Source organism: Thermobia domestica, chromosome 4 (assembly GCF_964235325.1).
Source record: "Thermobia domestica chromosome 4, izTheDome1.hap1.1, whole genome shotgun sequence".
NCBI classification, from domain to species: Eukaryota; Metazoa; Arthropoda; class Insecta; order Zygentoma; family Lepismatidae; genus Thermobia; species Thermobia domestica.
The window spans coordinates 258,656,313-258,769,570 of record NC_137457.1 but is presented as its reverse complement, the minus strand read 5'-3'; the positions used below and the strand labels follow the sequence as shown (position 1 = coordinate 258,769,570).

The following is a 113,258-nucleotide window of genomic DNA, read 5'->3' as shown; positions in this document are numbered from 1 at the left end:
AGCGTTATGCTCCCTGATGAGCGGTTTGGCCCGTGCAACACGACCCCGTAAGTTCATGTCATGTAATTCGCGGCGGACTGTGATTGTCGAAACAGGGTGGGGGAGGTGCTGATTGAGTTCCTCCGTCACTTGCTCCGCAGTGGCACGACGGTTCTGCGTGACAATGCGCTTTAATACTCGGCGTGACCTGTCACTCATGATTTTCTTCCGCCCACTGTTCCGCTTCCCCGATGTGGTTTTCCCGTGTGTTGTGTAGGCCGTCATCACCTTCGACACTGTCCCACGCGAAACACCTAACACAGTAGCCACTGCCGTCACACTCACTCCACATAACCGCGCACCAACAATTTGCCCTCTTTGAAAATCTGAGAGGTCTCCCATTTTCCACTACCTCCGTCTGCTGCAGCCACTGGACACTGCTGTTCCACTGCGCCTGACGTAATATGGGGACCGACCTAACACACCACCACCAGCGGTCCGGCGCTGCGGGCGCCACGACACCACTGCCAACCCATACATCTGACGTGTTGCCAACTACAGGTGTTTCCATTTTTCTGATCACCATATATATATATTTGACAATTCCAATTTTTAGGGTAGGAAAGTATGTACCTCTGTTAAATTTCAGAGATGATGTATCATGGTACTCATGTATTATAAAAGAAATGAACCTCAAACATTTATCAATTTTCATTTTGGAAATTTTCTAATTTTGGGTGTAGCAATGATGGTACCTCTGCCAAAATTTGAGGTAACTGTACCATGGTAACTATGTCCTATGAACGAGAATGAGCCTCAATATTAACCAATATTTATTTTTGACACTTTCCAAATTTAAGCACGTTCCTTTTCAAATTTCGAAGAAGTATATCATGGCACACATGTCCTATTCCCCCAACATTTGCCCATTTTAACTTTTAGACAATTTCCAAATGTAAGGTAAGCCTTGTATGTACTCTGTCAAATTGAAGAGAGGTGCAATAAAAGAGAATGAGCCCTCAACATTTACCAATTTTTGTTTTTGAAATTCCCAAATTATAGAGAATTATGTATGTGTCCTTGTCAAATTTAAAAGGAGAGCACCTTAGTATTCATGTCCTATGAAAGAGAATGTGCTCTCTACGTTTACCAATTTTTTGTCATTAGAGTGAGCAAATGAGGGCATATTAAATAGGTTATTTTGAGAATATTTGTCTAGTTTAAACTAAATTCCGAAAGATTTTATTATTATTAGAATTTTGCGAAATTATTAAAATGTTATAGTGGTTAGAGCGTTTTTACCGAAATGGTTCAAGTTCGGAACTTTGGTCAGAAAACGAATAAACGAATCCTTACTTCAGAATTTGTCAACAAATTGCGTGCCTTTAATAATTAAAGTTAACCTGTGTAGTGCCCACTACATTCTCGATTATTTTGGTCTGTAATATTTTTTTTTAACCTTAGTACTTTTTTCAATTATTGATCTGGGCACTCTGTAAAAATGTTCCATCTTCCCTTGGAATTTAAGGGAAGTGACGTGTTAGAGTGTTGAAAGATGGCAGTTCACAGACAGGAGTTGTAGCGTGTGATCTCTTAAGGAATCGCACAGTATCGTTTTATTGTTGGATGCACAGCAGATATCTTCAGTGATGGTTGATAACTTGAATACTTAAATGGTCAAAGGGCATAATTATTGGCTATTAAAAGTGTGAAATTCATAATATTTTTAGGACCAAAGTAACCTATTACAATGAACGAGTTTAGCACATGTTAACAATGTCCGTATATTAACTATCTTGAAGTGAGAAGTGTCTTTTTCTTCCAGAAATCCAATCAAAGTGACATTGATGGTATTATGGTTGCAGGTTTGAAAGATTAACAATTATTTCACCTCGGAAACTAATTTTTGACATTTTTCTTCAACACTTCATCTAGTGAAATCATGCTTGTGTAAACTTCTAGTGAAGCCCAATGCCCTTTCGACCTAATTCGTGCCTCCACATTTTTCTACATACCAGCTGTGCTTCATGTAAGTTACAACCGTATGTCAAATTTCACTTCAAATATTTCAAAAGTGACAATACTAGTTTTCAAGTGCTATAGGAAATAAGTGTTTGTTCATCTTCTACTTGTGATGATTAGACCATAAGAAGCTACTTTGTTTCTTTCTATCAACATGGCCTTGCACCTGATTGTGACATTGTTATTTACCAGGCGTGTCTGCATTACTTCCTTGGATTTGGAGTATACCGGCTTACCTTCGGACTAAGCCTATTATTGTATATGAGTTTTCGTCTTTTTGGTGCAGTTAATAGTTACTGGCCTCCGACTCAGGAACTATACTTGTGGTCGCTTAGCCTTTGTACTAAGCTGTTTATTTATGGAGCTATCCTACCGGTTAGCTTTGCCTTCGTACTAAGCCAGTTCCTGAGGTTTTTACCCCAACCGAAGCTGTTTATGTCTCCGTCTTCTTTTGTCATGAAAGAAAGTGGATTTCAGTTGGTAATTTTCTGATTTTTCTCGCCATACATCTCTTTTTGACAATAAACAGCCATTTGGAGCGCCCACGATTTATGTCAGGAGTGCTTGACTTTTATATCAATCCTTTTTATGTTTATAGGCTGCTGCCTTCGTCACAAGTAACTTATCTTCCTTTGTGTTACGTCATTGATCGCCACGCCAAATATTACTTGTCTCTGTTTTCTTTACTGGGGAAGATTACTATGAAGTGTCCGCGATATACGTCAGGAGTGCTGGACTCTTATATCAAGCTCTTATATGTCTAGAGGCTGATGCCTTCATCCCAAGCAGTTCGACTTCGTTTGTGTTATGCTGTGGATTGCCACGCTGAGTATTATGTGTTCCTGTCTTCTTTCGCTGTGGAAGAGTATTTTAAATTGTTCGCGATTTACTTCAAGCGTGCTTGACTTTCACATCAAGCATTTTTACGTCTATATGCCTGTGCCTACATCGTAAGTGATTCAACTTTATCTGTATCTTCTCGTTGATTGCAACACTGAGTGTTATGTACAGCTTAAGTTGAGTATTACTTCCACCGGAGCAGTAGTGAGAGTATGTTTTCTAATTATGTGGAGATGGAACATTTGGTCATTAAGCAAACTCCGGTTGTGAATGTCGTAATGGAAATGTTAAGAGAAAGTATGTACCGATTAATAATGTCTTAGTGAAACTCTGTGCACAGGTAAGAGCGCTCTTATCATTTTTCTTTGTGGCGTATACATTTTAAAGTGTTTTTGCTGAAATTTCTTATTTGCATTTATTCTGTTTTGCCTTTTTTTCTTTATTCTTTTCTGTTTTTATTTTCTCACATGTAAGTTTCCAATTTTAATGACAGTTATTTCACTTGTAAAGAAGTATATCCTGAAATTGAAATTTAGTTTTTCTGAAACACATGTTACTATTTAAAATATATATATATATATGTACTGAAATTGGAATGTAATTTCTTTTCTGAATTACAGTTTACTGGTAAAAAAAAAAAAAGAATTTCCATGTGCATTAAAACTTCAGAAACTGAAGTTTCTGAAATCTAAACTTCGTTGTTTTATGAAAGAAAAATATGTTCAGATTTGTAAATCAAAAACTCAAAACTGATTTCTTCGTTACTAAAATTTCAGTAACAGAATTTTCTTAAGTCTAAAATTTTGTTTTAAAAAGTTATTTTAAAAAATTAAAGAAAAGTTTTTAATTGAAAATTTTCAACAAAAGTATTGTCCAAGAAAAAAGTTTAAAGTAAAATTCTGATTTTTAAAAATTTCAAAACATTTTTTTCGTCACGTGAAACATCTAACTGCTCAGATGAAATAAATCAATTCACTTTGATTAAAAGAAAATATGGTGTTGACAACACTGAAAATCTGCAACCATTGTTGATTACTTGTTAAAGATTCATTATTGTAGATTCAAATTGTAGTGTCACTAAGGCGCTGACTTACAGCTTAACGTGAAATCCGAAAGATATTAGCACTGCTAGGTTCGATCCTTGGTCTCTGACAACAATCAAGCATTTTAAACAAACTAATAGTATTATTTAAGGTCTGATAAGCAGTTGACGTTTAAATATAGAAAACTAAATAATAATGCCATTTCATGTCTTCTTTATACGTTATAAATGCCATTGACTGTCAAAATACTTAGAATTGCGTTAAAAGAATAATGTGATATCAGCAAAATAAATGGTTTCCTTCAAAATCAAACATTAATAACCAGAAAGAAGTGAAGATGATTCATATGAAAGTCTCACAAGAGAAAAAGCTAAATAGTAGAAAAAGGTGGCTACATAGCCTACGTTAATCTTTAAACGACAAAGGACGCAACTGCTACTTAAAACATTGATCCTCGGACGGCAAAACGGGGGAACTTTTAGGTCCTCCACCAGCTGCTTTTTCGTTATTCATTCTAACAAATATGTTTTAAAATATTTATCTTTTAGGTATGTGTCGCTTTCTAAACTACTGTCTTTTGGAAGTCTTGTGCTTAGTTTTCGCTTCACCATTTAACGACAAAATAATATTTAATTGTATTGGGGGACCTTACATCTCCCGCTCTTCATGTACACCAAGATACCTCATTTTTCATTCATAATAAGTAAGGGTGGAGAACCTCAGGTCCCCCAAACTTTTCAACTTAATTTGTCAACATCTAGCATAAATTCTTTGCTTCTAAATATGCCTTAATTTTTACTTTTATAATAATAATGTAAGATTTTTTTGTTAAATTTATGCTCAAACAAACATTGTTTAGCTTCCTTTAGTGTTATAATAATAATGTAACATTTTAAAAAATATGCTCAAACAAACATAGTTTAACTTCCTTTAGCGTTAAAATCTGGTACTCGTAAAAAATATAACGTACTTGGGAACTATTAGGAAAAATATACTTGATATTCCCAAAAGATATCTACCAGTACATGTCGTCCTCCTCAGTCAAGTCTTTTTGGATTCAATATTAGTTTCTATGTTGCCGATGTAAACAAATATATTATTCTGCTTTGTAACGGACCGTTTCAGCTTGTTCATATTTCAGTGTTAATATTTCAATACTTGGTTTATGTTTATTCATTTTTATCTATACGCCGACATTATGTCAATCTGTGCCTGTTTGTGTTTATTTATTTGTTTATTATCTTGTGTTTATGTATAATGAAATTTATATTTAATTTAATTGTTAGTGTCGTCGCTAGTGATATGCTATGATTTTCTTGATCTGTGCCTAAAATTCTGTAAACTGAATTTCTAGCAGATATAAATAATCTTTTAAAGTTTTGTAACTAACACATTGACCACCACTATATATTTTGACCTTTCTCATCTGTGCGCCACGCGCAACAATCCGTCACTAATAATTTGTTTTCGCCTTTGTTTGAACCCTATAAATGTATAATTTTCTTCGTGTATGGTTTTGCATACACGCGGCGTGGATATTAAATTTTAACTTCTACGCCATATGTATGTAATAGCATACACACCTATACAGCGAACGTGAAAAAGTGCAATATACAGTGAAACCTCTCTAAAGCGGACAGGCGTGGGGAATCAAAACTTGTCCGCTATAGAGAGGTGTCCGCCTTAGAGAGGTTTCAATATTTTCTTACGTAAATTAGTAAACATTGTAATATGCAATTAGAAAAAAATATTTTTGCATGAATCATGTATTCACGATTATTACCAAAATGTTACTGTACCTGCATTATCCTCCGCCATCCAATACTTTATGTTCGAGGCACAACATGGAAATAAGATGTTATAGTTCTCTGCACTTTACATTTATCATTACTTACTACGTTTTCAGTATGTTCTTTAATTTGTGGATTAATTGCAGTCCAGTAGTGTCTTTTTATTTTATTTTATTTTATTGAGAAATATGCGTAACCGCGAGCAAAAATTACCGAACTTGTCTTCTGCTTGATTAGAGATTCCAGCGGGACAGCAGAATAATGTGCGATTCCAAATAGGGGCAACTGTCAATCACTTTTGTGTCTAAAACAGGTTGGGTCGGAATGGAATGCAAGTAAAGGACATGAGAGTGTTATTCAACAGAGACGCTTCGTTGAACAACACTCTCATGAATTACTAAAAATGTATTTTTATAGTACTTTTCAACTTGTTTCTAGAGAAAGTGTCCGTAATATGGAGGTAAATAGTACCTATCAAAGACAGAAAAGACTGTCCGTGTCCGTACTAGAGAGTGTCCGCTTTAGAGAGGCTTGCCAATATGTTTTTTTCCTATTATAGTGTTTGGGGTTTACAAAATATGTCCGTTACGGAAGGTGTCCGTTAGTAGAGGTTTCACTGTATATTTGTATGTATGGAAAACCATACACGAAGCGCTGCATGAAGGATCCGTGTGTATGGAAATCCGTACACATGGCAGCCAGATTGAAACAAAATATAGCGTGATATACATTGCATTGTCGTCGTTAAAAGGGTAACGACAAATTAATTTGAAGTTAATTTTGTTCGATTTCGCATACAAATTCTATATAAATGATGTGTCTGTAAAAAATACTCTTCCGCAATCCTAAAAGTAACATTACCTCTTCATAAACATATCAGATGTATTTTTTCTTTTAATGTCATTAAACCAAGTAAGATGTTCATAATATTTACTGCCCAAAATGAGTCCTGAAGATAGCGTGATCATCTTATATTCTTTCTTTAACATTGTATTTGAGAAAAAGTAATAACCATAATTAGTTGATATGAAATGATAAGTTACATTCAGTTTGTTGGTGATATAGGTCATATTTTGGTCATATTACAAATATAGATGCATGTGTATATTCTTCGCTATTTATTATAAATACTCTTAAGATATTGATGGTATATTTGGTTACTACTGCGACAAGCATATATGAAGTTTTGTCAAATGCCCAATGTGCAAGTAAATGCTAATAATTGCAGAGCTGACATAACATGGTTTGCAACTCTCGAAATAAAATATGTATTAGTAGCTTATCACTAATTGCATTAATTTCCAGGACTCGTTGAACGTCTTAAGACTGCAATGTATCTACAACTTATTTGAGATAATTGAATATGGCTATATTATTAACAGTTGGAGGAGATTTAAGTTATTGTTTTATTTGTATTTAGTAAAACTTATCTATTTGTATTTGAATTATAGATGTAGATGTAGATGTAAAACTTATCTATTATTCACCTTCTTCCGAGGGCTACATCGTCGTGATTCCGAGCTTGCAATCTAGATACTGTCCTAAATTTAAAGGAATTGCGTTTTGTCAAAAGTAGAACGGGACTAGTTTAACAAAATTAGTTACTTCCTTCGGCCTTTGTCTACGCGAGAAAAAGGAGGGTCTACCACAAAAATGGCGACCGTGACAGGCCTTATCAGGTTGCTTTAAGAACAACTTTCTGATTGAGAAACTATGGCGGGTGTTGTGTTGTCGTTAAAGAAGTGTTGAAATTCCAACTAATTCACTATTACACCAATGTTTACTTAGGATTCCGGGAGTATTTTATGAAAATAGAAATGGTGTTGAGAAGCAATGGACTTTCTAATGCTAATAGGCAGGGCAGTGAATACGCGTGTGGCGCGTCAGTTACTAGTTTATTGTCGAGTGACGAAATCATAAACTCTATCATGTGTAGTCGCTGTGGGTCTTGGTACCATTTCGACTTCATGAATATACCAAATGAAGAGTTTGAGGCATTGCGTGATAATGAGGTGGAATGGATATGTTCCCGGTGCGAAAATGAAAATAGTGCATCCGGCAATGTGTCAATCCTGCATTTTTCTCGGAGTAACAAACCGGACAATTTGAATGTCCCTATTAACGTCAATACATCTCGACCAAAAACAAACATGGTTGGTGCTACTGAAAACGTAGCCGAAAAACTAATAATAGTGATAGTACGTCATCAGGACAAACATCGAAAAGTACTTTTCAAATGATTTTGTCGAAATCATTTCGAATGGAAAATATGTTTTCTACAATACTATTAAATCGGAAATGAAAGAGGAGTTTAGAACAATCCTTGAAGAGTGGCACAAAGATTTAAAAACAGAAACTACACGAATGGAAGAAAAGATTGAGACTGTTAGTTCGGAAATTAAACGGCAAGAAGTAGAAATAAACCAGCTAAAGGGAAATACTGTTGAAGACAAAACAATACTCCGAAATACAGAAAGATTTACAAGTATTGCAAGACGAAAGTATCATAACTGAAGATAATTTGCGTAAATTTACGATAGATATGGAAAAGAAGTATACAGTTCTTAATGCGAAATATACCGAATTGAAAATTGAAATGGTTAAATTGCGTGAGGGGACTATAGATAGAAGTTGTGGAACAACGCTATCATTACCATTTAACAAAAGCGAAATTCATGTTCTTACGTTGACTACAAATATTACCACTACAGCTTCCACAGTGACTAGTGTTAGTAGCATATCACCTCGTATTTTGGCATTACCTGGTAATAATTATATTGAATATATTAACCCTAATATAAACCGAATTAGTTTTTTACCGACGGAACTACAGATTAAAGGAAACACATTAAAACCAAAAGACAAAGTTTTCCTCGTTTCGGAGGTCGACCACTGGAACTGCCGGAAAATTTTTGGATGAGATCGAAACGTATTCTAAAATTTTTTAATTTATCCGATGAAAAGATTAATCTTGTACCTCGGTTTTTAATGCGTGCCGCTAGTAGGTGGTTTCGTAGTATCAGCAAAGAATCGTAACATACGAGGACGTTATAAAACGCTTCAAGGCTCAATACATGTCATCGCTGATGGAGTGTGAGCAAAAGTGTCAATTACTTTTCACCAGGAATGGCAGGTCAAAGTACCCGTCAGTAATGGAATTTACGTGGCATTTGGTGGAGAGATATGACATAGTAGCATAAGAATACAATGAGAAAGAACTGGCTGATCTGTTGTTAACGTATCTTCCGCGAGGTGAATCCCGTTTGCTGAGAGTTTTTCCAGTTACTTCTGTAGAGGACTTACTATTGAGACTTGCAAATATTAGTTCGGGTGAAAACAGTCCTGCTAAAAATCTATCCAATAACTATGCGAAACCTTACATACGACTTGTGCGGGTGAATCAGCAGACTGACCAAATTAAAAAATGCAATTTAAACATATAATAGTTCTAGATGGAATATGCAAAATAATCCCCAGTCTTATGGTAGAAATAACGTTAGAGTCCCAGATGGGTCAGGGAATTGGTGTGGAAGGAGAAGACCTTTTATACGGAATCGAAGAAACCAAAGAACTGCTGATACAGATACTGGTAGCTTAGTGGTTAGTCGAAAAGTTAATTTGGCTGTTTCACCTAAGGAAAATATAGTGGGAAACGAATCTCGCAACTCACTCTACAAGGGGAGAGGGTTGCGATGATATAGTACTTAGCCCTTCTTTGGAAATAGAATCTAAATCATTAAACTTTGAATTCTAGGAAGAAAATAATATTATTTCAACAGACAAAATTCTTGAACGTCAGAAGCAAAACAGTTATTGTAAGAAATTAATTTATTTACTAGAAAATGATCGAAATCTTAACAATATTACTGTAGTTGTAGACTTGATTTTTGTAAAAGACCGCAAAACGTCTCGTTTGTTATTGGTGATACCGAAATCCTTGGCTAAAGAGGTTGTAACTAAAATACACGAACGAGGTGATTTTAGTGTTAAAAAGTTTTGTTCTTACTAGGCCAATTTTCTTCTGGTGAGGACAGAAAAGAGATATTACCTCTTGTATAAGTGACTGCTTAAAGTGTGCGCATACGAAATTTAGAGACCTAAGATTGTGAGCGAAAATCATACCAATGCACATAAACCCCATGAAAATCTCTGTATAGTTTTAGTGGCCAAATTACTGGAAGTCATGGTTATTATTACATACTTTCAATCATTGATGGCTATACTCGATTTATCAGTTTCTATCCGTTGAGAAAAGCTAATACTAGAGAAATAATTCAAGTATTAGAGAGAATCTATTTTCATAATTTTCTGTAGCCACGCCATATTATTACAGACAAAGGGAGTCATAACATGGTTTGATACTCTCGAAATAAAATAAGTATTAGTAACACATCATTAATTGCATTAATTTCCAGGGCTTGTTGAACATCTTAAGACTGCAATGTATCTACAAGTTATTTGAGATAATTGAATAATGACTATGTTATTAACATTTGGAGGAGATTTAAATTATTGTTTTATTTGTATTTAGTACAACTTATCTATTTGTATAATATACATCCGATTATTCACCTTCTTCCGAGGGCTACACCGTTGTGGTTCCGAGCTTGCAATCTAGATACAGTCCTAAATTGAAAGGAATTGCGTTTTGTCAAAAGTAGAACAGGGCTAGCTTGACAAAATTAGTTACTCCCTTGGACCTTTTTCCTACCAGAGAAAGAGGAGGGTGGACAGGAATGCAAAACAGGGAAGGTGTTTCCTCTTCAAAGGTAGAAGACAAGAAGTTCAAAGTGAAATGTAACTTGTGCCAAAACGATTTGTATGAATAGAACTGAAAGCGTGCGAAAATCATCAAATGCCTTGGGTGTGACAAAACAGAGTGAAAAGAAATTTTTCGACATAGAAATATTAGAAAACACTAACCTAACCTAAGATTTGTATTATGTGGTAATGAAAAGGTTTTTAGACTTAGAATGTTATAACAATTTAAAAAGATGTCTATATGTATATTTCCAATGGGATATTACAACAAGTGCATTTAAAATTTAATATATAGATTGGGGTCACTTAAGTCCCCCACTTTACCGTTTGCGTAACTTTCAGAGCTGGCCATTCGAGGGTTAATAGCTCATCCCCTAATCAAGCTAGGAAAATATTTTTTTCTATCAATGTGTTCCTAAAGGATGAAGCTTGCTGCCGATATTAATTTTATGTATTTGGGGGGTACCACGGCAGAGAGAAGGAGGGTAATATTTTTGTTTTTATAATCAGTTTTTTAGGGACAGACATAAAAATGGCATGTGAACAAGGGTGTCCATGTTGTGCTTGCCAGGGGGCAAGTATAAGCGACAATACAAATATAGTTTCAAACTTTTCTGTAACTATTCTAAAAATTCTATTGGGTTTTTGATCTTCGGAAGTACAATTTCCTCTAGAAGACGCGAATGGCCCCCTTGTCCCCTAATGGGCGCCATTGTATGTGAATCAGTGGAGTAGTCCACTACACGCTAATACTCTGCAAAAGTACTTGTTGTTTATAGAGTAGGGGCAAAGATTGCCAATTTTTTGAGGCCCAGTTTTTTTTGACATAAACTACATTTATTTTCTGGACGGCTCCATATTAGACAAGATATCTTTTCACTGAATTGGTCTATAAGCGTAATTCTTGTTTTTTTAATGTTCTACGTACAACAATGAATAAAATGGTGTCACATAAGGCGATACTATGGAAAGGGTGATGCAGATGCCAATTTCAATGAATTGTTCTACCTCTAAATTTATTTTTTGGAATATTTCCAACAACACTAATTCATTATACTTTTCTTTACAATAAAACACAATAATTATATTTTCTTTGACATACACTCACAATAATTACTTGCAGAAAGAAAAGTGTAACTTCATTTCCATCCATAATTTCTAGTCTAGAAGCTATGCTAAATATAGAATAGCAGCCAGTCTTTTGAAGTACAGTCTGATTGTTGACAAATCGAAAAGATAATAAGGGTTGCGTTGCCATCGACGAAATACGAATGACTAACCATAAGCAGTATAATCAACCCACCCCTTCCATTATCCCCGTCCCGAACTTGACGTTCTACAAGTTATCGAGAATGATATACAGGATGACTTTATATAAATTTTATTCTGAGTTTTTATCTCGCTTTGTATTGCAGCAATAGCACACATTTTTATTATTGTCACAAGTGTATTGCCTACACAGTTTTATTTTGCCAGTGTGGGGTCACTAGAAGGTTTCCCAGGGCTCCCAAATTCTATTTTTTATATATATTTTTAAGGATTTTCTTCTTCTCCTCCTACGAATGAGAAGTATAAGTATTAATTTGAGAATTTAATATAGAAGAATACCGGTTGTAGATTAAGATAGAAGAGTCCAGTAAATAAAAAAGTATATAACTGGCTTTTCTTGATTTAATAAGCCGTTTTGTACTGTTATTAATCTCTGATAATATCAATTAATTGCGTACAGATCAGGGGGCGATCGAGGCGATTGATAATATGCTCGCAAACTGAAGTATCCTGGAAATGATTACATGTTATCCTATTGTAATCTAATTATTTTATCACGAAATCCACACGTTGTATTTCAGAAGTTATTTCTTAAGATAGAGGTTGCTTTGACGCGCGCAGATTAATTTTACCAGTGCTTTCCCGTAAGGTATAAATGTGCATCCTAACATATGCTACATACAAGACAGTGCAAATAATAATAATAAAAATAAATAAAATCGAGAATGGCATTTAACAGTGTCAGGCCAGGAGCATTGAAGGGGGTCCACGGGAGAGTACGTCCATATGGAGCAGACGCGTCATCGACCGAGGTTATAGTGCAAGAAACATAAGAATAAGAATCATGGATAAATGAGAATAGTGCAAACAATCCTTGACATCGTATTCACTCATTTGAACTGAACTATAGCTCTTATAATGATTTGATACTGGTAATAAACTTCTAAACATAAAATACTGGTTTCCTACATTATACAGGCATGTTCGGACAGTGAGAATTATTATGGTATCTCAGACAATCCTCCTTCATACGCACTCACACAATTACTATTCTTTAGAGGGGTTATTCTTAACCAGTACCAAATATCGGATAGATTTCTAAATTAAAGCCTGATGCAGATATAGGCGGTAAGTCCAGTAGCTGAAACAATATTATCATTGCTTCGTTTGGTTTTATATGATTTTAGCCTTTTCTTTAAACAGTCTATGATGCAATAGCGTAAATAACATCAAAAGGCAGTCATTGCCTCGTGATACACACAATTTTAGATAACAGTTCGTTTTTTTCTTTATGAGTGTGGTTCTGTCATCAGCACGCCATTTGAAGAATCAGTTTTTTTTTTTTTTTTTTTGAAAAAGCTTAATATAGGGAACGATTTTATACCTAAGCAGCACTTTACTTTGTTAACGTCACCTAACCCAACCCGCATTTAATGTAAAAGGGACAAAATAGTTAGTGAAATTTCGATGGGATTACTGCAAAATCAATTGACCTGTTTTCTAAATTATTTAATATAATCTATTAAATTACAAATGCATGCAGAAAGTTCCGAAAAATATGCTTATATTGTAGCCATTCATGCGCAGGTCTGAACTAAATAGTACGCAGTTTCGCTTTCATTTGATTCCATAGTTACAGTTAGTTGTTTCGGACTGCCATCTATTAACGTGAATATAAAACAGATTCAATGGGCTTTATGCAGAGTCGTTTTGAAGTCTGATTAACGTCATACTACGAGGTTGACTAAAGGATGGTTATCAAAATTGTATTCAGAGTCTCTGATTAGGACGTAGTATTTGTCGAAGTTAATCACATGTGACTAATTAATCTAGAGCAGGAGGTAATCTTTTACCCACGGTTTAGCTTGCGACACTACATTTCGTATTTCATAAGTTTTCATTTTTACAGACTTCGCATGCGCTGATCTACTTTTCCGTTGTTGCCACATTTACTGGTATTTTCCTCACCCGATGCATTGGTTATATAAGTTAATCATACCCAAATCATCTTTTTATTTGTACTCAAAGTAGACTCTGAATACCATAACGAGCACCTTCCTTAGTAAAGAGTTAGTAAGCCTACTAACTAGTCTGTGACTAAGATTCGATTAACGAATTCTCTCTGAATACCGCCCAATACCTTTATGATCGTATAAGAGCTGTTAAAAGTCCATTCGAGACTCTTGTTTAAGTGTCTTGAACAATACTCCTTTGAACGTGTAAAGCTTTCTTGGATCGTCTACAAACAGCATTAGAAATACGGCTTGTTGCCCTATTTCGTATTATACTTACGTTTCTCAATATAAACTAGTATTGCTCATAGGGTTGTAGTTCTCTTGGAGCATATGTGGCAAACAAAAATAGCAGAAGATGAAGAAGAGGAAGTGAGTCATACAGTGTCACTTGGATTCGGTGCGCGCATAGAATATTCGTTGGTGCTAGTGTAAGTAAATTTATTATGTTTGCTGAATGGATTAGTTGACAGTTCGTGTCATTAACTTAGCGCATAGCTGAAGGTCAAAAGTTTTGAACACACTTGTTGTGAGGATAGTACATACGTATTATGCACGCTGTGTAATACGTATGCAATGTGAGGCACTACTACATTCATGGATTGTTAATAATTGTGATATGTTTATGTCACTAAAACGCACCTTTATACACCTTGGAGATCTTGAGCTAACTTACTTATATTGTGTATGAAAATAAAAGTTACATCGAAGTAGCTGCTGAAATTGGAATTATTTCTAGTTGCTGAGTGTTAATTTAAAACTAAATCCACTCGATGAGTAGCAATGATTATATATAGCTAAATTGTAGATTAGTTGTGCTCATTCAAAAGCCTTGTTTAAGCAAGTTTATTAGTAAAATAGTGGCGTAAAATGATTGTATGGGTCAGGGGCACAGTGGCTGAGTAGTAGAGCGCTCACCTCTAATACGTCGGCTCCCTGGTTCAATCCACAGCCAAATAAGTTCGTGGTGGAGAACATCGTGTCTGTGGGTTTGCTGAAGTTACTCCCGTTTCCTTCTACATTCTCATTTCATCATCATTCATTTGCCTTAATCACCCATCTCCCTTAGTCGAAAGGGCATGATTGCAGGACATTCAACCGAAAAATTGTACAAAACTATACATAATTTCATCAAATATATAGGGCTACATCTTTTTCACTGAATCAACTTCTATACCTCGACCACAATCATTTTGGGTGGGTGGGTATGCATCCGTGCACCAACATGTGCTAGGTTGCCAATAAAGGTATGAATTCAACCAGGTCGTTGCAGTTGAGCCACGATCGAGTGCTACATTATTGTTAGAAAAACAATACGATGTTAGAAAAACTATTGTGCAACGAAGAAACACTAACTAACTTCTGCTATGTTAACACTAAAGAGCATGAATTCAACCAGTTCACTGCAGTCGAGCCCCGAAGAAACAATATATTACGATAAACGATGTCTGTTATCTACGCCATTACTCATACTGCCAGCAGGAACACCATATATAATATTTCAAATAATAAAAACTTACCAAAGCAAGTCACAATTTTTATTAAAGTGATTGGCTTTGATCTGATGTAATTTCTTAAGGCAAAGAAGTTCCAGAATGAACGACATCGTATAGCCTTAATCTTTTAGTGTACACGTGGGCTTCGCCAACCTTCAATGGTTGTGCTTGTTAACATACTGTCCTGACATCTCATATCCTGAACGACGTCGCAGTATGTATACTGTGCTTCATGGTTACCTTACGGATAGATCCGTGCGGAGCAGGTTATAGCCTACTTTGATTTATTTGTTTTTACATGCGTAAAATAGTTGTCTCTAGGCCAATCACTGATGGTAAAATTTTGAGTTTAAGAATTCACTCTGCAATATGAATTGGTTTGAATTGCTTGTTACGATCATGCTTTCCACGAATCGTAACATTCCATTCATTAATTGTTATTAATTGTTGTTAATCTTTGCTTGTTTACTTTTAAACATTATTCGTTTAAATACGGAATTTATGTACAAGGGTACATGTTTACAATATGTTCGTTTTGTGTAGGCTTATATTGCCATCTCGATTGTGAATAGTAGTGCTTAATAAAAATTCATTTTAATAAGCAAATATTTTGACATAAACACCAGTAATTATTAACAACATGTAAACAAACATTACGTATTAGGCCTAAATCCGATATGTTTAATATGTAAAAATTTAGTCATGCACGGCAGTAAAGCAACAATTCTAAGAAATAACGGGCATAATAAATTTTTATTACATTTTAGATGAATTACGAGGGTAAATTGAATCAGTTTTGTAGTATTTTGAAACTTACCTTTTGGTTTATCGTACATAACTTTAATAGAAACGAGTCATGTTTATAATCAGATAACAGGATGGACTACGTGAGTGGAAAGAATAAATAATTTTTCAAAATGAAAATCGTGTAATTAGAAATGAATATAGAGAGTAGTTTTCTTTTAATGAGAAAAGAATTTAAGTATTAAAATTAATGGGATTAAAGTACTCTAAAATTTGTTTATAGATGTAAACATTAGTCTGATCCGAGAGGGCATGATGATTTACGGGGTGTTACGATGTGAAGATTTGAAGAAGCTAGGTGCTTGCAATTAAGTGTCAAAAAAAATTAATTAAAATTTTGTAACAGAAGAAGCTACAATAGAACTATAAAGTGATAAAAAGTAGTTGCAGAAAATATATACTGCATTTTAGACGTACCTAGTAAGGAGAACACAGGTAATGAGATTGACACTTCAAGTAAGTTATCGTCTAAATTCGAACATAATAAAGGAGACATTATAATAAATCCTGCTTCACTTGGTCGATTATTATTCCCCAATGAACTCAATTAGATTTTTATTTTTATAAGTGACTGTCAGTATATCCGTTCTGATTACATTGAAGTTATAATGCATTATTATGAGTAAGTAATTTGTCTTCGTCCTGTCACACAAACACAGACAAGCTATGAGGGGGGCGTGTCCTAACTTGTTTTGCTTCAAATGTTGGATCCATCTTTATTATTGAAATTTATAGTTAACCAGACGTGGAATATGACTTCTTTTGGATTATGTAAATATTTGGGTTAAAATGAACTATTTATCCACTCTATTTCGATATGAATTAGCTACTGAAGATAGCGTTTAAGAAATTAATAAAAACACTCTTAGGCAGTTGTAATTAGCCGGAAGCTAATAATCATAACGCAATCAGTTAAATGAATACGGGAATAAACAAATAAGAATATCTCATTTGCTACCCTGTACTCAATCTGGATAATGCCTATGCTTTGGTCCTTAATTATATGCATAGTTATCAACACTAATGAATATATCAATTATAGGATTAAGTTAGTTAGATTAGGGTAGGTAACGTTAGATTAGGTTAAGTATTATTATGTTGTTATTGGTCTGTACTATGCTGAATTTCGTGGCTGAGTCCAATACTATAATTATTGAAGAAACTTGCATAAGGAAATGAACTATGTAGTATTGATAATAGTGAGATGTAATCCTCATTAAGAAGGGAATATGATTAACCCCGTCGTCAGATAAATATATGTACTTGCAAATATGACTAGGTCATTGTATAATCCGTAAAAGAATAACAATAATGTTGAATTTACGTTTCAATCCTGTCACTAGGAACTTTGTTAATAATGCCATTACGCACATAGAACACATGTTGTAAGAAAAAACTTTTCATAAGGGACCAAGCATAGAGTATAATTCATATGCTAGGAATTCAAAGAACATCCACAGTAAGTAGTGTAGTTACGTATTCCCTATCAATTGTCAACAACTTAATAAGGAGATTAATAAGAGGATAATAAAACAATATTAGCTTTATTGTACATAATCTAAATGTCATGAACTACTTCGTTACAAAATATTGCAAGTTAATTCACAATGAGTTACCGTATGTATACAGGACATCAAATATATAATGAATCTCAATTTTCATGTTATATGTTGTCCCAGTTTCAACAATTGTGACTTCAGTAATCCAGTTAACTTCAATAAATTTATTTAAAAAAAAAAAATTGAATTTGTTTATATCATATTCTCTATAATCTTAGAGTCATCATTGGAAGTGTCACTGCTGCATGTTCCTGGATAATCTAGAATGATACCGTTGCGCTAAGGATATTTCTTTTGTCAATACATATACTGCTAACATATATACGGCTCTTTATTCAGTAACTAGCATATTCTTATCTTTTAATAATCGATAATGATTTTTTTCTAATCCAGTGACGAAATTTAGAAATGTACGAGATGCATACATTCAATTAATTATTAAGTAATGTTACATGCTGTCGAATCACAATGACTCTAATGCACTTTTTGAATGCTCCTTGAATTTATTTCTCTATAACTTTGAGATCTCTTTCGGCTGGTATACCCCTCAGCTTTACTCAGTAAGTGTGAAGTCATGTTACATTTAAACATATACAAAATGGAGGAAAATGAAGTGACTAAGTCAGTCTATTTGAAAGCTAGAAAAATATATAAGTAAGCTGTTAATCAAGCGAGAAAGCAGTATAGTTCGGCTAAAATCGACTCGTCTATTAATAAGTGTAAACAAACTTGGAATGTAATTAATACTTAAAGAGTAATCGGAACTGCGTTTACCCCCATCCGGAAGATTTTAGTAATTACTTCATGAACATTGTAAATGAGGCACACAATAATATTGACAAACCGGATGTAACGGTAGTCAGTCTAATGGAACAATCTATAAAACCTATACAGGATAATTTTGTATTTTGAAATTTATCTCCCCAAGAAGTTTTCAATATCGTAAATAACTTTTAAGTGTTCAAATAGTGTTAATGTTTATGGTTTATCGAGTATTGTAATTTAAAAAGTTTGCAGTTGATTGCATTGTTCTGCCGCTTTCCCATTGCATTAACCAATGTCTAACATAGAGAAGATTCCCCGAAATTTTAAAATTATCACGAGTTGTGCCTATCCATAAAAAGGGGCCCGAAAATTGTCCATTTAGTTATCGACCAATTTCCCTAGTACCAGTCTTCTCAAAAATTCTTGAAACTGTGATACATACGCAGTTATGTGATTATCTTGATAAGCATAACGTAATTAGTGATTCACAGTTTGGTTTTGTAAAGGGTAGATCTACTGTTGTAGCGATGGATTCGTTAGTAAAGAAGGTTATTAGAGGCTTTGAAAACACGATTTTGATTATTCAACATTTTGTAATTTAAGCAAAGCCTTTTATTGTGTTAAACATACTTTTTTTTTTTTTTTTTTTTTTTAAGCGTACTGGTTGAAGTTTTAGATTGTTCAAGTCTTATTTAGAAAGCCTAAGCAAATTGTTTTTATAAATAATAATAAACCTGGTATTGCACCATTTAAATATGGAGTACCTCAAGGTTCAGTACTTGGGCCACTTTTATTTTTACTGATGATCTACATTACTTTTATCTGCTTACTCTTTACTATATGCTGATGATACACCTTCCTCTAAATACTAGTCCTGATCCTAGTGCACTTAATGCTATAACTGAAAATACACGGGATTAGATTGTGATACGGTTTAAGGCTAATAGTTTTCTACTTAATGAGAATTAGACTGAACAGATAACTTTTAATCTTAAAAAAGTGTCTGTTGAAACTAACCACATGTGTAGATATTTATATTAACGTTTCTAGATATTTATATTAACAACAAGTTATCGTGAGAACAGCATATTAATTATATTTCTGGGAAACTCTCAAGGGTAATAACTGTTAAAGCAAGTAAAAAATCATATGTTCCTGGTAACTATGTCGGATCAGCTTATTTTGCTTTTCAGAGTATAATTTTGTATGGTATATTATTTCGGGGCAACTTGTCGTGTTAATATCATTTTTTTCTAATATAGAGAGAGGCCATCAGATTTTTTTCAAACGCAGACAAATTAGCTCATTGCATACCTTGTGTTTATCAATCGTAAAGTTATGACAATAATCAATCTGTACATTTACATAGTACTCCTCTATATAAGAAGTAATCATCAAAATTTACCACTCAGACAAGATATCCATTCGTACAATACTAGAAGCAGTAAACTCATAAATGTCCCATATCAACGGCTGTCCAAATCGTTAAATAGTTATAAGATACTCGGAATAAAACTATAACGAGTTGCCTGCAATACTAACAGATGAACATATAGATAGATTTAAAAATAAGTTGTACAACTGGTTAGTTGCAACACCCTTTTATTCTTTACAAAAATATTTTAATTGTTCAATAGAAATGTAACGTATTTCCTAAACTCGTGTTACGTTAGTATTAAATCTATGCATATCGTTATTGTCATTTATTTTGTAATGTCATTTCATCATTAATTTAGTTATAGAGCCATAAATACTGTTACAAACTTTTGACGCACGCTGTACATCCGGTGGGAGAAGGGAATAACCGCTAGTGTGCTCACGGGAATCTTGAGCAATTGTGTGTTTGTCTCTGAAAGACGAAGCATTGATCTGCAGGTGAAACTGCATGGAATGGGGCGACTACGAAAACCATGTAGCCGCGATAGCGTTATATAAAATTTGGCAATCTGCAAGTTACATTTTCAAGACGCTGCAAAAGCTCCAAATCTGTCGCATGTTTGTGTATCGTACCATTGAGCACTTTAATGAAACCGGGACTGTGAAGGATCCTCCAAGAACGGGTCGTCCAAGCAGTGTCAGGACTCCAGCAGCCACAAAAACAGTGGCAACTCGTGTGGAGAAATGCGTAAAGAAAGCAGGGTATTATGGCCCGTGAAACGAAAATTTCGAAACATTCAATAACCAGGCTTCTATCCAAGAAACTTGGACTACAAGCTTATCGCCAAGGTGCATTAAATTACCTTGACGCACGCCTAAAGAAGCTGAGAGTGGTAAAATGTAGACACTTCCTGCAGCGATACGCCGATAATGATCATCGGAGAATCCTCTTCACTAATGAGAAAATACTCACCATTGAACAGTCGTTCAATCGACAAAACAATAGGGTGTATGCATCATCCTCTCAAGAAGCCCGCAAAAGGTTCCAAAATTTCAGATGGACAAGCATCCCTCCTCAGTGATGGTGTGGTGAGGGTTGAGTTATTTCGGCTCCACCCAGCTGCATTTTTGCGAAAATGGAGTTTAAACCAGTTCCCGAGTGAAGTACCGTTTTGGAACCAACTGTGAAGTTAAGTGACACATTGTTTCACAATCAACTCTGGACCTTCCAGCAGGATTCTGCTCCCGCCCACAACGCCAGGTCAATTCAAGGATGGCTTCAGCGTCATGTCCCTGACTTCATTTTTTCGCCTGAAGATTGGCCCAATAGCCGCAGTCCAGACCTGAACCCTCTGGACTACCGCCTGTGGTCAGTGCTGGATGGCATCGTCTGCAAGAGGAGACGCCCCACCATTGACAGTTTAAAGCGTTCCTTGTTGGCAGCAGTGGCGGATTTTCCGCTGCTTATATGTCATGCTCTTGGAAATACAACATGCAAGCACGATCAAACTGGTGCTTCAAGTGGCCATCTAGTATAGGTTGGTGATCGTTTTTGAGCATGATATATACCGTCGCTTCGTACCAGTTTCCGACATAGACGAGTGACCATACAAACTGAGAGCCTGTGTCCGTGCAAAAGGTGAGCATTTCGAACAGTGATTAGTGCTGTGTGTAGTGAATGCGTCTAAGAACACGATACACGAAGCAAATTGAAATCTCGATCATGATGGTTGCGTTATTCAGTTTTTCAGTTGTAACAGTATTTATGGCTAGACTAGGTATAGATAATCGTCTATTAAAATGTTATTACAAATTTCTTCTGTAAGTTTTACAAATATGTGAATCCGTACAATCCGTTGGCTTTAAAATGGTTATTGTACAGGACTCAACTTCAAATTTATGTGGTGCAGGTTTACAATATGCTATTTCAAATAAATATATATATATATATATTAATAATTAAAATGAATGACTGAATATGAAAAAGGACTGTATTGGATATTAATTTGTACTGCCGCTCTATTTCTGTTTAATGTAAAGAAGCTGTATTTTATATTGAAAAGAATATTTTTATTATTGTGAAACTATTGCATGTCCTGCGTTGCGTAGTCGTTAACGTTCCTGTCTTTGGTGCGAGCGGTCCCGGTGGAGATGGGCGAAAAAATGTAAAGGCTTTTTCAGGTCAGTCATAAGGACTTCATCCGTCATATGTGACGGTAAAGATGCTTAGAGCCCAGAAATGTAAATTCTAATCCTAATCCTGTGAAACGATTACAAATCTTATGGGAATTTGTATACCGGTACCTATTGTTTCGGTCATAAGATTACTTTCTTATATATCATGCTCTTGGAAATACAACATACAAGCACGATCAAACTGGTGCTTCAGGTGACGACCTAGCATGGGTTGGTGCGCGTTTTTTTAGCATGGTCGTTTTTGAGCATATATACCATCGCTTCGTGCCGGCTTCCTCGCTGGCCCATCATCTTCATTCTGCCATGACTAGTTATCGCCAGTTCATATCTGACTTTTTTTTTTCTAGTTTCATTATGTTTAAAAATGTATACTAGAAGAAAGGGTATATACAAATCTTAGATGTCATTGTACTATTCTATCTATTTACGTTTACAGGTAATATTTAGTTAAAATGGAATCGACAGCAGAGTATTCCAACTTACAAGAAGACGTCGACGAGCAAGAATTATTCAATAACTCAGTGTAAGTGTTATTGTTTTCTTATGTTATGTGAATGTCTGTTTGTTCATTTGTCCGCTGTACAACTCCACACATATCTGCCATTGAAATGAGTTTTTGAATATAGTTAGTATCCACCTCGAACTGACTTTTTTTTATCATGTCACTTTGTTGAAAATACGTATCCTAAGAGGGAAAAGGAGTTCAACATTTATGCCAAAAGTAGATTAAGTCACGACCCCCTCAATTGTTGAAAATGGTTAGTACTTGAGTCGACAGATTTTTATCATCGCACTTTGATTGTAATGTCTGTCGTAAGGGGGACTTTTTTTTTTTTTAATACAAAAGATAACTACTGCATTGTTTCAAATAAATTTTTGGACATAGTTTGCACTTGGATGGACTTGGCTTTCTATTATTTCTTTTTTTATTTAAATGCGCAAGCTAAAATTGAAAAGAGGGGTTGAAATATACCTTCCACATATTTTCCATAAATCCATTCTTATGCTAAGAACGGGCATTTCAACTAGTCTTCCGGTGTAAAAATGTGATTCAACAGGAAATGTTATCAATTTAATTCTTGGTCGCAACATGTTTGTCGTAAGTTCATCATTCTTCCAGTTTTTCATAACTTTCCATTAATATTTATTAGGCGTTTTTTTGTACAATGATTAGTTTTATGTCGCGGTATTTCTAAAACCTTAAACACGTTTGGCGACGAAAGTGGTAGTAGTTTTCGAAATATCAACAAAATTATTTGAAACTGACAAAAAAAAAAAAAAAAAAAAGTTGAAACAGATATATCTTTCTTAAATTTACAACGATTACGTTGTGCAAATTGTGCTTTTCATTACAATCCATTATTAAAATGACTTAATGATGTAATAGGATGTATATTAACAATACAAATTATAATAATACGTAAGCATCTAAATGGTAAAACGATAATTCAATTATAAATCTTAATCTTCGATGTCATCTTCTTCATGCAGATTTTTTTTTTATTAGGAAATTTATGCTGATTATAGAACTAGAAATTTTTATCTGTTTCCCTCATTATAATTATTTTTAAAAAAGGTTTTAATAGCAGTGATTGAAGGAACATTAACATTTTCTCTGCAGTAGAGGAAACTGATAAAATACATGAAATTCTATAAGCAGCATATTTTGTTACAAAAGAATACGCATGAAAATGATAATTGACATCGAAGCATAGCATCGAATTGCCGTTCTTGCACTTGAATCCTTACCTAAGGAGAACTTTACCTCTTATTACAGCCCATTACGTTGTATTGGCTGTGACTACCGGGTGGCATGTGCGATTTAGTCGGATTAAGCAAATTATATGTTGGTATTCGTTGTCAATATATGGATGATTATAGTTACCTTTAAGGATGAGTTATTTATTGGATACTGAACTACAAGCGAATACGTATATAAAATTTAAAGTAAAACTCCTAATTGTAAAATCACGGGGACAAAGATGTTTAAGTTGACTATTACTAGTATTTTACTGTTATGCCGTTACAAATTTCATTTAGAAGGGGAAAAGAGTATATACCTAAAATGAAATACAATTCTAGGACAATTTCTAGTTGAGTGTAGATTTTTATCTTTTCTTGGATTCCGTTCCTGTCTCTTTTTCGTCATTGTCCATGTATACGCAGTGTAGATTATTACGGATATCAAGTATGTGATGTGTAGTAGCATTTTAGTGAAGAGAGAAATTTGTTTAACACATGTTATTGATTATAGTTTGGCTTTGGAACACATTGGGAAGGCGAACCAACCCGGCAATGGAGTTACAAAGAGAACTCGGACAACTTCTGCAACGTCCAATGACTTCTACAGCACAGAAGTTAATATACAGGTAATTAAATATACATGTAATTTTATAAAAGATATATATATATATATATATATATATATATATATATATATATATATATATATATATATATATATAATTTATTTTATATTTTATAAATTAAAAAAAAAACTCCCATTCATTATCGTAAGTATTCTTGTCTCCGAGTTCGGAATCTGAGGTCCTGATCATATTATTATGTTACGATTATACCGTCTAATTCTGCCAAGTTATACAATGGATGTATTGCATATTCGATGAATGAAACATTGAAAAACAGAGAACTATTGATGTTGCTTTAGTTCAATTTGTAGAGTGTCCACATTGCAAGTGGAATATCGGGGTTCGAGTGCTGTCAATCCAAATATTTTCCCTCCTGTATTATTTCATTATGTCTAAATGCTGTATAATATATAGTGCGGCAATTAAGAAATACTGACTTTTTTCTGCGAAATTAATTTTAAGTGTGACGTTGGAAACACGTGCAGAAATTTGCAATTTGACCGGTCGCTAGTGCCCGGCCAACACTCAACCTCGTATATCATTCAAAAGTACGGCAACGGCGAAAAAAAAAAAAAAAAAAAAAAAAGTGTCTTCGTAAACCTTTTTCAACATCGCAAATATTTTCATTGGAGTCTACCCTAAACACGCAGAGAACTTGATAGTCACTTTTTGTTCCGAGGTTGAAACGGGGATGATGTATCACAACACCAGTCTGTTCTTAGCCGTGTCATGCGTCACACTGGCAACTAGTCGAGCTGGAAATTCTGCATGCTTTCTTAAGATCACACGCAACATTCACCACTATGAAAAAGTTCCGTCCCGAAACTAACTTCATAGCAGAAAAATCAATCTCAGTTCCTAATTATCACACCGTGTGTGTGATGAGTGTTAATGACGCAACACAAGATCAGATCGCGCCGTGTGGACTTTGTGATGGACAAACACCGTGTTCGTGGGTTTTCTCGGGGTTCTCCCGTTTCCTCCCACTTTCTTCATTCCACCACTTCACTCATCTCTCATCATCGCCGTCTCCTTTAGCCTAACCGGCATAAGCGTAGGACGTAAAGCTTAAAGATTTTATTTCATTTCATTTTGCAACATAAGATCAGAAATTTTGTGGCAATCTTGTTATAGGTATGTTATGGAACGCTTATTCAGTTATTAAATAGAAAACTAATAATGGAAAAGTAAAAATTTGTTCAGTTTCGGTAGTGTAATTGATGTAGGTCAGAAGTTCAGAATTTCCATGATGTAAATGAAGTTCAGAATTACTTTGATTTTTTTTATTTATTTATATTATGTTTTAATTGTGCATCAGGTAAATACAAAATTATCAGTTAAAAAATGATGTTCAAATTTTTTAAATTCTATTTTACAGTCAGATACAGAAACTCCGACAGCCGTGGCGAAAAATCAGAATTTGAAGCAATCAAGACGACTACCGTACTGGCTGTGGTTTATTATTGCAAAATCATTGGGTATCAAGCTACATCCGAATGATAGGCCTGTTTTGGCCACGATCTTATATGCGTTAACCGTTTCTTCAGCAATAGGTAAGCATTTTGTTGATAATTCTGTAGTTATCCGCCTTGTTTATTACTTCAAATTATCACTCTTGTGTTTACAAAACCTATCTGATCATTGCTTAAAGAAATGATGGAATTGCATATTAACTAGATTAAAAGTTCAGTAACTTTATCTTGAATACCCAAGAAGGCGTATTCTAGAATAATGGTTATTTTTAGTAATGCACTGTTGGAACAGTTTGTGTGTGAGTTATTGTAAGTGTTAAGGTTAATAATATGATGATACAGTTTTACTTTTACTTCAAAATTAAAAGAGGTACAAACTATAGTTTTTTTTTTTTTTTTTTTTTTTTTTTTTTTTTTTTTTGGTAATAAAACTTCAGGTTTCACCCAAGGACCGTAAAATTCTTCGTAATCCGTAAAGCAGCGTAGTTTATTACTGATTGCACTGAGGATGATTTTAATCCAATATCGAAACTATATATGAAAGTAAGCTTTCTTGGATGCTTGGGATAAAAGTTATTTATCTCCGTGATCATGTTTCCCTAAGGAATATGTCACAAAATGCTGTTCTTCTTAAATAATTTAATAATAATATAAACAAAAGCAATCATCATTATTGGCAGGTCCTTACTGCAACTGAAATGTTTCCGTGCTCCACATTCGTAGGATTTTTCTGTTTTGATATCGTCCATACTATAGCCTCTTTTCCACCACCATACTCTTTAGTACGTCCCTCATAACACAGTTCCTTCTTAGCCAATAAAACACAGACGTAAAGTAAAACACATTTACTTAATCTCACCAATAACAAAAATAACGCATCAAATTCGATTACATATTATGCAAGGGTAATACTTACGAACTCCTGTGGTAGAATTTTTTATATCAAATTTTCAGTTGTTCTCTTCACTCTTCTCCTGCATAAGATATCAAAAAAGAGTGATGGAAAAAAGAAAAAAAACTACGTGGTAATATGAAAAGAAACGGATGCGTAACGGTTTTCAGTTTATGCAGTTCAGATTAAATCATAAACAAACATACGCTGGTACTAGTTCTGCGCTATTTCTTCAAATAGCTAGGACTATAAAAATCGAAAATAAGTGCAAAATGTATTTAGTTCACAAACGGTGCCAGTAGATTAACCGTTACGGTGTCCTATCAATTTCGTAACCAAGTTACGTCTTCACTCTTGAGTTTGTGTTTCTATCATTCTCAGAGCTTTAAAAATCTTGCTTGGAAGTACTAGCCAACCAAAAAATCTAGCCAGACCATTTTGCAGTCACACTGTTTATTATACAAGTAAACAAAAATCACTCTTTGTCGGGAAACAATAAGAAAACTGACAAAACTACGTAGGAACTGAGAGTCGAATGAAAAATATCATTCACGATGTTGGTGCATTGCAGTGTTATATTCTATTTGTTGTGTAGAATGAAACAAGTTTTTGATTGATCGGACTTTACTCGCTAAATGTAAAAAATACTCGCCTCTGGAGAGCAGGCGAGTGAATTTTTCAAGCCCTGGTCATCCTTATCGTATGAATTATGCTGCCAGGTCAAAAGCGTTCAAACTACTGGCTAATGAATAACTTTTTTTTTTTTTTTTGTTCCACATATTTATTGTCTCTTTTTACGTAATTCTCCTTTTTGTCATTGCTATGTGCTTATTTTGATGTTCACAAGTAATTTCATCAAGCCCTCTCTGATGTTTATTTGTGAAACAGTTTCTAAAAGAGGAGAGTAAATTTACTATATTTTTCAAAAGTAGTTACTATTATCATCATCAGATATCACTGTTGCTCAATCAATAGAATTTTTTTTTTTTTTCTTTTTTTGGTACCATTAACCCCATAGCTATGTTGTTGCTCAGTTGAAGATTTCTACTATTTTACTATTTATTGCCCTTTTGGTATTTATTACTTTTCCCCCCTCAGGTTTCTTTATAGGTAACACGTGGTATTCAGTATATAACATCGTGTCCGTTCATACGAAAGACGATATTCTAGATGGTACTGTGTCCATTCTTATTGTTGCGTTTTGGTGTGCTTTGGGAGTCTACGCGAATCAGCTAGCATTTCGTCTGTTTAGTCATCAGAAGTTCCTGAGCATGTTAAGGCTACATTCCAGAACAGTCATGAAGTTGAATGCTGCAATGGTGGTGTTCTTCCTGTGGACTTCATTTGCTGTCCTACACAATGTTAGCACTTTTACTTACTGGCTTGGAAAGCCGTGTGAAACCGGTAAGTCAGATAACATAGTTAGTAGTGTTCATTTTACGTAATTGAGTGTACAGGTTTAGTTCCTTAATTTATTAAAATATAAAATCTGTTTGTTTTTTTGTTTTTTTCTGAAAAGAAAGCAATATTAACAGACTTCAACAAAAACGCATTAAATGATAGTCACTTGGCGGAAAAAAAATCTATAAACGAAATGAGTGTTCTAGTCCGAACGAATTGTTCGCAAAGCTATTAGAGTAATGTTCAACAACAAAAATGTATTACGGAAAACTTAATAGTGCTGGCAAAAACTGTTCTGAAAATGTAATAGTTGGACTTAGTGGATCAAAATTATCGTTTAGAATTTATGCATAAACTAAAACTTCAGTTTAAACTTCAAACTAAACTAAAAAGCTAAAAATATCTTTTACGTAGGAGATTGCATGAAACATTTATTGAGCCCGTTAAAATTCGAGCGAGAGAAAAGTCAAAACGCTGTATCCCAGTTTCCCGTTTCAAATATATTGACACGATATAAATGAAGAAAAAATAAATTCAGTAAATAATAAGCTTTCTACTGTCATTAAGCCAACATTATACCCAAAATGGCCTTTTTATGCCTTTAATGTTGTAAACTGAACTTATTTTAGGTTCTAATAGAATATCTAAAGCTCACAGTAAAGTGATTCCCGAACGTAAAATGAGGTGTAACCAAAATTCTATACCAAAACAAATATGAGTTTGTATTTGTTTCTTTGTTTACGATACATTTCTCTTATTTTCAACTCTAAAATTAGGCAACCTGTGCAACACGTATGCCAAGTAGTATAACGTTCAGGAACTTAAAAAGGTGGTTAGGCACATACATGATATGTTGAGTTGCATAACCTACTTTTGATGGTCACTTACGAAATAGTAGTTCGAAAACCAATGAAGTTAATCAGCCCTGCACTGAACATAGGACTGAAGTAGTGAGTGTTATAAAGACACTTCTTTCATTGTAGAATCAGTTTCAGGAAAACAAAGATAATTGAATAAGAAAAATAAAGTCAAAAAATAAATTTTGAAACATCGTTAAAGCCGGCTTTCTGTGGGGAGAAAACCTCCATCCCAAATAGCCAGCTTTTTTGCATCTCTAATCGGCAGATGCTTCCTCCCCAACTGTCTCACGATTTTGGGTCAACACCAAAAATTCTTTTTCCAGCTAAAGTCGAACGCAAATCCATTTGTGCTAACAAGTCAGCTTGGTTGGAAGACTCAGTCAAAAAAGAGTAACAGCTTTCTCATACCAGCCATGCTGACTGAGGTTTTTCGTGGGTTTTCCGTATTCACATCAGATAAATGCCGGGATAGTACCTAGCATACAGATCCCTGGCGGCTTCCTTCCTTATTCTTCCCTCAAATAGCGTGCTCTCTGAGGGACGTCATCCTCTGCATGTGACGGGCTTAAGGCCGTAGGCGTTTTGTAATGCCCAGAAATCTGTATAACTAAATAAATAAGTGTTCATGTGTATGTGAGCTTTTTCTCCTCTATTAAATTTCCTTTAAAATTCTTAGAAAGATACTGCAATTAATTACATATGCTACGATGGACACGGAAACCTATCGAAAATAGATATTATCATAAAGAAATTAGACATACAAGTATCATTGCGAGCAATCCCGGGTTCGATTCCCGGTGGGGGGACACTGTCGAAAAAGTGTAAAAAGCTTTTTCAGTCCAGTCATCCTGAATGAGGTTTTCTTTGGTTTTCCTCATTTACACTGGGATGGTACCTAACATATAGGTCCCAGGCCGATTTTTTCCTTCCCTTTACCCAGATAGTGTGCTTGCCGAGGGACGTCATCCCTCAAACGTGACGGGCTAACATGGCCATAGATGCCGATAGCCTGGAAATCTAAATCCTGTCACAAGTAGCATCTGTTTGGTCACTGAAGCAAGTAATTAACTGTCCTTCAAATGTAATTTATCGAGACCAGTAGTACATGATGCCTGCGTCAGAACAATCCATTTATAGTAAAAAAACATCTCATCTGAGAGTAACGCTGGTTGACAATCACCGGTCTGCTGCGTATGTTGCCTGCCTGACTGTACTTGAAAATGGATAATGATTATCCAGAACATAAATGTGCTTTGTTATGTTTTATTAAGATCAAATTAAGACCAGGGCCGTATTAAATGTAAATAAGGTTGTAATTACTGACATAAAATCCACAAATATTTATTCAGTATCAAGCACAATAAATTGTAATAACTAATCAACATGATTACATTATGTAAAGTACGGACTGTTGATACCGTTTATCTTTAGGACAGCGCAGTTTTTAAAAATCGTGAGTCCAGCCCACAAGAAAGACACTACTATTAACAGGCTGTAACGATATTTAGAATTGAATAGTAATATTTGTGTAACCGAGAGTTAGTTTGGCAAACTTAAATAAATAAATAAAAATAATTATAACTTATTAAATCACAACTTTAGCCTATAGCGCATAGCGAGCGAAATCTTAGATAGATCAGCTATTCCTAAATTTGAAGTAACAGAAGCTTACATATTAAATAAGAATGCCACCTACCGTGTTGCAAGTTACAGCTTGCATATGCTGAAGGTGCTGTGATGACGGAGTTAAAAGTTTGGACCCTGAGTATTAAATTATTTAATATTTGTGAGCATGAAATAAGAAAACACTTTGCGTAAAATAGAATGCTACCCATAGTCAATGATATACGTTAATAATGTCAAATTGGTTTACTTGTAATTTCATTCCAGGACATCGTGTTTATTACATGTCATGTGCAATTGGGGAATAATTCTAAAATGCTCTTATCTCTTCTTTTCTCCCTTTTATATTTGGTTTGTAGGTAAAAGGAAGTTAGAATGACACAGGTATCTCTGAGCTTCCAAATCTTCTAATAAGTTAAATTTAATTTGTTTGGGTTAACTTTTATATATATATAACTACATAATTGTATAACTAATATATTTTCTTTTAATTGTATTTTTCAGTCCAGTTAAGTGTTAATGTGTGTGCTCTTCGATATCTGTTTCAAGTAGTCTTTTCGATCTTCAGTTTAGTCTGGAATATTCTTGTGGCTGTTGTACTGATTTCAGTGTGCCGTACTCACACTATAGGTAAGGTCATATGTATATATAATTATGCCTTGTCTTCTTAACTTTGTCCATTGAATGAATGTAAGTTGATCGAAAGAATTCATTTAGCCTATAGGACTTTATATGAAAAATTTCGTCATTTCACTGGGTCTATTCACTGGTATCATTTCTTTCGTTTTTTATCTTTCTAGTGAATTAAAGTACCACAATACAGTATAACCTAATATTAAAGGTAATTTCTTTCGCTCTGTGTTTAAGATGCAGAAAACTGTATTCAGATGGGTTGATCTACTCCTTGTCTTGGAAACAAGCCTTTGCGATTTCAAATTCAAAATGGTATACAGGAAGCACACCGTTATAATGAAATGACTTATTTCAAGATTCGTATTATAATTACTCTTACTAATGTTAAGAAACTCCTAGAGTGTCCTATTCAATCGACCAAACAGTTTCAACATACAGCCTCAGCCGTTTCCCTTTTCTTTGTTTTTGGTTACAAGTTTTGAAAGATTTGTGAAATCATTAAACATTGTAGTGAGTTTCTGTATATACCAACCAACAACAATCAACATTTTTATAATTTAGCTTTGTTTTAGTTTCTAAAGTTACATATTGGAAAATTTCAGTGGTTTCAATTGCCAGTGTTTCCTTTAAAAGTGCATATTTACTAATATATCAAAGTTTTAACCACAAAGTACTTCTGACTTCAATTCAAGTATTTCAAGAGTTTTACAATCTCATCTGTACACAATCAGTAGTAATGAACGGGAGACATCTCCATAATGTGATCTCCAGCTTAATTTTTACTCTGCTACCAATAAAGACACAAATTATCCGTTGAAACAGTTCGGTCAGGACGCTTAAGGTGAGCTCTTAACATATCAACTACGCGTCCAATAATCTCTTTGAGTTACTAGTAGTAATCTTTTAAATTCATGCGTTGGAGAATTAATTTTTACCTCGATTGCTTTCAAGTAGAAAGTAATTACGATCAATTGATATATTTAAAACACTTCGGTGCTCATCATTTGAAGAAAAGATAGTGTGTTTAAAATAGTGTTTACACCAAAAGTAGAAGTACGTTAGGGATTATTACAGGGAGATATAAAAATTAAAACTGGTGGCATTGTAATCAAACTTCGTTCAAATAGTCTACCCTGTTGTGAGTACCCACTGAAAATTACAGTAAACCTTTCGTTTTTAGAACAAAACAGCCAAGCTATAAAATTTCAAAACAAAATGGTCGAACATCGGTCTCCTGCTCCAACCAACCGCACTATAAAGTTGATGTTCATCCTTTTCGTTCTGAAAACAAATGATTCATTGTCATTTCCAGTGGATATTCACGATAAGGTAGACTAGTTACATTATAATATCAGTTTTGAGTCTTAACATAATTACTAACCTTATTTGTGTTATTGAAATTTACTCACAGTAGTGTGAGTTGCTTTTCCTGTAGTTTTCTTCGGGTGTTAAAGGGGATAACAAGTTAAGAAAATATACTTATTTCACAACACCAAGCATCAAATGGATATAGTTTATATAAAAGCAAATTACAATTTTTGTTGATTTGTTTTGAAGCATCTGTGTCATAGTATTTCGCACTAATTTCATCATATTACTGTTACGTATGGTTAGAAAAGAAAAGAAAATTTATATTGTTCCTTCTGCTTTCAGACTCTTCTGGATATTTGCTCAAGAATTGGGAAATAGAATGAATAATAACAAAACCCTTCATCTTGTTTTCCTATGTGTATATAATTTTACAATATTAGTCTACAATACAATTTAACAAAATATATATATTATCCAAAGTGTATGTATATATATATATATATATATATAATATGTAAAATGAAAATGATCAAATTTTCAACATAGATGAGGTTCGGGCCTAGGATGGTTTTCACTTCGACGGAGCAACTTAGAGGGGGATAGAGAGATATTTAAAAATGATTGAAAATGACCGATATTAGTGCTGAATCCATAGTTTTATGGGTCGCTGAGGTGAACAGTGACACTTTCGATGCCATTTAAATCCAATTTCAGTCCCGCATATCTATTGTTGCTTTTGATTTTATCTAACTTTGATACACATATAAACAGTATCACATATATTATTTGTAAACAACGTAATTCAATTAGTGTGAAATACTGCAGAGTTGATGTTTCAAACAAATCAACAAATATTGTTTATTTTATATTTGATCTTTTATTTTTCATTACTATATTTGATCAATTTCTAGAAACGTAAGAGACATAAATAGAGTCCATTGTAGTAGTTAGAAACTCATAAATATAGTACAGTTGAGCATAAGGTACTTATAAAATACTACTTTGAATAGCTTTAACTACATATTTTGATATGTAATTTTTTTTAGAGTAGTATAATTAACATTGTTTAAATAACTAACAATAATGTGAATAATGATTATAATAATGTTTTATGTGTCTATTCTTATATTTCAGGCATACGAAGATTTATTCGGGAGTTGGAACAGGATGCAATATCTTACAATCACCATTTATGTGAAAATAGTGCTACGGGGAAGGATGCTGCGAATGGTAAGTGCATAATAAAACTTTTTGAGACCACTTCAACTTGATAGGACTCCGAACATAAGGTGTGATAAAAAGAACTATCTTACAGTACTGTTCTCGAAAATATTTGTATATGTGCTGTACTTCCATATTGGCTCTCATCGTTCTTCAGGGTGTCTATCGGTCACGAAAGTCACGAATGTCATGAAAAAGTCACGAATCAGAAAACGGTCATGAAAGTCACGAAAAAGTCACGAAATTTAGCTTTTGGGTCACGATTTTTTTAAACTGTACAAATGTAAGTACAGATTGGAAAATTTTGTTCTATAAAACGTCAAAATTCACCACGAAAAATGTCTATGGTCGAGTTTAGACGCTACCAAATCGCAAGCAAAGTACGCATGGATGAAAATTCGGCCTAATTCGCTCTTCAAAATGTTAGAATTTTTTTTTTTAATTTGGTAAAGAAAAGGTCACGAAAAAGTCACAAAATTTCATTTTGGAATTTTAGTAGACACCCTGTTCTATACGAGGAACATGCTGGAAGTTGTTTAAGAGCACAATAATGTAGCATCGCATTGTGTGTGTTGAAATAGCGTAGCGTAAAATTTCGGAACAAGCAGGCACCTTAACATTTTTTTTCAACAAACTACAGATAGACGCAAATTCGAGTATATAAGTATTCGTTTCGTAAATTGTAAATCTACATTAGAAAAATATCCATTTTTAAACAATAAAATAGTAGTAGTAGTAGTAGTAATAATAATAATACAAAATATTACGTTGTACGAAAATCAAAATATTATCTGTTCAGTATAAAGAAGACAGATTCTTATATAGTACTTAATATCCAATGGAAAATCAAGGAATAATCCTTCCTTTTCATATGTTCGGATGTAATAAAGTAATTTAATTTTAGTATTCAACAGTTACAGAAACGTGCAACATATCTGATTTGATGAAATCCCAGCGACTGGCCTCTGGCACTTACGACATGTACAGTTTTATGTAACAACTTAGCTAAATCCAACAATATCGATACTTTTTATTGCATATGTCACTTGTTCATTTTCTGATTTATTCTTTTACTTGTATTTTTTAAAAGTTTTTTCTGTTCCTTTTGATGTGTAATGTTTAATATTGTATTCTTTTGACAAGGGTTAGGTGGTAGAGCAGCCATGGCTGAACTCGCCCGCTTCAATAAAGACATTTTCCTTTCATCTTGATAATTCCTGCATTTTCTTGTATGACAATTCGATGCGACGATCCTTCTTCTGAGCGAACATGGTCAAAACTTACTATTTGAAACTGGGGTCACCTGCAGCACTTTTTAGCCGAGGTTTTTCAATGCCCACCAAACCCAAAGCTTAGACTCTCGTTAAACATAGTTTCTTTAAAATGTTTTCACGTATTTAAGAGCTCTCATTCTTCTTTCACTCTATGCCGTAGTTGCAGCAGTACTTAAGTTAAATGTAACAACTTCGCCAGTTACACATAAATGCTTTGTAGCTCATTCTCTGAAACAGATTTTAATAGCTCATGTGGAAACAGGTGTTTTTCAGAGTTACTGTGAAGTATCGCTAGTTATTTGTCAATGAAAGGATAGATGTCCATTAACTGTTGTAGTGTGTTGAGATGACAGTTGACTTTATGTTCAAGAGACTGTTTCTCGTTCAACATTTCTACGAACCTGATTTCCTCAAAATCTTTCTTTTATTTGGGTTGCAAATGAATGTAACCTTTCATATGGCAGCTGCCGCAAATTTTATATAGTGCGTTTCCTCGTACTTGATTTTACTGTTTAACTGATGAGCTTCCTTACAACAGACTATAATAGTTTCCTCGCACCTCATTTCCATAAACTAGCCTAACACAAAACGAACCTCGTTGATACATAAGGTAATATCGGAACTTTTCAATTGTAGAATCCTAAATAAAATTTATTAACTAACATAAACACTTTAATGAACAAGCAAAGCTGAAACATAAACGTCAATTAAAAAAAAAAAAAAAAAAAAAAAAAAAAAAAAAAAAAAAAAAGCTAAACTATGAGCCTATTCAACAGATATTGTATCCTATTAATCATTTTCAATAACAAGGGTTATCGTTCTTTTCAGTTCTCTAAAATGAGTTTTGTTAGCGCTCCTCTAGGATGGTATTTTCATCTGGTGTCCTGGTGTCACTGTAATGAGAAATTTTGAAACCTTATTCTCACAAAAGTTTACTTCGTTTTTAAGACACTTAAAACTATGAAATATGTTTGTCACACATGAAGAACTTTATTTCTTTAATTTGCTTGGGCATAACAATGAATGATAAGTGCACATGGATGAGATAGTTTGACAAGTACTTGTACGAATGAAATAGCTTGATAAATACTTGTACGCTAGTATAGCAACCTTTCATTACAGATATGGGGCCGCGGTGGTTCAGTGGTGGAGCGTTCATCTCTGGTGCATGGTGTCTGGTTCGATCCCAGCTCGCGTCAAGGGAACTTTGTGATGGGTAAACACCGTGTGCGTGGGTTTTCTCGGGGTTCTCCCGTTTCTTCCAACTTTCTTCATTTCATCCATTTCTCATCATCATCGTCTCCATTAGCCTAGCCGGCATAACCGTGGGTCGTAAAAATTAAACATTTCATTTCATTACATATGCTCCGTCGTTCCGTCGTATGTTTTACATACAGGTTTATTTCCTATGTCTCAATCCTTCGAAACATAGAGAATAACATAAGATAATTCCACTGCTATTTTGCTTTTAGAAACACAAAAAAAAGAAGAAGAAGAAGGGAAAAAAAAGTAAATCTTTCTTCTACTTTGTCTTCTACAGTAGTGTCGTCAGGTTGAATTAAAACAAAATAGGCCTGGTCTGTTTCTTTATAGTCTGTTTTTTTTTGGATTGAATCAAATCATTTTGTATGTCTGGATGTCCTTTTGAAAGCAGAGTTAAATTAAAAGTATATCTATAGCTCCTGCTCTTTTTGAGCCTATAGGTCTGTGAGCTTTAGATAGTTATCTTTATTTACAGATAACTATCTTCACAATGCACACAAAACGCTAACTCTTGTTTTCCTAAGTAACAACTTGCGCCAATAATCCGGCCTAAAGTTTTTCTATTCGTTGAGACTTCTTCATTGTATTCTAAGGTAGCCAAATGCGAAGATACTGACAGAACATCCACTATGTAGTTTCATCCCAAAATATGAAAATGTTTCATATTTTTAAAATGTTTTTAAGAGAATTGGTGCGTAGTTACTTTCCTTTCAAAATTCTTCGTGATTTCAATACAATCTTTATTCTACTCAGAATCCCTATAAACAAAACAGTAAAGTTTATATCTTAGTACTACCTGTGAACCACGCGCATTTTGTATACCAAGACGAGTAGGATTTCCGCATTACTTTGCCTTGCTATCCTTTTGAACTGGAAGTAAATTTGGAGCAGGTCTTTGTTTTTTCAGTTAATTTTCACATGAAAATTTTGAAAAGCCATCTGTTAGCAGGTGATCCACTAAATCAGTATTAGTTCATTGCCTTAAAATATTGCATACATACATAAACACTTTAAGTATTGCATACATAAACACTTAGACATATTCACACGAGATAAATATGCACAAACACACGTAAATTAAACGCATAATTACAAAGTACTGCCTACAAAATCTCCCGCACAAATAAAGCGAGACCAATATTTCATACTCCAATATCGTGATTCGACCGAAGTTGGACCTTGCTTATGCCTAAATTATGGCAGAATTTCAAGCATTATTCTGGTGGTAAGTCGCTGTCTAGAGACTGCTGTCTTCTTTTGTCGCTATGAGCCATATTCCAAGAAGATTCTGTGGTTATTGAAGCCCAATTCTGCTTTACTAATTTTCAAAATGTTGTTACCTAAAAATTAATTACAATAATATTATTATCATTTAAATATTAAAACTACCACTTTTGTATAAATCAGTTTTAAAAAATCCTTACCTGATTTTTAAGAACAAAGTATATAAATATATTTTCTTATTCTGAAAAGGTAGACACTGACACATTGTCTCACAGTACATTACTCTACTGGTATGTTGCATCTGACAATCAGATGTTTGTTGTTCTTCAACAAACAATTTCAAGGATGAGTCAATGATAGTGGGGCCAGAAATAGACCGATAATGCTGCGTTCTTCGACCATTGTGTTAGTACTCACGGAGCTGTCAAGATGTTACTTTCATGCCATGATTTTGTACGATTAAAAAATGGCTTTCCTGCACAACAGCGCAGTGAAAGTTTAGTAAATATCTCTGGGGAATCTGTCCCTTCATGAGCCAGTGTTGAAAATTTGTTTCGATAATATCAGGCTTTCCAATGGTCCTGTTATTTTCTATTTTTCCTATATATTTGCGTTTCTTCCTATAAACTCCTATATTTTAACGAAACCTCTTATATTTTGTGGCATTGGTACTGCCACTTGTGAAAATAACATAGGGAAGTAAAGTGTAGATGGTTGGAGGGCCTTTTGTCTCCACAATAGGGTGGTTGAATGGAGACTTCTCTGTGTTTGGTCCTTTCCTCCTTATTGTTTAAAGATAATTATACTAAACAATATGCAGTTAGCTCAAAAAGTATTCATACACCTACAAAATGTAACAGGAAAAAAAAAAAAAGAAAATACAGAAAATTCAAGACGAGTGGAACAAAGAGAAACAGAAGATGGCAAATAAGCTTATTGAGGCACTGAAGAAAACAAAAGTAACTGATACTTTTAGTGTTGTATATATTTCCTTTGATGCACTAAGTTCTGTGTGCAATTGTGTATTTATGTACTTAACAAACCAACTCTTCGTATCATGTGTTTTGAGATTTTTGTAAAAATGAATTTTATATTGATTTTTATGACGTTTGACTTTTACAAACTCTTTTTTTACACTTTCTTTATGGTCATTGCTTAGTACTGGCGAGCTACGTACAAAAACACTAAGAAACTCGTATAAAATTTTGCAACGAGATAATTTCCCATTTAGTTATATTTAGAGTAGAATATATGTTCATATAACAGTTGGTATAATTTCCATGTGATTTTTTTTTTTAATTCTACCTATTGGATAATTGATATGTTCCTTTTTCACAGCTTTACGAAACCTCCTGTATTTTTTAGTCGTGATTTCCTATATATTTTTTTCATTAGCATTAGAAAGCCTGTAATCTGTAAAGGAATCTATATCAGTTAAAAATGAACATCGTTCCGGACTGTGTGACGCTAAAATGACACCGAATGAAAACATCGAAACTTTGAGATAGAAATGACACTCAGCATTGGATCAACAGCAGAAGTTGTGCATGAACACTGAGGTCTCAGAAGAAGTTTATCTCGATGGGTTGAACATTCGCTTACGAGAATGGAAGAGTGGAATACATTTATGTTGCAGAAATTCAACTAAGATGCAAGTCGTGAGTTTACAACAACATCATGGGTAACGAAACCTGGATTTGCCATTATGATCCATCGGAATTGTGATGCTTCGAAAATGAAGAACTCCGAACTAAAGTGAAAAAAGCTCAGAATGTTGGAAAGAAAATGGTTGCATATTTTTTCCCTCATGGAAGAGGGATGTAGTGAGAGCTGCACTTGGCAATTAATGTAAAGTGAATGTTGATTTGATACTCAACAATTTGCCTTCCCAGTTTGTTCAAGAAATGGAAGGCCCAGTCCCAAGATCAAAATATGTTCATTTGCTGTTGGATCATGACAGTGCAAATGCTCGACATCAACCATATTCGCCGCACCTGGCGTTGTGCGGTTTCCCTATTTTCCTGGAAGAAACAGTTGCGTGGACATTGCTTTTTATCTGATGATGATGCCATTGCTTCTTATTGTAAACAACACTGATGAAAGTGTGTGGAATGAACAATTTTCCAAGCGGCTTCGAAAGATGAAAAAGGTATTTGTATCCATAAACAGTACTTTGAAGAAAAGTAAATGCCTGGTTTCAATTGAATGTCTTTTGTGGCAGAGCTAAAAACTTTCCGCACGCTTCTCGTATTTTTTACCTCGCCTGTCGCATTTTTATTTTTTTATTTTAAACTTCTATCTTTGTCATCTTCAAGATTAGTTTACTAGTATTAGTCTAAATTTATTAGGGAAAAAATATAAAAATGTTAGTAGTTAATACAAAACTGGGTATGTTTTTTTGGGTTAGTAGTTAGTATATGAGGAACTCCCATGTGTGTCTTAATCATCTCCTATTATCTTTTCGTGGTCATATAATCCGTCTCTTCTGGAAGCAAGATAGTGTGACGAGGACCAGCGTATACTGTGAAGGTAGATCCTGCTTGATGGTTTCTGCATCCGCCAACTGCACCGGATTTAAGTCCCAGTCATGCTTCGTAACCCACTGTTAATAGTAGGTAGAACGTAATTATTCTTAAGCTCGGTGTTGCATAATGAAAACACTCTTATTACCCTTTACATTCGTTTTCATGCTTCATAACCTACATGTTTATTAAATATTTCATTCATTTATTACCAGAGTTATTTATCCATTAATTTCATTAGAGTTGAAATTTGATGCCCTCCCCCCTAGTCTAGTAGGTAGCGCGTGTGACTTTGGTTCACGTGGTCCCGGGTTCAGTTTGCAATGAGAGAACATACACAGAAAAATAATTTCACGATCATTCACTTTCATTAATCATCTGTCCCTTCCCCCTTTAACCTAAAGATCATAACCGTGGGACATTAAAAAAAAAAAAAAAAAAAAAAAAAAGCATTGCCAGAACGACCTTCAAAATAATGGAGAGAGGGAACGGGAAGGATAACTGTGATTGTTCCTACATCTAAAAGCAAATCTTTGTATCCTCATTTTCTTCTATTTCTCGCAAAAAATTCGCAAAATATCATCTATCGATGACTAACAGTTCCCCAGATATGGCTCCTTAAATCTCCTTTGTTTTACATCTGGGGAACGATGGCCAATTGGCCATTAGCCACTGGTTACTATTTGGTACCAAAATGTTCTCCATCCCCTTAGGTATTGGTCAACACCAATATGGTCTCTCTATGACTTACGGTTCCAGAGATATGGCTCCTTAAATCTCCTGAAATCGGACATTTTTTGGCCAGTATCTCGGGAACGGTAAGAGTGATTGCGAAATATTCCATCACTTTCTCAGATAGTTTTTGATGCTTTATCGAATGGAGGGCTCGAAATTTTAAAAAATCGCTAATAACAGACACAGAGAGAGAGAGAGAGAGAATTCGGCAACGAACTTTTTAAGTTCGTTAAAAAATCATTTTTAAGTTGCTTGTAGTTAAATTTATTGTCCATATTTATTTAAAGAAAGTAATTAAGTTGTGGAGAAAACTGAAGGGTGGAAGTTAGAGATTTGTTTAAAAAAAAAAAAGTGTACATTCACTGAATAATCTGATAAAATACGTATCAAATATTAATCATGTTCGTACTCATTTAAGCGCCCATTTATTTAATCTTCATCGTAGCCTTTTTAGCTTCCATCTTATCGCTTTTTTCAATAAGACTTCTGTGAGGAGTTTTACGTTGTTTAAAGTCTGACATTTCTGGTAATATTTCTGCGGTGTAGAATAAATTATCAAAGCTAGAGTTGTAAGAAAGAAGATGATTCAGAGTGAGTAAGAAGCAGCTTTGATAATAATTTATTGTACAATGCAGGAATATTAAATTGTGATTCTTCAAACAACCTGAACTTCTTTACAGAAGTTGTACTGAACAAAACGTCGTTGAAACATCTACTGTGAAGATTAACAAAACGGGTGCTTAAGTGAGTATGTTGCTTTTAATCATTATCAGTTTCCGAATCCAGCATCCAAACAGCTGTACAAATAACTCCTACCACCCAACATTTATATCCTACGAGTACGCATCACAAAAGCATTTGCATGAATGGCTTCTGATGTGTCACATTGTCTACGGCAAAAACTTCATTCCAGGTTCAGTATGTCAAATGACAAAAGAGACTCGTATTGAGTTCTGAAGTCAAGTATTTCTAATCGAGAGCATAATCTATTCTTTTTCCTTTCCTAAAATTATTTTGCTCCCTGCACATGATCTGTTCGATTTGCCTTTGATTTACTGCCCAAAAAGTATTAGCAGAAGTAAATAAATTGATTTGCATACCTTGCGTATGTTTTGTTTTATTTATTTATTTATTTTTAATTCCTGCCCAATCATTTCCTTGTCCCCATAATACCTGGCGTCTTCTTTATGGGAAAGTTGTTGTCTAAATCAAAGAGATGATTTTACGTAGTGCTTTTCAGCATTGGACAAAATAGCACTTCTCAAATACTCTGCAGAATTAAAAAAAAAAAGTCTGTAAAAACGATTATTATTGCAAGAGTCATCAAGGATATTTTATTTAGAGATTTTCTTAAATTTTGCGAGTCTTTGAGGAGTATTTTTTTTTTCCAATAGTGAAACGCACTATATGAAGCAATCTGTTCGTTTTGGGACACTCAAGGACAACATTCCCATGAAGAAGATGCCGGGTATTATGGGTGCATCAAGTATATATATATATATAATATTTACTTATTTACTTATACAAAGATTATGACGTACGAAATGAATACTTAAAGATATTGGCACATTAGTTCATGGGACAGTTTCTAGTTCTCATTCCTCTGCTATCCCCATATATCCAACTACATTTCATCACACTATAGGGCCTGTATATACTCATAGGACCTATGGTCCATATAATGTCTATTGCTATCGTATTGACGTTAGTATAAGTCGACTTGTTTTCTTTTTTGGGTTTAAAAAATGTTAGCCTTGAAAATGTATCATTAACAAGTACACGACACTTTTTATCGACGCAATAGGAAAAAGTTCCAAAAAATATCGCCAGAAGTCGCTACAAGTAACTTTTTTGCTATCTTGTAGTCACGGTGTTGCCAAGTCAGAGAATTTTCTTATAATTGTAGAAGATTTGTAGAAACTCGAAAAGAAATCATCGGTCGTTCGTTTAACAAGTGCACTCAAATGCGCTTGACAGCACAGAAAAGACAATGACAGAAGGATTTTTTATTTTTCTTTTTATTTTTAGTGAATAGCATGCGGAAGGAGACGCTTATTATCTGAATTTCTGATTTCTTTCTTTCTTTGTTTCTTACAGATTACGTATGGATAGATGATTTCGATGATCTAGCAGAGGCAGATGAAACAGTGCCGCCACCTACTGATAAACAGAAATTATTTGAATTGCAAAAGAATTCGAAACAAAAAAGAGTCAATAACGAAACGTTAACTCCCGAAGAGGATTCAGTCGAGGTAAGCTCCCAAAGAAATACAGTTGTTCAAAGTAGAGGAAAAAATGGCGTAACACAAAGTAGGGATTGCGAGAAAAATATTGAATTTTATCGTCCCTTGTTTATCACTGCAGGTCAAAGGAGGCGACTGGGGGTACGGTAGCGTAATGGTAGAGCTTTCGTCTCTAGTGCGAGGGGTGTCTGGTTGGTTTGATCCCAAGCAATGAGAATTATTGGTGGACAACACCGTGACCGTGAATTTCCTTATGGGTCTTCCGTTTGCTCCCTCATTCTCATTCCGTCAATTCCTTTCATAATTGCTTAGTTTCTTTAATCAATTGTCCCCTTAGCCCTTTAAGGCGTAATTGTGAGTCGTAAAGCTGAAAGATTTCATTTCATTTCATAGACAGAAGGTTACATAATACAATAACAAGGATTTCCAAAGAAATATTGAATTTATTGTCCCTTTGTTATCCCTGCAGGCCAAAGAAATCGATTGATAAATGCATATGAATGAGAACAGATATATAAGGACTCAATAAAAAACTTCTAATTAAAAAAATCTGTTTTATCGCCTTTCTATCTGAAAATATTTTGAGCTCTCTTTTTTTTTTTTTTTTTTAATACAATTTAATTGGAAAGACAATAGTTTATACCATTTCTCTTTTCTTACTATAATACGAAAACACATTCAATCACGTTATTCTGGAGGGATCAAATAATCGTTTCTCAAGAACCAAAACAAAATAAGGTATTCTATAAAGCGTGGTTTTTCAACCTGGTTTTCGGAAAAGAGATACATGGGAATCACCGAAGAGAAGTGATAAATATGATTAGACTCTAGTAGCGTAAAAATATTTTTAAGGATTAGTTTAGTTTCTTATTTTGATACACATGTTTTTATTTCCAATTAGTTTCATTTGGGACCTTTTATTATTCCTTGCAGGGTAGTCTGTATGTAGAGCTTACGCGCACACACAACTGTAAGCGATAAACAGTAGTAATCAAAAGCTTATTACAAATCGGCTTATTACTTATGGGACTCGCTACTAAGAGGATGTGATAAAATAAATTATGAAAGCCTGCTAAAGAGAATATATATATATATATATATATATATATATATATATATATATATATATATATATATATATATATATATATATATAGATAGATAGATAGATAGATAGATAGATAGATATAGATATAGATATAGATAGATAGATAAAGGTAACCAAGAAAATTCTGTCGCTTTTTGTGAAGGTCTGTATTCAATTGGCCCTCACACCGTGAGTTGAATGTGAATGGAGATATGGTGGTGTTGGTGTAGGTATATCCAATATCCAACCTGGTTGTGACAGTTCAGTTACACTGTGAACTTGCGTAAGGACAGAGTGAACATGGGACCTCCACAGAACGTCATAGGGGCGTATATGCTGTACGAGTTCAAACTGGGGTCAAACGCCGCTGCGGCAGGTGGAAGATATGCAAGACCTTTGATGAGGGTGTCGTGACTGCATGGACAGTGCAGCCGCGGTTTGACAAGTTTAAGAACGGTGACGAAACGCTCAAAGATGCACAACGTGCCGGAAGAAAAACAAAAGTATAAAATGAAGATCTTCAGGCAGCAATTGGGGCGAAGAGTGGCCAGACATGTGAGAAACTGGGACTATAATTCAGTGTGAGTAGAGAAACCATTCGGCAGCACTTCCATCAACTTGGGAAGCACTACAAGTTGGATTGATCGGTCCCACATGATATGACACCAGGCTAGAAAGCGACGCGAGCAGACACCTGTGTTCCTTTGCTCTGTCTGAGGAAGAAGCCATTTCTGGACAGGATGTTGACATGTAATGAGAAGTGGGTCCTGTACAAAGCTCCACTGCACCGTCATCAGTGGTTAGCATCCCATGAACCGGTTCCAAAACAGCCGAAACTAGCACTGTACCAGAAGAAGGTCTTCCTGTGTGTTTGGTGAACTGCTCGCGGCGTCGTGCATCGGGAACTGCTACCAGCTGGTCAAAGCATCAATGTAACTGTGTACTGTCAGCAGTTGAGCCTTGTTCAACAAAAACTCAAAACTCTGGAGCCAGCATTTCTGAATCGCAAAGGGGTCCTCTTGTTACAGGATAGCGCTAAGCCCCACGTGGTTAGGATGACTCGGGACACCATTCTACGCCTTAGATGGAGAACACTATAGCATCCGCCATACTCCCCATACATTGCACCGTCCGATTATCACCTATTCTATTCCTTGGACAATCACCTTAGAGGATGCCAGTTGAAATCCCTAGTAGAGCTGCAAAATGCACTTGATACCGTCTTCACTTCACGGGTACACCAAGTTCTACCGCGATGGAATCCATCACCTTCCATAACGTTGGCAGAAGGTTGTCGATGTTGATGGGGACTATTTTGATCTTCCAAGTACACTCATGTCCAAAATTGTTGCATGTCTATAAACATGTTGTTGTAGGAATATAATTTGATAAGGAATTCGCCCGTTATTTCTTATGTTAGTATGTGTTTGATCGGCAAAGACATGTATATGGCAAATTTCATGTCAAAAAAGCACTAAATAAGAACAATAAAACGAAAATAGAATTTTCTTGTCCACTTAGCAACATATTTTACTCATTCTAATTTTCGTATTTATAATTCTTTTCCTATAAAATTTACCACAAATATACCTTTCCTGATTATACACATAATATTAGTATTAAAAGTACCCTGTAAAATCATTATCAAATTATATTCGTACAAGAAGACAGTCATAGATATGCGACAATCATTTTGAACATGAGTGTACGTCTTAGGTAATATATCGATGTTCGAAGGTGGTTCGTGAAAAAGCTACAGAACTTTCTTGGTTATTTTAAGTTTTCAAATACCAGAAAAAGATTTGTAATTACGTGAAGGCGATAACGTAATATTTATAGGAAAAAAACTTACCTTTCATCCTGGAAACGACCGTCACCGTGTCTTAGAAGTGTAGCGGAAGAAGATAAATTGAGAAAGGGGTCAGTGAAATCTTCAAACCGTCCGTCCATTATTATTATTTATATTTATTTTTTTTTCAGGATGCAAGATAAGGAAATATTTTTCTCTTCCAATTATTCAGTATGCATCTTATAAATTCTGTAAGCAAATAGTAGTATAAGGGCCTCCCATAATTTTTTTTTTTAAAGAGAAATTTTCTTCATTCAGTTCTGATTTTTTTCTTTTTAAAAGGTTTGAAATTCCCGCCGAATTGCCTGTAGTTCGCGGTCACGTAGATCAACTTTGCCAACCGTACCTTTCCATGGATCTGTTTAAGTTTTTCAGTTTAAAGTAATGGAAAATCAAAGAAACAAAATTTTGATTCTACAACTATGAACATAATTTTACAACTTACACTAAAATACAATAGTGTCTGAAGAAGGATATGTTAGATATCCGAAACTGTCACAATTATTATTTTATTATATTATAATAAAACGTTGCTTTGCTCAGCATTTGTATTGAATATAGCAAAGCTGGTATGAATCAGTTAGTTAATTTTTTCAAGTATCGATCACCGATATGACTGACTACCAGTAACGCCAGCTTGAATGATAAGTTGGTGTATCTATCTAGCGTTTTTGCCTCGTTTATCTGTAAAATGAATGTCTGGAGGCACGTGAAACCTACGGACTACCCTGCTGGTGTAGTAGTGTTCAGCAACAAAAATCAACAAATTAGTACAAAGATTAATACTATCAGTGTTAACCGTATAGAAGGTGCACGATCATTACCCCCCGAAGGAATTATCATTGATGGATTCTGTAATTTAAGCATTAATTAAGCCTTCAGTTAAAGTCAAGAGCTGAACTAACAGTTTATGTGGAGAAGTTAAAGAACAATCATATTTAGAGGTTCTTAAAATTTGAAAAGGATAATTTTAAGTTCATGTTATCATCAGCAGGTTACTGCTTAATGTATTCCCACGAAAAAATAAATAAATAAATAAATAATAATAATAATAATAATAATAATAATAATAATAATAATAATAATAATAATAGAAAAGTCAAACAACATTCTTAAAATGTCCATATATTTCTTCAATTTTGCTGCCAACTATTTTTGATTTAAGATATTAAAAAAAAAAAAAAAATGGAATACTAATACCAAGAAGGTAAATCCACGGCCTCCCTGATTATCGATTGAGGAATGTAACATTCAACAACACGTGTCACGTAATGTAACGCTTATGTATATGTAATTTTTAACAATTTTCATTCGCTATTTTGTGTAGATCTTTTAAATTTTTTTCTTTGTTTTTAGCTTGTTAAAACTTTTTTTTTTCGTCCAATTTTATTACTTCGTGGAAGAGAGAAAAATAGGCCTGAAATATCAATGTTTAGTTTGATTGAACATAGGATTGGTAAATACATTGTATTTTTCAGACACAATGAAATTTAAGGAGTGAAAGTGTGTGACTAAACAAAACAAAACCAGGTTCACCGAGTTACCATACCAATGCGCTAAAACAGTACGCCACCCATTCCGTCTCTAGATGTATATAATTCAGTTGCCAACCGTGTTCAGTAATACAATATGTATTCACCGAGATGAGGCAGAAGTTCGTTCGTTTCTAAACTTATTCGAATTATGTATTGTTCCTGTTACTTGGAAGCACCGCGCGTAACCACAGGCTAGTTTGACGTGGATCTCATGTCAGACATCACGTAAATAGCGCCTGTTTCCTTACAGTCAAATTGATATAGTCACGCGTGGAGTCCGATCAAGTAGCTGTTCGTGTATTGTTAATACATTATTGGAAGAAAGGGTTAAAAATTAAGTATGCTACAAAGGAAATGTATCATGTGAAAGGAGAGGGAACTGCAAATATTCAGAAGCCCAAAAATTGTCTTTGCGATTTAGTTCAGGCAATACGAACGTTGAAGACAAATATCGGAACGGGAGACCAGTTGCCAAGAACAGAGACCTTCTAGAGCAGACTGTAACTACCGATCCCTGCTCAAGTGCGCGTCAATTGGCAACACAAATGGAGTAATTCCAAAGCATTGTGTTGCCATGATCTTCGTCAACTGCTGTTTGTTTGGAGATGACTTTGATTTGTGCCCAAAACTTACACAACAAGGTCAAGAGACAACTCAGTCTTTGTCAACAATTATTACAGTGTTATGACGTCAGGTTTTGGCATCGAGTTGTCCAGGTGGTAAAAATTGAATCTTTCTACAGTATTCTGCCAGTGTTCATCAGTAGTTACTAACATACTAAGAGACACTGCCAACCAGTGGCCTACTCAGGCTTCCCAGCCCATATCAAGGAGTACTTCCCAGTTAATATTGTTTCAGAATTACCATAGTAAATGGTAGGATTACTATAGTGCTTAATATAGTGAAAGTTCACTTTTGCATAACACTCCAAGGGGTGGGAGTGGGGTGTTAAAACTCGGAAACCTCTCCTTTACGTGTGCCACTGTTGCCAACTGTCCAGAAGTGGAAATTCGAAACGAAGGTCATGTTGCCCATATAGTGGAATATCGATAATCGGTTGTCCAGTGTTCTGGGAATTCGTTCCAGATGGTCGTTTTGTGGATAAGAATTTTTACGCTGAACAATAAAAACGGTCCATAATGTTTATTGACAAATTCCCAGCTATGATTAACAGGAAAGAAGGAAGATGAATGGATGCATTCACTTCAGCGTTTCTTTCCGTAGCGAGGCTATGAGACGTGGATTTACATCTTAATATGGGATCGAAACCAGATGAGCTCCCACCAGGAGTCAAACCTGTCTCTCTCGCTCCAGGAAAGGAGGAAGATTCTGTTTGAAGTCGATATCATTAGTGCCACTGGTCACGGTAGTTACCCAGAAACTCCAACAATTGCAGATTGAAATAAGTACAAAATGATTTATTTCGCCCCTGAACGACGTTTGACACAGTTTATGCTATGGAAAATGGAATTGTGAGTTTTTGAATTCCGGATCCGCTAAATTCAATGTGGGATTGTGACTGTCGAGGAACGTTAGAAGAAGACCATTCTACACAATGGCGTGTACTTGGCAAAAAATGTAAACCTTCACGCTTGTTACACAGTACCAGTCTTAAACAGCAGTAAACGAACGAACTTACGACTCACTGTGGTATAATGATTTTCCAAGCATAACAGATATAAGTTGTACAGACCACATAGTCTGAATTAAGTAAACACCACCCAAGAATTGGCAGTACGTGTTAGTTTGGTGGGATTATCAATTAGATGTCTAACCATGTCTCACATATTCATTTTGAATATTAATTATAAAAGCATTACTACATTGCATATATTTCTTGCCTAAGACAACCCAAAAATCTAGAACGATAAGGTTGTAACTCTCAAGTCAAAACTTTAAATAATAATAATAATAATAATAATAATAATAATAATAATAATCTATGTGAGAAACTAATTTGTGTATTTTGCCTTTAGGATTCTGGAGGCCAAGGAGATGGTGTAAAAGTATTAAACCCGATTGCAGATAATGTTGAAGGAAGAGATACCAAACCTACACTCATGTCAAATAGCGAAATTCTACACAAGTATTGGAAAATAATGGTTTGTAACTCTTTTTGTAATTTACTTTAGGAATATACTGAATTATAATGGCATGTAGTCTCACATACTATGTCCGATCATAACCAAAAACCCTGCCACGTAACGAAGAACTATTACTTGACAAGAAACGGTAATCAACTTTTTCGACTTAAACTGAAAGTAAAGATGAAGGGGGACGAATACATAGCGAACTACAAAGACGTCATGTGCTGGACAACATGTGTCCGTGGGTACTGCCGTTTCCTTCCGGATTCTGATTCCACCATTTCTTCCATCATTATTTGCTTCCTGTAACGTAATAGTCCCAATAAATGTTTTTGTATTTATTTGTATAAAGAAATTTTGTAAGAGCGCAAAGATTAAAATCCTGCACAGAGAGAGAGAGAATATAAAATATGCTGGCCTGTGTCTGAAGTGTGCTACCATCTGGTGGGCGATTATGGTAATAGAGCGGAGTTAAATCGTGCCGTACCGATTTGCTCTCACTTTGGACTTAGCAGGTAAGACGTAGGGTTAGGAATTACTTGCGTCTACGTAATAGGTCAAAATTTAATATGTTATAATTGAATTACTTTCATAATAATATGTAAATGGGAGAGGAAGTTTCATGGTACTATTGCGGCATGAAAGGCCTCATTTAAATATATATATTTCGAGTTATTAACCTCCCAAATTGTAAACCTGTCACGAGGCCATTTGCATATGGATCATTTGTGCTCACTTCTATTTTAATCAAAGTGTTGTTTCTAGTTTTGAGTATTAAAGAAATTTATGGTAAAGAATTATTCGAAGAATACATTTTCTACATTACTATTTTTCGGAACTTCACAAAAATGTATTACTTGTTGTTGATAGGCACAAACTCACTATTTGTTACTCAACGTGTGTAAAAAAAAAAAAAAAAAAAAAATCATTTTTTTTTTTCTACTTGTTAATAAACTTGTTGATTTTTAAATTCGTATTATACTTCACACGATATATACTATATGACCTGTGCTGGCTTCCGTCAAATTTACAGAATTTACTAGAAGCCAAGCATGTTACATTCCCTTAAATCATCCGCTTCTGTTAGCGAAAATGGTACAATCGTGGAACGTTACAGTTGAAAGATTTCATTTCAGTTACAAAGACGTTAATGCATATTTTATGTAGTTATATACATTACAAATAGGAACGTCCTAGTAATGCTGGAATACCACTTCACGTGAGATCAACGAAGTCAAGCAGTGACGGGTTAGGTCCAAGGAAAGATGATTGACCGTTCGTACTCACCAGATGATGTTGGCATTCCTGCGTCCACTCAGCGTCGTAAGAATATTTGTCGAGCTACTTGAAAGAAGGAAGTAGCTAATTTCGGTCTGGAAAACCAGCTTTAATGGCGAGGAGAATCATTGTGCTGACTACACGTTGCTCGAAAAACATGAGTGCCACAGCCCTGTTGCTAAGAGCTGTTGCACTTTTTTTTTTTTTTTTTTTTTCATTATACAACTTCTTGCGATGTCAAACATTCAATATTGACGGAGATGGTATTGAAGAGACAAATATTGTCCTTTGAAACAAAGGATTTCCTAACTGGGAATAGAAAATGAATTATTAAGTAAACGTCACTTACCTTTCGGGGTAGGCATTAGAAGGCCAATGGGCTAAGATGGAGTTAAGCCTAGGAGTAAACACTCCCCGACTTCGGCACATACCAGAGATAATGATGTAGTCATCACTGTGACCACCTTTACCCCCACCCCCATGTTGTCCCAGGAGGTGGGATGAATCTTAAAGCCGCAATAGAACGAGGCTAAAACAAAAGGAAAATAATTCTGCCTAACCCTAAATCGAATATGAGGCGTGCGGTTGGTAGTGTTAAGTAGACGTCTTATGAACTACGTCATCGTTCCTGTAAAAAAATAAATTACTTTAAAGAAAATAGCCAAAAGCTTAACAACAAACTCAAAAAAAAAAAAACATTCTGAGCACTTTTTTGCTGAATTGCTTAATTAGGGAGGGAGGCGGAAAAGTAGAGAATAAACTCTGCTGAAGACAGTCAGCAGGATTGCTCCTAGAAGTATCAATTTCGCCTGGAAGGTATCAATCGCTGGAAAATATTTGCTGCCATCTAACGGCACAGTATGCAACTTCTAGAATCCTACAATTATATACTTTCATTCCAATAATAGAAAATGAGACATGGATAGCCACCATTAAAGTCACCGTTACCCGTGATGTTAACGAATTGGCTCCGTTAACAAATTCGACCGAAACGATAACTCTTTCTTTCTATTTCATAAAACAATATTCAGATGTTCGCTTTCGTTCAAGAGTTATCGTGTGAGGCAACGGATGTACTAACATTGCAGTCTTAATGTGATTCTAATAAAAGCTGTTAAATGTCCAAGTAGATCCCACATTGGAATGGAGCATATGTATTCTTAAGAGCATTAATTTTAATGAGAAAGTACAAGGTAACCAAAAAAAGTTCTTGCCGTTCTAGAGTAGTGATAAACAAAGAGCAATACAATGAACAGTACTCGAAGGTTTCGGCTTTAGGTTTCGAAGTAATCTCAGTCAGCATCCAACAACTTTTACCAACGTTCCTGCAGCTGCGCAATACCCTAGTGATAAAACTCGGTGGTCATAGATGCAAAGAAGTCCATGAGTGCGTTTCGCAGGTGGGCAGGAAAGTGGTTATCTGTTCGCGGAGGATCTCCCACGGAGGTGGTTGTCGAGGGAAGTGGTAATCTGTTCGCACAAGGTCCGGCGAATATGGTACATGGCACATTGTCTCCCAGCGAAGTTGCTGAAGCGTCCTGGATCCTCTTTGCCACATGGGGCCGCGGTGGCTCTGTGGTAGAGCGTTCACCTCTGGTGCATGGGATCCCGAGCTCAAACCCTGCTCCCGCCAAGTGAAATTTGTGGTGGACAAACAACGTGTGCGTGGGTTTCCTCGGGATTCTCTCGTTTCCTCCCACTTTCTTCATTCCACCATTTCATTTATTTCTCATCAGCACCGTCTCTTTTAGCCTAGCCGGCATAATCGTGGGACGTAAAACTCAAAAGATTTTATCTTTCCTCTCTGCCACATGTGGTTTGACATTGTCGTGCAGGAAGAGCACACCCTTGCAATGTGTTAGACACATCTAAAGCTATCTCTTATTATCAAGGGAAGACTTTTGACGGTTAGTCTGTGATGACAGCTTATGCTATGCATGATATATTAGTCAGATAATGACATGTAATAATAAATCATTTAACTACTGTATCTTAAATTACTTTTTAGTTAAGTCACTAGCTCAGTGGTAAAACGCTTACCTCTGGTTCTTGGGTTTCCGTTTTCAATCCCAGCCAAGTACGTGGTGGACAACATCTTGTCCGTGAGTTTTCTCGGGGTACTCCCTTTCTTTCATTCTCATTCCACCATTTCTTCCATCATCATTTACTTGCCTTAATCATTTCTTTCGTAACCTAAAGGGCAAATAATCTTGGGACATTAAACTAAAGAATTTCAATTCAAGTTATTTTCCAATTCTCTTCTAGTATAACGAACGACTGATTGATACAAAATTTAAATACACGTAAGAAGTTTTATACTATTATAAAGTATGTATTTTATTGTTATTATTTTGCCATTATCTTGTAACAATTAAAACGTTTATATGGAAATAGATTTCACATTTTCTTTTTTTCGAAAATGTGATAGGAAGAAGATGGCGGATATGTGAATAACAGTGCTTGTGTTTGGTTTTGGATTCATTTACAAGAATTTTATAGCTCTTTGAAAGTTTTATTTGGACAGGCAATAACAAAATCAATTAACGGTGTGGAAACAATCAATACAATATTGAATCATGGCAGAAGTGCAAATAATAACCGTAAATAATATTTCCTTATAAACAAGGGACAATCAGTTGATGACTAATTATATTTAATTAACAATTTAAGATTTCTTCCATTTATTATTATTATTAACACATTATTTAATATATGGTATTAAAAAGCAATTCGACACTATTGGTGCCAATACATAGTATAATGTATAGAAATAACTTATAAAATTATTTTCGAAGAACTGAATTCATAGTGTTTAATGCAAATGGCGGTGGACTATATTGAGTATCATAAAGATACTATGTGATTGAAAATAAAATAAAATCAAGATTGTGGACAATTTCAAGAAATTTCATTAGTGCCATCATATAATTGATTAAAACCATTAGAACAATTTTACATTTGTAGTACGTAGGGATGTTAATGTCTGGTGCAACTATTATTATCACCGATAAACGTATTGAAGAAAGAAAGAAGAAGTTATGGTAAATCGCAAAAGATTTTTTACAACTCGGACAAGAAATTAAATTCGCAGGGCTACATTGTACTGCCAGCGAAACAATGAAGGTTCATATGGTTGTGCTTTGTTCAAAACCATGTGCCTACGATCACACAGGTTTGCAACCGAGTTAAGATATCTTAGTCGAAAATCAACGAACAAACTGTCATCTTTGAATCTTTTCCGTAATTGTTGTACCAATAGTGCTCGTGATGGAAATGAGATAATTTTTGTTACAGAAACAGTGACGATTATTATTATATTATTATTTCCAATCCAAAATTGTATGACATGGGAGCAGGGTTTTACATTGTGAGAAAAGCAGAGAACGACAGTCAAGAAAGGAGGGGAATATTGGCAGTGTACGTGTAGTCATAAATCGATGAGTAGTATGCCTCTAAAAAACCATTGACTACGCTATCATTGTTCTTGTTTGTTTGTCACTATTGTCTTTTCAGGCTCGTGCGAGCTTCTTCCCCTCAAATGGAACAGGCGAGAAGCAAATTGTGACGTCACACAGCGTTCAGTTCGAAATTACTGATAAAAAGGAAGAAAAAGACGTTGACGGGAACAGTAGTTGTCATGAGTGGGGGAGAAGAGTTTTCAATAGCTATTACAATGTTCTAATATTTTTATTTTTGAATTATTGTCAGAATTTCACTTTTGGTTAATTCTTTCGTGCTTCTTACACAAAGGAGCCAGAATGTACAATAGTAAAAGTTCTTTAGAAACATAAGTTTTAGATACCAATAATTTATAAGTGTCTTTTGATTACAATTATATCAGGTAATAAATTCCTTTTGCAGGTGAGACTCCGTGTTTCATCTATAGCCTTGCAGAGATGGATGGTGTCCGTAGCGTCTCTTACAGTGGTATGGGCAACTGTGAATCTCGTCCATTGGTTATCGCATACGCCAGAAATAACCGAAGTTCTAAATTTTCTAATGCCTTTATTGTTATTACCTCTGCTCTGCTCTGCATATGCAGAGGTAAATAATGAAGGGGTGCAAATGCTGAAGGTAGGTGAACCGTTAAACATGTTATTAATCAGTAGTACTAGTTGATTTGGGTTCAGTAACCCAGGTTTAGGAGATAACGGGAGTGGATACAGCTAGTATGAATTTGAGAGCTTCGATTTTAACATCGGACCAAAACTTTTCATGTCTGTGATTTTTTTTTTTTTTTTTTAATTGGCACAATAGTTCAATGTAAACAACAGATATTAATGCAGCTGTACTATAAAAATAAAAAAAATAAAAAAAAATCCGAGATACAAGGGATGTCCCAAAAGTAAGTTTACAAGGCTTGTTTACTATTAATCGTATTTTATGTTGTACATAAGTCACATGTGTGCTACAGTCAACGTAGTCGCCAAGACGATTGAGGCATTTGTCTAACAGTGAAACGAGCATGTCGATGCCACGTTCATAAAATGTGAGGTCCTGATTGTTGAATTTTTTGCTGCGTAGGGAATCTGGATTATTCCATTCCATGCTTGCTTTGTTTGGTTTTGGAGTATCATCTGTCACCAGTAACAGTTCGCTGCAGAAAATCATGATCACCAAATGGTATATTGCTGCAAGAATGACAAAGCATAAGCCAGTTTTTGTGCTGTGTAGTCTTCCCAGTGATACCATCTCTTTCCGACTTTGAAAGAACATCTTGGAGGACATAGATAACAAAGTAACGATAATGTCAAAGCAGCAGTGCAATGCTGGTAGAAAAGTAAGGATCACAGATTTTAGGAAAGTGGCATCGACAAAATCGTCTCTCAGTCAGACAAATGCCTCGATCGTCTTGCAACTATGTTAAAAGCGTTGTAGACTTACTTTTGGGACGCTTCTCATATATATAATGAGAAGTGTTTGTGGTTTATTTTAAATTGAAGCTCTCAATCCATACTGTTTTCACTCCAGCTTCTCCTTAAGTCTGGTCCGATTTGGTGCAATATTTCGTAAATAAATAAATAATAAATAAAATAAGAAAAATGTCACACAGTATAATACCAGTCTACTTTCGACACTCGGTCGAAAAAGTGTAAAACGCTTTTTCAGGCCAGCCACCCTGAATGAGGTTTTCCTGGGTTTTCCTCATTCACACCAGGCAAATGCCGGGGTGGTACCTAACTTATAGGTCCCAGGCCGCTTCCTTCCTTCCCTTTCCCCGGTGCTCGCCGAGGCAGGGATACCACTTTTAGTGATTTCGTACTAGATTTAGAGATTTTATCATTGAATTAGTGATCTAGTACGTACTTCGCGTAAATATGCACAACATAGTGATTTTTGTCATTTTATTTCTCATGGAGAGAAATGACAAGGAAATGATTTTTCAAATAACAAGGAAAAATATGTTTCGGTTCGGAAAGAATGTTCAAACTTAAAGAGTTAATCTTTTTGTTCCACTCTGAGAGCAATCCCTGCTGTGAAATGACCATGGGTAAACAGAAAGTATTTTTGGCCCTCCGCCTCTTTATGTTCGCTGACATGGGAAGAGATTGTGAGTTACTTATCGTGAGCAGGTAGGTTTCTGAAGCAACTGGAGAAATAATAATTCTCTGCTTCTACGTTTTGTCACGTACGGAGGCGCTGGCAATATCATTCACTTTTCTTGTTTCCCAATGAGTCTAAAGAAGGAGGTCACTTTTTTGCTATTACTGAAGTACTCTCCGATTGGATTTAAACGGCATCGGAAGTGTCACTATTCATCTCAGCGACGCCGAAAACTATGGATTCAACATTAATATTGGTCATTTCCGATCATTTTTATATATCTCCCTTCTCCTCCTTTCCTAGGTTGTGCCGTCAAAGTGAAATGATGAGAACCATCCCAGGCCCAAACCTCATCTATGTTGAAAATTCGATCGAGATTGGTCGGGTGTTTCAAAAGTTATTAAATCACAAACGTAGCCACTTTCATTTTTATTTATATAGATTATAACTAGAAGTTCACGTCCGGTTTCAGTATTAGATTTACATAGTTTGGAACTCTACCGTAGTTGAACAACGTGAAGCGAAGTTCGCTTGTTTTAAATTTAGTAATGTCCTTTTCTTCTTTTTCAGTGTATTTATCCATCAGACGAGAGACTTATCATGCTCCACTACATGCAGAAGGTTCCTCTGCAGCTAACAGTATTTAATCACGCAGTGTCATACACAACAATAGGAACTGCTGCACTTGGTCTTCTGTTGGCATTAGCGTCGAAGATCTTGCTCCAAGAAGTCTCTTGAATTATGTGCAGCAGAAGGAAAAGCAACTTAAATATAAGTCCTGTATTCTCTGTGTACGTCTGCATGTAAGTTACAGTGCATAATGTATAAAGTATGTGTGTTTATACTTAGTGACAGTTTCAGTATACACTAATATTACCAGGGCCAGATTAAGGGGAAAATCCTCAACAGCAAAGTTGCCATCCAGTTTCCCTCATTAACTTCCATTCCATAGACACCACTGCCACTTGCTGCATACTGTTGGAAATGCGCTGTCTTAACTCTGTAGAATAGCTACAGGATAAGCAATAAATACTTGCATTCTTCATAAGGTCTAAAATGATTAACAACTTGTAACCGTCAAATCGTCAAAAATAGACACAGCTCAGTTTTTTTTTTTTTTTTTTTTTTTTTTTAAGTGACTTTATGTCACTTTCCAGTGAGACGAAGTTTCCTCTGGGACACTTGTATATAGAGATAACTTGTCAGTTACTTAGCAAGAAACAGTTTTTAATAAGGCCATTTAATACTTAACAAAATACTGTGAAAGGAAATACTACTTATTAAAGAGTACTACTCCCAAAAGCGCCCAAAATTAACTAATTATGAACGTTTGGGCAAGAAGTTATTATCTTCTTCAGCGAATATCCTTTCAAAAAACTAACGTAGTTTGTGGAACTACATTTTTTTATTATTTATTTATTTTATTTTACTTCCAGCAGTTCTTTCTAAAATTTCCTTTTCCTGGGTACCTAAGTACTCCTCTTCATGAACATCAACCGATATTTTACGTGGTTGATTAATAATAATTAAAAAAAAAAAAAAAAAAAAAAAAAACCATTGCTCCTCAGTATCACTTGTTTCAGCAATGTTTTATTTCACTCTACTAACAACGTAAATTAATCAGTGGTGAGAAAGGTAATAACTTTTTGACGAAACATTCACAATTAGTTTGTTTTGGGTGCTTGTGGGGTGAGTACTGCGTCCTATTAAATCAAGAAATATAATTTGTTTTCAGAAAACCTTGCATACAGTGCAAGAATTTGTGCCCAAGAATTATGACGTTAAACTCAGTGCCTATATTATTGGCCTGCGAGGAAAGATTTACAAATATTAACAGCATTTTATATTTACAATTTGGCTTCCTAAATTTTTCATATTCTTTATTAATTCTAAATTAGTCACTAAAATTTAAAAAAAAGTTATGGTAGTGAGAACTTTAAAGAAATATATATATATATAGTGAGAATTTGTCACAGAATCTTAGAATTTCGTAAGATAAATCTGCTTTCTCGTATCTTCTAATAATATTGAACAATAATGTATAGCATTGTTTTTCAAAAAGTGTTTTCCGAAAATTTTAGTATGACTTTCTTTTTGGATCAAAAGATCCAATATATTTCAGGCAAAAATTTTCTTGTATTCCTTATCTTTGGAGAACTATATAAGTATAACCAAACTCAAAATATCACTTAACTCAGTATGATGTGCTTATTCCGTAAAAAAAAAAAAAATATGAAAACTCGATTTACGGCCTGTTCAAAAATTTTGTGGCCCTTGATCCAAAAATGCGTAAAAAGATCCAATATATTTCAATCAAAAATTTTCTTGTACGCCTTATATCTGGAGAACTCCATATAGTGTAACCAAACCCAAACTATCACTTAACTCCGTATGGTGTGCTTATTCCGTAAAAAATGCGAAAATTCGATTTAGGGGCCGTTCAAAAATTTTGTGACTCCTGATCTAAAAACTAATTATTGGCCAAGATCGCAATTTTTTGATGCATTTTTTTGGATCATTCCTAAAATTCTTGGCCAGGATCGCAATCTTTTGATTCATTTTTTGGATCATTCCTAAAATTCTTTTTACCTAATAAATGACACAAGTCTAATTATTTCTGGTATTAGTATAGACAGTGTTCGAAGTAGAAAGAAAGCAGAGGCGGTATGTTTTATTATGATTTTGACTCAACATACCGGATATTTAAATATTGTCTTGATCACTGGAAAACCAGAGGCGGTATGGCATACCACCGCATACTGTCTCACTTCTACCACTGAGTGTAGAACAAGAAAATTAGTGAGGAGCATGTGCTTCACGCGTTTGAATGTCTAATTGATATTACAAACTCATTGCTGATAGACGAACTCGTCTTGTCGTCTACGCAGCAAAGTTCCTTCTGTGAGGAACGTGCAGCTTTTGTACAAAAACAAAAAAGTATTTACTTTTACATTAATCTTGTGAGACAATTTTAATGTTTCGAAAAATTGTGCTGCCTCCCCTTCCCCCCCCCCAAAAAAAAAATGAAAAATACTGATTTAGAATCTCAACCAAAAAAAAATGTTAAATATGGTTGCGCTTGATTTCAAGTATAACATATGCCCAAATCAAGGTCGGCTTGTTTGCAATTAGTTAATGATGAGCAGATTGCCGACCTCTCCTTCTCAATCAAGATTTTTAAAAAATTTCGTCTGATAAGATTCTACGTCATGGATGCAGGATATCGGTAGGCGGGAACAATTGAAGCATTTTACTTACAGCCGCCTCAGCAACGGTTGATCTCGATGAGAAAAACCTGTTTTTCTGCAGAGGTACTTTTTAAAAGAAAATTGTCTCAAAGAAGAGAATATACATAACTTAATCCACCGTGAAAGGAATAGTTATACTTAGTTTGTAATCACAAGGGGTACAGTCGCCTTAATCTGGCCTAAGGTATCATCACTATATATGTAAGATAAAAACTGTGTACATTAAACTGTAGTATTTAAAAAAAATGTCTAATGTGTTTAAATAACACTAATAATCTCAATACTTTATCCAGTTAATAATAGAAAAAGAAAGAAAGAAGGAAAAAAAAAAGAATCTTATTATAAAATTAAGTGTGAGCCAAAATGAGAAGTTTAATGTCTCATAATAGACGTATTAATAGTGACGGAGACGAAGCTAGGTTGAATTTCATAGTGGAAGAGACATGTATTGAAGAATGATGAAAAGGAAGAATTATAGTTTAGGCACATTATGCTCGACTTCGTATATAAAATGTGGAAGAAGGAGGAGATTAAACTAGGTCAAACAGAGTGAGAAGTAGACCATAGGTGGATCACGTTATACAGCAATTATACTGTATTTTTTTCAATATTATTGTCTATTCAGAACGATAATGGGAGTTTTCGACAAGCCAAATTGATTTCTTACGTTAAACAATCATTATATTTTTCCATTTCAAGGTTGCATCTTTGCAAGATTAGAAAAACTTGCAGGAAGTTTACACCCAAGCTAAAGATATTAAAATAAACACGCTGACCTACAGCTCACTTCTGTTTTAGCTGTGTTCAGCTTGACATTTACTGTAGGCAAAATTATAATAAACTTATTATATTCTATAATCTGAAAGTAATGGTAAAATTATATGTAACCCTTGTCAGAAAAGTTCCAACATTGATTTTTTAATACTTGCACTGGGCTAACTTTTACTTACGGTTTAGCTAGTTATTCAGAATTGTATATTTACTGTAATGTGTAGGGGTTTCTTCTGTTCTATTAACCTTGACGCATAATTAAATACTACTCTTCTTTAATATTGATACCATTAATTTTGCATTGAATGAACTAAAATGAACGAAATGCAAAGATGTAACTGTTTATTGCATTTAACATCTACTGCTACGGACGAGATGTCCAAAAAACGAAAATATTGAAGGCTATAGTCGATGAACGCAAACTAATAAAGGAAGTAATAAATTTCTAAATCCTTATTTTTATTTCCATCATTTTGAAAGTTCCTGAATAGTTACCGTATTTACGCGAATCTAAGACGCCCTCAAATGTAAGACGCACCCCCAATTTTTTTGAACTTACTGCTGGAATTTACGGTATGTTCATGTGCATTTGCTGGTCCTTTTCTTTTTCCTAATGGAATTACGGTGCAACACTTCCTTGCGTCAGTTTTATAGCAATCCATTATCGGTATCATATACCAGTATGTACACACACAGAGAGACAAACAAATAATTATTCAGCAATTATTTAAACTTGTTTCTTTCTTCTGGTTTGCGTTCACACTCGCAAAAACAACACTGACACGTTACTGCTCATCATCTGTTTCCTCATCGGCGTCATGACCTTTTCCAATTTTTCCACTTTTGATGGCCAAATACACACAAAATACACATTCTTTACAGAATCGTGACTAACGGGATTAGCATTTTTTTGGCAAAACTCCATGTAATCCGGCCTAAATTTACATAACTCAAAATCCAAGACGCACCTTGATTTTGGAGGCAAAAAAAAAAAAAAAAAGTAGTGTTGCTCATTCTAGTGAATGGTAATGATCGCTTCTGTTTAGTTTTTCTGCTTGCACAAGAGAAATGACGGTTAATGCATTGACAAATTAATTATTTTACTTCAGAATACTCATTAACTAGTATGTTAAGTTCATTAATGCTTTATACACTGCTAATACTATTGGCGAGAGTTGTAATCCGGTGTACTTGTAAACAGTCGTTCTTTCAGAAAAAGTGTTCCGGGGGGACACACGTAGTATTCCAGGGGACACTGCTGGTACAATTTTATTTATTATTATAGACGTATTATTTTAGTCTCGTCCGGGGGAGCACTCTCAGAGCTCCGGAGGGGCAATGCCCCCCAAAATACATGTCTGGAAGAAACACTGCTTGTAAACTTGGCTGAAAAATATTAGATCTGATCTGCTGTTTGTGATGTTATAGGATTCCAACGGTATAGCCCTTGCATTTAAATAGTTAAGTTCTGTAATGAAACATAACCTAGCTTCGCCTCTGCTCTGTGAAATTGTACAGTATTATTAATTGTCTGTGATATGAACGCAATAAGTATGGCCTTGTCAAAAGAATGCAAAACTGTTATTGTTTGAAAGATTTTACTAGCTTTGCAATTTTATTGATGAATATTTTACTATAAATTGAAATGGCATTTTTGGTGATAAAATCCAAAGATAAAACATGTTATTATTTATTTTATTAAATGAATATATTTATTCCATAATTGTTATTTAAAACAACTAGATCTGGAAAGGAAAAAAAAAGAAAAAAAAAAGACTTGAAAATAAATTACCTGTTATATTAGATTTAAAGAACATCAATTGGACACATTAAGAGGAGTTTCAAAGAAATTTTGTGTAAGCAAATATGGCGCTTTATACTTGGCTTCCTCTCTGCAATTTTGCTCTCTGTTTGTATACCTGTTCTCTATATGGAGAGTGTTTCTGGTATCATCAGATACAGGACAGTAAAGCAGCAAATACTCTGATACGGAGAAAATCTTCCATTCCATTCTATATGTGGTCAGAACAGTTTATACGTTTGATGAGAGAAGATCGTAAATCTGAGAAAGGTATTTTAGGGAAAGTGAAAATCAAATTAAAGGGACTTTTTCTAGTGTTTCATATTCACTCAATTCTCACATTTCCTGATCCGGGATCGATCCCCGGCGGGAGGTCATGTGGTTCGGATACCACGTTAATCAGTAGGTCCACGTCTCATATAGCCTTATTGCTGAAAGGGACGTTAAACTCAAAATCAACTAAACTCAATTCTCACATTTCCAAAGTAGGTGTGTACACACTCATTTTCATAGCATGTCATAATACTACGACATAAACTATTCTTTTAAAAATAACTATTATCAGTGTCTAACACACGGCCTACTTCCTTCAGCTGTTTCTCAGTATCGTGTTATCGATCAGGAATTTGCAAGACATGTATATGAAATATAAATAAACCCCCTAACCCTTCCATCAAACTCTTCAATTGATGATTTCAATTTTCACGATAAGATCTAGAATCTAAATTTTTGAACTGTGAATCTCATGTACACAGTAGATATGTGTTTGTGTAAACTTTGTTAACAGCAGTAGCATATAGAAAATAATTAGAAATATTAAGCCCAGTGATAATAATCCAATAATAGAAAAGATTTATGCGGATTAAGAGTAAATATTTCTAATTATTCAATATTGTTCTTTCAGTTTTATTAAGCTCTTGATCTAATGACGCATTTCAGTTAGTTTAAATGATAGAAAAGCATGACATTCCACTTGAGTTTCCTAATAATGTTAATAACGGGACTAGTCACTGTTTGAAAATACTAAATAGTAGTTTTTAACAGCTTGGTTTTGTTAAACAAGAAGTCATTAGTAGAAATTAACTTGGTTCATGCTTACAGGGTGTATATTTTCTTTAATAATACTCTTGAGTCTTATGTAATATTCCCTTGTAGTGTCCTGACTAAAACATCCGTGTGCGGTGCCTGTTGTCAATACAGCATCTTGAATGTAAACTGACTATACATTCTTCAGAGCTGTGGTGTTGCATAAGAATGTAAATTGGAATCACAATATTGTAACCCAAAAATAGATTATAACTTTTATATATATATATATATATATAAAATCATTGAATACACTTGAAACAAACGAATCTCGTCAGCTTATTTTAGACAGTGTATTGACACGTTCAAGAATTATTACAACCATTTTACTTACAGATAACTGTGATTTCTTAAAACACCTTGCACTTCCTAGCTTTCGGCTTTTTCCTAGAGCCTTGATCACGGAGGTTAAAAACAGGGGGAAGAAACAATAAAAACATCTGGAAAGTAAAAGTAACGGACTCACTAGAATCGAGTAATGCGAAGAAATGCCTTGTCCAATTTGCTATTTTAAAATTTCAAACTTAATTTGTATGTTCTTCTGTTTTATGCTGGAAGGTTGCCAGCTCATATTGGCGTTTTATTTTATGGCAATATTATATGTATTTCTCAGTTATTGTCGCCCATTTCCTACTCAGTCTCCCTTTATCTAAATTCAACTTTGGATTCCGTAAGTAAAACAAATTTCTCTATTTCATTTTTGATCCCAAATAAAATTCTTGAATCGTTCTTTTTCATTTACTTCATTATCGTATTTTTACTTTCCCAGATGATTTTATTATTCTTTCTCCTGTTTTTAACTTCCGTGATTATGCCTCCAGGGAAAAGCAGAAAGCTAGGAAGTGCAAGGAGTTTCTGGGAATTACAGTTATCTATAAGTGAAATGCTTGTCAGCTGGTCTTTAACACTTTCAGAACGTAATTATTTACATTCTGCCAAAAGAAAGCATGTATGATAAATAGATGTCTTAAAAAATGAAATAACAAGAAAAATGCAGTCGTTATAGAAGTTGTATAACTAAAGTCTAAGTGACTTATTTTGTTAATAATTTTGCAGATAAAAGTAATAGTATTATATAAGAAGTTGTTAATTGTTAAGGTTTTTTTTTTTTTTTTTTTTTTTTTTTTTTTTTTGTAAAAGAAAATCTCGTACTTCTTTAAGTTTCATATACGTATTTGTACAGTTTGCAATAAGATTCTTCTTCTCGAACAGAAATTCAGTTATAAGTAATAATTTGTTTTTGAGGTAATATAGAAATTAACCCACTCCCGCCTAGTGTATTTCAGGTTCAGTGTTCATATGTTCAAAAATAATCGTTGGAAGTGGAGAAAGAAATTGTTGTTAAGTAATACAACATTTATTAACTATATCATTTTATTGTCTGATTCTGCCGTATGAAAATAAAGTAAGTTGTAAAGTTTATGTTGAAATTGTTTTCCATGGTCGACAAATACAATATTGGTTTGAATGAATAACATAAAGTTTAAAAATATTTGAATAACTATAGTATACTAAATAATGAACGTTAAAAAGAAAATGTGAAATTCAAATTGTTCATCATATCTTTGTTGGAATTAAATGATTACAAAATAAAGGTCGATTTTTTTCTGTTATGAAATAATCCGTTTGTATTATTGTCAGTGTTGCCAGACTTTTAAATTCAAATACTCATATGAAAAATTGGGTTTCAATGCTCATATTTTGCGTGAAATTGTAGTTCGTCAACTGTGCTAGTGATGAAGCTGAAGGCTAATACGGGAGCTTAGAATATTTTTGGTTGATTTGTCTTTACGTCCTCTCCAAAGCCAGGCACTCTACTCACGAGTAGATTACGTCTTCAATAATTTGTACATTAAAATATTATCAAACTTTTCCTCGATTTCTCCGTATAATAATAATAATACTTTATTGTATTAACTATGTATAATTTTTTTTGTATTAGTAATTATGAGGTTTTGTCATTGCATATCGCAGGAAAATGTGTTACAGGGGGGAAAAAAGTAGTAGTAATAGAATTGTGTGTGGAATACAAAATCCACAACATTTCTATAATAATTCGCAATTCGACGCTTTCACAATTGAGATATCTGTATATCACATTACCACTTTTGATCCGTTACTCTGACCATACCTGTATTTATTCCAGACTCCAGGGATTGTTAGGCCTTCTTCAAAAATTCGTAGCACATTGCTAAATAATTATAGAACACGAAAAACATTGCAAATAAATTTGTGGATCTTAAATTCTTTTTATGAGTATATCATTTGATGGTGTAAGAGGAGGAGAGTTTGCTACATTATTGGTTGAAATACGTGCTAGATCACCGCAAAAACTGGATCCCAACGATCAAGCTACAAAAAGTTCGTTGACTCTCCGCTAGATGTCAGGCAAATAGTTTCTCTCTTAGGAGTGAGTCTCACTAACAAGTAAGTATTTTACATAACCGACACCCGACCGCAACACATAGTAGGTCACGTAGAGGATATTTAAAAAAAAAAAAGTTACATTTGGGCTTTGGCATTTTGGAGTAAACATACAATCTGATTCTGACTCGGGCTTCGGATCGAAAGTGTTAATACTGACAATATATTTGTTAACGAATACATGTAACTTTAAATGCGAAAAATACTTAAGATGAGTACTTCTTGAGTGTATTTGTGAAACTTCAAGCGGCTTTCTTTAACAACTATAAATGCATTTACTATTATCAGAACAATTTAATCACATTAAATAGTAAAATATGATAAATAATTTCTCATTTCTTCTATTTCTCCGCCTTGCTTTATTGGCATTATCATTTTAATTCTAATGCTAGTACTCATATAAGTCTGCATAACAAAAATTTTGAATCGTACACTTACAATGGCGTCTATTTTCCAGTAGGTTTATGATATTCTCTATTTTGTATACCCTTTTTTAATAGTACCACAGAAAGAGGCAGAAAGTATCGGACTTTCTTGCCGATCGGTTACATAAAGGAGAAAAAAACGAAGTGGAAAAATGCATTACAGTTAATAATGTTTGTGGAATTCGAAAGTTCGTGTATTGCCTTCAACGTCACCACTAAAAATAATTTAACACTTCTACTTGATTATTTCACCTCCCATCCCTCGTTGGTAATGATCTGCAACTCGTCAGTTTAAGTTTTTGAATTATTACGAAAATAATTTTTTTTGTTATGATGGGTTGTGATGTAATTTTTTTAAAAACTACAATAGAAGATTTAAACGTTTTCAGTATAATTTGCTTTACATTTTGTAAAATTCATGTAGTAGTTGATATGTACGAGAACTCTTATGTATGACAATTTTGATTCTTGTATTCCACACGGACGTCAGAACATGTAATGAACGAGGTTTTGTTTTCTAATCAAAATGTTCAAACTTTGAACTTGAATTGAGAAAACTAATTTCGATGCCTAAGCGTTTTACTACCAAAATAATAATGAACCATAGTTTTAAATGTGTCGTATATTGTTTTGGATTTATAAGAGTGTTGTTCGTTACTGTTGTCATTGCAGCTCGTATATATATGCATTACGAAGCTGTTAACAGATTTACGAAAATTTGAAGGTATGCATATATAGGATATAGGAAAATTGTTTTTCATGTGCATCAAGCAGTTAATTATGGTAATAGCTGAAACGTACTAATAACCCAATTTGGGTATATAAATTTGTGTCATTATAGTAGTCAATGAGTGGCAGCTGTATACTCAAACTAGAATAAATCCAGTTTTTTTTTTTTTATACTACTTTCAGAAGAAAACCATTTTATGTAAAAAAAAAAAAAAAAAAGACTAAAATAGGTAATCAAAATTTCGTTCATCGAAGAAAACTCAATAATATAGGCAAAATTTTGTTCATTGAAGAAAAATCAGTATAATAGGCGATCAAAATTCTGTTCGTTAAAGAACAATCAATAAAATAGGCAATCAAAATTTTGTTTGTTCAAATACAGTAAAACCTAGTTAATCCGAACTAACTGGCGGATAAGTTGACCTCCTTAACGAAAATTGGATTAACTGAAGTAACTTACAAGAACAGTACAAAGTGCATTAACGCTCTGTTTATAGCAACAAAATACGTTTATTGTGGTGCATTTAAGGCGCATAGACCTAAATACATATACAGTACTACTACTATACAATAAAATATGCAGTAGCATTACAATATCTGCATAGTTATACCCTCTATTATGATGGTGTATCACAATGATATAATACATAAACGTGTCGGGCTTTGTGATATTAAGGTCACAGTGAAAGGAAGAAATGCCGCTTGACTTGGACGATATTTATTCGTGTTAATCTGTTGTGCTTTTCAATATTACACACACCATTGGGTAGATAGAGTGCAGTAGTTTCAACCGTCGTGTAGCTATGTGACGAATGCAATTGTTAAATTTTAGACACACACAAAACCTTCCTTTTTAGCGCCTGTCCGGAGTAAGCGAAGCACGGATTAATGATGTTTTACTGTATATTATTTTGTGCGCATATAAATTGGGTAAAGTTATCGATAAACAACGTAGTCCATATTGACAATATTATATTGCATGTTGAACTACTTAATACTATTAACAATAGATCTGTGCCTTGAAGATACAGAATAATTTCTTTTTTACATATAGTCGTATGAATTACTGTGCGTAATTGTAAGCTATTTAGGCATACAGACGATCAGTATCGTCTAATATAAAGTTACTGTGTAGTTATTGTGAGAGTCTCTTCAAGCAAATTTTCCTCAGTTTTATTTATTTTTAAATTAACTCCAAAACAAAAAGGAAAAGGAAAATTTAGGGCAAACAGCACGTTAAATCCTAATCAGTCCTAAAATAAAAGGAAAAAATATAAAATATAATAGTGTTTACAGCTAGAAATACGTCATGTGTCAAATCTGTTACTGTAATAATTATAGTTTTTTCTAAGTTCTAAATCGCTGTGTTCTATAAATTTAGTTTCATTTCAGTTTTATAGTCAGTAAAACATTTTTAACAAAACGAAAAAACCGCGAATTTTGTTTACAGTAAGTCCTTTTAGGATGAAAAAATGCATTGCTTGTGAACTTACATTTAATGTTGCTTAGTTTCGTCTGATTTAGCATAGAACGTGTTGTGGTTTCTTTAAAAAAAAAAAAAAAAAAAAACGAACAGCAATAGTACATATCCGTAAACGAACTGGACAGTAGCAGATGTCTGTAATATAACAGTAAATGTTCATAATAAAGTGAGTTTAAAAGTAGTTCAGTATTAAATACCAGAGTAGACAAATTATATCTTAGTTATCAAGTAATATTCAAAAAATTGGAGACTTTGTATTACTATTAAGAACTAGTCAGTTTTATTGTTTGAATTTTTGTTTTTTAAAAGGTTTTGCTGGCTGCCAGCTGGATGTTCTTAGGCAAATTAATATGAATTCTATTCAAATTCCATTAAACGCATATTCGAAGAATGCATGTTTCGTATATTTGTAATTCAGGCAACTTATTCGTTTAACCGATTCGAATAATTAATATTCTAATTGATACATGAAATGAATAGTTACAGCAACCATGGCGAAGAAACAGAGAATCTTAGGGGTCCTCTGTTCCCTTGTTTTCTGGTGAAACAGTAGTTTATAGTCGTAAAAGAAGAAAAATTAAGGAAAAAATTGCCACATGTTCACTAAAATCGTTTAGTTTCTTGTTAGGAATAGCCTTCTCGAAATTTTATTATAAAGCATCTTCAATCAATGCGTGTATCAGTCCATCTATTGTTTGAGTTGTAAGGTTTTATCGTGGCCTCGCTTCCTGTCACAGCGCGTGGTTGGTTCACCAACACATGTGTATGCATGCTAATCCAGTAAACATCTGACTGCTATTGACGTATGTGTGTTGTCTATTGACAGCTAACCAATAAAATTAGACCACAGTCGTTTGGAGAAAGGTATCCATGCGTAGTTGTCCGAGTGATCAATAAGTGAATGGCGGTGTATTGAGGTTTATGAAACTTATTAACTATTTATACTTCCCTCCATGTCAATATGAGCAGTTTTTTTAATTAATTAACTGGATCAAGTTAGATCTCGCGAAGTGTAAAATGAATGTCATGTGGTGGTATATCTACGAGGGTCTGATGGAAAGTTTCCGGCCTAATGGTGAAGGTGATGTGGTAATAAGCTGAAATTTTATATGCTTTCTACATAGATTCTTTGTTTTGAATACACTGCTCTCAGTGGTGTTCCAGTTTCTCTAACCCATAATAAATAAGACCGTAAACCGTCTCTATCCCGTAAAGAATAAATAAACAAATAAGTAAAAATCTTCCTGGGTGAGAACAAGTCATTTACAGCATTCAGAACAGTCTCGTTCGTCCGGAAGTGTTTGTCCTCCGGATGTATTTTCATAAGGAACAGATTATAATCTGAAAGTACTAATTCCAGTGTATCAGTTCAAAGCCACACTCATGTTTTTGCTGGAATGTCTGGCGAGCATTGTAGCACGGCGCATGTCGTGAAAAAAGAGAACGCCACGTCCCAGTTCCGCAGAACGTTTCAACTGAAACTATTGTTGCAGTTTCTCCAACATGTTTGAATAATAGTCTACGTTAATGATACTTTCTTTGGGTAGGAAATCGATGAGAACACCTTGTGCGTTCCAGAAAAGTGACGCCATCACTTTCTTCACACAAGGCTGACAATAAAATCTCTTTGGTGGAAATGTGGAATGTTTCCACTATTGTGACTGCTGTTTTGTTTGGTTCGAAATGTCATATCATGAAATGTGTTTCATCCTGAGTCATAAACTTGCTCAGGAAATCACGCTCTGCACACATACGTTGGAAGTTTGCGTATGAGATAACCACTGATTCGCCTATTTTGGTTAACTGTTAAGTATAAGGGAACCTAATGTGTAAGCATTGCTTGCCCGTGTCCAAACGATCGTGAGTAATGACATGTACATGTTCCTTAGAAATTCCTAGACGTGTTGCAATAGCTTGTTGTTGTGTCAGTCGGTTATCCGACATAATCATGTCATACACATGCGTGATGAGTTCGATAGAAGCTTTCCGTGGGCGCCCGATTCGAGGTTTGTCGCTGAGGGACTGTCGTCCACGTTTAACATCATTCACTCACCATTTCACTATTTCATAGGATAAGACGTGTTCTGTCAAGTTTTGCGTATTCTCATCAAACTATCTGGCCATCCGACCCTTCTGGAAGAGATACCGAATCACTTAACAATCGATGATACGCTGCAGAGATGGCTACATCCTGTCCCACAGTTCCATCTGCAAAGAAGGAACGGTTGAACATTAAAATATGTAACCTCATAGGGATTCATGTAAGACTGCTCTATAGTCTTACAAACGGTAACATACAAAAATTTCATGAAGAAATATTTCCTTTTTGGTCAGGCCAAAAATTCTCCAACCGACCCTCGTATATGTATATTCTCAAATTCACTTACTTATTATTACAAAGTACTAAATATGATCATTCCATTCTATGTACTTGTGTGTTCGTTAAACGAATGAACTTACGAAGAAAATTGCATTTAACTCAAGCAATAGTTAATTCTCACAGAAATTTCAATAACATTAATAATTATTATTATAACAATACCGTGTTTATCATTCCATAAACATGTTGTAACACAACAATATTTTGTATCTTGCAAATTATGTCATGAAGTGCCTACATAAAGAAAATATAAGCGTTAAATAAATAATTTACTCTATTTTCATTACTTCTTGTAAGTTGTTTTATTTGCATATATATTTCACTTTACCCTCAACAGAAAAGAATCACTTCATTTAAAGAGGTTTACGTAGCAAGTTATACATACCAAAATAGTTGAATGTACAAATACAGAAGAAAAATAATGGAAAAAATGAATATTGAAATACACACAAATTAGAAGATACACTATGTGGTCAAAAGTATCCGGACACCTAGCTGAAAATGACTTACAAGTTCGTGGCGCCCTCCATCGGTACTTCTGGAATCCAATATGGTGTTGGCCCACGCTTAGCCTTGATGACAGCTTCCACTCTCGCAGGCATACTTTCAATCAGGTGCTGGAAGGTTTCTTGGGGAATGACAGCCCATTCTTCACAAGAGTGCTGGACTGAGGAGAGGTATCGATGTAGATCGGTGAGGCCTGGCACGAAGTCGGCGTTCCAAAACATCCCAAAGGTGTAATATAGGATTCAAGTCAGGACTATCTGCAGGCCAGTCCATTACAGGGATGTTATAGTCGTGTAACCACTCCGCCACAGGACATGAAGTATGAACAGGTGCTCGATCGTGTTGAAAGATGCAGTCGCCATCCCCGAATTACTCTTCAACAGTAGGAAGCAACAAGGTGCTTAAAACATCAATGTAAGCCTGCGCTGTGAGAGTTCTACGCAAAACAACAAGAGGTGCAAGGCCCCTCCAAGAAAAACACGACCACTCCGTAACACCACCACCTCCGAATTTTACTGTTGGCACTACACAAGCTGACAGATGACGTTCACCGGGCATTCGCCATACCCATACCCTGCCATCGGATCGCCACATTGTGTACCGTGATTCGTCACTCCACACAACATTTTTCCACTGTTCAATCGTCCAATGTTTACGCTCATTACACCAAGCGAGGCGTCGTTTGGTATTAACCTGCGTGATGTGTGGCTTATGAGCAGCCGCTCGCCCATGAAATCCAAGTTTCCTCACCTCACGCCTAACTGTCATAGTACTTGGAGTGGATCCTGATGCAGTTTGGAATTCCTGTGTGATGGTCTGGATAGATGTCTGCCTATTACACTTTACTGTCGGCGGTCTCTGTCAGTCAACAGACGAGGTCGGCCTGTACGCTTTTGTGCTGTACATGTCCCTTCACGTTTCCACTTCACTATCACGTCAGACACAGTGGACCTAGGGATGTTTAGGAGTGTAGAAATTTGATTAAGATCGGTCGAGTGGTTCAAGAAGTATGAAGTCACAAACATAATCACTTTCAGTTTTATCTGTTTTCAGTTAATGACTATCCTGCAAGTTCCGAAGTTATAAGTTATTAATATATAATATGAATAACTGGCCTCCAGCTAGCTGCAGACTCCACAATCCACCCACCCAAGATCATCGCGTTTTCTTGGCTTACATCTGATATTTCAGTCTTTAGTTCCGATTCTTCGCACGGTAAAAAAACGTTTATGGGATTATTATTGGTTAAAAAAATCTAAATTCCTTTTCCCCTTAGAATTCGCATTTCAACGAAAGTGAAGTGATACAATCTCATGTGGATCCATATCCTACCTGTGTTCAAAAATTCACTTCGAATGGTTCATCCGATTCCCCTTGGTGATTGAGACTGACAATCTCGAAGCCATTTTTGTATATATAGAAAAAAGAAATGACTTTTTTTTTCTCGTTAAAAGTGGAATTTCCGTAATCGCTGTGCCATATGCAGTGGTGCCCCCCCCCTTATGTGTATGACGCCCCCCCCCAATTGTCTATCCGTAGGTGTTCTTCCATGAAAAAATCTTCTTTTCGATTAATTTTACCCCCTCATCATATTTATATAGATTTTAACCCCCCCAAATATTTCAATGACGCAGTTTGCGTCATAGCCCCCCCTTGTGGGCACCCCTGCCATATGCCCAGTTGTTTTGATTGTTTTGAATAAGAAGTTTACATACCAAGTTTCATATTTCTAGTATGTTTCTAATCTTAAAGAATTACGAGATATGGCCATCTTATTACAACAATTGTAACTCCCGTCTTTTTCTTCTTCCCACTTTTCGCCCCTTCTAGAGGAAATATTAATTTTAAAAAAATCGCTGAAACGTGTCTTTATTTTAAATGAAGAGTCAAAATACCAAATTTCATGTCTTAACCTTAAGGGATTTTGAAACATGGCCATTTTATTCAGCCGAGAAATAAGAATTGCTAGTTTTAGGATTTGGGTCCAGGGTCTTTTGATTACAACAACAAAAAGTTTCTAGTTTTATATAATTATTCAACAAGTGTAAATGGTATATTGAAGTTTGTAATAGAATTGATGCTGCACTACACTCACCCTTTATGTTTAGATATGTTTCTGAATAGGATTATGGAGAAGTTGAGTATCTGAGGTACAATTTTTTTGTGTAAAAGATGAAGGCAAATATAAAGTAGAAAGAAAAACGTAAATAAAGGAAACTTCCTTGGATTATATAAAACTTACGCTTTCAATATTGTTTCACTTTTCGATCGTAAATTAGAACACATACATTGGCCATATAATCAACGGTAGTGTAGTATGCAAATGTTAAAATACAAAATGCTGAAGCTTTAAGGGATAACGATAGACAAACTGGACTCAGGCTTTATTTGCTAGTAGCACACACACAGCCATGAAACGGGAGCGATGGAAGGTGAAAAAAATAAATACTATTCAAAACTTCTTAAGTGACATATATAACAATAAGGCCAATGCCTAAACTTAGTTTCGTCTAGCGAAAAATCCTTCATTAAAATGTATGGTCCGAAAGAATAACTTTAAAAGAAGAAGAAGAATAAGCTACCTGTAATTCTTCATTTTTATCATTTGTTTCTATGCCAATCGATATCAGTTTAAAACTTCATGATAATTTTACATATCATTGATAACAGTGTGCATTGTCGTATTGGTAGTGTCATAATGGAATATTTTGTTGGGAGTTGTCACCGTTCTCGTATAGCATCAATTTTCGTGTTTACGGAAGATCGTTGTTTGTAACTTTCAGAAAAGTGCGCATGAGGGTTCATAACTTATTTCAGGTTGATTTATCTCATCTTTGGGCTTTTTTTTTTTTTTTTTCATTATACACTAGTAATTTTGTAGAGGGTATACAATTGGTTTCTGATAATCTATACCATTTTTTTTTTTTTACATGTTTTTCTTTTGATTCATATACATTCTTCTATTACCGATTTCGAGCACGAGCATATTATAATGTGCTTGAATTTACATTTTTTTAAATTCTGTTACTTTATTGTAATGTGTAATTTCTGCCAGATTCTATATATCTTATTATTCCTATTTTATATTTATTATTACTTGCTGCAATTGCAACGATTATATTGGTGTATACATTTTACTATATAAAAAATGCAACATCTATACCATCATCCGCACCCGTATCCGCAGATATTGGGTTAACGAACATATATAACTCGTTTCTTCTACGACAATTACAGTTTCAAAAATAGTTCCTAGTATAACAATATGTAAATATCTCGTTTATAGTTTTGTAAATCCTACAATACAATAGCAATAAAATTTCAAGCTAAACATTCAACATTATCTCTTGCTATTATAAAGTAGAAATATTTAGACAACTTCGAAATGTGGTGTTGGAGGAAAATGGAAAAGACAAAATAGGCAAAGAGAGTAACAAACGAAGATATTTTAAAACGGATAGGAGAGAAGAGGGCTCTTTTACCCAGCATCCTTCGTAGGAAGGCCATTTGGATTAGACATCTTGCGAAGAAATTGTCTTCTTCATACTGCCATAGAAGGAAAGGTGGGATGAAAGCGAGGAATGGGAAGAAGAACACAGATGATCGACGATTTGAAAAATAGAAGAAAATATTGGGAGTTTAAAGAGGAAGTTGAAGATCGAGAAACATGGAAGAAACATTTCCAACCCCAAATAATTGAAAAAAAAAAAAAAACACTAATAGTCCCAGGACCTGACTACAGAAATACGAAATTAAAGATTCCCTGAAATGCAGATTTCTGATAAATTGTCAAAGCTGATACTACCATATCTGTCAATTAATTTTAGAGAGGATCCTTGTTCTTTGTTCCTCCTAGCTCATAAGACATACAATAAGTGTCATTGTCAGAGCGCAAAGGCAAAATGGGGATAAAAAGATCCTATACAATGAAGCATCTTTCACAAACTGCCATAAAATCTCGAAAGGGTAATGGCGCTTGTGTAAACAGTGCGCATAATTTTTGCTATGTGTGGAGAAGTTACATTCTCTTCACAAAAGAGCATATAACATCATTAATCAGAAAAGCCTACCATTGTTATTTTAGGTGACACACAATCATAGTCAACGTCTTGCGAATAAAATCAGAAAAATAAACACACTGCTGAACAAGACTGCACTTATTTAATATAAAAACACATTTACACGTGACGTTTCGATCTTCTAGCCAAGATCCTCATCAGACGTACACTCTTGTTCTTGTTCTTGTCTTGTTCAGCAGTGTGTTTATTTTTCTGTTATTTTAGGTGTAAAAATTGGAGATCAAGATAACGCTTGGATACCCCACATTGTTTGCAACAGTTGTGCCAGGAATCTAAGGCTAGTTTTAGACGGAAGCATTTATCGTAACATTTCTCGTAGCAAAAATCGTATCATCGATATCCTACCGTGTAAAGTAGCAAATGCTATAACATTTCCCATACCATGGCATATCCTATGCCGTATCTTGTCGATAGACCCTGCTCTATTTCGTAGCATTTTCCCCAGCATTTCTGGTCCGATTGCAGCGCCGTGGTGTGTTGAGGAAGCGAAAGATTTTGTGCCAAATATCCATGCTCTTTATTTTGTGTGGGATATTGAATTGTAGTAAGGGGCGCGATGGCTCAGAGGTAGAGCGTTCACCTTTGGTGCTTGGGGTCCCGGGTTCGATCCCAGCCCCCGCCAAATGAATTTTGTGGTGGACAAACATCGTGCTCGTGGGTTTTCTCTGGGTTCTCCCGTTTCCTCCCACTTTCTTCATTCCACCATTTCACTCATCTCTCATTATCACCGTCTCCTTTAGCCTAACCGGCATAACCGTGGGACGTAAAACTTAAAGTTTTCATTTTCATTTTTGAATTGTAGTAAAGAAAAATGAGTTGAAGTAGGGATGCTATTATTATGCTGATTGAAAGATATGAGGAGCATCATTGTTTGTACAAAGTTAAAAGTTCTTTGTATCATAATAAGCATATGCGACAAAGGGCTTTAGAACAAGTAGCGACAGAAAACTTTTTAGTTTCGGTCGCCATAATTGCGCTCTTCTCCAGGGATTTGTTTGCTACGTCACGAGAAGATGCTCATCAAAATCCTACCGTGTAAAAACACCATATACATTTGATGCCATTGAATATTATACGAGATTGTTGGCAGCACACCTGCTATGAGAAATGCTACGATAAATATTTCCATCCAAAACTAGCGTAAGAAACTGTATAAATGGGAAAAGACGTTCAATGCTTTTTGGAGTACCCATGATTTGGAGAAATTAGCAATCACATTAGTGAGTGCTACTTTTGTTTGGTTCCTTCCGTCCAGAAATGAATTTCTAGGAAGAAAAAGCGGGCATTGATCTACTCTAACAATTCATCTTCTATGCATTTAACTTCACATAAAGAAAAACAACCTGCCTCTCAGCACCCAAAGAAGACGACCTTTTGTCTGATGATGATCAAGAAGTTAAGTCTTCTGAATCAAGTACTTTAAATGACCCTAAATTTGTTGTAAAAGTACCTTCAAGTGAACCACATAGACTAACTCAAGGAGAGCTAAGTGATGTCGTTCAGAATTTAGACCTCTCCATAAGCAAAGTCGAAATGTTCGAATTACGATCAAAATAATATAATTTATTGCAAGTAGTAGGCCTAAATATTTTAGTGTATTGAAATAGAAAGAATTATTCTGCTTCATTTTTACTATGCAAGACACACTTGTGCCATGTGTAGACATAAGCAACCTCATGAAGACTCGCAAAATTTTTACAATCCTTCAGAGTGGAGGCTCTTCATCGATTCTTAAAGATGAGTTTAATGATAGAATGTACAAACTTCTGTCTTGCCGGAAGGGTCTTTTGGAAGGACTTCTGTACACGAGCCGTCGACCTGCCGGCAGGACGCACCTCCTCAATGGAAAGAATGCGAGTCTGTCCTTCCGGAAGGACGGAAGCCTTCCAGCAGAACGCATTTTAAAATATAAAGTAAATAATACAAGAGTACGTTTAGTGTTTCTCAGTTATCACCGAAATTCGCTCTACTCCACACATTATATTGCTGTTTGGTGGATCAAAACTGGGAGTGTAAACGTACACACGATCACCTTTAGAAAACATCCTGCCATTAGTGAACTAACAGTCGTAGCAACATGATTCTTTTTTGCGCTAAAACTAGAATTCATGCTCTTTCCAGCAGGAGAAATTTCTGTCCTGTTAGACGTACACAAAGCACTCTAATTTATAGAAAAACATGGTAGAACTTTTAGGACGTTACGTCCTACCGGAAAAACGTTATACGTTCTAAAGTTACAAGCTGCTGTTACATATTGGAAACGAGCTTCCTTCCTTATGGTTGGTCATGCAGTTCATATGAAGGAATCATGAAAACGAGACGTTTATTGTGTGAGCCATTAAATATTATAGCTTTCATTGGTTCATTTGTGGTTGCCTTAAAATAATAGAGTTGCTTCTAGGTAAGCGGTTGGTTTATACAATATATTGTTGCTTTATTCGAGAATAGGATAGTAGAAATCATGTCTCTCATTACTACAAAAGTGACTGGTACTAGAAAAAATCTTCAGCTAGGCGTGAAGAACGTGTAACAGGAACTACTTGTAGGTCTAAATAAATTTTACTTCTTCTGGCTACGCATTAAATTAGGTCAAATATGAAATGTTTTGTTAGAGTAGGAATCACAAGGGGCAAGCCTATAAGTACTTAAGAAGAAAATTCCCTCGATTAACGTATGCCAAAGTTAAGGAGAACATCTTCATAAGCCCACAAATTCTACAACTACTCAGAAATCAACAGTTCGATGAAATAGTAGAAAGTGATGGAATAGCGTTAAGAGTGTTTGTTTACAGTTCTTGGGATGACGCCGAGCAACAAATTACGAAGAACTTCTAAGTTGTTGTCGTGCTACGAAAAACTTGGTTGCAATATGTCCCTAAAACTGTACTTTCTTCATTTACACCTAGATTTCTTTTCTAAGGATTGTAAAGCAAGTGAAAAAATGGCGAACGTTTTCATCAAGATCTTGCAACCATGGAAGAAAGGCATGAAAGAAAGTGGAGTTCTACCATGTTGGCCAACTACTGATGGACCATGCTAGAAAAGTTCCAGATGTAACTTTAAAAAAGACAAGCTACGAAAACATTAAAAATAAACCCAACGGTATTTCAACTTTTGCCTACATTGAAAAATAGTTGCTGATCTGAACTTTTAAATTGTATTGTACTTTTCTCGTCAAACTTTTGGGTTTTATCTGTATAACGTTGAGTCCTTATTTCACTATACCGGTGTTATTTCGTGGTTATCGTACTTGCATAGTCTATAGAAGAAAGGGTATTTGTACATGTATATTTTCTAAATTTTAAGATTCATTTTGAGTTTAACATTACTGTGTTGTTAATGTTTACCTTGCACATTATTGTTTAATTTTTTGTACTGAAACACTTCACAAATTTATTCTACACCACCCTTCGACACATGTTACATGATATTGATTGGCGTATTTTAATGTATAAGGTTATAGAAATCTGTAGTTCGTATGTTCCTTATCATCCAAACTTGTCACATTAAGATTAAATAAATATCAATAACCTTAAGCATAGCTACTGACAAGGATTTTATTTCAATGTTTTCACAACTTTCTCATCCTAAGTACGCTGTGAAACATGCTGATACTTTTGTATATGATTTTTTTTTTATCTTCAAAATTAAAGCTAAGTATATGGTTTTATTATCCAATCCTGTCAATAATGCTCAACTGGATGTAAAATTGTAAAAATAAAGAATATGCACACCTATAATTTGTTGAACAGTATAACCTGATTAATAGTGTTTAGAAGCACGATTACTAAAATGTTTGTCTTTTTACGAACACCCGTATTTTTATCTCTCATCCGCACAGGAACTAAAAATGTATTCTCTAAAAGCTACAAAGATGCGGGTACATCTGTGGATATCGTCATCCGCAACGACCTAGACCTCTTACGAGGAATAAAGTTTAAAAATCGCAGCTTAATTAAGCCAAGATCAACTAGACCCTATGTCACTAAAAATTGTCATAAAGTAATATTTGTAACACAAAATGGCCTATCCAATATAGACTAATGGCCGGTTAAAAGTGAACTTGTTTTTAACAATTTATTATGTACTAGACGGGGATAAGTGGCGCCAAACATGTAGAAATTATCCGCCTTATACAGAGTTGTTTTGACGTATAATTAGCGTCATACTAAAGGCCTGACTACTGCAGGAAACAATGTTAGTCGAACGCTTTAGTATGGCACTAATCACGCTTCAGAACGACTCTGCATAAGGCCCTATGTGTAACAAGTTTAAAATTGTATCAAACTGGAATTGTTCTAAAGCTAAAGTGTTTATAAAGTAAAAATTGAGTAAAAAGGAGAACAAAGCTCCCATATACATATCTGAATGGACGCCATCTTGATCCCCATACACAGACCTCTATGCATAATATTCGATACATCATAACTTCATTTTTTTTTTTTTTTTTTTTTATTAATCGACACTGCAAGTTGGGCATAATACTTAGAGACATTTACATAAAACATAAAGCATATAGTCACATGAGCCTTTCTTATCGTTTCTCCACTCTCGAATTCCAGGATGAGTATCAAAACCGTGTTTCATTTAAATGATTTTATGTGTTTTGATTCTTTACACACACGTATCTTCATTATTAGATTAAAAAGTACTAATAAAGCCTTTCACTTCGCGTTTTTTTTAAGCCTGGAGGCGTTGTGGAACACATTAAGTATGATTTCACCTCTCTCTGCATCGAGACGTAGGGGTGATGACGTCATAACTTTAAAAATAACTTTTTGTTAGGCCTATTTTTATCATCTTTTGGCAGGTTTAGTTTTGCACCTAGAAGGCTGAAATTTTGCACACGCATTCAGTGCAAATGATTTCAATTGATTTCAAGATCTATGCGTTAACACATGGGGTCCAGAGGAGCACAAACTTAGAAAAAAAGGATTTTTCCACCAGAAATTTCTATTTCCATCCTTGGGGACATGATAGGCTCATGTGAATGGTACGGCACACTCTGTACACTCTGCAATGACGACAACGTAAATCCCCACAATGGGACATTCCATATCAAATCACCTAGAGCAATATGCTCTTCAATTCATTTTTTTTTTCTCAGATTCTCTTCATTTCTTTCATACATAAATACTAATGAAATTATGCGTTAATTTTTTTTTCGATTTTTTTTAGATGAGAAATGAGCCGGGGAGAAATTTTTGAAAAATGTGATTTTTGCGCCAATTTCACTTTCCGGCACAGCATGATGGAACTGAAATTACCATAACTTCCTCATTTTTGAAGTTATTGGGCTCATCCAGGTGTCAAATGAAATCTTAATTTTTGCTCTTTTAGTAGATTCTAAGAAACATTGCAAAAGGTTACATTGTCAAACATTAATGGGCATACAGAACATTTTTTTTTTAACAAATTGTGCCATTGTTCAAAATTTACAACTATGGAACTTTTAAAATTTTTTGCACATTCATCTCAACATGTACATGGTATGGTTAAAAAATAAAGAGGGTGTTTTTTTTTTTTGTATTTTTGTAATTATTATTTTTATGTATATTTTACATGTACGGAAATATACAGTTTTAAATTTTGTTACAAATTGTGTCATTGCTCGTAAATTACAACTGTGAAACTCTTGAAACCTTTTTTATAGAATTATTTTAGCACATACATGATATAGTTAAAATATAAAAAGTGTGCTTTTGGTATTTTTGTAATTATATTTTTTGTACGTCAGAGTGCAATTCATGAATCGCTCTGGGCCTTCTATATTCTACTGGCTAGAAAATGAAGACTTTTGTTGGGTAACTTTTGCCAATATCATCTGGGAAGTTCTTGTTCCATCTCTTACAAGCCAATGAGCCCGGACTTACGCAACTGAAAGCAAAATTAAACGAAGACATAATATCATCAATGAAAAGAATGAACTCTGAAATATAGGACACAACATTCTGTATGTAAATCTATGTAATTCTAAGAAGTATTACTGGTATGTATGTTTATTGTTTCCATCTATGTTCATTAGTCTATTATTTCTTATTTCTGCTGATAGGTTTTGCAATAATCGCTCAATCCCTTCCATTTCTAGGCCTATATTTTCCATTCACAAAACCACAAAATTATTACTAAAAAGGTATCCCTTTTTGTTATTTAATCATACTCAGTAAATGCAAACTCATCCTATAAAAAGTTACAAAAGTTTGATAGTTGTAAGCAATTGTACAATTGGGGAAAAAAATTGAAAGTCATAGTTAAAGTACAAAAATATAATATTACGGTAATACCAAAACTACATATTACACCAGTTCTATTTTTAAGCATACCTAATATTTACTAAGATGGTTATTTGAAAAAGTTTTAAAGTGTAACAGTTGTCACTTCAGAGTACAACACAAGATGTGCTAGGCATGTGCCATTTAGGTGTCCCAGCTACTTTTAGGTACCCGACACTTGGCACATATATTCATGTGCTAAGTATGTACCTCAGCTACCTACAGTTTTAGGTACTTGTTACAGCTAATTGATATTTGCAACTATGTACCACAAATATAGCATCTACATATCTGGCTCAGTTTCGCACTCTAACAGTCATTTGTTTTTATGTCGTCACTTGGGACATATGTCTGTCATGTTCTAGGTACGTGTTTCAGATACCCTAACAGCACAAGATATGGGGGTAGGCATGCGAAATTTAGGTGTTCTAAATTCATCTCCCACATTTGATGCATTTGTTGCTTCTTTTTCTAAGCGATTGTGTAGTAGAAACAATAAACGCATTAACTTTATTAGATGGCATCTGTCGCCGATCATTTGGAAGTGAATATGGAAGAACCATGAAATAAAATAGACACTCGTCATTTTGTTATAAAATTACATGACGAGCAGATTTTATCTGATCCTAGACGGTTATCGTCGAATATACGCGGTTAAAGGAGCACTCTGATTAGCCAAATTCAAAAGACCTCAGCAATTTATCCCTCTACAAGTGACGTTCTCTTCATCGCCTCCGTGACGAACTCAGAAGAGTACGCGGCTAATAATCCAAAGGTTGGTGTTTCGCGCCCACTGTGGGGTACTTTTTTTTACTTGTTTAAAGTGTTTTTTTTTTTTTTTTTTTTTAGACTCACCTTAATGTAAACACATTACGCATATAGGCGATTTAACATACGAGGAGAGAAATTTTGTGGTTATTGACGCTTACGGCATGAGAAACATTCCTAGAACATACTAGTCACGTTTCCCAAGTACATGTCAGGCATGTGCCTAGGGGCGGACATAGACTGACTATCACTTGCCATCCATGTGATTTCTCTCTAAGGTGCATAAGGCACATACTGGACACATTCATATGTACCTGAGGGAACATGATATGCATATGCCTGCTATGTAATTGTGCTGTTAGGGTAGGGATGGCCAAAACGTTCCGGAATCGGAAATTTCACTTTCCGGAATTTTTCCGAACTCCAGATTTTTTCCGAAATCTTAATTTTTCCGAATTTCGAAATTTTTCCGATTTTACTTTCCGGAATCCGGAAAATAAAAATTCCGGAATTGGTCATCACTACTTCAGAGGAAAGGCATAATCTGTTAACAACAGTAAAACTGTATAGGCCTATTTATGTATTACCTGACCAGCGAACGAGTGCGGGCGGCCGGTTTTGGAACTAAAATGCAAGCAGCAGTGTTTCTAACCGGATTACTTGTAATTAATCTATCACAGTAAGAAACCACTTCACGCATATCCTCAAGTGAAGACAAACAGTTTCAAAAGTTATTGAAATTATTTACAGAACATTTTGTGACAAGCAAAGAAAAAGGAAAAATACATACATCCTCCATATTAACCTTAGTATTGTACAAAGGATCAGATGCTCTCTGTGGCAAACAAAACGAATTCGACTCGTTCTGAAGTTTTTGACGTGAGGATATGTAGGATGTGTACTCATTATTTTCTAGTGACTGTCTAATATTTTTAAGTCTATAAAATGTGCATAGGGACAAATTCAAGGAAAGCTCGGTACAAATAATAATAATAATAATAATAATAATAATAATAATAATAATAATAATAATAATAATAATAATAATAATAATAATAATAATAATAATCGAAGGAAACAAATTGTAGAGTACTCACAAGAAACACTAGAACTTTCGGTAGACATACGATCTCCCGTTTTCAAAACTATAGGGTATGCTTATCCATGTATACGCTTCTTCTTTCGTAAATATGAAGTGAGAAGTGAATCGAGAAGAGGCGCGAGATACGCAAGATATTACACAATTTACTTCAATAATAAATATGATTTAAATGTTGTTATACCAATCTTTCGTGGACTCGTCGTAACCTGGAAGAATTCTGATAAATTCTACATGAAACTAAGACGGAAATTAGGACACATTTTGTACATAAATTTACAAAATGAGACGAGAAAACCAGAATTCTCATCTCGTCTCGAGGGCAACGCTATGAGCAAGAGAGTTAGAAATCAAATATGCACGATCATGGTTCCTTTAAACTGCACTAAGCTGCAAATATACCCATTATCGCATTGGGGGTGAAGGGAGAGCGATTAAAGTGGGATGCCTAATAATTTAAGGTTCCTTGTAACTCCAGTGAAATTCAGAAAAAATCTCTGAATTAAATAAAAAAAGAAAACATACAAAATACATTTGCAGGGTAACTCTTACAGCCATTGCATTATTATGAGATTAATGCTACTTCTGAAACTGATTAGAGTGCTACTTCTGAAACTGGTTAGAGATTAGAGTGAATAATGAAACCACTCTCATAAGTTTTTTGAAAGTATCAAGTTTCAGAAGAACGAAGTTTATTCCACTGTTGTTATTTCGTTGCTCATTATACCAGTGATGAAATAATTGGCCGGAAATCACGTGGCCGCTTCTTACATCAATTCATGAAGATGAGTCCCAATATTAGGTACCTAAGTCCAATATATATATATATATATATATATATATATATATATATATATATATATATATATATATATATATATATATATATATATATAGATATATATATATATAGATATATATATAGATATAGATATAGATATAGATATAGATATAGATATAGATATATAGATATATATATATATATATATATATATATATGTGTGTGTGTGTGTGTGTGTGTATATATATATATAACACCTAACATCTTGCAACCATGTGTAGCACATTTTAATGCTTACACTTGAAATAAAAATACAACTGGACAAAGACGATTGCCTTTGTCTTTGAATTTCATATGTGAATAACAATATAGGGCTTTTCAGATAGAAGAGGAGGAGGGGCAGGTTTTATTAAACGAGACCGTACATCTGATATATTTTAACTATAGGCAACTTGTGTTTACAGGCTAAACTCAGTCCTCTGAAGTCAATCGACAAATGCCATTAAGATGTTAAAGAAAATAACGTATTAGCATTATTATATACTACAGATACCACTAGGCTCCCAAGTTTCAAATTTGTATTGTGTGTGAAACAAGTTAGTAGATTTAATTCTTTGTCACATGATAGCTAGAGCCTGAGAGAAATTCAGAGGGAGTCCAGGGGAAATTTCTTTCCTCATAAATAAAAGTTGTGAATTTATTATGTACTGAATCAATGATACTTACGCGTACACTACCCATTCGCTGATGTTTTATCAATATACCCTACTTGTATTCGAACTCTACCAAGGGCTGAATTTCTATAATGATCCTAAAAAAAAAAAGGATGTACTGAATTGAATCAAATTTTACAAATCAATCCCGAAAGGCAAGCTATCCAATCCCATATATCTTTAAAAAATGAAGGGAAAAAAATCTTCACTTCCTTTTCCCTCAAAGGATTCACTTCTTTTAAAAAATGATTTTTTTAACACCCATGATTATGTTGTTTATGCTAGAGGACACAGGTGATAATGCAAGTGAAGGATTGTAAAATTAAATTTTGGTCTCTCATTGGGAATCAAACTCAGAACCACGTACAGTAAAAGCACACGCACTAGCCAATAGACCAACGGAGAGGACAGTTCTCGAAACTCTTTCCTGTAATTCTTTCCTGGCCAAAACTCGAGAAAATCATTTATTTGTCAACTGATAAACATACTTTCAAAACGAACACAAGCATCGTGAGCCTTGATTTAAACTTACAGTTACAAGGTATTTCGCAAATCTCTAAGCTATCAACCTTAAATTAATCTTTTAGTCATTGACATTGTCATTCCAGCGTTTTACAGGCTGCTCCTGTTTTATAATGAAATCAAATTAAACGTAATCAATTTTTATACAATCTGCTTAATCAGTGGTGCCCACCCCCCCTCATGTCCATGACGCACCCCCCTCAATTGTCTATCCGTAGGTGTTCTTCCATGAGAAAAAAACTTTTCGATTAATTTTTACACCCCCTCAAACATATTTATATAGATTTTAACCCCCCCAAATATTTCAATGAGGCAGTTTGCGTCATAGCCCCCCCTTGTGGGCACCCCTGGCTTAATACACGGTAGAAGCTCACTGAATTGTCAATTGTGTTATATTGTCTTAAATTGGTAATTTCTATTCATAGATCAATATTCACAACATGTCTGCATTACTGCTGGAATGGGTCACTACAACTACATAAGTTATAGCTTCCTTTATTAAGCGTAAACAGATTAGGCTATGTATAACATCTAAATTGCAACTTTTAAAAACCGTTGGATACACTGCAGGGTGAAACTCTCCGCTTCCCTGTCTCGCCGCGCTTGTCCTAGAACTGATGTAAACACAACAGCAGCGCCATCCCTCCAAAACCGCACTGCTATCCTGGTCAGGTAATACATTTAAAACACTAATAATAATAATAATAATAATAATAATAATAATAATAATAATAATAATAATAATAATAATAATTGCAAAAATACCAAAAAAAAACACTTTTTATTTTTTAACCATATCATGCATGTGATAAAATTATTCTATAAAAAGAAGCTTCAAAAGTTTCATAGTTGTAACTTATAAGCAATGACACAATTTGTAACAAAACCTAAAACTGTATATTTCCGTACATGTAAAATAATAATAAAAAAATACCAAAAGCACCCTTTTTATTTTTTAACCATATCATTTATCTGGTAAGATGGTTCTATAAAAAATTTCAAAAGTTTAATAGGTGGAAATTGCGAGCATGACACAATTTGTAACAAAATTTAACACTGTATATTTCCGTACACGTAAAATACCAATATTATTATTATTATTATTATTATTATTATTATTATTATTATTATTATTATTATTATTATTATTATTATTATTATTATTATTATTATTATTATTATTAATAATAATAATAATAATAATAATAATAATAATAATAATAATAATAATAACAAAAATACCAAAGCACCCTTTTTATTTTTTAACCATATCATGTATGTGCTAAGATTATTCTATTTAAAAAGTTTCATAATTGTAACTTACGAGCAATGACACAATTTGTAACAAAACTTAAAACTATATTTCCGTACATGTAAAATATACATAAAAAATAATAATTACAAAAATACAAAGAAACACTCTCTTTCTTTTTTAACCATACCATGTACATGTTGAGATGAATGTGCAAAAAAAGTTTCATAGTTGTAAATTTTGAGCAATGGCACAATTTGTAAAAAAAAAACAAAAAAAAAAAAAAACTCTTTATGCCCATTAATGTTTGACAGTGTAACCTTTTGCAATGTTTCTTAGAATCTACTAAAAGAGCAAAAATCTAGCTTTCATTTGACACCTGGATGAGCCCAATAACTTCAAAAGTGAGGAAGTTATAGTAATTTTAATTTCATCATGCTGAGTGCCGGAAAGTGAAATTGGCGCAAAAATCACATTTTTCAAAAATTTCTCCCTCGGCCCATTTCTCATCCAAAAAGTCGGGAAAAATTAAAGCATAATTTCATTAGTATTTATGTATGAAAAATTTTTGAAGAGAATCTGAGACATTGAAGCACGGTCACGGTTTGACATGGAATGACCCCAATGCATATTACTGGTCAGCGGAGAATCAGCCCTGAATGTGAGAAGCCAATCAGCAACGACGATGAAACACTAATGTGTTGGGTGGAATTCTAGGTACTCAGGACATTGTGCTATTGTTTTTGAGAATCATTTAAAAGATACAATATTTCGTGATTTCTTGCGGGACCATCTACAGCTGCTATTGGAAAACGTACTTCTCCATATACGGCAGACGATGTGGTTTCAGTTAGATGGCTGTTCAGCAGATAATGCTGCCATATGTAGGGAAATGTTTATTGTTCTATTTCCTTAAGACTGGATCGGGAGAGGTTCCAATCCACAGTTTTCTTCCAGGTCTCCCGATCTGCTTGTATGGACTATTTTTTCTGGGATCGAATTAAGGCCTCTTTATCTCAATAAACCAACTACAATTCGCAACATGAAACTATACATTAAAACCCAATTCAGAAACTTCAACATGGCCAAACTTAAAGCTGTTGCTCATGTAAAGGTAACCATGAAAGATTGTCGCTTTTTGTGGAGGGTTGTGTTCAATTGGCCCTCACATCGTGAGTTGAATGTGAACGGAGATAAGGCGAAGGTCAGTTGTTGGTGTGGGTATATCCAACATACTACCTGGTTGAGGCAGTTCAGTTACACCGTGAACTTGCGTAAGGACAGAATGAACGGGGACCTCCACAGAGCGTCATATGGGTGAGTATGCTGTACGAGCACAAATTGGGGTCAAACGCCGCTGCAGCGGGGCGGAAGATATGCCAGGCCTTCGGTGAGGGTGTCGTGAGTACGCGGACAGTGCAACGGTGATTAAACACACTCGAAGACGCACCACGTGCCGGAATACCAACACATGTACAAAATGAAGATCAGGCAGCAATTGAGGTGAACAGTGGCCAGACATGTGAGGAACTGGGACTACAATTCAGTATGAGTGGAAAAACCATTTGGCAGCACCTCAATCAACTTGCGAAGCACTACAAATTGGGTCCATCTGTCCCACATGATTTTACTCCGGGCCAGAAGGTTACGTGAGCAGACACCTATGTTTCTTTGCTGTCTCGTCTGAGAAAGGAGCCATTTCTGAATAAGGTGTTGACATGTGATGAGAAGTGGATCCTGTACGAAGCTCCATGGCGCCGCCATCATTGGTTAGCATCCCATGAACCGGTTCCCAAACAGCCGAAACCAGCACTGCACCAAAAGATCCTCCACTGTGTGTGGTGGACTGCTCGCGGCGTTGTGCATCGGGAACTGCTATCAACTGGTCAGAGCATCAATGCAACGGTGTGCTGCCAACAGTTGAATCGTGTTCAAGAAAAACTCAAAACTCTCGATCCAGCACTTCTGAATCGAAAAGGCTCCTCCTGTTACAAAGCCCCACGTGGCTAGGATGACCCGGGACACCATTCTACGCCTTGGATGGGAAACACTTGCATCCGCTATACATCCCGAACGTTGCGCCGTCCTACTACCAGCTTTTCCATTCCTTGGACAATCACCTTCGGGGATACCAACTCAAATCCCTAGTAGAGTTGCAAAATGCACTTGATACCTTCTTCGCTTCACGCCTCACCAAGTTCTACCGCGATGGAATCAATGGCCTTCCAGAATGTTGGCAGAAGATGCTGATTGGGGACTATATTTGATCTTCCAGGTACGTCTTAGGTGACATATCGATGTTTGAAGATGGTGAGTAAAAAGCGATAGAACTTTCTTGGTTACCTTGTACAGTAAATAAATCGCTCAAGTACTGTTCGTGGACATCATTTTGAGCATTTGTAAAGCAAAGGCTGTATCTACTACACTCTGCTGAAGGTAAGACGACGCTTTAGCTATGTACTCATCTTTCTGAAATTGCTCTATTGCAAATAACCAGGTTCATGTCCCCATGGTTTGCTCAACCCTTCGATAACAGCAGATTCATTACCTTTTTTTTTTTTCTTTCTTTTTAATCGTTTCGACCGATTGTTTCCTATTTCGTTTTGTTCTTGCATCATAAATCATATTTCATACTTTTCCCCCAAAAACCCAGTTTCTGTAGCAGCCATACGGTACCAACTATCGTGAACTCTTGCCTATGAATGTCGTCCAATATTTAGTGCTTCTTTCAACGCAACCAAAATCCACCGCTGTTTCTATTTGACATTTTGAAGTTGGTCGACCCCGAGTAGAGGTGCTCCCGACAGGTGAATATTTTCGAAACTTGCACCGTTTGTATCCTCATGTGGACTTTCGTACTTCTCTTTAGTTTGAAACAATTAGTTGCTATTCCTTTTGAGTTGCAGCGTGCGCAAATCCTCGCATAAACGTATTACCGCATACCGCATAAACGTACGCGTACGCTTATACGTATCCCATAAACGGTAAGAGATATGGCAAAGTGTTTCCCTTTAAAGTTGTTCAAAATTTAGCGATTGCTTCAATGGGGGCAAAATAAACTGCTGTTTCAATCTAAAATTTTGAAGTCGCCCCTGATATTTCTGATGCTCCTGATTTCAGAAGCATCACCATGTGATTCAGTAATAAAATTTTGTTTCAAACATTTCTGTGAATTAGGAGCTGAGTTAAGTCACTGTTATGGATATATAGAGAGTCATATATATATATATATATATATATATATATATATATATATATATATATATATAGAGAGAGAGAGAGAGAGAGAGAGAGAGAGAGAGAGAGAGAGGGAGAAAGAGAGAGAGAGAGATCATAAAGGAATGTTCTGTGCAATTAGAAATATAAACCTTTCTCAAAATTCTTTACTAGCATATAATAGAGTGGTGTATATTCAACTAATTTTAATCCCTACCTTACGCTGTGATAGTATCGTACTTCCCCATATGTTACCTCACATTTCATCAAGGACCTTTTTTCTTTTGATTGATTCCTCCCACGCCATTACGAGCGGGGATGGCGATCGGTTTGTGCCAACTAAGAACATATATTCAGTTCTTCACGAGGATAATAACATTAATCAAGAGTACTGCGCCATTTGTTTTCTTTCAGCATCTTCAACTTCAATATATTTTAAGGTTGTGTGTGTGTTTGTGAATTACGCTAATCATATAATCGAAAAGAAGAAGAATAGATAAAATACCATCAGATTACGGTAAGGTACTTTCAACTTATTTAATATCAATTATAACCTTTATTCTGGGGTGGATCAAGGCAAAATTTTCATCCGGGCAAGGTGACTTTTTGGCATCCCCCTAATCCTAGCCTATATTTTACATTTTATTACAGTGATCTTAATATTTTAAACCATTTTTCAAAAACAAAAGTTAATACTCAAATACATGATATAGGTATATTTAGTACTTAAAAATATACATATGGTATCAATTACATCGTGTTTTATTATTATTTATGTACCGATAGACCCTATGTATAAACAAAAACAATATCGAATGACATTTATTGAATACTACTAATGGTGACATGATTACTGTTATATTGTAAATTGTTTGGTTATATCAGTAACATCAGGAGTCATTCTACAAGAGTAACATATATAAAATCCAATAACGTTCATTGCCTGGGAAAAGTTCACAAAGAACATGGTACGCTATAACCAATACCAACTCCCTCTCCACTCTTTTTCTACATGCCATGTCTCCATTTGTCGATACAGCCCCCCTGTACTTTGAAACTCTCTTCTTCCTTGGTTGGAATGGAAAAAGACGATATAATTGTCACCACTATACAAGAATATAATACAAAATTTTAAAAAAAAGTCAGTAGAAAATACGTTATAAAATTTACTTTTTGAGGCTCATTTTGGCGCCCTTCTGACTGTGGCGCACCGAGCAGTCGCCCGAGTTACCCGGCCCTTGGTCCGCCCCTGCTTTTATCAAAATTTTGTACGTAGTGTGTCATGAAGAAGATAATTAAGAGAAATAGTATACTGATTTCACTTTCTTTTCACGTCAGTAAGTAGATGTAAACAATAGAAAATATGTGTATAACCAGTTCAGGAATTGAAGCAGTGGCAGAACAATAGTGCATTACATTCAAGAGCCCAGTCTAAACTCGCTAGCTGTAAGTTATTGTGTGTTCTTGTACTACGATGCGAGCTGGTTTAATCGTTTTTAATATTTAAATGATTTTTACTTTTTGTTGACCATTGCTTACCTTTTTAACAATGGGAAATGGGGTCAAACAAATTTGTTACTTATCTCCCATACACAAAAGAATAATAGAGAAGGGGAATTGTGCCTAAAATGGCATACCACTTTTTGTTATTGATATTTCTGAGAGTCCGTTATTCAATGGAGCCCGGATTTAAAACAAAATTATGTGTTGGTCTTTGAACTTTTTACAGGCCATGTTTGAAGACATAAAATTAAACATAAATAAAGATGTGGACAAATAACTGATTTTGTACGCAGTATGCCATTTTAGGCATGTACTTGGGTAAAATGGCATACTAATAATTGTTACGGTTACAGATATAAAATGTTCTTTAATGTGAAATACAAAACTTAGTGAACAATATATGCAACATACGATATTCTACTGAACATCACTCCTGACAATATAAGCTCTAAATCTATTATATAAAAGAGAACGCACAAATCCTTTGTTAGCTCATCACGCTAATACGGCTGAACCAATTTCTTTCATATTTGGGGGGTTATTAGGATTTGGACCCTAGATGGTTTTTATCATATCACTTTAATTTTTAATTACCAGTGTCTTGAGATAATTGACCATTCAAGTGTCCATAACGTACAAATCCTTTGTTAGTTCATCATAGGTATAAAAATAAACGTATTTATATGCAACCCGCATGACCGTGTCACTCGGCGGGTTAACATAAATGACAGGCGATATAATGTTAACATTTACTGCAATCTACTATGGTTTTTATCATATCACTTGAAAGCGAAAAAGTAAAAATTATCTAAGTAACAAAGTTTATTGCTTTCCGGGGTGACCGCAGCGAAGCGGGGCGGGTTAACATAAATGACAGGCGATATAATGTTAACATTTACTGCAATCTTCTATGGTTTTTATCATATCACTTGAAAGCGAAAAAGTAAAAATTATCTAAGTAACAACGTTTATTGCGTTCCGGGGTGACCGCAGCGAAGCGGGGTGAACGCTGCTAGTGTTGTATATTAAGAAGTACAATGTTGTATTTAACGTAGATAAAGATTTTATGATCATAAACATAATAACAATAAACCTTGACTAATTAAATAAACTGCTTGAATGGAGTTTTACATATTGGACACATAAAAATTACACATTGGAGTAAACCTAATTACATACAGAGTTCACAAACATAAATCTTTGTCTTTTTTGATATTCCTGCACATTCTGCGTGAGCCCATCTCCGACAGGTCATACACTGCAACCACTCTTCTCCTGAACGAGACAATGAATAAAGTTCATTACAATAGAGGCAAGGACAGTCATCGTCATCATCATCATCATCATCACTAGGTATAATTACTTCAGATTCATTTACCGTATCAAAATTAATATTCTTTTTCACTTTCCTGGCAGACGTTTTCCGGAGATTTAACTTCCTTTGGTCGGCTTTCTTCTTTTTTTCATTTACATATGGGCTTGCGGTAAGAACTGAGCACTTGTCTGTTCCTCTTCTCTTCCTTTTGGTTGTGTCATGAGAAACGACTGGAAGTGGTGAGATTTGTTGTACACTGACGCACTTAGGAGGTAGCAAAGTTTGTGTTTCCGTAGAAGAAAAGTTGGTTTTTCCTGCACTTCCTTGAACTGCATTAGGTAATCCTTGAGAAGAGGTTCCCTCGTGGTTCCTGGACGTAGATTCTACAGCGGTTTCAGCTTCTCCATTTGAAGCGGGACCAGATTCCATAGTTTCGGAAGGAATAAATAGATGTTCTTGAAATACTCCAGGATTAATAGGCCACAAACCAGTGTCGCGGAAACTATTTTGTGCAGTAGCTGATTTTCCATATGCCGAACAAAATATTGATGCCAACTGATAGTGTGTTAGAGGCCTTCCAGGATGAGACTTAAGCCAGTAGCTGATTTCTTGATGGTAGAAAGTTTTCAAGGAACCGAAGAAACACACATCAAGCGGCTGCATACGATGGGTACAATGAGGGGTTAGACACACCATTATAATTCCATTTTCTTTTGCGAAAGTAAGAACGTCCAGTGATTTATTGCTAGGATGTCCGTCAACAACTAGAAGCACCTTTTCATCAACGCTAGGTTTCACGAACGAAGCAAAATGTTTTAGGACTTTGAGAAATCCCTCACTTGTCATCCACCCGCTTTCTTCTGCGAGTCCTAAAGTCCCCGGAGGAACAGCATCAATCAATTCATTCTTCCAGTTCTTTCGTGGCAAAATAATGACTGGAGGAACGAAACCATGTGGACTCATGATGGCTACCACAGTGACATTTTTTCCACGCTCTGCATTTGTTATAGATCCCACTTGCTTTTTTCCCTTGGTGGCTAAAACTTTCGGCGGTTTCTGTACTGTAGACAGACCAGATTCATCAATGTTCCATAATCTCGCTGGAGTTATGTTATTGTCCTCAACAATTCATAAATATTATTAGATTTTTGTTGAAATTTTAAGTTTTTGGATGTTCCAAAGTTCACGAAACTAACCCCGTTAGTTGTCATTACTTTCCTTATGCAGACTTTCGTTCCCTGTAACCAGTTTAAAAACATCCTGTCGCCCTACCTTCACATTGAAATCCTCTAATACAGAAATAGAATTTTCATATGGTATCGCGGGACTTGGTCAAATATCAGTGATACTTCTTCTGAAACAACGTCTTTTATACCGTCATCCTTATCATCTGTTGGAACATTTACATTTTGGTCAGGAGAGATTTTGGGTATGGCGATATTTTGGGGCGCGAGGTTTTGGCAAGGCGAGGTTTTGGCCCCGCGAGATTTTGGCCCGCGACGTTTTGGACGGCGAGGTATTGGCCAGGCGGGGTTTTGGCCCGGCGAGATTTTGTCCCGCGAGGTTTTGGGCGGCGAGGTTTTGGCCAGGCGAGGTTTCGGCCCGGCGAGATTTTGGACCGCGAGGTTTTGGGAGGCGAGGTTTTGGCCAGGCGAGATTTTGGTCCGCGAGGTTGTCGCCGCGAGATTCTGGCCGCGAGGTTTTGTACCCAAACCGTTTGTAGGATCCCACTTCTGTCTATCAGTTGACCTTACGTATTTTCCGACCATCTGAAAAGATACAAAACAATAAATATTGATTAGTAAATGCAAATTTAAGATTCAATCACAAAATTAGATACAGTAGGGCATTTCATGTGGCCTTTAAAACTTAGGTCCAGGTATTGCATAATTAGATATAAAAAAAAGCCTTCCGTCGCAACAGCCCGAAAGGGCCAGGGCCTGCTTCGCAAGTAGCAAGATACCATGATTTAATTAAAATACACTACAAAATACTCATATCAAAGTTATCTCAACAATAAACATATATTTAGCAATCATATTGTTTAATTTGACCTACAAATATTATAGGCTCGTATATTAAATTCGAAGCTAATTTTAATCATTTTGCAAGTATTAGGGCAAAACTGCATAGTATGCCATTTTGCCCGGAGCAGAGATATGCCGTTTTACCCTTGACGCCATATTTGCTTTCAATTGATTGACAATAGCTACCAAAAATTCTTTGGAAGTTTGACCTTCACCAATCGTTTCTGTATATGTATCTTTATACGTAAAAAATATTGACATGTTCCTAAAACACGAGCTCTTCAATAAACAAGATACTTTATCAACAATAAAAAAAAGTTGCAACTACCTACCTTTCTGAAAATATTTTTTCTCTCTTCAATGAGGACTCCGTTCGCGCTACCATTCACGCTGTTTCACTGGCGCCTTACTGGCTTCCACCACAAATGTTCTCAACTTTGCCAGATCTACAGCTCGGCAAGAAACCATGCTATGCCGTTTTATCCGAGTATGCCATTATAGGCACAATTCCCCAAATTTAAGTCTTCAGTAATAAGTAATATTAGCGCAAACAGTGGATCCGGAATCCCTGGTGCCTTACACTCTTTGGACCATCGGTTGTTGCTACTGAATTTCACCGGGATGCCCATAGGCGGGTTGTAGGACACAGGTTGCTCTTATGAGAATATTTATGAGGAAACTATTTTTTATTGAAAATGGCGAAAACTGAAGAACAGTAAATTTAGAGGAAGAATCGTACATTTAGGGGTATAAATGTAAATTTGGAAGGAAAAAGAACATTTAGGGGACAATAGGTAATTTAGAAGCAAATGGTAAACTTGGGGTCAGAAATGTGGGAAAGAATGGTAAATTTGATGGGTTGTGCCCAAGCTCTTGGGAGGATGGACACCCCTGGATTTTGATTTTTTTTTTTTCATGAGTGTACGAGGCCATAACGTTCTTTATTTACCGATTGGAAATCGCTTCAATAATATTATATGTTTCGATAACGAAGAATTTAGGAAGAACAAAGATTTCAAAAACATTGGTTAATTTCTTGAGTAGTACGAGGTGATACGAGTGAATTTTTTAACATTTCGTCCAAACCAGAAGCAGCGCTAATCGTTAGGTGGCTCTTGATGTGTATTTTAACTTGCAGTCTGCCAGGTGACATTGTTGAGTGTAGGCTACACGTTTCTTAGCTTTTCTTAAGTTAGTTACGCCACATTTTGATGTATCGGTGAATTTCAAAATGGCTAACATGAAGGAGCAAAGAATCTTCATATTTCAAGCTGAAACTCACCGAATGCTGAAGGAGGCTTTTAATAAGCACTCCAAGCAAGAACATTTTGTGTGCTTTAAGTGTATTAAAGATAGCCATGATTTTGTGACTGGTGATACATGTTGCTAAAAATTACCCATAAAACATTGAGTGTAGTGCTTTTGTATGATTAGTGTACTGTACGAAGTTTGGCATATTAGTCTATCGTATTTTGTAAACTTGACAGATCTATTGAAATTTGAGACAAGACTCCTTGCAAAGTATTTATTCTCACAAAATTAATTGAAAATGTATTTGAACAATTTCTAAATTTATTATTATTATTATTATTATTATTATTATTATTATTATTATTATTATTATTATTATTATTATTATTATTATTATATCATCATCATCATCATCATCACCATCACTTAGTATATTAGTTAATGCGGAGAGAGCTAACACAAGGTCTCAACCCCGAATTTTCATTGTTGTAAGTGGGGAATGGTTTTCGGACACGGGTCCTAGATCAACTTGATACTAAGGAGCTTTTAGTAGTAGCGTATAGTCATTCAGGGAATGACCGACAGTTGAGGAATACTGACACTTCTAAGCTTAAAGCGCTGTCAATTCTACCTGGAAGTGAAGGAGTTGGCGTAATCAGTACTAACTAAGTGAAACTGTGAGATGTATGGAATCTTTATCTGTAAAAATTTAAAAATAAGTAGAATAATTTGACGAGAAAGGTCTAAGTTTATGAGGTAAGGTGTGAGAGATATGGGAGAAGTGAAGGGTCACCGTAAAATTTGAATATGTTTTGTTAAGCTCTTGTTTAGAAGTAAAAGTTGTATTCTTCAGCACTCATGGTGGACAACATACAATTGAAAGTTGTGCAGTGCAGTGTTTCTAACTTGCAAAAAATATAGTTAAGTGCAACATATACATTCGGGGTATTTTCGACACTCACATTTGGGGCACTTTCGACACATGTTTTCCCATCCCCCTTTCGTTATGATTTTTAATAACTATATATCAAAAATACTACATTAGTATTAACATATAGAAAATAAAATATCTACGCCCTTTTTCCATTGCATGAGATGCTCCTGGAATTTAAACAAAATGACAGTAGCCATAGAGGCCGTAAAGAATGCAATACTACTTGCTACTAGGGCTGTGCGATATCCGGTTTTGAATATCGAACTTCGATATCGACCAAATATCGAAAGTCGATCGATATATCGAATATCGAAATATCGAAGGTTTGATAATGTATCGGTCGATAATATCGAAAAATATCGAAGTATCGAAATATCGAAGTATCGATATATCGATTTTGATATTTACAAAATATCGAAACTTCGATATTCACAAAATATCGATCGATCGATCGATATATCGAAGTTTCGCACATCCCTACTTGCTACCGCTTCAAGAGCTTCTCGAGTCCCTCGGATACATTACGTGACAGGTTATTGAAAGTTAACTGCAAGAAACATTTTGTTGAACGTACAACATTCACTGAAGAAGATAGACACGCACTAGATGAAAAGTTTATATTAGACGGGTATGGGTTCATCCAAGAAAATGAGATGTGATACTGTAAAGCGAAAGACAATAGTGCCAAACGTTTAACATCTGCACAGAAAAATAGTAAGATAGAAAAATCATAAGACATAAAAGAATGTACACATAAAAATGCTGCAAAACACAGTAACAAAATTGAGAAAACTCAAAAAGAAAATTATTGTCCTATCTGCCGAGGTTAGTTTACGGCAAAAAGAATTCCGCTGATTGAGTTCAATGTAGAAAATATTTTCATCGGTTTAACGAGGACTGTGTTCTTAATCCAGACAATCCCTTTGTGTGTCAACAATGCGAAATCTCAGACAAATATGAGTCTTAAGAAGTTCATTACCTTTAAATTTTAACTAATTATTTTAAGAGAATATCATGATTAGAAAATCATTATGGGCTAAAACTACGACGAGGAAACTCCATGAAGGGCAAAAGCCACGCAACAGTAGACCCTTTTCATCTTATATTCTTGATTGTTTCTTTGTATATATATTTATCAAAACAAACAGCTGAAAGTTTGAGAGATGGATGAAAGTGGTTGTTCACAGCTAACGTCCCTGACAACTTGTTAGCTACGGACCTGCTCTTGCAGTTTACTTCGATACAACTATGGTTTGGAAGCAGGGGTGGCGATTAGAGGAGCAAGAGGGGGTAGTTGCCCCTCCACTTTATATTACTGGTTCATAGAAAAAGTGGTGCCATGTAATATTTGCCGTTGCGTGGGTACGAATTAGTTACTTGTCTTCCCGTGGAGTTAAGAAAGCTACAGGAATTGCGTTTTAATTGCAATTCAAAGCAATTAATATTGCAATTGTGTATTTATTTAAATGTCGTAGCATAAACATGTCTTGTACCCCCACTTTTAACATCCAAACGCCGCCATTGATATAAATATTAACTCTGCAATTGAACAACGGATGGTTATTTAATATTGTTTCTTTTCGAAAGCGAGAAGTTACAATTTTTTCGAGGACTATCCTTGAATGACATGAAATCTAAGTTTTACGTCCCACGGTTATGCCGGTTAGACTAAAGGAGACGGTGATTATGAGAAATGAATGAAATGGTGGAATGAAGAAAGTGGGAGGAAATGGGAGAACCCCGAGGAAACCCACGCACACGGTGTTTGTCCATCACAAAGTTCACTTGGCGGGAGCAGAGTTTGAACCCGGGACCCCATGTACCAGAGGTGAACGCTCTACCACCGAGCCAACGCGGCCCTCGAGGACTATCCTTAGGAGATATCTTGGGAAAACGGCAATAATCAATTTTCATTTCTTTTTTTCTTTCCAATAAAGTCCAAACATGCCTAGTTAAAGATTAGATGTATATTTTAAATTGAGAACCTTCATTCCGTGTATCAGCAGCCATTAATTATATTGGTTTCTCCACAGCGGTCTTCTTATCGTCACTCGACTTGCCAAAGCATTTTTTTTTTTTTTTTTTTTAACTAAAATCACTTTCCTTATTGGGAATGAATTGTCTCATGTGTTTGCAATGCTTTTCAACATTTTCTTTACAATTACACTTCAAAAAATACATCACAAATAAGTTACATTTCAAATACAAATAATAGAAGGCAACAATGCTGCTTCGTTTCTTTACAATATATTAGGACACTAGTACAATATGGAGGAATACAATGTAGTTCCACATGTGGTGACTCAAATTCATAAATAAATCTCTTCTTTTTCAAATGAGCATTAATCGAGAAAGATTCAAAATTTCATTGGAGAAAGCCAATGTTCTGTCTTGATGTTGACAACTTGTCTAATCTCAATTAAATTGTTTCTAGTTCACTATTTCGTACTGTTTAATGTAATTCGAATTATGTCAAATGAGATTCGTTATTTTTCTATCAAAACGTTATTGCAGTAATATGAACCAAGGCACTGAATCTACAATGAAATTTTCTTCATTTCTTGTTTACTAAATGAGTAGATAGTGGCATATACAGGTATTTTCGATTTAGGGGCTTCAAGTTTAGTGCGTCAGCTGGATGAAGATGTCAATTGCTGAAGTCTTTGCTGTTAACTTACTGTAGATGAAACAGAGGCTCGAAATACATAAGAGCACACTAACCATTGATTAAAAACCAATGTTGGGTAAGTTACTTGAAAAAATGTAACGCGTTACAAGTTATTTTACTTTCCCTTAAAATGTAACGCATTACTAACGCGTTACTTATCCCAAAAAAGTAACTGTTATCCTACTTCGAAAGTAACGCGTTACTTTTAGGTCCGAAACTGTGAATGTGAAAAAAATCTTATTACTTCAATTTTCCGTACTACTACTACTATTATTATTATTATTATTCTGAGTCGCTTTATATAGATGCAAGAACAAATTCTTACTTGACAGCTATATGAACATTTTCATATAATGTAACATTGACTTGAATGCCATACTGCGTTACTCGTAGGGATGGGCACGAGCGAGTTCGAGCAAATTTTCTTTGAAACTCGACTTGACTAGAAACAGATATCTTTGAGCTCGACCCGAGAACGGCTCGAAAAATTTCCTGCAACTCGACTTGAATTTGGGTCGAGTTCCAAGTCAATCGAGTTAAATCCTGTGTGTAGTTTCGAGTACTCTCTTCAAGTATCCTACATAGACAACATAATTATTATCAGTGATACTACTACTACATTTATTTTTTTATTATTATTAAAATTTATTAATAATAAAATATTAATTATAACACTACTGTGTATAAACATGAAAGATAAGTGTAGGGGGCCGCGGTGGCTTAGTGGTAGAGCGTTCACCTCTGGTGCTTGGGGTCCCGGGTTCGATCCCAAACCTTGCCATGTGAACTTTGTGGTGGACAAACACCGTGTGCGTAGGTTTCCTCGGGATTCTCCCGTTTCCTCCCACTTTCTTCATTCCACCATTTTATTCATTACTCATCATCACTGTCTTCTTTAGCCTAACCGGCATAATCGTGGGACGTAAAACTCAAAGATTTCATTTCATTTTTGAAAGATAAGTGGTTTGTATCTGAGTACTAAAAACTAGTTGATTGCCAACGTCGGTAGCAGCGAAGTCTAGGAGTCAAGGGCATTGTTCACAAGCTTCTGAATTTGGGCTGAGGGTCTAGGTTGAGTATTCGGGCTCGAGCTAAACATTGTTGAAAGTTATAGGGCGCTGGCGAAATATCGTCAACACTACTCGGCCCGGGTTTAGAATTGTCAACGACTCGAACAGCTCGCTCACAGCTCATCCGAATCGAGAAGTGAACCGAGTCAACAGCTCACCAATCCGAGCCGGCTAGAGCCCTCGGCTCAGTTGAGACGAACCGAGCAGATGGCTCATCCCAACTAAGCCTGCTCGAGCCGATAGTTCACTCCAAGCGAGCCGGCTCGAGCAACTAAGCTCGTTATAAAAAAATCTCTTGTGATCTCGTTATCGAGACGAGACAAAATGCAAGCAGTGTCCCCTCTCGTGAGCAACACTAGGCCCATATTTATAAACACTCCTTGAACTGTTCCTTGACTTGACTTCAAGGCTTCCTCGGATAAGTGTTCCTTGAAGTTCAAGGGCTACTTGAAAAAAAGTCATATTTATGAACCTTCCTCGACTGTTCCTTATCGAAGGTTGATTTCAAGGTAGACTCAAGGAAAGACGTCATAGAAGTGATGAGGTCATAGCCAACAGCCAATGAGAACTCATAAAATAAAAGAAGTACGAAATTCGCATTTTGTAAATTATTCCTTTCAAACTACTATGTTTCCTCAATGATTTGTTGCTTGCAACCTTCCATTCTTGTTTAATATTTTAATGTATTATGTCAGTGCTTGCACTAGTAATCAATATGATATGACCAAATGAACTAGCAAAAACTTGTCAACAATATGTGCATCTACAATTGGAATTCGGCAGCTCAACCTAATATTTAAATAAGTTAAGTAGAAGCCTAGTAAAACGAACACTGTTACATACTTAAAAAGATTTTTGCCGGCAAAATCAAACTCCCGCAAATTTTGCAATTTTTCGTAAATACCTCGAAAATAAGTAACACGTCAATTTTTGATGTTGCAGTCTGGTTTGGTTGTTCAGAGGTTCGTTCTCCGTGTATTTTCCATTCTAAGGGTTTTAAAGGCTATATGCAAGACCCTTTCTCGTGTTTTCAGTTGTATGTAATTATGGTATTGCAACTATCAAATTTCTTGTGTGTGCTGGAGTAGATAGTTAAACAGGAACTTCTTATGTTCTGCTAGGCTTACTAGATAGACTTAACTACACATAAACATCCTCACATATAAATAAGTTATATATCCGCACTGGAAACAAATCATTATCAAAATATACAGGGTGGACACAGGTTCTTTACTCCTGAAAATAAGTAGTTGAGTTGATTTTGAGTTTAACGTCCCTTTGAACAGCGAGGCTATATGAGACGTGGACCTACTGATTAACGTGGAATCCGAACCACATGAGCTCCCGCCAGGAATCGAACCCGGGTCTCCCACGCCAAGTGAAAATAAGTAACATAAACCACTAAACCTACGTAAATAACTACACGGAAAGAACTGAATGACATGAACAACAATGCTTCCGATAAGTTTTACTGAGGTAGGAAACATTAAGTCAAAGAATCAGTCTCTCGACCGTCATTCTCATGACAAAGCCGCCAGGTTCTGAGAAACATTTTGAGGAGCATTTCAGGTGTAACTTGAGTGAAAACTTCTTTCACAGCTTCAGTCAGTTCGGCAGTGGAATCCTAACGTTTTTGTGCAACGATGCCCATAATGAACTCCCATAGCGCACTATCACAGGTGATGAGTTCTGGGTTTCTCACATGTACCTAACAACTTCCAATAACACGTTCTTCAATACTGTAACTGGAACAATGGAAAACAATCTGAAACAATGGAAAACCTTACATTTGTATTTATAAGGGAGAAATGGGAAAACTTACATTGGCATTTATCAAGGGTAACAGGAAAACTTACATTAGCATTTATCAAGGAGTAACGGGAAAATTTACATTTGTATTTATCAAGGAGTAACGGGACTTTCTGGCCACACTGTATTACTAGACATATACTTTAATACTAAATACGATTTCCATATAATGACGCCAATATAAACACACACAAAAAATTTAGGCAATATAAACGAATACGTATTATAATCCTGCAAGTGTCATAAAAATGAACATGAACATCATCATCATCAGGATATTCTGCTATTATTGGCAGATCACTTGCTGGAACTGAGAAGCTTCCAAGCTCCACGGTCTTTCGCTAACCTCTTCATCTTCACGTACGATTTCTCTGCTTTGTTATCATTCATTCATTTTAGTCTTATTCGCCATCTCCCTCTCTATCCTTCCACCATATTTTCTAGCACGTCCCTCACGATACAGTTCCTTCTTACCCAATGTCCCAATCAGTTTCTGTTCCTCTTCTTAATAATATCTAAAATTGTTCTTTTCTCTCCTACCATTTCTAACACTCTTTCATTCGTTTTCCGTTCGATCCAACTAATTCTCTCCATTATTCTCCGCAACCACTTCTCGAAAACTTCTAGTCGTTTTTCATCATTTTTGTGTAAGTCCATGTTTCTGCCCATACAGTACAATACTCCACACGCAGCAGTGTATGAATCTTTTTCTCAACTTTTTATTCATGGTTCCACAAAATAGTATTTTCTTCTTCCTAAATGCTTCTTTCGCCATTCCGATCCTTATTTTTTTTTTAATGTTCACATTTCATATCATTATTAATAATACTTCCTAGGTATCGAAAACTAATCACTTATTCTATTTTCTTACCTCCTACTTCTATATTTGACACCAATCCCTTCGTTCCAATCACCATGGCTTTTGTCTTTCTAACACTTATTTTCATTCCATATTCTTCACAGCCCTTCCTCAAGTTTTCTAACATCTTAATGTTTTCCTCTTCAGATTCTTTTTCAAATGCCATATCATGTGCAAACCGTATACACCTAATCATTCTACCTCCTATCGAAATGCTGTCTTCATTTTGTTAGCTCTTTTCACTATTTCTTCTAGATAGATATTAAATAATATAGGAGAGAGACAGCATCCCTATCGAACCCCCCTTCCAATTGGACTCTCCGCTGTCATTTTCTCTTGTATTCTAAAACTTACTTGTTAGTTCATATATAAGTTTATTATGAGTCTTCGATCTTTCCTTTCCAACCAACTTTCTTTAGAATTTCCAACAACAATATTTCCAATTCACATGGTAAGAAACCCTTTCTAGATCAATAAATATCACTTACACCTCTTTCCCTTTTTCTATAAATCTTTTACCGATCACCCTTAATAATCAAACTGCATCTCTTGTGCCCTTACCTCTCCTGAACATAATAATGCACATTAAACACAGTTGTTTCTTCTTTTAATCCAAATTTTCATATTGAATTGCGGCGGTACCTACTAACGCTATTAGTGCATCTTCCTAATCTCCCAATATGTTTTTTTTTAAATCTTGGACGGGAAGAAGCATGAACAACGAACTTTTGAAGAAAAGACAAAATTGAGCATCATAATCGCCGTTGCTTGTTTCACGTGTGCAGGATCTTTCGGCCGAGTTCAAATTTACGTTCTACCTAAAAGCTATAGTATCTATTTCAGCATCCCTTGAGGCAGAACTTCCAGTGCAATCCTCTCTACCGAAATAATAATAATAATAATAATAATAAAGAAAAAACGTTAAGAAAAATATCACAATTACCCTGACGAAGTTATAGCAAACATCTTACACATGGTGCCTTCCAGTTTCCTAAGTTCAAGCAGCCAGAGGTCTTGGCAGATCAAATGCCAAAGTAGTAGCCATTATTATTTGAACATATAAAAGAGTGATTCTTTATAGGGTTTACAAATTCAATCTGTTATAATTCTTGATTGGAACCACATACAGACTTGGTTTATATGTCATTATACAGACTGCAAAACACTTCGTTTAGTAGTTGCGGAGGTGACTACACGCGGCGCCACCGGTCATACATTGAAAATGCAGACTTTCGCTGGTGAGCTAAGTGCGTTTTGGTTTGAAGGACCGTGCGAGTCAGCAACGAGTAAACACCCAGCAGACCAACAGTGTACAAATGGCAGCAGACATTTGTAGAAAGACGTTGTTCTGTGCGACACACAAAGGCTCCAGGGCGTTCACCCGTGACTGACGATGTGGTGGAAGCAGTTAGGGAGAGTTTTGTCCACAGTTCTCGAAAATCTACACGATGTGCATTACAAGAAACTGGTATCCCTCAGACCACTGTTTGGCTCGTATTGCGTAGACGTTTGTCCATGAAGTCATACAGACTGTCCTTGGTTCAAGCACTGAGTGAAGCGGATAAACATACCCGACACGAATTCTGTTGGATCGCATTAGTGGTGATGAACATTCTTGAACAATGTGGTATTCAGTGATGAATTAACTTTTCACCTTTCCGAGCGAGTCAACACACACAATTGTCGTATTTGGGGAACGAAAAATCCACATGCGTACGTGGAGCTGGTTCGTGTTTGAGGGCCAAAGTGAACGTGTTTTGCGGAGTTTCCAGACCAAAGGTGAATGGACCATTCTTCTTTGCTGAGAGCACCATCACCGGCACCGCCTATCTTGATATGCTCCAGAACTTCGTTGTTCCACAGTTAGATGAAGATGACCACAATAGCCGCTTACGGTGGCAACAAGATGGCGCCCTGCCGCACTACCTGATAGACGTAAGAGAATTTCTTGATCAGCGTTTCCCAGATCAGTGGATAGGTCGTGGTGAATCAATTGCCTGGCCGCCACGGTCTACAGATTACACGCCAGTTGACTTCTTTCTGTAGGGGTTTGTGAAAGATAAAATGTACACCCCTCCCGGAGCAACAGACTGACTAATCAACGGCAAGGCCAAACTGCTTAACCTCGAAATTTCCAATTTTTAGAGTGCATAGAAATGACAGTGAAATGAAATCTTTCAATTTAACTTTCCACGATTATACCCTTTAGGCTAAGGGAGAGGGATAATTAAGGCAAATGAATGATGATAGAAGGATTGGTGAATGAAAATATAGGAGGAAACGGGAGTACTGTGAGAAAACCCACTAAAACGATGTTTTTTGCCACATTCTTAATTGGTAGGGAGTCGAACCAGGAACCACACACACCAGAGGTAAGCGAGTGCTCTATCCCTGAGCCACCGTGCCCCGCGTATAGACATGTGGCATAAGGTACCGATAAGGGAAATTTTTTGAAAATTCGATGAAAAGAGGGAGAAAGAAATGATACTAAAACATCTTGCAATATCTGAAGGTTAGAGACATAAAATTTGTAATTTGAACTTCTCATTGAAAATAATTATACACGTGTTTCAGATTTGTTTGATATTTTATCTAGAAAGGAAAATAAAGTGCTGAGAACGAAAAAGATTTAGGAATTACAATTTTTGAAATAAGACCCCCATATCGAGAAATCTCTGAAGTTTAGTGACATGAAATTTGTCATACGAACTTCTCATTGAAAATAATTACTCATATGTTTAAGCGTTTTTTCGATACTTGACCTAGAAAGGAAGTAAATGGTTGAGAAGGAAAAAGGACGAGAATTACAATTATTTTAACAGCTTATCCCAGAAATAATGTCGTCTTTTCGATGACTACTATAATAACGCCATCTGACGACACGTGGCTAGTGAAGTAGCACGTGGCTAGTGAAGTAGACGGCACGTGAAATGACGGCAAGCATCCAGAAGAAGAACGATTTGTTGCTTGTGTTTGATTATGGCAGCGTCGGAGGACCGGATCATATACGGCATATTATGTTGAATGAATTACACTAGGGATATCAGTCAGCGTAGCGACACGAAACATCAATTTCGTATATAGTTAGGATAGTTTGGATGTGCGGAAGTACCAGATTAGTCTGGGGATACTAGCCTCACCGATAAGCAACGAGAAGGGACATCTGTGCAGCTGAGCAAGAATCCCTGCGAACAGCAGTGAAGGCAAATTCAATGTATAGGGTCTACTGTTGTAGAACTGGACAAGGAACTCCATGTCACCTATTTCGACTGTTCATCGCCATCTGTAGGACCTTACATACGTGTGAAAACTCTGTAAATGAGTATCCCATGCATTAACGCCTCAACAGAAGCAGCAGTTAGTGACATCTACAGTCCCTTTTCACCTGTCAAAGACATGAGCCATTTCTGGACAGAATTGTGACAGGGAATAAAAAGTTAGGCATCTACCTTAATATTACACGCAAACGTGAATGAGTACCTAAAGAGGGGATGGCCACAGGAACTGGGCCAAAACAGGACCTCCATCCCTGCCAAGTAATATTGAATGTTTGGTGGGATATCCATGGTATAATCTATTTTGAGTTATTGTCACGTAATAAGATCCAATCAATGCAGGTGACTACTGTCAGCAACTTGAACCCATGCGGACTGCATTGTTGAAGAAACGTCTTACTCCGGCAAGGTGTGCTCTTCCACGCTCACTCACGGCATGGAAGACCTGTGATAAGATCAAGAAATGTGTTTGGTAGAAAATCTCCATGCGGCGTGTTTACCACATCTTGCACCAACAGACAACTATCTTTTTAGCAGCCTACATACCACCTTTCCGGTGAACATTGCTAGATAAGGATGGCATACGACGAACTTTGACCCAGTTCTTTGCCTCCAGGACTGGTGATTTTTCGGCGGTGGATTCAACAACCGGTTGACAGGTGGCAGAGTGTTGTGGAGTCGGATGGAGACTACTTTCATAACTAACAGTAGTATTATCGTTGTTTTGCTCACGGTGCAAATATATGACATTGCTTATGGGATGACCCAGTAATAATAAAGAATTCCGAAATGTGGACATCTGAGTATAAGAAATTAAAAGCCCTCACCCCTTTCTCTTCTCCCTTCCCAGTCCCCACTCCCATCATTCAAAATAACTAAATAGGTGTTTCATTTTTTCATATTTGTCGTAGAAGAGAAACAAAGAAGGGAGAAGAAAAAGGAGTGAGGCTTTTTAACTTCTTATACTCAGATGTCCACATTTAGGAATTCCTTAAGGTTAATGATATGAAATTTCAACAATTATAACTCCTCACAGAATTGAGATAGAAACCTCATTCTGATCAAACTATAATGAATGGCAAAAGTATATTTAGTTAGTACAAATGTTATATAGTGTCGCCATCTTTAAACATGGTGTCATTATACTTGCTTTGTGACGGATAACTTAAACTATTAGAAATAAGGTAAAAACCCTAGAAGTAAACGTTATTGAGTAGAATCTCACTTTTCTAACTAAATTATAATACTATTATTTCCCTGACTTTGAAACTGAGGGAACTAGTTTATTTTATGTACAGTATGCGGCAAAACAATCAGTACTGAAATTCGCGCGCGGGTGGCGCTCAGATGTAATGTGATATGAGCTGTGAGTGCCACATGTGTGCTCTGTTGTGTGTGGACTAGCGTAGTGTGCTGTTGGTGCGAAGATAATGTTGCTCACAACAGAGGAGAAGGTACTTACTGTCGAGCAATATTTCCGTTCATACGGTGTATGGCAGCGTCCCACTGCAGGAGATTAGCGTGGACGTCTACTGTATTGATCTGGAGTGTTAGCTATGGCATATGAAAATGAAGATTTCATCAGTAACATATGGTTCAGTGGTGAAGAGCCATGCGTATTTTGATAGCCACATCAATCGACAATTGATTATTGACCCTGTCTTGCATGATTTGTGTGGCTTTTACCGCACGAAAAGTCTGTCGTTAAAACAATGGATCCAGCAAGACGAATCTATTGCCCACACTGCAAGTGAGTCACTTACCCTTCTGCTCACAAGAGTTTGGGCATCGCTTGATTTCCTGTGGAACGGATTTTCCATATCCTTCCCACTCCCCTCATCTCATGACTCCAAATGCCCACATACGGGGCATGCTGAAGGAAGCAATTTTCCTAACAGATAACTTCCTACCACTATACCGGAGTTAAGAGAAAAGATTCGGCCATTTGCTTTGTCATTCCACCAAACCGTGTTCACTAACATGTTCATCGATCTACAGGACCGCTATGAAGAATATGTGCGACATAATGTTCAACATTTTGAACACATGATGTACAGCGGGCGACACTTCTAAATGGTACAGCCATATGGAGATTTACGGCTAAGGTGTACCATTTAGAAGTGTCCACCGCTGTACAAGAATGCTTCCTTGTAAATTTACAATATGTGTTGAGTAACATTTAGTTGACATCCATTTGCCAACCTTTCTGATGTTTCATTATGTTGTACAAAAAATAAATAAATGTCAACGATGTGATTTCAGTACCGTTTGTTTTGCCGCATACAGTGGAACAAGATGTTAAAGTTTGTGACGTTTGGTTACAATGAAGCCTACTTTGCATTTTTTTTAAAGAATAGATTTTACAATTGATTGCAGTGAAAATAATATTGGAAAGGTATTGAACATAAATATCACCGTCCTATGAAAACGTCTGACAATCATAAAAAAAAAAAAAAGCACGATATGGGCGTCGAGTAACCAAGCATGGACATTGTGAGTAGCAATGGTTTGTACGACAATGTTTGAACAACAGTTACAAATATACTGAGAGAAGTTTATTTACTGTGGTGAATTTCTTAAGAATATAGTAATCAACAACCGATATTAAAACTTCACATTGTTTGTTAGAATATTTGGCGCTGCAATATCACAGATATTTGCGCTATGCTTATTTTCAAAAGTTATCATAGTATGAATACACAGGGATAAAGATGGAATAAGGACTACAATCAAATTAGCAATACAAACGGATCAGTTATTAGAAGAATCATTGTCACGAGGTGGATCCGGTGACAGAGAACGTTCCTGGTTTTCACGTAATACGCACGCACAAGCATCAATATATTAAAACCTTTGTATGACACATACACTTGGACACTCCTGTGTTCTAAACGTTTTGGTCTCTATGCAAGAACAGCTAACCATTTCCAATGTTTCTTCTTAAGTAATACTTTCTGTTTTCCATTTTATTTGTGCCACTCACCACTTGTACATTAACACTAAAGATGCATTTCTTGTTTCTAAATGTTTCACTGCTTTTCCTGCGAGGATTTCTTTTGGGAATATAGCTATCTTACAACTATAGGAAAACTAGCCATTTGATGAAATTGAACTTGAACTGTGCTCAAACAATCAGGAACGGAGAAGTAATCAGGTATATCAGGCGACGAGCAAAAACTGATGCTACATTCCTCACAAGTTGGCAAATTGTTGGGTGGCTCATGAAATGGTATCTGTAAAACAAGCAGAAATACGCTACAAAAAAAATCAGGAATATTGTTTTTGGATTTTTTTTTTTTTTTTTTTTTGCTAACTTCAAAATTTATTAAATTGGTAAAACTGATAATTATTCGATGCAACTTTCTCGTGTGAAACAACGCTACCTATAATTATGGCAAGTCACATTTGTGTTTACTTTTGATTGTAGGAATGAATAGATGGAAACTGGTAAAAGTTTAGCTAATTTTTAATAAAATCCCTTTTGGAGCAGCCTCACTGCCGTTAAGTTTAACAACTCTAATTTACAGTTTGTTTTGTTTATTATCTGTAAAATAAATTAAACTAATCAGAAAATGAAAATTATAACTAAGTTTCTTAGATTATGTTATTTTGCATCAAATGCTGTAGCTAAGACTCACCTAATAATTTTATCAATTATCAATTGTGAAGATGCAATGGGAGAGTAGGAAGAAATACCTACGTGTATATTCTTTTCTTTAACAACTTGTGTAGTTCTTTATCTTGTTGAAAATCATGGAACCATGAATAAATTGATTTACACTGATGTTATTTTTGTTCTGAGCTATTTTCTAAAAGTATGATATAAATTAATTACGAAAGTGACTTTCATATTAACAAAGAGTATTGCGAATTATGCGGTTGATTCATCAGAGATAAATTTTGATATCTAGCACTGAATCGTGGTTTCCAGCTGCAAAAACTTTCAAGAAAATAAAAGAGCAATTATGGAAAATATTAAAATGTTGATTATTAGGAAAGATAAGACAAAGATAACAACATAAACTTTTTTGTATAATTTGCCATTAAAATATAATCACATAATTGCTGGTACCCACTGTTTATGTGACAAATAAAATTTTGCTGTGAAGTGTTTAACATCATTAAATAATCGAAATTGCATCGTGTATTTGGTGATGTAACATTTTATTGGGGACTACAAAGTTTTATATTTTCTATTATAGGAAGTGTAACCCAGTATATAATAGTATGGTCTGAAAATAATGAAAGAGAAACTGATTTTACTACTGGTAATATTGAGCAATAAAATATTAAACTAGTTTTTGAAGAAAACATAGTGAAAATGGCAAACTACATTTTTTTTTTTTTAATTCGTATGTTATGTGCTTCAAAGAAAATTGCACCTACCTGATAGTTCCCATTCACATAGAATCTTAAAACCGTGAGTACTTTCAGAATTGCTGGTAGTGAGCGTTCCCGCAAAATAAAATTTTCTAAATTGTCACCCAGTAATGGAAAAATTTGTCTCAGAAATGTTACTTTCGAAAACCTGGAACGAGAAAAGAATACAGTTTAAAACGAAAACCTGGAACGAAAAAAAAATACAGTTTAAAACGAAAACCTGAAACGAGAAATGAATACAGTTTGAAACTAAAACCAAAATCGACACACTTTGTGTAATAAACCTATGATCAACAGAAATAAAACCTAACCTAAACATTTCCAGTTAATACTTGAAAATCAAATGAGCGTGTTAGCGGACTTTAAAGGTGGAAAGACAGGCCATGACCAGTTTGGAGCAGGAAAGTAAGTGTGGTGTTAATAGCTAGGTTAGGTTACTGTAGTTTTATTTCATACTTCAAACTGAAATTCTATTTCTGCGTAGAAGTAATGCTACAGAAATGACCAGGGCGAATATATGAACAATGGAAGTGAGACCGGTTTTTGAGTACATTACCCTTTGTACAATACACATGTGCAGGAGAGATGTTACGGAAATAACCAGGCGCGGAGATATGGACAACCAAATAGGCCTTTTTGTCCGCCCCTCACCAAAACTTCAAAAACTACCAACCGTCACTGACGCGCCTGCTCTCTTCGGAGTAGCCCCGTGCTACAGAGCGGGACAATTAGTTTCGCCCTGCCCTGACTCGTTTAAATAGCATTCGTGCTTTTTAAAGGCTATCTAGGACAAATTGATTTTTGAGTTTTGAACTGTCATTCTTACGGCATGTCTGCACAGGTACGTCATATAATGTTTAAGTCCCCCTAAAGTTAATCTACACATATGAATGCAATTCCCTCCATAAGAAACAATTTACAAGATGCATTTCATGACCAAAATAAGTCATAATTAATGAATTCAAACATGTATACTTAATCTGGAATAATACCAAATTGTGAAAGTTTTACATTGTGTACAATTAATGCCTACCTAACCTAATCTTGTGTCTACTTCGGTAGCAAATCGTAAACATTTTACACTTTATGTAATTAGTGTCTGCTTCCTTTCTGTAACACAATTGCATTATACTTTTTGGCTAAAGACAACAAAACACTATATTCTTAATCTAATGATACGAACGTGCCGATATATTGAGATACAAGTTGAACACGTAAATAATTTCCTTCTGCCAATTTAATTTTACACAAACACAAACCAGTATCAAGTATAAGATTTGTTTATACAAGCAATGAATCTTGGTAATATGCTATATAGGCCTATAAGGTTCTACTTCCCTTTCTCTTAATGTTCCTTGGTTCCTGAGTTGCATGATTTTCTGTCTTAACCTTATGCAGCACCCATGCATATGGTTCTTATGTTATTGTATCTTGCACTAGATGTATTAAAAGGATCTACTGTGAAAATTAATAAATTAAGTTATCCTAACCTAAACTATCCTAACCTATTTCGTTATTGTAGTTAATTTTTAAAATAATATGTAGGTATTGCGTTAAGAAGTTTGCTGTAAACTTGAAACTATAAATTATATTTAGAATATTTTTTACACATGGCTAAATGAAAATTACGATTAGAGCAATTTAAACATGGAATACAACGCCATAAAGTGAATGTCTCTTGGTTCAGAAAATAAGACGAAATAGTTAAAACGAAAGGTCCGAAGAGAGAAGTGCCCAATGAGAATAGGATCTACGATCCATAGAGAATACAACTGTAAACACTCCCAGAAAAGTAAAGGAAAATGAGTGGAACTACTCATACTTTGTGTGTACAATGAATATTTGTTATTTTTGTCACTACGTTACTGCTATTAAAATTAGCATAAAAGTTAAAATCAAGATGCATAGTTGACTTACCTATATCTCTCAAAGTATTGATTATCGTTATACAGCTCCAGTGGATTTTCCATGTGCCTCGTATGTCTTGACGCATCACTAGTCATCGCAAAGTAATATATTTCTTAAATATTTGTTCTTCCACATACATGACACATTCAACAAAATCATTTACTTCCATGCCAGAATACGAATACTATACTATTAAAGAACTCAAGGAAGGCTTAAGGTTGGTCGATAGCTACCTTGAGTCAAGGAGAGATTTTCATTAAGGCTTCCTTGAACTCAAGGGTTCCTTGACATCAAGGAAAAGTTATAAATACCGATTTCAGTCAAGGGAGGCTTCTCAAGGAATCCTTGAGTTAAGGTAGCCTTAAGGA

General features: G+C 35.2%; 2 protein-coding genes across 4 annotated transcripts in view; one reads left to right on the top strand and one right to left on the bottom strand.

The window, feature by feature from the left end:
• The first annotated feature begins 14,059 nt into the window (after positions 1 to 14,059).
• LOC145684016 (uncharacterized) lies at positions 14,060 to 70,975 on the top strand. Of its 3 annotated transcripts, none has more exons than XM_081755823.1 (11): positions 14,060 to 14,147; positions 22,350 to 22,436; positions 24,168 to 24,282; positions 25,661 to 25,835; positions 27,745 to 28,050; positions 31,035 to 31,160; positions 33,609 to 33,704; positions 42,811 to 42,965; positions 49,404 to 49,529; positions 54,654 to 54,866; positions 56,907 to 70,975. In XM_081755823.1, exons 2-11 carry the CDS (start codon positions 22,366 to 22,368, stop codon positions 57,072 to 57,074), a joined length of 1,551 nt encoding a protein of 516 aa, XP_081611949.1. In that variant the 5' UTR covers positions 14,060 to 14,147; positions 22,350 to 22,365; the 3' UTR covers positions 57,075 to 70,975. The 3 variants fall into 3 exon arrangements, with proteins under 3 accessions (XP_081611949.1, XP_081611950.1, XP_081611951.1); XM_081755824.1 differs by lacking the exon at positions 14,060 to 14,147 and adding an exon at positions 14,156 to 14,294; XM_081755825.1 differs by lacking the exon at positions 14,060 to 14,147 and adding an exon at positions 14,261 to 14,401.
• Positions 70,976 to 108,849: 37,874 nt separating this feature from the next.
• The window catches only part of LOC145683488 (uncharacterized), a 4,755-nt gene continuing 346 nt past the window's right edge, over positions 108,850 to 113,258 (bottom strand). Inside the window, exons 1-3 of the mRNA XM_081754824.1 lie at positions 112,900 to 113,258; positions 110,989 to 111,130; positions 108,850 to 109,835 (exon numbers count right to left, since the gene is read on the bottom strand). The exon at positions 112,900 to 113,258 is cut by the window's right edge and continues 346 nt beyond it. Of these exons, the coding sequence (XP_081610950.1) occupies positions 109,671 to 109,835; positions 110,989 to 111,130; positions 112,900 to 112,985 (393 nt within the window). The 5' untranslated portion in view covers positions 112,986 to 113,258 and the 3' untranslated portion in view covers positions 108,850 to 109,670. The remainder of the gene's footprint in view (positions 109,836 to 110,988; positions 111,131 to 112,899) is intronic.

What these genes read in the sequence shown, in the direction of transcription:
- LOC145684016 (XM_081755823.1), top strand. Translation starts at nt 22,366, where the DNA reads ATGGAATCGACAGCAGAGTATTCCAACTTACAAGAAGACGTCGACGAG. An exon ending in GAATTATTCAATAACTCAGT is followed by an intron (nt 22,437 to 24,167) that starts GTAAGTGTTATT and finishes TATTGATTATAG; the next exon opens with TTTGGCTTTGGAACACATTG. An exon ending in CCGAAGAGGATTCAGTCGAG is followed by an intron (nt 42,966 to 49,403) that starts GTAAGCTCCCAA and finishes TTTTGCCTTTAG; the next exon opens with GATTCTGGAGGCCAAGGAGA.